Below are 123,867 nucleotides of genomic sequence, written 5' to 3' on the forward strand. Positions count from 1 at the left end.
TAGCGCTGTTGCCTCACAACAAGAAGGTTGCATGTTCGATTCCCGGCCTGGTGCCGCTCTGTGTGGAGTTTGCATGTTCTCCCCGTGCCTGTGTGGGTTTCCTCCCACATCATGTTTAGGTTAGTCAGTGACTCTAAATTGTCCATGAGTGGTTGTTGGTCTGTCTCTGTGTGTTGGCCCTGTGATGGACTGCTGACCCGTCCTGGGTGACCCCCCCCCCCTCAACCAGTGTGAGCTGGGATTGGCTCCAGCGGCCCCCAAGACCCGGAAACAGAAAAGATGGATAGATAAATGAATGAAGTCACAAATAGATAGCTAAATTTTTCAGGTGTCTGAAGTATCCTCGGAGATTTTCTCATTAATCTTTTGTTGGTCTTTTTGAATTAGTAAAGAGGGCAGACATGAAAGGCTTGATCGATTCTAATGGAAAAAAACAACAGTGGTAAATGTCAGGTGGCGGTGGAGTTTCGCAGTCAAATAGCAACTAATTGTTTCCAGACAACAATCACAGATAAACCTGCACAAGAGGCATCAACAGACGACAGCGAAGGGTTCACAGCCATGTACGCACTTTGATGGTCAGAAACACTCTGACCATCGAGGGCCACTCCAGATGACTAAGAGCAGAGGAGGCACTTTTTATAATGAAGGTTGAAGAGAAGCAGGGATACAGCCCGCCCCCCCCCCCCCCCTAAAAAAGCACACACAACGGTTGTGTTAGACATCACAGTCTGATATTATCCATCTGCCGATGTTCTCTCTAATAGGAAGGTACAGGGAGGCCTTCTCCGCCCGCCACGAACACCGCACTGTCATTTGTTCATAAATATGACAGTATCCCCCGTACCCCATCTGTAAAGCTTCACATCAGCCTCCTGCACAAGTGAAGACAAGACAGCGGGTGAGATGGGAGTCCGCACATTTTTATTTTTACCCCGCCAGCAGCAGTGTTATAAAAACGTGGCCTGAGAAGGGAGCCATCATGACAAAGTGTGTCAGGACACACCAAATGCCACGTTATCGCTCTGAAGTGACACACACTCAGTGCGTGAGTGTGTTACATACAGTAAGGCCAGAGACAGATGGGCGAATGAAGGTAGAAATTAGGTGTGCGACTACAGCAGCAGCAAGTGTTTGTGTTGTGTTTCCGATGCTTCATGCAGACAGTATGTAATCTGTATGACAAGACGGACAGGAATCTGAGTGCAGCATCTCAGAGTGGGGAACTGACGTCTGGCCTCCTGCTGCACAAATTTGACTATGTGAACGTCACCTTTTACTGATTTCGATTTTTCAGAGATGGAAGCAAAAAAATAAAAAATAAAATAAATATATATATATATATATATATATATATATATATATATAAGAAAGAAAAAAATCAAAAAGACAACAACAACAAAAAGAAGTTCTTTAAGACCGGACTTCATTCACAAGTGATGTGTGTGTGTGTTTGTGTGTGTGTGCGTGCGTGCGCAGTAAAAATAGCGGGATTGAAATTAACGGCGGAATTTACTGAGCATTTATGTAGCGTGACTGACAGCGTGCGTGCGTGCGCGTGCGCGTGCGCACATGCGTGTGCGGAATAATTGGAACTTCAATGCCCACAATCCCCACAGACCCCCCCCCCCGCCCCCTCCCCCTTTCCTCCCCCTCCTCCACCCGCCACCGCCCACACCCATTCAACGCCTGGGTCGGCTCGGGATTGGTCCGACTGCTGCGTGACGTCACCGGACAACGTGGGGTCCCCGGGACGAGGATTGGACGGACCGCGCGGACCCTCTGACCAATGGGAGCGCAGAGAGAGCCCTCAGACGACCAAGAGTTTTTAAGGTGGACCGGAGGAGTTGAGGACGTTTCTCCTCCACAGTCCAAATTGAGACGTTTAACCGTGAAACTTGAGTTTCTCTCGCCTTTAGAGGCTGCTGTCGACGTAAGCAGCGTTAGATTGACGCTGTCACCTGATGGACAGGTGACCAGGCCTTCATCCCAGGTAACTTCCGGGTTTGAGGTCGGTCAGATTACAACACATCATCAGTGCTTTTGCTGGTAAAGCTGCTGAAACTGCAGGAGATCACAGTGTTGAGAAGACAAAAGGTCAGATACATGCCGTTATAGTGTCGGTTAAGAGTATCCAGTTTAATGCAGCATCTAAAACTAATTACAGTTTTCTCATTTAAACTAGGTGACAGGACCTGACTAGCAATAAAATGGTTTGTCAAGTGTTGACATGCATTCTTATTAATCTGTCCCTTTTGATCCTGATATTTCTGTCTTTCAGGTCATTTTGTGCTTCGGCCTGCAGCCCTGCTGTCCGTCATGTTCTTCCAAAGCAGAGGTCAGTCAAACTGAGCGTTCGTGTTACAAAATCTATAAAGAAGGCACAGGCTTTTTTTTTTTTCCTACTGTAGTTTTCAGCTTCCCTTGGGCTGGAAAAAATTTCACATTTCTCAGCCCATTTTGTTCTTTCAATTGCTTATAAAACATTCACATTGAATCCAAATGTACTTTGTTTATTTTCATTGCTGTTTTGCTGTTGAAATTTAAGAAGCTCTCAAGTTTTTTTTTCTGGACTGTTTGCAACCCAAAAATAGGTTAAATGTTAAATAATGTATGCCGTAAACATAACAGCTGAAATCAGACTTGCTCTGCATCCTCGAACTAAACTAGTGGTGCCGGAGTGTGCAGTGGCTTTGCCTTGTTGCTGTTGGGAAGAAAATTAAATGCCATTGAAGACATATTTGAATGAGCAGGTAATGTGAGTGTGAGTATATTACTTCCTGAAGTGATGAAGTTGGTGGTGTCATCGCCAACTTGGGCTGGTGTGAGCTGTCAAATCTGCAAATCACATACATCCAAACATCCTATAGATCAAGGCAGCGTTACACGTGCTAGTTGTAAATACAACGCCAAGCTTTGAACGTATGTCACTTCTGAGCTGCGCTGACGTCTGAGCCTGTCTGTGTGTGTTTGTATTCCTGCCCATCTGTCTCTCTGAAACCTAGTGCGAGGAGTCGGGGGAATAATTACCTGTATAATCCATTCTAGAAAATTAGATGATGCTGATTAGCACAATGGGCTTCATGGGGAATGGTGGTGGCGAGCTCCTAACAATTGAATGACAGTGTATGTTTGCGGCAAAGTGTGAAAGAGAAAGCTGAGGGAGAGATTTTGACTGGAGGCAGGTGGGAGGACAGAATCTATTAACAGATTTATAATCTGGGATGCTCTGCTTCCGTCCGGAAGAAATGCAGGTCAGGTAACTTCAGAAACTTGAAATTGCTTGAAGGCATGAAGTTGCGGCCGTGATCCTGAGCAGTATGAATCATTTGGACAAAGAATATTTCCAAGTGGACATTTTAGCCAGGTAGTGGTCATGTGATTACACACTTTTTGGCAGCTGTTGACCTCTGACTTCATGCTTGAAGCGTCAAATTACAGATGATTCACAGTGGGAGATGACACGAGGTTTAAATACAAAAATTATAGATAATTGCCTCAAGGGAAATTTGTTTTCCCAAAGTCACAACGCACACAAATACATGAAGCATACATGGACAAAAGTACATGACCACACACCATGGAAGATAACACATACGTACTTAAATGATGAATATATGTCCATCCATCTGCATTCACTTATCCGGGGTCGGGCCGCGGTGAATATGTGATCGTTCATCAATTAAGCCTGTTAAATGTCGCTCTAGTGAAAGGAACAAAGCTCCTTCCAAAGTGTGCCCGTCTCCATTTTAAGTTTCTGTAATGGTGGCCAGATGGCAGCGGCGTGAAATGTTGATTCAGGGTTGTGGGTGTTAAGTGTCTTTGGTAATTGTCATTGGGCAATGTGTGCAATGGCTCGATCATTCAGGTCTGAGAAGCTGGATGTGTGCAAATGTATTATTTTGGCGGCAATGTGTGCAATCTTGGAGAGTTTGTTTTTGTTGGAGACAGCATTGTGTAAAAACTGGAGGAACAGTGCAATAGGACGGGGGCTGGCCAATGAGCGCTCCTGTTACGGCGCTGACGGCTCTCCTGTGGAAGTTATGCTCTAAATCGTGTCTCTTCGTTGTTTTGGTTTGTTTGTCTGTCAGCTGGATGATGCAAAAAGAGCTGAACTGAATTGCGCCATATTTGGTGGAGGGATGGAGCACGATGCCTTTTTAAAGGGGAAAATCCGATTTGTCTGACTTTCCTAAACATTGTGAAATGTTATTTCAACATTTTGCCACTTTCTTAGGGGAAAAAAAATGCCTGGATATTTAACGGTGTTAGTGAGGATCCAGTTGATAAAGTGAACCTGAAAGGTGTGAGAGATTATTGGGCCTTAGCTGTGCTCTACTGTGAGCGTCTCCTGTTTATTTTCTATAATTTTTTGTGTGTTGCATAGACAACCTCTCTAATGCTAAACTGTCTTTAAGGGACACTTTTGATAAACCAAAAGGCCATTGGTGGCAATTAAAGATCGGCTTTGTTACAGTCCTTTTCTTCATAAAGTGACTTCAATAATAGTGGGTGGAACGGGGTCAAAAGCAGAACCACATCTCCTGGAGAGAGATGGTGTTTGCTTTTCTCGTTTTACTACAGTGATAAAATCAGTGAAATTAGTGCGGTGACGCGTCAAAATGTGGCGATGTAGTGTGAGAGCAGAACAAGTAGCGCCATTAAGTCGGCAAACTGACTTTAACACTTTTTACAGAAGTATGCTTAATGCTCGCAACCATATGCTGCAGGTCATACTGGGCCATATGGGGCTGTTGTGGCAAAGCCACAATGGAACAAATTATTAATTTATGACAGAGACTTGACTGAATCAAACGTTTCATTTGTAAATAGCAATGCTTTTTTTTTTTAGCTTTAAATCAAACATTGGCTTTTTATGTTACAGTGACAAATTAACCTGAAAATATATATATAAAAAAAAAAATCTTCATTAGATGATGAATTATTAAAAAAGCACAAAAAAAACCCACCCCATTACTTATTGTTTTGTATGTACCCCCAGAGACACTCATGGATGTGTTGTTTTACAGAAACTGACTCTTTAAAGCCGCCTGCCACTTCAGATCACCTGTTTAGTATCAGTGATTTCCTGTTGTTGATATTAGACTTCATCACTGTTGTAACAAGCTCAAGTTGGTACAAAAATATGCCACTTTCCATTTTTTCCTGTAAATGTCCACTCTACGTATCCATCATATGCTGAAAACATACTCCTCCACAAAAACTACTCATCCACAGCTTTCCTCTCTAATACCCAGACACATGTTTATGTTTTTTATGTCTCAGTCACGATCGGATTAGATAAAAATGCTAAAATTAGTCACAGTACACTTTCAAAGAAACTTGGCTGAGCTTTAATGGAGGTTAATGCAAGACAGCATTAGGTTTCCCCAAACGGATCTACAGTGTTTGGTAATAGACTGCACTGGATAATAGGATGTCTGTATGTGACCTTAATTGAGACTTTGGGGCTGCCCTCTGGCTAACCCACTTGTTATCAAATGCAGTTTCTGTCTTACTGGAAACCCTCCACAGATGCCAAGGCTGACTGTGTCTGATTCTACAGCGTCAGATTAATGGCTGTTTGATCAAGTTCAAAGGCAGAACTGCCCTGGATAAACTCATTATAGGCAGCGCCAAAAGATGGCCGGGCCCGACTGGTGCACTCTAACGGGGGAGGGCCTGGTCCATTCTGGGCAGCCCCGTAACTAGCATGTGCACTGGAACCAGAAGTCAAAAGTGGGCAGGGAGACATTTTTATCTTGGTGTAGCTGGGATATTTGTGGGTTGGTGGGGTGGTAATCCTCCAGACACTCGACATATTGATTTTGATGACATCTTTGGCGGTAAGTGGACGTTGCTGCGGTGTGGCTGCACTGCAGTTTTGCCAGATGTCACTTGGTCACTTAACAGTATGTGGCTGCTATTGTACAATGCAGCTTCTTGGAGTTTCTGTTGATAATGCTAATGCTTATTCTATTGACTCTACATCAGTAATATGTGTGCGTATGTGTATTTATATATATATATGTATATACATACACAGATTACTACCTAGCTTTTCTATTTACTCTAAAGCAACTGTTGTTCTTCTGAAAAAAATAAAATGGTTGTTTTCTTTTCTCTTCCAAAAGATCACCTGAGTACAGCTGGCATATCCAGTGTGCACAGGGTATAGTGTGGAAATTTTTTTTTGTCATATTATCTAGAAATAGAGAGCAGAAAAAAAAACCAATCTACATTTAAAGAGTCTTTATCACAAATTATGCTGTTCTTTGTTAAACAGTTTGATTCCCATCAACAGCCATCTGTCAGTGTTCCTAAATAAGACACTTAATTGCCTGCTACACAAATTTAATATAATAATAATCCAATAAAATTACCTCATAAACATTTGCATGACTGCATAGGTGTGTTTCCCCGGCACAAGTGTGTAGATCAACTGTAGCCACGTTGCACTTACTTGTGATTTCAACTGCATAAAATGGCTTATCAGAATATCTCACGGAAATTCAAGCAGCTTGCAAGCCAAGTGTGTGATAATAATCAGATGAAGGGAGTAGTGTAATTACTGAAACTTACTGGTTTACGTGAATCAAATTGGGTCAAAATTTGATGGACAGATGGAGAATAATTGCTCCATCAGTAATTTCTTTGTTTCGGGGATTTTATTTGCCAGATAGGCCATTCAATCTGTTATTTTCTATAAAAACAGCATTTTTTTTCCCCATTATTACTAAAAAGCATACCAGCTACTTGTAAGGTCTCCTGTCATATCTTCTGTAGACTTACTTAACCCGGAGCATCCTGGGTGTGCACGCGTAAAGCGTGGATGTACAGTATATAGTTCAGCACGAAGATGCATTTTTGCTTCACCGTCTGGATGCGACTGCTTCCCGAGAAGCTTTGCCACTCAGATCAGCAGCATCCTTCACGGCAACCTGAGTGTGTTTACACCTGGATTTATATGCGATTAAGCATGATTGGATAGCTATCCAATCATGCAGGACGCATTTTAATTCAAAGTGTAAACTGGGTAATAAACTTATCAGTCTAAATAACTATCATGTGCATTTGTGTGTGTGTGTGTGTGTGTGTGTGTGTGTGTGTGTCTGGGAAACTGTGTTAGATGGTTTGTGTGTGCGTGAATCTCGATTCATATCAGTTTGAGCCTAAGTCTTTGTGCATGACTGATTGCTTTCTCTGTCTGACCACAACTGAAAAGGGATCCATCTCTCTCCCCCCTCAGCCTCTCTCTCTGTGACTGGGTGTCTCTATCTACTCAGTTCCACCTTAAGAGGAGCTTTAGCAGCCTGTCATGTTTGTGTTGAAGCCAACAGGCACAATATATTACAGTCTAGGGCTTGCTGCTGAAAAGCCCGCTGGATCCTCCACTGACCTGCTGTTCTTTCCTGCTTTCCTCTCTCGTTTTTTTTTTTCCACATTTAGATTAAAAACAAAGCTCTCACTCTCTCTGTTTCCCTCTCTCTCTCTCTCTCTCTCTCTCTCTCTCCCCCTTCTCCCCTCCCTCCTTCATCATCTTCTTCTCCTTCTTCTCCTTCTTCTTTTCTGCGGCAGCAGTCAACGTAGAGGCTTCAGTGTGTCACAGAGAGGGCGAAGAGGAAGGAAAAGCACAGAAGAAGACTGTTTGGACGCAGCAGAGTGTGTGTTTATGTTTGTATGATTCGCCATTGGACGGCCAGGTGAAGGGGCGCGAGGGAAGAGCAGGAGGAGGAGGAGGAGGAAAAGAAGAGGGGAGCCTGGCTTGGATGAAATGCTCTGTGTCATGTCAGTGAGTGTGGACCTTGACTGATCACAGGGTGAGGAAGAGGGACAGAGACAGTGAGGGGAAGACGAGGAGTAACTGAGACTTTTGTTTCACTGGGAAAAGAAGAAGAAGAAGAAGTAGAAGCAGGAGGAGGAGGTAAAGTCTGCTGCTCCGTTTTATCATGACATTGTTGGATAGACGAACCAAGGGACTGAGTGCTCTTCAGTTGTGTGTCAACAGGAATTCGCCTTAGAGGACAGAGAGAGAAAATCAGGACTGTGGGAGAGCGAAGACTGCCGTGTTCAGCCCAGCTCAGGAGCAGAGAGAGAGACTGGACTTACTGAGTGTGTGATAGTCTGTGTGTGTGTGTGTGTGTGTGTTTGGGGGGTTTGAGTGTGTGTGTGTGTGTGGCTGTGTAACCGGTGGAGGGCAGAGGAGTGGAGGGCCAGGGGACTAACCTGGCCATCAAACGGACTGGCAGCCTCTCCTCTCCTGGGATCATGTACCCTCAGGGCAGGCATCCGGTAAGTACCTCCTCATGTCTCTTTCTCCTGTCCGTCTCACTCTGTCTATGTCCGTGTCCAATCTCTCTCTCTCTCTCTCTCTCTCTCTCTCTGTCGCTCTTTATGCCTCAGATTTGCCTTGATACTTCTATCTGCATTTGCTCTCTTTTTGCTTCCTCCTACTTCTCCGCGTGTCTTCTGTTATGTCTGTCCCCCTGTTCTCTCCTAATGTCTCTCTGGTGTCTCTGCTCTTTGTCGGGCTGTCCCCTTTTTCCCTCTCTCTTGTTGGTTATATGGACTCATGTAACTGTAACATGAGGAGTGAGATGAGAGCAGGGCTCAGGGTGGTAATGTTTGGGCTAAGAGATTCCCTGTTATGTGTACACACACACACACACACACACACACACACACACACACACACACACCAAGCACCTTTGAGATTTTGTTATTGGTTAGTAGTGTAAGTGGCATATTGCTGAATCTGAACTTCTTGGAGCTTTGTGTGTATGTGCTGGACCATTTGTGTGTGTGAGAGAGAGTTGATGTGTCTGCGTTAGTGTGTGTGTGTAGGTGTGCTAAAGAGTCTGACCGACCGTCAGCTGCTCATTTGCTCATTTCTGTTGCTAATCAAATGCTTGCACGCACTGACCATTTAATCGAGAATTATATTCCACTTAATTCATTTCCATTACCACGAAGAAAGGCTGTGAGTGCAGAAGTACTTTCTCTTTAATACCTCCTTAAACTCCCTTCCCTCCTTCAGTTTCACCCTTCATCAGCAGTGTGAATTTGCTGTTAATGTACCTGCCTGGGTAAAACAAAGGTTAAAGAACAGAGGGATGAATGGCAGTTTGGACTCAGACTGGCTTCGGCCTTTCATTTCACATTTCACAGGAGCCCTGGTCCGGCTGCTATCATCACATTTGGTTGTCAGTCTCGTTGTATCTGCAACAAATAGGCCAGTGGCCACTTTGCCTCACAGTAGCCAGCCAGCCAACTAGCCAGCAAGCCAGCCAGCTAGCTATCACACAGAATTATGAATGACATTTTCACAAGAGGAAGGCATGAGGAATCAATTATATGTACAGAGAGAATGCTAATAAGGCAGCCGCTGGAGGAGAGACGCTGAGAGAAACAAGAGAGAAGTAAAAAAAAAACAAAGGGAGAAAGTGAAAGATGTAAGAGGCGAGAGAGGGAAAAAAGAGAGACAGAATTCTTTAAAAAGGCTCTGCCGGGGGTGGAAAGAAATGAAAATGAATGAGAGATGCAAAGGGAGAAGAGAGTGTGAACATTCCTCTGTTCTCTCCTTTAGAGGCGTATCAGAGAGCTTCCTGCTGTGATGCTCTGCGTTTGTGATAAAGTTAAATCCTGGATTGAGCCAACTCCAACCGATCGATAGCCTCTCTCTCTCTCTCCTTCTGTCTCCCTTCTGTTTTTCTCAATTTTTGTCTTTTGTCTCTCTCTCTCTCTCTCTCTTTCTCTCTTTCTCTCTTTCTGTCTTTCTCTTTCTCTGCAGCCCTCCTCTGCCAGTGGATATTTATTTCTGGTGCTGCTATGAAATGTGATCTGTGGAGAGGTGTGAGGGTGCAAAGAACAGTTGTGTGTGTGTTTGTGTGTGCACATGCATAAATTTGTGTGTTGAATGCATTGCTGCTTACCAGGTTTGTGTACATTTTAATATACATACACGCGTGTGGCATGTGCGGATTCGTCCCCATTTTTTCTGATCAGGGTTCATCATAATTGATGCATTTCCTCTAATTCTTTCAGTCTTTCTGCTTCTCTGACCACAGCAGGATTACACAGTTCCATTGTTATAATACTTTAATTATACGCATTTATCTAGTAAGCATTTGTGATTTAGATATTTTATTTTTAGTTGCACTGATGAGTTTAAAATCATGTGGTTTGCCTTTGTGTGTTTTTGCCCTGCAAGTTTCTGATATTTCCCGTTATTGTGAACTATTTTCCATTGCAAAAGTTGTTGTACAGCTGTTAATCCTCAAATCTTAGAAACCAGATCATTTTCCACTTCCACTGTTACTGCATTAACATAAAGCCCAAGCAGAATTTTGATCAAAAAGTAATGGATTATTAATCAGGAGCAGATTTTAGTTTTCTCTGAGCCAAATCTCACGTCTCTGTGAAGTGATCTAAATTTAAAGGCTACTCTTTCAAGGTAAAGCCGAAAGTGTGTTTGTATTGGTCAGCATTCATGTAAACCACAGATTTGGTGGTGCTCGGTGAATATGTGACTACACATTACTTAGGTGACTTTGTGATAAACTGGCTTGAGTGTGCTTCACTCAGTGGACTTGATGTGTCCTTGCTGATGCCAGTCAAACTTCATGGTCTACTTCCTATAAGCTGCAGATGTCCGGAGCTGTCTTAAAAGCCGCTCATTTTAATTCACTCTGGAGGTGGGAAGGACAGTGTCTGCAGTATAAATAGATAAAAATGTACATCCAAGGCTCGGCAGCATTATTTTTTTATCAGAGAAGAAGTCAGACTTTGTTCTAAGTGCTCACAGACACGAAAGGGTTAAAACCGAGGGCTGATTTGCCAGGCGAGTGGAGCTGTAATTGGTTCCACTGGATTTTTGTGGCAACGTTATCAGAACTGTGTGAATATGTATGTGTGTGCGTGTTAATGCCTGTGTTTTTGTTTAATGTGTGTATTTACTGTGTGTGCGTGTGTGGCTGATTTTCTTTTCTCCGTGGATACATCATTGCATGAACAGTGTACATTGCCTTGTTGTGTTAGATGTGTGATAATGTCTCTGTATGTGCACTTACATAATTTTCTTACTGAGGTATTAGTAGTGTTTTTTATGTGCATTGGCTCTTAAGTGAGTGTTTTTGTGTGCAAGTCTGTACTTTATGCATGGGTGTATGTGTGTGTGTGTGTGCGTGTGCGTGCTGTGTTGGGTGTATTTGTATTTATCCTTGTGTTCCTGTAAAAGTGCGTGTGCATGTGTGCATGCAGCTGTTTAAGAAGTGTGTCTGCTTGGCTCTGGGCGAAGAAGGGAGGAGGAGCGCAAAAGGCGGTTTGTGTGTGCGCTTGCATGCGTGTGTACTGTGTGCCAACAACAATAACAATAAATAATGTCCCAGTCCAACCTCGACTGTTGCTGTGAATGCACAAGCCCCTGATTGGCTGCCACACCAGAGAGAGAGAGAGAGAGAGAGAGAGAGAGAGAGAGAGAGAGAGAGAGAGAGAGAGAGAGAGAGAGAGATGTGAGAAGAGGAGAGGATGCACGAGAGAGAGATGGAGGAGGAGAGGAGAGACGAGAGAGAGAGAGGAGAGAGAGAGGTGTAAGAGAGAGAGAGAGCGAGAGAGAGAGAGGGAGAGAGAGAGAGAAGGAGAGAGAGGGAGAGAGAGGGAGGAGAGGAGGGAGAGATGAGCGGACTGAGAGACGAGAGAGACGGTGATGCGAGTGGACGAGAGAGAGGAGAGAGAGAGGAGAGAGAGACGAGAGAGGAGAGAGACTAGAGAGCGAGAGGAGGAGAGGGAGATGAGAGAGAGAGATGAGGAGAGAGAGGAGAAGAGGAGAGAGGAGAGAGAGAGAGAGAGAGAGGAGAGAGATAGAGAGGAGAGAGAGAGAGAGAGAGAGAGAGAGAGAGAGAGAGAGAGAGAGAGAGAGAGAGAGAGAGAGAGAGAGAGAGAGAGAGATTTACTGTGTTGTGGTTGGTTAAGAAAGATGTCTATAGCTGTTAGGTTTCAGACCAGTTTTCACATGCACACAGGTATTTTACATCACGTGCAAACACCCTCATGAAGCAGCACACCTCTTATTTCACATGCAGGTTTCCTCCACACGCATACTGAGACCTCGTGCTTAAGAATTCAGGGAGGTCTGGATATGGGAGCTGTGGTGGCGCTAGTCTGCGCAACAAACAGCGCAACTGTACAGAACAACATAACCTGATCACGTGCTCTTAGCATTAATATCATATGTTCAGTGAACATCGTCACTTTATGGTTTGCCAATGTATTCAACGGAAGAGAAGAAAATGCTAAAGACGCAGAGGTTCCTGATTGTGCCGAAGAGTTTTCAAAAAGTCCTGGAAAATCGTTGCAACCAAAATGTGCAGTCATCTGTGTGTGCTTGCATGCAGAGGGCTTCCTTCTCCTTTGGCTACAAGTGTGGTAACACTTTATTTTTACAACCAAGTAAACAAACTAATACCGAATATGTGGCCACAGAAATCACATGTGCTCAATTATTGAGGGATGAGCCACTGGAGGAGTGTCTCTGTGTGTATTTCTCTAAGTTGGATTTTGATGTGTTATTAATATAGATCTGATGGAATTTGTGAGTTAATTTTTCACTGGCAGGACATGATTGAGCGCTTAAACTTACTGTTTGCACTTGTTCGTCTGTATGCAGTGGATCTTCTTTTTTGGTTTTCTTTTTTGCATCCAACTGTGTCGGGCAGTTTGTTTTCCTCCTTTTCACGACTACAATGAAAGCCATGTACGCTTAACAGCACGGTGGATTGCCGTCACCTCCTACAGATGACATCCTCCCCTCCTTCCCTTTGTCCTCGTTTTTCTTTTTTCTTTCTCTCTTTTCTTTTTAACATTTAATTTCATCCTACATTTAAAAGGCAACCGCAGAAAATGGCAAAAAGTCAAGTAAGAACAGTCTAGCTGCAGTGTGATGACCCATAGAACAAGCAAAAAAAAAAAAAAAATTGGCCGAGCAGCCAGCAACTTCTACTCATACATCTGCAGCCAACCAGATTAAGTCTGAGCTCTGATTAAAAATCCCCCCCCCCCCCAAAAAAAAAACAAAAAAAAACAGGCAGTTTTCTATCCCCAAATCCTGTGGTCTGTGTTCTTTTCTTTGTCATTAAAAGAAATGATCAGAGTGAAGCTTGGATGGAGGCCAGAGACTCTTTTGGCTGCCAATCTTCCCCTGCTTTGTAATCCACTGCTGGCTTTCTGGCTGACTGGTGAGTTGCAGTGTGAACTTACTAACTCTCTGACTGACTGATTTGACTGACTGACTGACTGACTGCTAACTGAATGAGTGGCTGGCGAGTTGCCAGGGTGGCTGCAGGTACTCGGCACAATGAGAACGGTTCTGAGCCGAAAGGTGAATGAGCCACGGAGTGACGCTCTTTAGATCGTGGCCACCTTTGAGCGTTCTGCCAAATAAAAGTGGGGACGAAATGCAGGCCAAGCTGGATATCAAAGTCAGAAGAGGGAAATATTTAGGGTTGTGAGCTAGAGTTTGTTTTTTAATTTTTTTCTTTTTTTCCTGCTGCCTGTTTTCAGTCTTTCTTCCACACGCAGACCAAAGCTGCTCGTGCACACGTGCGGTTGCTGACACTCCTCTGCAACACTTGGCATTTCTCATGTATTCATATGACTTCTGCCTAAATATTTCACCAGTCAATTATTATTTCATGTGCTGTCTCAGTGTGTCTTTGCTTTTCTCAGATACACACACAAGAAAAAGGAAGAACAAAGGGGAGAGGACTGAAGGGAGAGAAAAAAGAGAGGGAAGAATGACACAAGAAAGAGAAATAGTTATGTTTGTGGGTGTTTTTTCTTTCTTTCTTTGTCTGAATGAACGTATCCATGCATAGGCATGCCTGCAAATACCGTGTGAACGCTCACGTGCTGGCACGAAGTGCACCAGGGGCTAAACGGATAGATGGAAAAGACAAACAGACAGATAGAATCATTTCTTTCCCAATCACTCGCAGACATGCATCTGTTTCACAGTTGTTGTCGCTCTCATGCAGCCGCTGCCACTAGTGGGGGGGGGGGAGAAAAAAAAAAAAAAACGGGCAGCTGCTCGAAGGGAGGACTTCCAAGTGACAGACAGACTTATAGAAAGCGACCAGTGAGGAGATACTGGAACATCCTTTTAAAATAAGCCATACAGCAAATATTCTAATCTTCATGCCGAAGGTTACGGCTGCAATTTCATGTCATGCTTGCTTGTTATCGCGCCACTTTTACTGCTGGTTAATGAAGTCTGAAATGATACTGACAGACGGATCAACCGACAGACACTGACAGACAGGTGACGGGTACACCCATCGGCATCCACCTTCATCCTGTTATGTGATACAGTGAAATAGGCTTCACCCGCCACTCGTCCCTCCCTCCCCCATATATAATCCTTCCTAATTCTCTGCTTGCCCGTGCCAGCTCCTCCAAATTGTGATTGACTGCTGTCACACATGGCGTATATGTAGGTGTGTGCGTCTGTGTTTGTGTTTGAGCACGAACGACCCTTCCCTCCCTCTCTTCCTCTCCCCTCCTCCACATCCACCTCCTAGATTAACCGGATCAGTTTTGGGTTTCAGGATCCCCTATGCTGACAATACACACACAGACACACACACACATGAAAACACAGGAGGCGGTAGGCTGTTTTTGGACCTTCGTGACGTGCTATTGGACCCCTAACAGTCTGGGCTGCCATCTGTCACAATGCAGGAGAGACCAAACGCACACAGACACACACTCAACAACAACAACAACAAACGTTTGTTCTGATGTTACATATAGCCGGACGTGCTGATGACTCCATCTTTGTAAATATTGCGGAAGAATGCACGTTATAACTTACAGCTCAGTTTTACTCAAGACACCTGGTCTGTTATTTCTGCTAATGAGCATGAATGAATTTGACACCAGCTTTCCATACTGCTCTCTTTAGCCTGACAAGCAGACCTCAGCACACGGTGGGAATATTTCTCCTTCTGCTGGAGAAAACCTTAGAACTCAATGTTCTTTTTTTCTATTTTTCATTTCCTTTTTGCGCATGCAAAGTTTTATTGCTCCAGGGTCCAAGAAACTTATTGAAATAGGTGGAACTGCCAAATCAAAAAAGGCATCCTGTAATCATATATATTTATTTTTGTCCAAAAGATGAAAGAAAGAAATTAGTCCTTCTCATCAGCACACTACAGAGGACAGCATTGCCGTGTTGACACCAGCGGCTGTCACTCGCTGATCTCTTGTATAATCCTGATCTGTGACTATGGGCTTTGTTATATGATTTAGTGCTGCTGATGTAACCCGCCAGCAGCACTTTGTGTGTGTGTGTTCGCATGAGCATGTTTCTGTGTTCATGATAGCAGATGGCGGGAGCAGTGCTGCCACAGACCAGTGGACAGTGCACGGGGTAGAGCAGCAAGGCTGTGTTGACTACAGCAAAGACAGCGTGACTCCCTCTCTCTTCATCTCCGTCCCATCCCCTCGGTGTCAGGCGGCTGAATGGTCGGCTATGTCTCAGCAGCCACGCCGCTCTTTCATCATCTGTCTGTCCGCTCAGTCTTTCATTCCTCTGTAAGAATGTCAGACTGGTCTATACCTCCCTGCATCCTTCAGACTATCCCTCACTCTGTCTGTCAGATGAGTATCTATCTCTCTTCGGCCTCCGTCCTCGCCCTCCCTTCTCCCCCCGCAGGTTTGTGTGTTCGCCATGTGTACTCAAAGTGTGAATCTGCGTGCGTGGTAGTGAGGGTTTGTTTGTTTGTGCACTTTTCAATGTGCTCATGGCTACGTTGGGGTGTGTGTGTGTGTGTAGCTGCCCGAGCCAGATCGCTATCTATCCCTCAACTTCCCGCCTCTCCCTCCCCCACTGAGTGTGTGTGGTGTGTGAATCAAGGTCAGTGGGGATATGTTGGCAGACACCCCCACCCCACCGCCACCAGCCCATACCCATATCACACCCTCCCCCTCCTCCTCTCCCCTCCACACACACACCCTTATGGGCGTGTATGTGCCCATCCAGCCATCTAGATGTCCCCGCTACGCCTGCCTCAGCTCAGTTTAGCTCAGCTCAACTCGGCTCTGCGGATTAATTACTGGGGAACCCACTGCGTCTCTGACCTCCACCGTTGGACTAATTGAAATCTAATTGAATTGTGCTTGTCTAGACTAATGAAGCCCCGCCACTGAAACCGCCAATCTTTGAGCCATAGCTGTGGGCCGATAGCCACCCATCTGCACTGTAGCGACTGCACTTTATTTTGCATGGCTGAATAGATGGATGGATATGTGAACAGATCAACAGAGGGATGGACGGTGGATTTATAGCTCCCTCTGGTAGTTAAAAAACAAAACCCCCAAAACAACCTTGCTGCATTTGTTTTGACTTTAGGCAAAGGATTAGGTTTACTGTGTCATAACTGGTAAGAAAATTGAATGCATATATTTTCCAACTTCCTTGATTGAATTTTTCTATTTATAGTTTATTTTTACTCATATCAAGGCTTAGCTTTTCATCAACAAATCATGGTTGAAGGAATCTTAGTTTGAGCCAAAAATCCTGAAGTATGACATCAGTCAACTTAAGAGCTCTCCTTGCCGTATCATCTTCTTACAGATGGAGTGAAAAAATATGGATTTTAAAAGTGTTTTGGGGTATTTTGCAGACAGGCAAATGTACCGGTTGTGTTTTGGGTTGGACTGGACACTTCAGGGGGGCAGGCATTTTCAGGATGGAAGTCAATGAGTTGTCCTTGTCACTGCGCCTGCAACTCAGCATCGGGGCACTTACGCGGAGGGAAGTGGCATCTAGGCAGGATAGTGATAGGTGGCTGTAAGGAAGTGGCAGAGACACCTGGCAGTCTGCATCCTCTCCATGCTAACAGCAGGGTACACAGTGCATGGAAAATTAGCCAATCCAAATAGAAAGAGAAGAGAGGAATGTAAAAAAAGAAAATGGAGTACTTTCATAAAAATCTCCTCTCTACAGAATCTACAGAAAACATCAGCGTTTCTGCTTACCCCAGCCCCATTTCCAAACATAAACAGCTACAGCAGAAAAAAAAAAAAACCATCCACAGTGCCCTTGTTTCTCAAACTTTGTTATGGAGGCGGAGGGCGGCTGTCGACTGTGTTTTAGACGGACGTGGAGGGCTGGCGGTGGAGGTGCTCGCTATGTTGGGTCTTCTTTAGCCTTTAGCAGGTGAGAGACGATGCCATGATTCGGCATAAGTTATTCATTTGACGTTTCCTCCTTTCTCAGCTCTTTGTAGGCTGGAATACATTAACAACCTGGCAGAGTGAAGAGGATGCTAATGTGGAAGCGAGGGAGAGGCAGAGAAGAGGAAGAAAGGATGGCGGGGGGGGATGGAGGGAAGGAGGCAGAGTCATTAGAGGAGGAGGAGAACAGAGACAGAGAGAGAGGACGAAGCTTTTATGATGTGTGGGAAGGGGAAGTGACCTTCCCTCTCACTTTCATCTTGGCTTTTTTTCCCCCCTTACCTTGCGCTCTGACACACTCGCCAGCATACACACCCGCACACACACACACACACACACACACACACATGCTCACATTCAATGTAAGCACAATGTCTATTTTAAACACACATACACACACACCTGCCTATCTCACTATCTTTTTTCTCATCCTTTCTTTCTCCCGTGGAGGTCCCCTTGCAGCCTGGCCAGTCCTTCAAGTTCACAGTCCTGGAAACTCTGGACCGTATCAAGGAGGAGTTCCAGTTCCTCCAGGCTCAGTATCACAGGTACGCACACACTGCACACACAATGCGTGCACAATCATGGATACACACATCCCACACACTGACATCTACATTGAATTTATCACTATAGTCACCTCATAAATGTCACTGGTCAACATACAGTAGTAAAATTATTTCTGACAAAGAGGAATTTGTGTAAATCTTGTAAAGGGCCCTATGCTTCCACTCTGTTAACACGGTATATTCTCCCCTCTAAATTGTTGAAATAACACATTGTTATTCAGTTGAGTCGAAGTGGTTGTGGAATTCTTGGATATATCAACCTATAAAGATAACATGACAGCATGTCCTTTAATCTTTATTACGACACTGGATGTACAGATTGGAGTCTGATAGTGACTTGCAGCCTTCCATACATAATTATGAGACTGCCTAAACATGTACACACAAACATATAAACCACATATAGTTAGACATATACAGCGATTAGGGAAAAACATATGGGACCATAACCTTTACCTTTAATTACCTTCCTGTGATGTTCTTAAAATGGTGTTAAACTACAGTTCGTTCTTATCTTGAATTAGACTAACAGTAGAGCAGAGTTTCCAATTTCCCACACATCAAACACAATATAATGCAATGGCCACATTATCATATGGCTGACCGGAGGTGACCTTGGCTAAGAGATGAACCGCCACAGGCAACACATCCAACCCCTTGCTGACACATCAGTGGGTATGCTGCTCAGCCTGCTGTGCTACAGCTACACCACTATACTGTTAAGATCTATTGACGTTTGTAACACACACAGAAGCTCGCACAAATGCAGACAACAACAGTTATCTCTTCACATTCAGTAAGGGTGGTTTTGTGACGAGTGCAACCATGCAAATTGCAGCCACCTACCAGCAACACACCACAGCTTTTTCATAATAATAAACAACTCGACTTTTACACTTTTCTGTATCGTACCGGCTTAGCTCAGACCAAGTTTCCCACCTAGACAGTTTAAATCAGGGGTGTCAAACTCATTTTCATCGAGGGCCACATCAGCATAATGGCTGCCCTCAAAGGGCCGCATGTAACTGTAAGACAGTATGACTGTAACTAAATGTAACCAAATGTAATATATAATAAATGTAACTACTCCTTAAATAACTCTGAATGTATTACTTCAAATTACAAATATTACATATGCATTTGCATAGACCCAAAAAAAAATATATATATATTTGCTAGTTGCTTTGTTATTATAACAAATATCTGTTTAATTTGTCAGGTTAAGAAACCCACATTACTCCATCAATCAACAATCAGACTATCCAAGTGACTAAAGAAAAATATCATCCAACACCAGTTATGACATTAACTTTGTTCAACACGTTTTTGTCACAGTTAAGAGGGGCAGAATAACGGTACAACCAGTAACTGTGACAGTTAGTTGTTTTTCTGGAAGGCTAACTTTGGCATACTTTGCTCCGTGTTTGGTGTCAAAATGCTGACGTAGATTGTACTCCTCCTCATACCGGTTTTTCTCCTGGAAGCACAAACATGTATTCGCCTTCCCATCTTTCATGAAGCAGCCTTCCATCTGCATCAATTTTTCTCTTCCTGGGTATATCTGAATTCTAATTGTTGAAAATCGCATTGATCTGGATACACTCCAATCTAATAGCGAGATGCTGTCACTTTGCGGGTAACATAATCAGCATGCATTGTGGGAAATGTAGTTTATGGTCAATGCACACTTTTGACTTATTTATTTTGAGATAATCAGACATTTTACGAGTTTGACACATATGGTTTAAATAGTCCAGAACAGATAAATGTTAATAATGCACATGCACTGAAGTTTACCCTGAACTGGAGGATTTTGAGAAGCATACACTTGCAATACTTTTTCTTCATTTCACCCATGAATGATTAATTTAAGGCATTTAAAACACATTATAAAGCGATTTCAAAATATTTAGTGCTGAAAAGAAACTAAAGCACAACTCAGCAAAAGGGCTCAAATGCACTTTACACTAGCACCTTAATGTCAGGACATTTGGGGGGGGGCTCTACACATTCAGTACACACATGTATGAGGGCATGATGCACACAACCAGACACTCGCCCACACACATGTACAGTAGGTGTGATGAATTGCAGCACCGAACCAGACACACCCTGCTGGCTATCGCTGCCACCAAGGTGATACTTTTCGGTGTCACTTCCTGCGGGAATTAGTAGCATCGACCGTATGACCAGAAATAACTTCCTCACGTGGTTTTAAACTGTGTTTGACCTCTGCAGTATCTAAGTCCTGTGGGAAAGGAATACTAATTCATTTCGCTGGATGCAAATAAACCATTTAATCTGAGTGTGTCTGTGTGTGTATGTGTGTGTCCTTCTTCGCCCTTGTGCAGCCTGAAGCTGGAATGCGAGAAGCTGGCCAGTGAGAAGACTGAGATGCAGAGGCACTACATCATGGTGAGTCCAATCAGACCTTTAACGGAGCTGTGCTGTGATTTGTTAGACTGACTAGGCCACTCAAACCCTGAAAAGAGTCTGATGGCGGCTTACGTAGGAATTACAATCAGCTGAGTTATATCTCTGCTGTCGAACAGCTGGGTTGATGTTATTGAGTGTTCATGTCATTCAGGAGTAAATCTATTTGTCTTCACTCTATTGTTGTTTCTGCTTCTCCTCCTGCAACTTCTCTCTCTCTCTCTCTCTCTCTCTCTCTCTCTCTCTCTCTCCAAACCTTCTGTTTTCATCTATTTTCTCATTTTAATTTACATGAATAAGCAGGTTATATAATTCTTAAGCAATGAACGCAGCACACACTTTCAAAACTCACAGCAAGTTGACACATTTAAATCATAATAAATCATCCAAATAAACAGGCTGTATAATTAGTATGTGATGGTGGAACGGAGTAAGGAAATTTGTACAAACCTTTGCCAAACCAGCAAGGGTCATCATATGTTTTTTTTCTCATTCACTGTTTACCTTGCGCTTTCATACTTCGCTTGGATTCGTAATTTTTGTTTTTCCAAAGCCCTCCCTGCAGTTTTCCTCCCTCAGACCTTCTCTCATGCTCAGTCTGTCTCTCCGTCTCTTCTTCCTCTCTTTCTGTGTTTTCTCTTGTGCGCTAACTGCCTGAGCTCCCTCTGTGTCGTCGTGTCTGTGTGACTAAAGGCTCACATGTATTGTAAGCCTTCGTCTGTGGTACAAAACCCACACAGAGCCGACCAGAATACGATATGCACCATCTGCTAAGCTGCTCGCATTTCATAAACCTGGGAGAGCAGGCAGGATCAGGGCCGTAAGCTAGATAGACACATAGATAGATAGACAGAAAGAGAAAGAACCAGACAGGCAGATAGACTGACAAATAGATAGTGAACGAAAAGTGAGCAGGCAGACAGGTTAACTGGCAGACAGACAAATGGATATAGAAGCACACAGGCAGACAGGCAGGAGATAAACGGATAAACCCCCCTCACTCCTCCTCCTGCCCAACTCACACATACACAAACACTCAGGAGATGCAGCATATACACATTCATTCATCTGCACTTACACACACACATCTTTGTTCTTTGTCCCTCATGAGGACCTTCCTTGAAAGATCTTTATTCCTCAGACACCTAATTCTGGTTTTTGTTATAAATGATAATGTAATAAAGTCAAAACCCTTTTCTCCAATTCAGATATCAATCTGTAACCTGTTGGGTGTTGCTAAAGCATTTCAATCCTTTACAAAGGTGTTTTTTTTTTTTTTTTTATATGAATGACGTAATAATAGAAACATTACTACAATCCTACTTTATTTGGTATAACCAGTAGCTTTCATACGACTGGTGATGTTGGCTAACAAACACCAGATCAGATGTGTAAGTAACTGATACCACTGTGGCTTTTTGTTGACTTAAAGGTTCATCTCTTGTGTGTCTGTTACATGCTGTTTATAAAGAAATGATTTTATCACAAGACAAACGTAACATTGTGTTGCCTCAGAGTTTATAGTTATCCATAACTGCAACCTCCTGCAAAACTTAAAGTAAACTGTGCAAACACAAACCGGTCCTCAACAGAAAAATAGACAGGCTAACCTTACTTCATGAAAATATCCCCCCGCTTCTAAATTGGAAGAGAAAAAAAAAAAAAATTACAAGAAGACACACGTGCATATAAATATGATGCAGTGCAGAACACACACAAAGAAAATCCTCTGAAAACCACAGACATCTCAAAAAACACCCCCTTCCCCTAATCTCAGGCACTCCCCATTTTAGCTGTGGTTTGACAGAATTACTGTGTGGAGCGGATAGCCCAGACAAACATCCACCTTCTCAACTGCAAATCCTCACCACCCAAGCTGATACAAAAGGAGCGGTGGTGTGCCAGCGTCTTTTCATAGACGGGGGCAATAGATGACATTTGATCGAACTTCGTGCATATTAAATGTCACGGCCTTTGTGACCACTGTGCCTTTTGGTAAAGTAAGGAGGGGGTGGAGGAGAGCGCTCGCATAGCCTCTGCTTCATGCTGAAGTTCAGCATTAGGCTTAACAGCTCCCTATGGCAGGAGGTCAGATGCATATGACATACCCATATGGGTTAGCATGGCAGACGGTTGGAACTCCAGGCTGTATTATTTGAACTGGAGCTCACTGTGGCGTTGTGCATGCCTAACACGGTGCTATGCTACTTCATAGGCATAGTTCAGAAACGGGAGGAAGGGAGAGAGAGAAAATGAGAGGGAGGGGAGTGGAAGAGAGGCTCAAAGGGAAAGATAGCTTGAGAGGAAAAAAGGCTCAGAGTATGTCAGACAAAAAAAAAAAAAAGGGAACTGCTGAGGGAGGGAGGAGAGAGAGGTAGGGAGGGAGGGAAGGATACAAAGGGAGGCAGAGATAAAGAGAATAAAAGAGGAGAGGGAGAGAGATAGAAGCAAGGGAGAGATACAGAGGGAAAGAGAGAGAGTTAGAGAGAGAAATTGCTGAAAACGAATGAGAAGAAGGTACCAGGGGACAGAAATGCAGAGAGGAGAGATGGAGGTTGGGAAAAAAGATGCTGCGAAGGGCTGAAATGGAGAGAAAGAGAGAAAGAGTTGGAGAGAGAGAGAGAGAGGAAAAAAGGAGACTGCAACATAGAGTGCACGAGAAAGGGATAGTGATGTGTTTGTGTGGGGAGGCGTGAAATGAAAAAAAAGAGAGAGAGAGAGAGAGTGAAAAAGAAAGAGAGAGAGGGTACACGCACAGACACGTAAATAATGTGAAGCAACAACGGACTCGCTGCGCCCACAGAGGAGATAACCCAGAAGGCTATATTTAGCTCGTTAGGGCTGTCATCCATACTGAGGCCTGTTTCCACAGGCTGGGGCTCTGCTCACCACGCTGCACTGCTTCTGCCTTTACTATTCATCAGTTTTAAGCTCTTTAAATACGAGGGCGAGGGGTTGGAAAATATAGAGATGGTTATGCAGGGTTATATGGTGCTAATGCTTGTGGATTATTTTGTGAACTTTTAACACTTTAATTCCCCAAAAGAAATGGTAAATAATAAGCTTTCTCTTCCATGTGGTTCTTTGGCGAGATTGTGAGATAAATGGTTCATTTGTGCGTGTGTCTAAACTGAGAATGGCCTCATGTGGCCAAGGAGGAAGGAGTACGAAGTTGCTACAGAACCAGAAATAAAGGTTTTCTGGTCAATAAAACACATGGTGGTGACTTCCTAATGGCAGTCATCACTGTTCTCTTTTCCCAGATTTTGAGCCCAAAGTTAAATCTTAATTAAAATCCACCAAGCTGTTTTTAACATTTACGAAACGAAACTTAACTGCCAGATCGGTTTTGTTTTTGCCAAGGTGTTTTTTTTTTTGTTTTTTTTTGAGGGCCATCAGATCAGAAAATACTCTGACATGTATTGTGTGACATATTTAGCGATCTCATGTCTGAATTTTAAGGTTAAGGTAGAATTTGTGTAGATCCTGTGCTGATGTCATTAAGTAATCATTGACCAGTCTTATGTTCAGTTCAGTACAGTTTGAATTATTTGATTATTTAATGACAAATTTTCCTCCTTCATTCCGTTTATTCGTATGTTTCTAAAAAAAACAAAAACAAAAGAGCTTTTCCTTTACCTTTACTACTCTCTTGCTCTTTTATCTAAAACCGCTTTCACGCGTTTTCACAGAAAAAAAAAGTCTGTTGCTGGCTCCAGGACAGCACCACAAAACGGCCAGTCCAAAAAATTGGAACCGCTCGCAGCGACATTGGGAGGTGTTGCTGCAAGAAAAATGTTCCACTATTTTGAGAAAACGAGCAAAATCAGTAGCCGCAATGCAAGATGTAATGTTTGGATGAAGTTCTGTCCGCTAGGCAACCTTCTCTACTTGTTTTGGGGCGTATTTGTGGTTACCAAAAGACAAAATGATGCATCACTGCCACCAGCTGGTACGGAGTGTGGACTACGTCACGTTTTGGGTGAGTTTGAGAACCAAAAAAGACGCTGTGGCAGTACTAAATCATTTTGTGTCGCAGTTCTTCATGTTTGTGGATGATGCTGGCTACTAAATGGAGGTAAAAGAGCTCGTCAAATAGTGAGACTGAAAATGTCCAAATTACATTTAACTATTGAAGAGGATGCGACTTTGAGAAAACAAAAAGCTAATGTCAGTCAATAACGGGAGCAATATTCTGTTTGCTGAATAGCTATACTTTGCTACCAACGACCAAGTTTTGACAGAAGGTATTAGTTTTAATTCTTCTGCTAGACGTCTCCTTATGGCATGAAATTTTTCGAAGTTAGGAAGTTTATTTTTCCTCACATTTACTACTGAAATTCTATAGCTGGCATTGGGTATGTTTTACACATTTCACGCTTGCAGAAATGATGCCATAACCCTCTCAAATTGCTCCTGTCTGGAGTGTTGCTGCAGTGAAACGGCGGAGCCAGGTTTGGATATAGTGTATTTGTATGTTTGGCAGACCTGCTCTCTTTAGCTTTTTGGATGGAGTGTATGTTTTATGTTGGCTGCTCTGCTAGACTGGCTCATTTCTTTGTATGTGTGGAGACACTGGCAACGTGTAACTTTAGTGGTAGCTGCGAACGCACACAAACATCAAGTCACACACACAGAGATTGTCTGTGGGTGTCTTGCCTTTCTCTGGCTGTTGTATTTATAATTCATGGCTCTCATATTTCATTGCTACCCTTCATCCTGGAATTCCTCTGTGTGTTTTTAAATAAGGTTGCTTTGTAGCCCTGGATAATCAGGGGGCAGAGACATGTCGGTCACATGCCTACACAAAGTGCGAGTAAGCACTCCCACCTGGAGAGCTGTGTTTCACCCCTGCTGGCCTGAGGTTGAGTCTAGCTAACAGCAGATACGCAAGCAGGAAGAGAGCTCACTGGAAGGTGAAAGCAAGAAAGATAAAACAGTTTACTTGCATCATAAAACAAACCCCCCTCAGAGTTACATTGCAGCCCAAATAGACATTTGTGCCAATCTCTTCTTTATCTGCTTCCTCTTACCACCTATATGTAGCGGCCCATAGTGAGAAAACCTTGCTCATCATCTAATTAGGCTTACTTGAAGGTTTTACAATCAAAGAGACATTGTAGTTCATTTGCTGCTCCAGTTTCCTTCCCCTCCTTATTATATATTCGTTTTTAGGTTTTTATGCTTTTTAGAAACGCCCCCATTTCCCAGCGTCAGTCCTACAGCTCTCCTCACATTCCTTCTGTCAAATACCAAAGTCCTACGAGTGTGTGGAAGGACCAGCCCATTTATTATGAAGTATAAAAAAGAGACGTGTCTCCTGGAGGGTAACAGCTCGCAATCGGAAATCACATTAGGCGGTTTCCTCATAGCTGTGTTTAAGTGTGTGTCTGTGCGTGTATTTGTGGGGTACAGAGGCGCTGCAGGGGTCTTGTGGTAATGAATGGTCATGCTGTTGGCAAGACACAAAATATTGTTGCATACAAAATAATAGTGAGATGAAACATGAGGGAGATTAAATTGCATATTATATGAACATATTTCCCTTCCTGTGTGCGGGGGGGTGGGACAACAGGGCTGTCAATTTGAATTTAAAATGTGACATTTAATACATTTATTGTGTAGACCCCCCCCACCACCCAAAAAAAAAAAAAAAAAATGAAATTTGCATATTCAAAATTTACAGCAAACAACTAAACTGTGAATTTATAATAATGGCCAACAGAACTGAACAGTGAGGCTTGCTCACCCTCATTGTGGAGGCTATCCTGGTTATTTGATATTTGCACAGCTTCTATGAATTTCTGCAAGCCTTTAACCTGTTTTAGTATAAATGTCCAAAGACCGTCAGCAACTAGCACGGTCAGGTGCACTAACTTTACTTTCCCAAGACATTTACTTAGTGCCAAAAGCAGAGGGTCTTAAACAGAAAACAGAAATAAATTGTAGCTAATATTATGACTTACACAACAATCAGCTGTCAGTTACGTTTATCGAAGATATTTTATTCAGTCTTGGACATAAAAATCTAACTATTGTAAGTCACAGACACAAGTATGATTAAATACCTTTGTTTGGAACCATACATCAATAAGACAGTGGATTGATTTTGTTGTATTATTTATATCATTATTGAAAATGTTGTCAATAATGTTGGTGTTATTTTGTGTGAATATCGTATTGTCTGCGGCAGTATTGTATCATTGCCTTGGTGTTTTGTGTCATGCCTGCCATGCAGTTATTTGTAGGAATATTGTGAGCCTGTGTGTGTGTGTGTGTGTGTGTGTGTGTACACATATATTTGTGTGCTTCGTCCGTTCGGTACATCCCCTTAGGCAGAGATGAAGTTTGTGTGTGTGTGTGTGTGTGTGTGTGTGTGTGTGTGTGTGTGGATTAATGCAGTGCTCTCAGCCTCTTACTCCACTCCCAGCTCATCTGTCTGATTCAGGCTGACACACTGTGTTCTCTTCAGCAACATTACAGTCACAGACTCCTTGAGAAAGAGGGAAGGGAAAGAGAGGGGAAAGGTTTAAAAAAAAAGAAAAAAAAAAAAGAAGGAAGGCGAGGGAGAGATGGAATAGACAAAATAGAAGTAATAAAGAAAGTGGAGGGGAATGAGATTGGGAGACTAAGATGGAGAGAAAAACAGAGATGAAAGAGAAATATGAGAGAGAGAGGGCACAAAGGCATTGGCAGAGAGACAAGAAAAAAAGAACAAGGACACTGACAAAGAAGGAGAAAAAACAGCAAAGACAAAAAAGGTTCATTTCTGTAAGTGAGTATGTTAGAGGAAAGGAGATATAGGAGAAGATGAAAAGACAGAAGATGAAGGAAAATGCATACAATGGCAGAAAGAGGGGGCGAAATCAAACTGGTGTTAGAGTGCAAGAAAGACAAGGGCAAAATCTGAAGAGGGATTTCTCCCCACTAAGCTAAACGTTACTATGCCATCCGATAGTGGGAGTTGGCCAGGGGATTTAAGCGGGGCCAGATGTAGGGAGGGATTGAGTCTGTTTTAAGAGTCTTAAACCTGTCTGAAATGTCTGGATCAGGAGAAACAAACAGGATGGGAGTATTCATAAAGATGGACGGGGTCTCCCCCACGGTTTGTACTGTATACGAGGGGTTACAGATATAAACCCCTTCAAAGACAAGGTCAGTAGTATCCGGTTGTTCGTATTCTCCCTGTGATGAAACTGGCTGCAAGATAAGCTGCAGTGAGACCGACTGTCTGCTGTGACTGATTTAGTCGTCACCCGCTGACAGGACACAATGTAGAAGTCAGAGCCTGCTAACCTAACCGCTAATGTGGGTTAGCACAGTGTGCTAATAAATGTTTTAACATCAGTGGTGTGTGTGTGTGCGTGGGCGGGCAGATGAAAGAGACAAGCTCACCCAAGAGAAACAGATGAACAATGCTTTGGTTAAGGTTTTTACACACATCTGCACGCACGCACACACACACACACACACACACACTCATTCATTCATACACGTACACACAAATAAAGCAAGCAGGAGTAAACACAAGCGCTGTACACGCATGTAAGCAGCTCACATACATATAAATGAGCTATAAACATCCTATAAAGCCACACGTGCCTGAGTGAAGAGTTGCACACACACATGAATCTCCCATTTAGATAAATCACCTTGGATTAGACCCACTTCCTAAAGACCGTTTTAAAGTCTGCCAGCGTTCTTCGCAGAGAGAGAGGTGGAGAGGGAGAGAGAAGGAGAGAGAGAGAGGGAGAGAGGGAGAGAGAAGTAGAAAGAGGGAGAGGGAGAGAGAGAGAGAGAGAGAGAGAGAGAGAGAGAAAGAGAAAGAGAAAGAGAGGGAGAGGGAGAGGGGGCGGGGTGCGAGGGGGAGAGAGAGAGAGAGAGAAAGAGGGGAGAGAAGTAAAGAGAGGGAGAGAGCGAGTCTGGCACCATCGTCTGACACTCTCTCAACACTAAGGGGGGTGGAGGAGGGGGGGGGGGGGGGGGGGGGAACACTCCCTGAAGAATGGAAGAGAGGAAGGGAGGAGGGAAACACGAGAGTGAAGGAAGAAAGAGGCAGAAGGAGAGAAGGAGAGGAAGAGAGCAGCTTGTTGAGAGAAAAGCAGGAATGCTTTTTGTCTGTCCTGCCCTGATGATGACAGTGCAGTGTGTATGTTATTAGTGGCAGATACACATTAGATATGGGCTATGTTCAGAGGAGTGGAACATTACAGCGCCATCAGATAAATAAGAACTACACTGCAACCTCATTTATCTAAAGTAACCTGTCTGCTGAACTGGCATAATGAGCCAAAAGCAGTCAAAAAATGGAGATAATGGCTATGAGTGAGATGCAGACTCGTAAAGTGTGTGCATGCATTTAAAGCAAAATAGATAAAGTAAAAAAAATAAGAAGAATTAAGATACACAGGAAATCGAAACAGTTTAAAGCTCCAGAGATTTTATTCCCCTTGAATACATACAGCAGATGCTTTTCTTGAAAACAGAAAGTATGTGTCTTCATGATTCGAAGGAAAAAGCTTTACATGTGGCAAAAATGTTTTTTGGTGTCGAAACAATAAGGCTCAGGGTGGCACTTGTTGTGGAGGACGGAGAAGCACTGAAATAATCAGTCTCATGAATGAAGGAATCAAATATATTATGATATTTTGAAAATATGAATTTGAGGATGCAATTCAGGTCTGTTATTATTCAGAGAGTTTTGGTGGAATATAATCTGTGCAGAGAAATGTCCTTGGTGGTTTGTTGGAAGTACAGCTCAGGAAACAACGTAAACGGCTCAACATCTTTATCGTAATTATTACTTTTTTCTTTTTTACCAACAAATTCATAAATAACCCTGACATTGCCTATTATTCTGAAGCTTTCCACTGCTGCAGATCTTAGTAAATACAAAAAAATTAAAGAAATATGCATCAACACTAGGTGTATATTAAGTTCCGGGCTCCAGTGAGGAGCGTCTGTGTGTCATGTACCATCATGTACGTTCATGAATGATATAATGATGCGATCTATATGAATCAGAACACGGTTAAGACGCCATACTATATTCACTGGAACCACTAAACTGCCATTTGGAAGATTTAATCCAGTCTAACCACTTTTACTTGATATTGAAGTTGCATTCTCACAAATTACACATTCACAGACTGCACAGTAGTGACGACACTATAATCCAGACCACACACTCCCGTAGTCACTTAACTGCTGTCTCGGCTACACCCACAGGACAACTGTTACCACATTTCACTCTGTTTGTCGTCTCTTTTCTGCCTGTACACTAAACAGAGTAAATGTCATACTACTGTGTATCTGGGCGATTTGGTAACTTACTCTGTCGCCTGTACTGCAGCTCAGCTTTCAGCTCCAACTGTCTTTTTCAGGATTCAGGTTTCAGTCCTGGCAAATGGGCAAACCTCCTCAGTAGTTTTGAGATGTTCTGGATGAGACGCGCTGAGATGCGTTAGTCAGCATAGAGGGAAATCATCCAGCTCATAAAAATGACCGATTGCAATCTCTAGATGTAAGACAAATTTCACCTCACAAAAGGCTAAAATTAAATCGTTTATGTTCATAGTTCAAAATTTTTGATTTGGGATTTAGTTCCCAAAGTTCCCAAATTGGAACCAGATGCATGCATGATGCTGTGAAACCAAAGCACAGTTCTTCCTCTGGGGCAAACAGCTTTTTGTTTCGCTTCTGCCACCTTCTTGTGTGTTACGATGGTTGCATTCGTTAGTTGCAAACAGAGAAATGAGGACATTCAGTGAATGTTATTCATTTTTTCAAATCGATCACTTCATTTAGGCTGACCATGTTTGAGCCTTTAGCTTCTAGAAAAAACGTGGGAGAGAGAGTTGGGTGCATTAAAAGGTCCTGCTGCTCAGTTGAATCAGGCACTTCCTGCTCTGGCCTCAGTGTGTCCATGTGGTTGTCTGATCTAAAACATTAAACGCCTGCTTTCCTTTTGGCTTTACAGAGAGGCTTCCCCATTACACTGTTATCACATTCCTGTCCAGAACATCAGGCTGAGTATGTACAGTCAGGTCCAGAGAGAGTGAAGAGCTGTTCAAGTGAACTATGTTCTTGCAAGGTTGTATTTTAATGCCGGGGGCCCTGATTTTGGCACTCGGCTGTCAGTGTAGTGGCCAAAAGTGAGATGCTAAATGAAAAGAGGATGTTGGAGAGGGGGGAGTGAAAGAGCAGTGAGCGAAATAGAGAAAGGGAGAGTAATGACGCAGAGGTGAAGAGGCTGATGGGTGAGATGGAGGGAGAATTAATAAGGAGAGACAGGAATTGAGTTAAAAAGACGGGGAGGATTTAGGAAAGGTGTAATGATGGAAGGGTGATGACGAAGGCTGATGAGAGATGGAGGGAGAGAAAAAGGGAGGACAAAGAGAGATGTCACATTTCTCTCATGCTGAGCGGGCTGAAGAACTGGCAGACATTGTAACAAAGAGCTTGCTCAAGTATGTTTGTGAGTGCCTGTGCTTTCAGGTGTGCGTATACTTATGTGAAGCATCTGAAAGAGATTCAAAGATTTCATATGTTTATGTGCGCATGAAAATGTCTTTTGTGCGTGTGCATGACAGCGTCAGGAATAGATGGGAAGGAGCAAAGTACACGGCGGACTTGAGCTTGACAAATGGCGGAAAGGGAGAAAATATAGATATAGCACTTGACAAGGACGAGCGAGAGCAAATGTACAGATAGAGTGAGCTGAGGAGGAAATGACAATAGAGTGAGCTTGTGCATGAAACAGAGATAGAAGAAAAAGGAGAAAGATGATTGATAGAAATGACTGAAAGGAGAGTGTGAAGGACAGAGACAGAAATGATACAGCAGATGGACAGAACAAGGGGAGATAAAAGAGAGACATTAATAGAGAAAAGATAGAGGGAAAAAAACAAAAGTAAAAGAGAAATGAGGTAATTGGCAAGGAAGACAGAAAAGGGGTTGACAGGAGAGTGCAAGGGAAAATACACCAGAAGGTGACAAAGGAGACACAGGACAAGGAGGTGACGACAAAGAAAAACACAACGATGGATGGATCAGTACTATTGTTACCAGCAGCCTCGGTTCTGTCGATACGCTTTTCTGTTGCAGTGTAATAGTGTGAGTCTACGGCAGAGCTCAGGCTAAAATACATTAGCAAAAGGCCAAGCCAACCTTGAGGGTTTTGTGCCTGCTGTGTGCAGGTCAAGCAGACTTGTGCGCGCCCCCCCACCACCACCACCACCAAGAGCTGATCTCTGTGAACGGTTTGCTTCAGATGTACGGTTGCATTCAGCTAACTAACGGTAGAACTGCGATCACTCTGTCGGCGTCAGTCACAACAAAGTGCTGGCCAAGTTGCTACGGTCCACCCCAAAATCGATGTGTGCAAACTGTTTGGATCATTATGCGAGTATAGATGGCGTGGTTAAGCGGACTATAAGTGGTGCCGAAAATGTTTTGCTGTTCGTTCAGTTATCTAAACTAAAATTCAAAGATGAAGAATTTGACACTTTCTCTGATCCTTTATAACTCAGCGGGGGAAAAAAATGACTTTCCCACTGAAGCAATAAAATGTGAGTGAAACAACACATTAAACTTTAAGCAGCTCCTTCAAAGTCTGTCTTTTTTTAATCTTATTGCTTCTTTTGTAGGTCTCACAACTACATTACATGTAACTGTAAAAATACTTTGTGTGTGGCAGAGTGCGTTTTGTAGCGTTGTGTGACGTGTAAAAGTATTGAGATTTTTTATTTTCCCCTGAAAGATTTTGCTCACCGTTTAATCATCGTACAATGTGATCTTCAAGTCCTGTGCCTAATTCTATATAAAACGTGAATTTGAATTTAAATAGAAAACTTTAAATGTGAATGGAGACGGACCAAATTAGTGAGTGAGTGAAAGGAGACGGGAAATAGAAAGATGGGCTGAAATGGAGAGAAAGAATATCTGATGGGGAGAAAAAGAAAGGAAGGGAATAAGCGTCGAGAAGGAGAGAAGACTGACAGGCTCTGAAAGATGGAGACGGGACTGAATGACATGGGGAGCAAATGGAGAGAGAGGAGAGGGAGATAAAGTGAAAATGAGCAAGGGGATACAGAGAGGAAGGGAGGGAGGGAATCATGTCTCGCGCTTATCAGTCGGAGCGTTGCTCATCTGGCGGCAGAAGTTGCCTTTGTCAGCATGACCGATCCTCACTGTCTGTTTACCACTCGCCGCCAACAGCATTATAGCAGTATTATAGCACATTAGTGACGCGCACACACATTTAGTGAGAGCGGACGTGGTAGCATAAGGCATTTAACAAGCACATGCACAGGTATACACATCCTCCTCTCACGCTGTTGAACCTCTTCGCAGCTGAAACATGAAAGCTGGATATGGTCACTAAACGAATGCTTTTTCTGTCAATTCTTTTAACAGTTGTTAATGATTGATATATAATGCCAGAAAGTAGTGAAAGGAACAGCTGACTCAAAGTTGACAGAGTTTTGGCAGAAGTACAGTCAGCCAAATAGTTTTTTGAAGAAAAAACTAAGAAAACAACAAATATTCTCATTTAACTTTACTAGTGAAAGGAACTGTGGTGCGTACATGAAAAAAAAGGTTTGTCACAGGTCAAACAAAGCGTTACTGCTTTTTTTGTGTGTGTGTGTGTGTGTGTGTGTGTGTGTGTGTGTGTGTGTGTAATTAGTTTTTGCATGCCAGGAAAAGGGCTGTCTGTAGATTTTGGCAGATGGCCATAAAAGGCTGTGTTAAGAGACTTTTTGAACTTTTCTCCTCACGATTGTGGCCACACTTTACAGACTGCATTTCCACCAGGCTCAGGTCTGATCATAACGCAAACCAGATCACCTCCAGATGTGGTCTGGCCTATTTGTTAGTGTTCCAGTAGCACTGCCTCGCTCCTTACGATATCGCGATAGTGTATGCTGTGTTGTGGTTGCATGATTGGGAGCTTATACATGACTCAACCTACGTACTGTACAGACAGGCATTTTCACACACACGCTCACGGTGCGCAGCATTGCTGACAAAGTTTAGCTTATTAAGATGATGGCCAGCAAGTATATACGTTCAAAGACACACAGTCAGAAATGCACACAAACATACAAGTCATGCTCATTTGGCAGCTGCTTTGTCGGCATCAAACTAAAAACCCCCATGGCACCCACACGGACATACACGTGCTGAGAAAGTGATCATACAAAGTCAAAAATACCTTGTTACCTACACACGGACACACTGAAACGCACACACACTCATCCTCTCTCCTTCCAATCTTCTCTCTCTCTGTTACTTTTCTTTCTTTCATGAAAAGCACAGTGACAAACAGCAGCATATGTAGTTACACTGAGCAACAGATGTTCAACGGGAGATATCGTGGAAGACTGAATGTAAATGTGCGCTGTGAACAAAATGTTAAGCAAGCTCTGTTATTTGTGTTTGTCTCCACAGTACTATGAAATGTCCTACGGTCTCAACATTGAGATGCACAAGCAGGTAAGAAAGCCCACTCTGTATTTTGTTGTTGTTGTTGTTGTTGTTGTTGTTTTCTTTCTTTCACATTGTCAAACTGATGCTGACATATGCTGTTATATCAGTGTCTGTGGAGAGGTTGCTTTTAATGATCAGCCGGGGAGGAGGTGGATGTGTTATTTTACACACATAACTAGTGAATGCCAGCGTATCATTATGTGCTATCGGGCTTCTACGACTCGATAGTATATTAGCAGGATAAAGTAGGAATGGTTTCACTGAATAGTGTAAGTAAGTGTGTCATAATTTGTAAGTTAAAAAATGTAAGATCAAAAAGAGGCAATCAATTGGAATTAGCAACAATCGCAAGGACCTGTTTTTTTTTTTTTTTTTTTTCTTCCTCCTGTTTGCTCAACTAATAATAAGTAACAAGTGCTTTCAACACTAAGCAACGGATGACTGCTTTTATTGCTTTTAGTAAATATTGCCCAGGAACATAAATGAATCACAAGTACAAGTTACTGTAGAATGAGAAAAAGAGAAGTTGGGGGTAGATTTCTTTTTTAGGTGCTTTCACACCTGCACTTTTTAGTCCGGTTAAATCAAATCTTGGCTTGTTTCCCCCTTTCGGTGTGATCTGTTTGGGCAGGTGTGAAAACAGTAATTGCACTTGTGTGCAGAACCAAAGGAATCGCAAAAAGGCTGTTTTTGAGGAGGTTTTCTTGATCCAGTCCCCCCCATCGAACTCAGAAGCAGTTCACGCAGTCCCCACGCCGTCAGCAGGTGAACTCACAGGGCTCATATTCAGACGGTCTTTGCAGCTGAGAACCAAACAGAAGCAACAGGGAGCAGCACTGACTGCTCTCAGGGCGAACAAACATCGGGATGTTTGGTGCCATCCTCCTCAAGTGTTCCTCACAGTCTAAATCTGTTCGGCCATCGGGCCGGTAAATATCCCGGATACTAGAGCTATGGAGGAATGTGATGCTGATCCCGTCCAGAATCCAGGAAACTTCTTCCTGTGTTTACTTTCCTGCTCCTGCCAAACACTTGAAAATAAAGTTTAAAAAGTCAGCAGCTGAACTAGAGCAAGCAAACCTGATGTGTGAAAATGTGTTTTGTTTTACTAGTCTATCACTTATGATAGACAAGTGTCCCTTAGAAAGCAAACGTATTTGAGTTTATTCTCACAATTACTATTGTGAGAATTAGTGAATCAGTTAGTAAAGCAGCTGCTGTAAATGGTAACCATAGCAAGGCCAGACATCGGGGTTATCTTGTTGCTTTTGCTGTCATTTTCACCTGTTGCCTTTGTCCTTGTTGGCTCTCCCACAACAACACGATGGCAGCCGTCCTCCTCCTCCTCCTCGCCTGCTAAATTTCTGTCTTCATTAGCCGCCATCCCTTTCTTGCCTTTTCTTGCTGCTTCAGCTGCCACAGCACCGCTAGTTGTAGCCTGGACATATTCTAAACAACAACAAATCCACTGTTTGGGTAATCACACTGTCCCGTGTGCCCCACACAGAGCACAGACATACCTTTGTATAAAATGACACTGTTTTTTTTTTTTATATTAATGTGCAGTGAAGGAGTGAAAATTAAAAGAATTAACATTGACACTATCCACTTGATAGTGAGCAGCAGCTGTACCAGGGAAGGCTAACAACAGTCTCTCTTCCTGTATGAACATATTTTGTTTGATAGTGTGCAGGGAGAGCAGGGGCTGTTCAAAAAACAGCTACGTTATCAATGTCCTGTATCGTCCCTCCACTAATGGCAGGTCTGCAATGGCAAATGTGTGTTTTATAGGACAGACCAGGTTTAGCTCCCACTAGTTGTCCACAGGCTGTACTTATTATCTGCAGTCTGGGCCAGTTGGTACTTGTGACTTCTTTATAAAATCACCCACTTTTTTCTCTTAACAATGTGAAGACCAACTACCAGGTAGAAGGTGATGTAAAGAGGGATCAGTGTAAATTGTGTGTCATTGCAAGTATCCTCACTAACAACCTGTACTCTTGAATGAGGATGGCTGAGATGTGCGATGTGCGCTGTCAGATGTGTCTCCACACTTGCTGTTAATTTGCTGTCTGGGGTTACACTGCGGGAAAAGAAGCCAGCCAAACTGCAGACAGACAGACAGTCTGATAAATGTCTAAAATGAACAGACAAAAGCCAGAGAAGCAGATAACAGACATGAAATCTATTTGGCTGTGTTGACAGACATCCATGCAGATAGACAGAATCATTATCCAGCTGAATGGCGTCTTCCTTTAAGGTGACTGCCTGTGCCTCCCTCTCTCTGTGTCATGCTAACTCACTTTCTGTTGCTCTCAGTTGACTCTGCCATGGAAGATGAGAGGGGGATTTATTTTTCACATTTTACAATGAGCTTCCAGCATGCGCAAAATACACATTTAGAAAGCTGCTCATTGTTTGAAACAATCTCTAAAAGCGCCTTCAAATGAATGCCTCTGCACTCTGCACTTTAACCTCATAATCATCGTGTCATTTAGCTATCAAGGTAATTATAGCACAGGCACATCAAATAGCGGGTGTCTGTCCAAATACAGAGTAGCAGTGTACACACTTACTGCAGACTCCAGTACTGTGTCTGGCTGAGGTTATGTTAAATTCTTGAAGTTGATGGCAATAATCTAAGATGAGTTGAAGAATTGATCAATATCACCATGTATGCAAGTATATTAAACACGAGTAAATATCCCCTTTAATTGTTGCTATGTTTCAGGTGAAATGTCAAAAATGCTTCTTTACATTGTGTTGAAACTGCCACATGCTCTTAGTTCACATTGTTGCAAGAAGGCATTTGTATATGTGTTCAAATCTATGAAGATAGTAAGGAGGGTGTCTGCGCCTTCTGCTTCTGCAACGGCTCAGACTACACGAAGCATTAAACGAGACTTTAGACCACCTATAAATTAGTGCAGGTCAATGTTTCATGTCAGTTTTCTGGGATTAGAGGAAGAAGGGGTATGCTGGACCTCCTGCAGGCATACCGCAGGTACTGTATACTGAACTTAAAATAAAAAATGTGACTCAATGTCTGCAGGATACGTTTCTCATTTGAGACAGACACATCTGGAAAACATGATGTAACATGGAGCTTATGATGAAGGGCAGTCAGTTGTATACCAGCAGAACTCGCATAGCTCGGGATTGCCGTCGTGTTTACTTTGGTTCTGCCTCAAATTGGATTGAAATTTTCTTTTTTGAGATATAAGTTGACAAGTTCAACTTTTTTTTTTTTTTTTTTTTGAGCTTTCCTTCCTTTAGTTGAGGAACAGGAGGTGGGAACAAAGAAGACAAGAAAACCCCAAAGATAAAACTGACAGATGTGATAGAGTGATCCTTAAATCCCACAAAATGTATAATGACAGAGCAGTAATCAGAATGAGAGGGAGGGAGACAAAGGACAAAATGAGAAAGAGAGAGGAAAGTAAAAAGAGTGGTTATTTATCGGAAAAGCCGGTGATCATTTCCTCCTGGAAAAGTATAGGCGCTCACAGGATTAATACCACTTTTTTATTTTCATCACAGTGTAATGTGGTAAAGCCACTGTATTTTGCTACAGATGTTCACAGTTTATAATGTTATCGAACAATCGAGAAAAGGCAGCACTCTACAGAGGAATTTAATAAGAAGATACTAACCCTTAAAATAAATGAAGCACCAACTATGTACAAAAGACTGTGGAAATTGCCACTTTGGTCAGCACGACAGAAAATCTTTTCTGTTCCTAAAATACTACCTATTTAAAATATAGTTGGGCTATTGTACTCAAAGACTTACACAGAGAACAGAGGGAAAGAAAGGCAGAGAGAGCTGGCAGCAAAACCAGGGAGAGCTGGACTGTCAGCTCCTGTCGCCAAAAAGAAGAAATGGACTGGGGTGCTGGCTGCACCTCTGAGAGATGGTGAGGGAAGAAGGAGCAGAGGGGTGAGGGTGGTTGGGGAAGATGACAGAGGGATGTTTTGTGTAGGCCATGGGAGGCTGCGGGGGGGGGGATAGGTGACAGAAAGAGACCAAAGAGGTACAGTTGGGAGAATGAGTGTCAATAAGAGAGAAATAAATGAAAAAAAAGAAAAGCCTTATGTCCGGAACCAGTAAATGAGGCTGAGGGGAGAATGAGCAAGGGGAATATGAGAGAGAGGAAAGGTAGGAAAAAAGCAGAGTGCACAAGGAGGAAAGAAAAAACCCAAGATGGTAGGTAAAAAGGGATGAGAACTGGAGGGAGAGCCACTGAGACAGATGTATGAAGAGGAGAGTAACAGTATCACAGATAGGAAAGGAAACAGAGAAGCGGAAATTGACAGAAATAGAATAAAGACCAGAAGGTAGCGAGATAGTGTGATAGAATATGAAATGAAGGAACTGGTATAAAATAGGGACATCAAAAAGAGAGAGAGAGAGCGAAAAGGAAATGGTCTCAGGAAGGCACGGAGTAGTGCATGCTACAAAGGGAGAGGGGATGGAGAAGTAAGTGGGATAGTTTGAAAAAAGGGTAAAAGATCATTTTTTAAAAATTAGGCCCGAAGATATGACATACTGCGAGGAAAAAAGAGCCGGCTTGAAAAAGAAATGGCAGTTAAGCGAAAAAAAAAACTGAGCGACGATGGGGAGAGGCTGGAAAAAGTGTGAGAGCAGGGATGAGAGGAAAAGAGGAGATGGAGATTAATTGAACGGATGAAAGAGAAGAGGGTAAACAGGAAGGATGGAGCCTAAGAAGAGACAGATAAAGACCTCAGAGAACAGATGGGGGGGGTAAAGAAGAGATGGAGATGAAAACGAGTGCCAAGAAAAGAGAAGAAATGGAGGGAAAATGAAAGGAATAAGGGGGAGGGCAGCTGGAGAAAAGAGGGGCAATAGAAAGCTAGAGAGAAAGGGAGACATCAAGGGAGGGATGGGAGCCTTGAGTCGCAGTTAGAAATAATGAATCATGAATAGATTTAACAGTATCTGCTCTTATTTCCTCTCCTCCTCCTCCCCTTTCTCCCCCTCCAGCTTCCTCCTAACATCCTGTCGAAATCACCGCTATTGCCTCGCTCCCCTCCTCTGCCTTTTTCGCTAACACGCGCTCTGTCATTATCAGTGGCTGGGTCATCTCATGTCCCGGCATTAATTGAGCTGTAACAGTAATCTCATGCCTTCCTACCCTTCCTTTAAGCCCCATTTTGCCTCCCCCACCCCCCCCACCCTTTTGCTGTCTTCATATCCTTCATTTCCTCCCTGTTTCTCTTCCATCTCTTCCTCCTGTCCCTTTCACCTTTGCGGATGAACCATATGAAAGCACAACACAGCTAAATCCTCTCTGCTCCTCTAAGCTACATGGATACATTGAAACACAGACACACACGCACACGCTACATTATCTCACTTGGTTCACTTCCATTATCATATAATATCACATATATACACCCTCTCTATCCCCAGAAGGGCCGAGGGAAGCTATAAGGACTTTACACTGCTCTCTGTGCTTATTCTGTATTCATTGATATAGCACTTCTGGGGCCTGCGTGGTTATTGCCTGTATCCATGTGCAGAGGCACAACATGTGTATTCCGTTACTTTGTGATTCATATTCTCTAGGAAGCTTGAAGATATGATGATGACTGGCATGTGCGATGAGTAGAATGCAGCAGGTTTTGGTATACAACAGAGGCTTTGTCGAGCTTTGTGTCCAGCGAGCTCAAAAACCTTGTGACCAGAGAGCAGCCTGGTAAAATATTAAAATATGGAAGGCAGGAAGTGGAGGGGATACGATTTTCCTTCCATCAGCAGTTCAACTTGAAAGGCCCATTAAAGCAAGACTCAGAGCCCACAGCTGCTCACAACTGGAGCGGGCGTAAACAGCAGCTAAACATTTGGCTCGATGAACAATGAGCTTTTTTGGAGTATATCAGGTAGAACTGTGGATTAACGTCAATTTGAGGTAAAAAAAATAAATTAAATTAAATTAAATAAATAAGACAAAGCACCCAAGGATGGTGAGACCTCGTGTGAATCTCCCCCATCCAAAATGTGGTTGCCTTGGAACAATCCCAGGCAGAGAGACACCAATGGTGGTGATGGTGGTAATGAAACCGGCCTCCTCTTGTTAGTTTTAGGGACAAGATATTGCACCAACATTTCGCCTAGTTTTGTAACGCCTGTCAGCGCAGAACAGGACAGGACAGGTCTGCTCTTATTGGTACGTAATGTTTTCAGGGATCACTTAATTTACAGCATAGCTCTTCCCTGGCTGTGGTGGAAGGGGTTGGAGCTCTGCTGTGTATTAGTAGCACCGTGGTTCTCTGGCAGTTTGTTGGAGTTTCAGCCGGTTGCATCGCGGTGCAGTAGGTTCAGGGATGGTCCTCCTGGTGGTTGGCCAGACCATGTGGATTCCTTAGGAAGGGGCCCCCGCCCGGCCCTCCATCCACATGTACAGTGACACCGTGACCTGGAAGGGTGTGATTTGGTGGAACCTGAGCAGTGTTCAGCTGTTGGACTTCTGTGCTCGTCATGGTCTGACCATGACAAAAACCACGTTCAAAGACAACGGTGTCCATCAGGGCACTGGCACATTTTCTGATGAAACAGAGCTGCCTGGGATCCTCCCAGAGGAGCTGCTGGAGTTGGCTTCCTCCTGAGACTGCTGCACACTCAACCTGCGCAAACGGTTGAAAACAAAATGAAATGAAGCAAAGCTCTTCCCCGTTTCATTCTGAGTAGAGGGCTTGTCGGCCCAAGTAATTAAAGATGTTCCTTTTCATACCTGAGAAAAGTGTTACACACAGCTAGTCGTGCAGCTACCTGCAGGTACATCAGACTGATATTTCTTAGTTCCAGTATGTTAACATGCATACATACACCAGGCCTATCGTTTTATCCCACAGTACCATTAATCCAGTTCACATTTAATGTCAAACTCTTTAATGTCAACTCATCACCGATGGCCGGTTTCGTTTGGAAGAGAGAAATTCCTTTCACTCAAGATGGACTGCTTTCATAATGACGCTGAATGCTGTTATGGCTTTTATGTACAGGTGTGATGTACAGTATCTTACTTGCTGGTATAACAACGTGAAATGACATTGGCGTTGTAAATGCTAGCACAATTCAATTATCTATCTTGCGGGGAAATGTGTATTCTTCTATGTCCCCATATACTGTGCAGTTTTTGCAGTTTGGGGGTAATGGGTGCATTCAGCTTGAAGGGTCCATTATTTCTTTGCTGGGATAGTGTCCTCAGTGGACCCCTGGGGCCAGCAGGGAAGCAACTATGGCAGGATTTGAATAACTACCCAGATATGTGTTTCTCACTGGCTGGAGGTTGGAGAATAGCATGTATATAAAAATGCATGCCCAAACTGGAGCTGAAATCGATGAAGACGATTCACAAACCAGTGGATTACATCTCTGCTGGTCCCTACTTGGTGGGGCACGAGAGTGCATCCTAAAAAGTGGTCAAAGGGGCCACTGCATGTGTGCCACTTTCATATCAGTACTGAAAAAGACATATCAGCTTTGTAATTTCACCTGGAGACTGAACAGCAGTGTATGAAAAGTGCATGTTGCACCATATAGGTACTCTCCTCCTCAGCAGTCCTTCCACAGTCTTATCAGTGGAAACAGGAAAATCCTCTCTTTGACTCCAATTTGGATGACTCTCTGTTGTTAATGCGATATGATTATGCATGTACAATGACTGCCACTTTTAGGTGAGTATAAATGTCTCTCTGATTTGTTTAGAAATTGATATCCAGAGGAACCACGAAGCTGTCTGAGTCAGGACTGCGGGGTTGGCTGATGGAAATTCAAAAGGTTAAAATCCTTGAAACAAGATGTGCTTTTTACGCGAGCTTTACGTGAGCAGGGATTGTTGCACATTTGCTTTATTCAGGATTGGACGAAAGGAGGCGAGAGAGGCCTAAACAGTTGAATTTCTCTGACTATAGTAATGAAGTATTCAGATCTACAGACCCTTTTTTGAAAATATTTTTTATTTTACTTCATCAGTTCAAGTTGTAATAGTACAACGCACATAGGTTACAAAATAATAGGTGTAAAGTGCACAATTAAATAATGAGAGCAATAACAGGAACCTAGATGAAAAATATAAAGATGCCTTTTTTCTGAGTAAATATCTTTTTGATGGGCGTCATGAACAGCTTGATGCTCATCAGTCTTTGATAGCTGCATTTAAGGTGTCCAAATAAATCATCTTATAATACCAGTCAACAAGTCAATTAAATACCAGGAAATCGGAAATCTTCTTTGAGAAGATCTTTTGACGGTACTAAAGTACTAAATCCAGAAGATACTGAGGCTCGATGCAAAGAAATCCGCTCCTACACATCTGCTGTGTGGTTACAAGTTGCTGTATAACACCTGTAGCCTTTGTAACACCACTCGACATTTCCGACATGCTCCTGTCTCATTTAAATTCGACCGGAGTAGGAGTATAATTTGTAAGTGTTCAGTGTGTTTAAATTGTGTTGTCACGTTATTCTTGCGCTATTGATCTCTCCAGAACTCCTGTTTCTGTTCGTCTTAGCTCATCCTTTACAAGACTGAAGTCCTTGTTCAAGAAGTGGCCCAAACACTGTTTCATTCATTCCTTTTAAAATATTAAGTATCAAAAATCACCTCAAATAAAGAACCAGACTTCTAAGTATCTGAAAAAAATGTGAATAATTAGTTTTGCATGTAAACAGCAAGGAATGCAAATTCTTGTAGTTTTGTACCTTTTCAGTGTCATTTTTGCTTAATTTTGTCCACAATAATAATAATTTCCCAGGCAGCATCCCATTATCGGGAGGGGACAGTGTGTGTCAGTGTGTCCTTGAACTCGGTAGTGAAGCTCTTGCTGGTTACTAATTTAAGGCCATTTAAGAAGATAACAGCTGGTAACTGGCAAAGCAGAAACATAAGCATTAACACCAACACATCAAGTCGATTCTTCACGTTTTCCTTTGTAGCCAGGTTCATCCTTAAATCTGTTTTTCTCAATCACTTTGTCCTAAACTCAACAGTTAGACCTCACTCAAATCTGGAACACGCGCTTTACCATAAAAGACAACGCTTTAGGTAAGAATATCGGGTTCACACACGAGTCTTAGCACGTGTTTGTGTGTATATATACACTACACACACTAACTCTATATATAGGCTTTACGTCCTCTACCAAAATGCTAGATAGGAAGACTGTGCAGCTCACAGACCAGGCAGAATATTATAGGAAGCTGTATTTGATAGTCAGGATGCTCGGCAGCCAGACTGTTTCCCCTGTGGACTCCTGAGGACAGATGAAGCAGCTGGCTGTCCTTCCTTCCTGCTCCCTCCTTTCATTTCACCACCACACATATGAGGCTGAGTGTGTGGGAGTATCTGTGCGTTTGTGTGGATTAATTTTTCTCTCCTCTTTTTTTTAATACGTGACACAAAAGAGAGAACTTTTATTTTTCCGTATAGCTCATGTTATATCGCAGTATTAGCATTTCTTACCAGTTATACAAACAGACAAAAAAACAAGAATATCTTCAAACTAAGCTGAAAAGAAAGTAAAAAAAAAAAAAAAAAACGAGTGAAGAAATTCACAGAGAAAATCAATAAACAGAAACAGGGGCTGAGGAAGATTAAGACAGAATACAAGCAGGAGATGGAGATCACATGAGAGAATGTTTATCTGTTTGCGTTGCATAAAAAAGCGTGTGTGTGTGTGTGTGTGTGTGTGTGTGTGTGCGTGTGTGTGCGTGTGTGCATGAGCTTATCCTCTTGCCTAATTAGCCTGCACCGCCTAGCCTTTTTATGCGTGTGTTTGTGCACGTGTGCAGTGTGTGTGTGAGCGTGCATGCGTTGGTATATTTGGCTGAAGTTGTGACCTGAATCTTCATCTCATTTGGGAGAGGGGAGAGAGTTTAACGAGAATGAGAAAGAGGGAGAGGCTGAGAGTATGAGTGAGAGATGCCTTCATTTTCAGCTCACCGCTTTGGTTCATAATAGGATTGCTTCTTTGCTTCCCTCCCTTTTTACCCCCCACCCCCACCCCTCCCACCCTCTCCACCCCCTTTCTCAATCTCACTCTTTCCACCATCTCTGTCTCAAATTTTTTTCTCACTTCCATTTCCACCACCCAGTCGGCCCATAATCCCACAGTTGCAGCTTGAGTTATTTTTTAACTAGTCATTCATTTAAAGAGCTGAATTAGGACAAGCCTACCTATGTGGGTCAGTTAGAACAGGCTTTGGAGAGGTCAAATGACTTTGTGTGTGTTTGTAGTTTGTGTTTGCACTCTCTCTGATCACTGGTCTATGCAGTTTTTTTGCACTTATTGCATCAGTGCTGTGTGTTCGCCTGTGCAGCTTTCATGACCACCCCCCCCCCCCCCCCCCCCCCTTCATGCCATGCCTGCATGCCTGTGCATACATGTGTAATGCATCTAATTTGTGACTAAGAAGGCACAGAGAGAGAGAGCAGGATTGAGTGTGATATATACATATATATAAAGAAAAACATTGGAAAAGAGAGAGCGAAATGAATGAGCAGTGAAAACGAGCGATTAAATTCCCAGGGAACTAGCCTTTTAGAGTAATAGCTTTGTCACTCTGGCAGAGGAGCTCAGAGTCGTTACATAGACTGTATTGGTGTGTGTGTGTGATCACAGCTATGTGTGCTACCATGTTATGTGGACACTGCATGAATTGGAACAAATAAAGTGCCAGTACACTGAACAAGCATTTGCACAGCATGGGGCTTTTATCTTGGATAATGTGCAGATATGTGTGTTGTTAATCTCAGTGTGAAGCCCGCGGCTGTATGAAAATGAAAGTACACATTAAGTTATGAAGAGGTCATATGCAAGAAATCTTTTTTTTTTTCTTTTTTTTTTTTTTATAAAGTAATTACAATTGCATTTAAAGCTTGAAATAAATAGTTAAAAGGTAAAAGCCTTGATAGCTGCACAGCCCAGAGGGTTGAATTGATGGTCTGCTGGTCATTTGGTTCATCATTCTTTGTTGAAATATCTCAACAAGTATTGCATAGATGGCCTTGAAATTTATTAGATATTCATGGCATCCACAAGGTGCAACCTTTTTCCTCGCCATAGAATTTGGTTCAAACATTTATGTTTGTGTAAAAATAGTAATATTAGTATTGAGGCATAGGTGTGTTTAATTACATTCTTCATTAAGCGTCTAGGACCCGTTGAATAGATTTCATCCACTGGTCTTCGGAGTAGTTATAATAATGAACGTCACTATAGGTGAAGGCCGTGATGCATAGGTCATCTTTCCAACAGTGAGGGCAGATGAAATGTAATTTTTAAAATACAGCGGCTAACCATCAGGAGGGGATGCTGAGTGTTATCTCAGATGGAACCGCCTGTCGCTTTGCTCTGGTTTGCGCTACCGAAAGCGGTTGAAGCTGGAAACGGGTAACGCTGCAGCAGCAGCAGCAGCAGCAGCAGCTGAATCCAATGATTCAAAGATCTCTTCTTACTCTTTGTAAACTCTGCAGAGTTGGACTCTTCTTTTTCCTCTTGGCATTCTGAATCCATTTCCAACAAGGATGTTTTGACTTGGTTATGTGTTTAGTCAGGCAGTTTTGCTTTCTGTACCTGAATTTAATAGGACATAGAGCTATTTCAAAAGAAATATGAGTACCAGTTTGGGCAAAAATCAGATGTTCCAGTACTTAGTGTGCAGGCCAATTCGGACGCCTCTGACCTTTAAGCAAATATGTGAAATTGTGTGTTCCTGCAGGATAATGTGTGCAAGTCGCTGCACCTTTAATACATACAAACACTGAGATGTGCGCATCCCGGGTTTTTGCATGCATGCATGCATGCATTCAGTGCAGCCGGTTTTGCTACACTGGCTAGAGTGGGTGGGTGACATGAGTTTGAAGCCGTATGCAGTCTGTCAATGCAAGCTGGTGAGCTGGCACAGTGTGAATATGACTAATAGCTTACCGTATAATATAGCTGGAGAGAGGGAGTGAGTGACAAAGACAGAGCTAAAGATCTAGCCGGTTGTACAACTACAACCCCAAATGTGATGCACAGATTTTGGTGCCACACAGTCACATGTTCTGGAAAGTGGAATGTGTGGTTGATGTGTGTGTATGTCATTATTAGCGCATAAGTCTCTAACTGTATTGGAGATCTGTGTGTGTTTGAGTAGTAAAAGTGAGCTGTCAGTCTGTATTTTTCATTCTAAATATTTCTGCTGTCTGCTCTGCTGCCTATCTTGTATTGGTTCTGCACTGAAGGTTGAATCTGTGTCTTTATGTGTGTGTGTGTAAGTGTATGTGTTGGTGTGCTTGTTGGTCTCATGCTGGGAGGCTGTGCTTGCTCTGCACACAGCTCATTTATGTGTGTTCTCCTGCTCTATTTGGATTGTTTTTCAGTGTGCCCTTGTTGCGTGCGTGCCTGCGTGTGTGTGCGTGTGTTTGGCATGGTTTTTGTGAGAATGATATTGAGTGTGTGTCTGTTTGGCTTTTGTGTGTGTAGATGTATTTACGTGCGCAATTCTTATGTGTGTGTGTGTCTTTAATGTTTTTGTGTGAGTATGTGTTCACTCCTTGTGCGTGCTCTGCTGCTCCCTTTTCCTCTCTCCCTCTCTCTCTTCTGTTTCGTTTCCTCTCCTTCCAGAATAGAGGGACCATCAATCAGAGGCAAGGGGGATAGAGGGAGGGAGGAGGAGGAGGCGAAGAGGAGGAGAGGAGTTGGCTCAGCGCCAGGGAAGAGGTGCTGGCTCGCTGCCCAGAGAAGGGGGGGGGGGGACTGAGAGAGGAAAAAACAAGACTGAGCAAGAAAAGAGACGAGAGGGAGGGTGGAGGGAGATTCTCGGAGGGAAGCAGGGCAAAGAGATAGAGCAAGAGGCAGAACGAAGGGAGAGAATGAGAAAGAGGGCAGAGAGAGAGAGAGAGAGAGAGAGAGTAAGGCCAAGTACAGAGAGAGGGAGAAAGAGATACTGTGGTGGGGGAAAATTGAGCCAACAGAATAGAGAAAGAAAAAGGCTGATTGCATGGAGAGAGAGAGAGAGAGAGAGAGAGAGAGAGAGGAAAATGGGTGTGAGGAGGCATTAGATGAGCGAGAGGAAACAGGAATGGCTGTTTTCATTGAACAGCTCTACACTCACAGCCCCAATCAGTGGGTGATTAGTACGTCATTGACTACAAATATTTACCTTAAACTGTTCGCAGAAGGGAGAGCCGTCCAATTAGAGAGCAGGACAGAGATAAGTTCCAGGATTGTGTGACTGTGTGTGTGTCCAGAGGCTGAGAGGGACTTTAACATGCAGCGAATAGCTGTAAAATCACTTCATGTAGAAAAAACCATCACACAATCCGACGCTTTGCCTGTGATGGATGTGAACGGCACAGAAACCAGACACCAAACCTGTCGGCAACGATGCAAAATGATGATGATTTATTTTTATCTGCTGCCAGCACAGTGTCTACACACAAGACACATTTTACTATTCATATGACCGATCAGTCATGCATTTATTGATAATAACACAAAAAAGAATCATTAATTAAAAAAAAAAAAAACTAAATCCTTAATTGATGTCCAATTGTCTTGTCCAAATCCCCCAAATAATGAAATAAGAAAAGCATTATCTAATCCTCACATGTGAGAAGCTGGAGTTGAAGTAACGTTGGTTTGTGTTTGTTTCCAGAACATAACTCCGAGAATCAGAAATCAGAATCTGTAATTGCTCTTGACCCACTAATGAATTCGTGAACTAATCCTTTTAGCTTTAATTAATAACGATTACTGAAATTATAATGAGGAATGAGGAAGCATTACGCACTCTGATGCAGACGTACACTTTCACAAATTTTCCGTGGATATTTGGGCCGTTTGTCTGACAGATTTTACCCAGAGTGCAATGGTGGACAAAGGTATCATTTTTGCATTACCAACCTTTTAGGAGCTGCAGCACTACCATTATCACCACACAATCTTTTTATTTTTTTCCTCCTATCAATGCGAAGTTGACTGGGAATGCTTTCTTCCATTAACGTCATGCTTCACCATCATTCACTTTGAAGCTGTCTGAAACAGCGGAAAGTCTGGACACCAAGGCCTTTTGCCAAACCGTCAAACTCTTTCTGTTCCCCATCCCGCAGCCAAGGATTCGAACCGGCAACTATTGGTACCACGCATGGGAGCAGAGAAGGATGGCAGACATTTTTTGTTGACAGTTATTAGAGTGCGTGGAGGGGGATCGGTCACACACACACACACACACCACAGAGCTCCCCTCATAAAGCTGGCTCACTCAGCCATAGTAAGACTCAGAGGCTGGCACAGCTGGCAGTGCCCGAGCACACTGGGCACTGTCTCCCTCGTCCCGTGCCAATCTCAACCCACGCTCATCACATTCAAATTCACCAAGCTTTATTGGCAAGATGAACACCGTCGCTGTTGTTGCCGGCAGAGCGGGAGACCACATACAATGCTGATGTTTCAGAGGGAAGGAGCTTCCCCCTGATGTTCCACGTTCAAGTTTACTTCAGTGTCAGAGGTGAAAAGGCGATGGTGCTTTCTGTCAAATCATCCGAGAGTTTGTCTGCGTTTCTGGGCTTCATTAGCTGCTATTACATGTGCGCTTTGATATATCACTTTTTACCTCAGTTACACAACACAGGACGTATTGTCATTCCAAGGAGATGAAAGAGCTGGTGGGCAGATCCTTCTCCATCAATCTACTTTCTCTCGAAGAGTCCTTGTCTTTGTCAGAACAATTAGATGCTGCCTCATTTAAGGAAAACTTCCACACACAGACAGGCTGCTGTTCTATCAGTCTGCTTACGGCTTACTTTGCGAGCCAATGTTTTTGTTTTCTTTTGTAGCACGCCCACCTCCACATCTACCCACCTGTCTTGACTGTTTTTATGTCAAGTTAGTCATTTTCTACATTTCCCAGAAAGCCTTTTGACGGCCCTCACAGCACAGGCAGGGAGTGTGCTGCATTTTATGGCATGGGTTAAACATGTGGGTGGAGAGGGACCAGTAGCAATAGTGAGGGCAATTTCGAAATGAGTGCAGGAGAATGAGTTTATTTTTTTTATTTTTTATTTTTTTTCCCCATATTAAAAAAAATAGAGAATTGCCTCTCACGCAAAGCTCTTGTCTCCACATTGCATTGTGGTCCACTGAGCTAAGAGCTGATGTAGAAATTGGTGCTGCTGTGATCCACTGTTCTTGAATGACAGCGGAATGGAAGGTGAAATATATCGCAGGTAAAACCTTTACCTTGTATGTTAAGTTTAAAATTTCAGGCTAATTAAATCACATTTCTACAGTTGGCCAGTTAAAATCTGAAAAAGTGTAAAAGATTTTTACCAGCCGGGACAGAAGGGCTGGTATTGCAGTAATCTCCTTGTGTGTGTGTCTGCCAGTCTGCAGATTGATTTTGTTGACATGATAGCGTCGCAACCTGCAAGAAACGGTCACAAACGTTTTGAGTTTTAACCTCTAGTTTTTAAAATGTTTTTAAAAGTTCACTTTGATATAAGTATGAGCTGGTGAGAGCAGAGCTTTAGTGTTATTTCCGGTTTTGTTTATTATTTAATTTTCTACATGTATTTGATGGACTTGACTATTTAAGACCGCCCATCAACACAGTTTTAAGATTATGGATGTACTATTTGTAATACTGATGTATAAACGCAGACACACCAAGTTGATGTGTGTATGTGATTTTTTTTTTTTTTTTTCATGCAGCTCAGGTTGTTTTATTCTACAGAAACAAGACTCTGTGATCATATAAACGTTTTGCTTGTTGAAATTATCATCCTTTCAGAGATCTGATGTGTGTGTGTGTGTGTGTGTGTGTGTGTGTGTGTGTCTGAGGATCTGACAGCCTCTGGAGCAGCCTGTCTATGTCCTATAATTTATTCCTCTTTCCCCTCCTCAAAATTTCCTTGCCTGGTTTTTGAAGACTCTTTTTTTTTTTTTTGGCTCCTCAGTATGAAAAACTGTTGTGTACTTTCTCCCTCACCTAAATCTTAAATCTGTTTCACGTAAGCACTTCTCTTTCTCTGCCTCCTGCTGGCTGTGTGCCAGTTGGCGGCATATCTGCCCTCAAGTGTTTATTGACCAACCCCCTTCTCATCCTTTGTATCTACCAATCCATTCATCCTTCCATCCGTTCATCCCTCCATCCGGCCAGGCTTTGCCAGTGCTCCTTGGTGGCTGTGCTTTGGCAGGGCCGCGGAACGAGACTGTGCCGTGTTGTTTCTGACACCTGGCCCGACTCAGACCACTTCAGCCCAGCTCACTTTCACTCTTTTGTAAAATCCATCGGCCGATTTGCAGCTCGCACTCATAAGAACATCTACCGCCTCCGAGCCCGAACATGGAGTTGGTGGGACATTACTGTGTTGGAGAAGTTGGCTTACATTTTATGAAGCAAATACAAGAAGAAGCGCGCTTGCAGCTCATGTGGTTCAACTTTCATGAGTTGATATTTTTATTAATGACAATGAATTGACGGAAGTTGGTTGCCAATTAATGCAGACACACAGACAGTGAACACCTCATTTTATAGCTTTATGATGCTCCATTCGATGTCCATCAAACTGAATAATTTGCAGCTCTTAAATACGGAGGAGGCAGATCATCACATTTCACAAACTGAAACCCACAAGCATTTTTTTTTTAAACCTCTTTATGTTTGTTTGGCGTCCTGGTGGCTGGAGTGTTTTCCATTTGGGCTTGGTCCTGTGCCGGCCTTTTATCTCCCATTTTCTGGTCTTTCTCTCACTCTCACTAGAATAAAGTCAACAATATTTGAATAAATAGATAAATGAATATATTTTAAATAATAAGTTATTTTTTAATTAATGAATATAAGAATTAAGATTGATCCATTGAAGGTCCATTTATCAGTTAACTTGTCGCTTTAGCATCAGGTGGAGTAAAATGATTTTATCTTGTATAAGCTGTTCAACCTGTGAAATTTCCTCATATTGTTAATCAAGAGTTTTCTCCCTCTTGGTCCTGGTGCTTTTAAAGCCTGAATTTTTGGGGGGCAAAAGGTGTCTTGACTTTCTTAACTTTTTCTTTTACTTTCATCTTCTGCTATTTATACCTGCGCACTTACATTGGCTTGTACAGCTTTACATCAAAGTCACAGCCTTCGCAGGTTAACAGTAAATAAAAGTAGCGACATAGACAGAACACATTTAGGTCAGTTCTGTCACAGTGTGTTAAGGTTTGACATATGGTCCCACCATCAGTCCTGTCAGATTGGTTTTTATCCGGCCAAAACTGAGCCAAGTCATCTGAATTGATCGGTGGCCTTAGGGCAACCTGTGTGGAGTAAGAGGCAATCTGGTGTTGCGGCGGAGAGAAAACTGAGAGGTGGATGGTTCAAAATAGATGTTTCACTTAAGTGAATTAAAGGTGAAGTTTCTCGTCTGGGCTTTGTACTGTTTGTCCCTGAAATCTGATATTTTGCATTGTAGGCGAGAGGTCATTGAACCGTCCTCTTTTTTTTTTTTTTTTTTTTTTTTTTTTTATGTTGCACGATTTTGCAAGTTGCTGCTCTCACACAATGGCTCAAAATCCTGATATCCTCTCTGAGGCTTTTGCAATTCGCTGATTAAATTGTTTACAGGTTGTGAAAACAGATAGTAAAAAGCATTACATTAAGCTTTTGTTAATTCACGCAGGGACACAGATCCATGTGTGAAAGCAACCTGTTAATGAAGCCAACCTTTGTTAGTCTACAACTGTTATCAGTGTCAAGGCGGACAGTATGGACTGTACACAGACTCCCAACCATGTGAGTACGTTCTGACTCGTTTTATTTCCAGCTGCAATCCAGCAGAAATGGGCCGAAGCCATCAGGAAGCACGGTGAGGCAGTGTTCTTCAAAACCAGTGAATCTAGCCGAGAACAGATGAACGTTGTTATGGATTTATATCATTTAAACTTCACAGCAGGGAAAGTTGTACAGTGAGCACATCACGTCACAAGCACAAGACTCTTAGTGGTAAAATAAATATAGTAAATCAAAAAGCACATCCTCTGCTCCTTTTTTTTTACGCACACGGGCTTTAATGTGCATGCATGTCACAAATAACATGGCAGAGTCACGCACAAACGGCAAACTCAGACATGCATACAGTAACACATGTTGGATGTGATGAGGCTGTGTCTGTCCTTGGACCGGAGCTATGCGTCTGCTGAGGGTTTATGAAGTCATGATGAGACTAGCTACAACTGACAAGCTGGCTGATATAGTGTGTGTGTGCGCGTGTGTGCGCTTATGAGCCTTGGTACGATGTTGAACACAACCCTGTCAGTCACTGCATTGCCCTCATTCGTCCCCTTTCTTTCATCCTCCTCAGTATCTTCAAGTACCGGGAACATGTGTTAGCGAGGATGGAGGGATACAGAGAGAGACAAAGATAGGTGGACGGAGGACAAGATGGAAAGAAATAAAAAGTGTTTCCACGGTAATGTGTGACGGCAAAGTAAGAAGAAAAGACGGCAAAAAACCCAGAAGAAAGGGACTGATGTTAGAAGAAGAACAGAGCGAGGATAAATTTACAAAGAAGAGAAAGAATAATATAGAAAAATAGAAAGATGGGAGAAAACGAGACAAAGCAAGAAAGGGGATGGGGAGGGGAGGGAGACGAGGGAGGGTGGGGGAGGGTGGGGGAGGGTGGGGGAGTGGGGGGGAGGAAGAGGATGAATAGGGTAATAATGGCTCAGTGTGAGAGATGTTGTAGAAAAAGAGAGAACGGCTGAGTGAAGAAGAGAACAAAATGAGGCTGAGGGCACTCAGACAGATAGAATTAGACACACCGCAGAGGTTCAGTGTGTGTGCGCGAGTGCGTGTGTGTCTGCGTGGCAGGGACAGGAACTGTGTGCTTATGTCTTTGTGTGTTTGTGTGCGCTTGCATTGTGCGTTTAGGTTTGCCACATGTGCATGTCACATGAGTGTGTGTGCAGGTTAGAAAGAACAAGATGTTATTCACCATTTCCAGTCTGAAGAAAAAATAAAAACAAAAAAACAACACAGAAATGTTTTTATGGGTTTTGCAAGTTTTAGGAAATGGTCAGTTGTAGTAGCACTTAGTGGACAGGTGGACAGGTGGACAGGTGGACAGCTTGTGAGAGAAACTCTTGGAGGTTTCCTGCCCTTTGTGCTCGTGTTTGCCCGTTCATGTGTTGTGTATGCGTGTTTGAGGAAGACTGAGGTGATAAGGAAGTGTGAGGTCAAGCTAAATGACGGCGTGATGAGCACATGATGACGCCGCCTCCGTCCCTCCACCCCTGCTGCTCTTCGCTCTCCCACGCCCCCCCACCTTTCTCTGCTCTGTCTCATAGAGCTGACACTGACAGAACTCCTCGCTCATTAAGAAGATGTTTTTTACTGCAGCAAAGGCTTAATGTACTGTAGAGGTGCATCATATGCTCAGTGTTCATTGTGTAGTTGTTATCTTACGGTATGCAACATGATTATATATCCCTTTCTCCCCCCTCCACCCCACCCCCCGTCTCTCCCTCCCTCTCTCCATCGCAGGCAGAGATTGTCAAGCGTCTCAGTGCCATCTGTGCTCAGATCATCCCTTTCCTCTCTCAAGAGGTAAGTGTCACCAGTGCCAGGCACAGTCACATATATACACAAAATGTGCACAAACACACAGGCGGGAGAGGACTATTCATACATCAGGCTTAAATCTTATTTTCTCTCTAATCAGGGCCATAAAAAATCTGAATAGGGGGTGTTCCTATTCTACTGGGGGAGTGAAGAGATGTGTGCATCAAGTGGTATTGAAATAAATGTGCTCAAGCTGAATGAAGTGTGCAAAAAGAAATCCCTAAAATAGTTTCAAATATTCAGCGTTTGCTGTGAATGATTTTTATTTGACTGGGTCAGCTTTGAGGCTCTAGCTTTGTTTTTTGTTTTTTTTTTGTTTTGTTTTGTTTTGTTTTTTTTTTTTGTCGTTACAGTGGATTATGTTTTTGAATTCAAACACGCATTACTTCTGATTCTTAATATTGACTCAATTGATAGAAATCTCTGAATTGCCAAATGACTTTGCATATTAATGACAGAACAGCTCATTAGCTTTAAGTATTTTCTTGTCAGCTGCCTCTCTGGGCATTTCAGCCCATTTATTGCAAGCTGCTGCAATAATGCACCCTCTGTGTTTGAAAAGCAAATTAATCAACAGCTTCACTAAATATATCTTCATTGCACATGGAATGTGGATCATTTGAAATAGATGAATGAAACATGTAAGTGTAGTTCAGTGTTGCGGGCGAGCAAAATGAGGTTGAAATTTGCAGAAGTTATAGCCTCATTTGTTTTGATGATGATTTTTGCGTAGTGTTTGTAGAAATGATGACACAACGTAACAGAGATTGACAGAATCGCGTACGTCCTGAGAATGACCGTGCTGAGGGGGGGGGGGGGGTCCCCTGCTGTAAAATGACATAGCAGTCTACTGTCGTGGCCAAAGGACTACCCTCTCAGCTGTTTGCTGGCTGATGCTCGCGACACTCTGACGGTGTAAACATGTGCCATGAGCTCAACGCGCTTCCTGTGCGATCCTTTCTGTTTGCACCAGATAATCCGCACGAGTTCAAGAGGTACTCATTAACGAGCAGATTCCCAGAGATATCCGTGTCGGGTTAGGGCTACTTATTAAAGACAAAATTACAGAATTTCATAAAGAAGGCTTCCGGACTTTGAGAGTAATAGATTGTATTGTTTCGTGTAGATCCCATTATCTTTAAATGATGTATTGCCCTCTTATCATTCAACACATTTCTGCAAGTGGACTGGAGTGCCAATAACTATGACTTCAAGTTGCTGTATATTTCCATTCACTCCTGCTCATTAAATAAGTGAGGGGAGAAAGATTATTGGAATTAAATTTACTGATGTAGTAGTTGCTCTGAATGTGGGCATTATGACGACAAAGCAGTTTAAATAAGAGTGAACACTTTTTTTTTTTTTTGTATCATTCCACTGCATTTGTACTCTACCAGAGTGTGTAATGGCAGGAGTGTGTGTGTGTGTGTGTGTGTGTGTGTGTACAAATCTGTAGACACATTTCTTTATATCTGTGAATGTGAGCATTCTCTCTGGAGACGGAAAGGTCAGAGCTCTGTCAGTTTGATCAATATTGACAGTGTGTGTGTGCGCGTGTGTGTGCGTGTGCGTTAGGGCTGTTGCGCACATGCATATTTGTTGTATGACTGATTACACAGAGATTTTGTGTCAACAGAAATGAGATTTTGTTGGTTTGATATTAAGCGTGTGTGTGTGGGTGGGTGTCTGCGTGCGTAAGTGCAAACCGGTCTTTGTAGGCTGTATGTGTGAATGTGTGTTTCTGTGTGCGGCTTTTATGTTGCTTTGACTTTCATATCTGCTGTTTGGATTCAGACTGATTGTTTTAACAGGTTTTGGTTCATGTGAAGGTCTGTATGGTCATGTGTGGCTGTAAAATGACTGACAGTAGCTGTAATGTGCTCTACATGCTGTCTATGTTACCCCATATAACATTCAGAATAATACAACACAACCTGTCTTCCGCCAACCTTCCTTTTTGTGTGTGTGTGTGTGTGTGTGTGTGTGTGTGTGTGTGTGTGTAGCACCAGCAACAGGTGGTCCAAGCAGTGGAAAGAGCCAAGCAGGTCACTATGGCAGAACTCAATGCCATTATTGGGGTGAGTCACCTCCATTCGTCATGACAACAAGCGCACAAACACACACACACCTACACATCCACACAAGCATAAATAGAAATAAATAATTATGCTCCAACCAGTCTGACACTGAAGACAGCTGATTACATGATGGCAAAGCTGGTCTATAAATATGTAGATCAGATAAACTGATGATCAAATTGGCGAGGGATTAACGTAAACGTCACTCGAGGTGTTTGCTTTTCTCTGTGGCCCAGATGGCGACGTTGATCGTGCTAAGTCAGGATTCAGTCAGTTTTAGTAACTACTCCTGGGAACCCTTGATTGCATGCTCTGAATTAATATCGCTAATAATATTTCAAAATAAAATGTTCTAAAAGAAAATAAGATTTTTTTTTATGTAAACATATTTTCAGTTTTCATGTTAGTTGAATAAGCCAACCTGTGAAAAAAAAAGTGCAGGGTATGTCCTCTTGTGCAAAACCAAATGAATTGTTGAATGTTATGACACAAAGAAAAGAAAGAACAAGTTAGGTTTTATGTCTATGACGAGACAGAAATCAGAGTTTAGTTGATTCTAATGAGACTTAAGCTCGCCTGTACAACAACAGTATGGCGCACACAGTATTTCCAAGCCAGTTGTCAGTCGTGTGTGATGAACGCTGTTCATCAGTGTGTGCTCGGGGCAACGGGCCGCTCACGTCTAAATTTAGTAAAAAATCCAATCTATAACAAAATACCAGCATCCGACAAAGCAAATGAAAATGTGCCTCCTGTAAACTCGATCACGTGATCACCAAGCTGTCTGCACATACTGTGCATCTTTACATGTACACACTTACTGACACAGTGATATTTCTGAGTGCCATAGTCGATGGGGCTTTGCAGAGCTTGTCAGAGCACTGATCACATTACTGTCTACTTAAAGCCCTTTGTTCCTCCCAGCACTACACTAGTGTGTTAGTTGAGAAAACAACATACCAAAAAAAAAAAAAAAGCTTCCCTCAGGATAATAGCCTTTCTTTATCCGTGGCTACTCTTGTCTTTGCTCTCTGCTCTCTCTATCCTCGTCTTTATTTTTCCCTCCTTACTGCCTTTTTTTTTTTTCCTCCACGTCCATTTTCCAACTCTTTTTTCACTCCTCCTAATCTTTTATCATTTTCTACTCCGGTCCCTGGTCGTGTCCTGATATCGCCTCCCCCTTATCTTCTGCACTCAATGCTATGCACTTTACTTCCCTCTTCCTGCATTCATTTATTCTCTCTCCTGCTCATCTAATTCTTCTTCACTTTTGTTTGCTACCACCACTTCCATCACTCCGTCTTCTTTTCTCTCTCTCTCTTTTTTTTTTTAACCTCCTCTGATTATTACCTTGGCCTCTTATCGCTTCCATTCATCCTTTCTTTCATAATAAATCCTGCTCATTGCCTTACTCTTTTGACACTTTCCCCATCTCCTGGTTTCCATCTCCACTTTCTTTCCTTTTCCTGTGTATCTCCAAAAAAATGTCCCTTCTCCCCTCCTTTCCTTTTCCTCCTCTCTTTCTCATCCACGGTGTCCGTCTCTCTCATCCCTTTAATCCACTAATCTCTTCAACATCCTATCTATATCTCTCACTGTTGAGCTCTCCATGTGGATTTCATTATATTCACCTTCTCTGTTCCCCCTGCCAATTTTCCAAAAACAACCCCCCACTTCCCTTAACTTTCTCCTTCTCCCTTCTGCTTTGTCCGGCTCTTGTTTTCTATCCCTCTCTCTTATTTTTTTTTTTTTTTGTTAACCCTGTATTTTCTAACCACACACCCACCACTCTTGTATGACACCATCCCTCCCTGTTCCCCCTCCCTCCCCGCCTCCCTCTCCCGCTCCTTCCTTTCCCTGTGGCCACAGCAGCAGCAGCTCCAGCACCTGTCTCATCACGCCCCTGGCATCCCTTTGACGCCGCACCCATCAGGCCTGTCCTTGGGTGCTGGCGGCTCAGGGCTCCTGGCGCTCACCGGGGCCCTGGGGGTCTCGGCCCACCTCGCGTCCAAAGATGAGCGAAACCACCTTGATCCTGAGCATCTTCGAGGTAAAGGAATTTTAATGCTTGGTTTTATTCCTGAAGGCAGGACTTCCTGCTCTGGCATGATATTTTCAGAGAGACAATTACAAGGAAAAAAATGGCTGCTAACAAAATCAAATTAACGGTAACAAACAGAACAAAAAACTGTGATTTCTAGTTCAATTTTTCTGATCCTATCAGTGGCAGCCAGCTGTTGTTACTAGAAGCTAGAAAGAAACAAGCTATTAGAGTCAACCCCAAGTTTTCTATCGTTTAGGAAACCATCATATTAACAGCAGGATTCGAGCGGGGCCTTTCAAATGCCATAGTTACTTGAGATTGAGAGGGTGCTTTTGGATTTGTTTCAGGTCGGGCCACACAAAATGTTTCATTATTGAAAATCAATTACATCATTGAACGTGTTGAGAAGATGCTTAGCAAGTTCAATAGAAGTGAGGTACAGTGATGGACTTTGAAACCCAATAGATGCAACACATTCAATTACCGTCTTTTTTTTCTTCATGACATATTTGTATTTCTACATTTACATGTTTGCACCTCAGTGTAATTTATTCCAAACTGAAATGGCAGCCATAACAGATTCAGAACAACAGCTGCAGCTGAAAAAAAAAAAAAACACAATTTAATCATTTCACAGCAGATAAGTCCAGGGTAACAGAATATACATAATTTGTGACCGGTAGCTCTTTTTTTTTAGGCAATTTTTACAGCGACTCATCTTTTGGGCAGAGTTTGAACTTCCTCACTTCAATTGCTGTCATTATCTGGATAGACCTGCTCGTGGTGTTTGTGCAAATGCAGGAGAAATGCTTTCCCCCAATGAACTTTGATTCACCCCGGTAGAATATCTTATCTTTGCGCTCTCTTTCAGGCATTGAGCCAAGAGAGACTTTCTCATGAATAAACCGAAAGAATGAAGTGGGGAAAAAAAAGAAAAAGAAAGAATGAGTAAGAGAAGAAAGCAAGAGAGAGAGATAGAGAGATCAATGTGTTCATACTGGTGTATTAAGGATCTGTGTGGGAGCTTATGCATGTCTGCAGCTGTGTGCGTTTCTGTTCCTACATACAAGACAAGAAATGAGTGAAAAGATAGTGAGCGTTGAAAGAGGCAGCAGGGGAAAGACAGCGAGCTTTGTCTGGCGGGAGAACAGAATGAGGGAAGGATAGAGAGGGGAGAGGACCCCGGAATCAGGCACAATAGTGGGTCTGTATCTTTATTAGAGAAGAGCAGTCGTGTCTCAGCCTATCCTTGGTTGACTGAGAGACTGTTGTTATTATTATCAGTACTGACGTCAAACTTTCTTTCTTTTTGCCTTTCTCTCCTCTCTCTCACTCCGTCTTTTTGTCTCCTCTGCTCTCATTCCTTCCCTTTCTCTAACCCGTCCCAGAGGGAGCACCCAGCAGGGTGAGTATTTGTGTATGTGTGTACACTGATATAAGTGTTGTGTACACCCACATTTCTGTGTGTGTGCATGTGCATGACAGTGATAAACTGAGGGAAATGGAGACGCACTGTAAAGTGGCCTTTACAAAAGGCTGTGTATTGCTGGACCTCAGCCAGGACTAGCACAGCTCAACACAAGCACAATAGCTCCTCAGCACCACAACCTTGAGCTTCTCAAGGTTTTTCTACATCACACTAAGATCTGAACTCACAGCGTTTCGCTGTTATCTGGAAGAAAAGTACAAACTCAGTAAATGGATGAACAAGCAAGTGTTTGTTTATCAGCATCGCAAATGTTCTCATAATCTACATGACTTAGAGAACAAATGAAAGGATTAAAATGCAGTTAATGCCAAATGCTGCCCAAAACACTACAGTTAGTGTCTGTAGACAAAAAAAAAAGAAAGAAAGAAACTCTTGCTCAGAATCAAAAAAAAATCTAGATTCTTCATAAGAGATATGCCAGGTCAAAGAGCCACCATCTGTTTCCCTAACAGATAATGCCACTGAAAGCCATTCATTTGTGCTGTGAAGTGAAACCTCTGTAATCCAGAAACTGACATTCAGAATGGAAGAACAGTGTAGTCAGTATAGTCCACGCATGTATTGCTTCGATGCCTGAAATGACATTCGTGATCAAAACAAGCTCAGGGCAAAGTCATACTTTACTCTGTTACATAAAAAAAAGTCTGTAAGTGCCCCACACATTATTTATTTAAGGTTGCCAAATGAGACTACAGAGGCTGTTGGCATTAAACATCATCACACTAAAGACAAAACTAATCTACTCACCAGTACACCTCTATAGCTTGGATGTGTTTATAATTGAGCTTCAAAAAACTATTACTGACTTTCTGAGAGTAAAGGCTTTATGCTGCAAAGTGCAATGATGCAGTTTGTTTGTAGTCTAACATTAGCGTTTTAATACTGGCAATTGTGCTGAAGCGTCAGATATCAGTGTTACTTTTCTCTGCAGATCATTATCACTATTAATACTACATTATTTTTATATCTATTATTTTCCTGTCTGCAAGATATGTTTGTCATAAATCTTTGTTTGCAACTTATTTCCTGCCAAGCCGGCATTGCTTTGCTGAGGGAAGCAGGGTGGCTGGTCAGCAGTTGGCCTACGAAACTACATAATCTCTGCAGCAATGACTGATTTAAGGTTTAGAATGAAACTGAACTGTTTGACGTTCTGATTCAATAACAGTCAGTTAAATAGGTGTGAAAGTGGCAGGTGAGAGGATGGCGTCTCAGGTTACCATCATGTCAGAGTTAGAAAGAATCTACCCAGAGCTTAGATAAAGTAAATTAGTGCAACATGCAGTGCGACCAATGAAATGTGTACAAGTGTTCATCTTGCCTCACAGGCTTGGCACATATTTCTTTGCACTGTTGTTAAAAGTCCCTGATAATCGCTCGGAGAATTAATGCAGTACAAGTGGGCTGATTGAAATTCAGTGGACGTCTATGGCGAGACCCATTCTTTCCCCCTCTCTCTCGGCGGATTGTTCTGCTTTACGGAAGCTGTGTGAACGCTTCCTTACTGTACCGGCTGCAATGTACAGCTGGCCTTCATCTCAGTAACTGTTGATAACACACACAGAGAGAGAGAGAGAGAGAGAGGGGGGATGGAGGACGGAGTTGGAGAAAAAGAGCGAGCGAGAAAACGGTTGGAGAGAGATGGGGAGTGAAAAAGAGAAAAATGAGGAGGGAAAGGTTTAAAAAAAAATCAGCGAGTCTTTGTTGTGGCTTTTATTGCGAAATGAAAATGATTTAAGAGCGCGCCTGACTTTGCTTTCCTTCCCTCTCTCGCTGCAATGAAACCCTTAGCATAATTTAATTGCCAAAGACAATGCTGATTGTTAAGCACTAGGAAAATAGTTTTCTCATGAGTTGAGGTTTGTGCTGAACCTAGCCAAGCATTACAGTGTTTGGGAAGGGAGGGAGAGATGCATATCAATTGGCATTTGTCAGAGAGCCCTGCACTAGTAAAACATGTTGGAATTTTAAATGGAGAGGGGAAAAAAGGGACAGCGAGAGGAAGTCGGGAGGAGCGAAAAGAAGGCGGAGGAGGAGGAGAAGAAGAAGAAAGAAGAGAGGGAAGTTTGTTGAGCTGCACTGAGGTCCATTGTGCGGTTTCTCCTTTCGTCTGTCCAGTGCGCCTTCCTGTCAGCCCCGTGGGCTCCTTCCTGTGTGACTCACTGCTGTGTTAAAACCTCACTGTTCTTGTCCTCCCCACATGGACACCAAGAATGACAAGTGGCCTTCAACGCAAAAAAAAAAAATCACACAATGCTTTGATCCGCTCCTCTGAGTCCTGAGCATCAGGCTGGGCTCCATTGTAAATTTGCCTGTACAGCTTTATTGCCCAATAATGAGAGTCATATTTTACTTGAGGACTGGTGAGTCCAGGGGAGAGCACTAATTAGCTTTATAGGCTGTCCTGTGTGCTTCCATGGTGGCATCTTAACCTGCGCTTACGTCTGCTATACTTATGCAAGTGTGTGTGTAATATCACAAGTGTTTTTATGGGGCTTAATGTTTATGTATGAGATTCTGCCCAGTGACCATTTTTTTGTCTTTACACCAGGAGCTTATGTCCATTGAGGGATTTAGTGTGTCTGTCGAGAAATGCAAAATAAGCAAAACTGCGAAAAGTTATGTTTTTTAACACATTCTGAAAAATATTACATACAGCAGGAAATATAACAATATTCAATATTTAGAAACTATACAAAGCTCCCTATCCCAAAGTTTTGTGGTCTCTTAACTGTGATGGCTTGATAGATGTGCATTCATACTTTTGTGTCCCGGTCTCTCTCCAGAGTAAGTCGGTGTCATCGACAGACAGTCAGCCCACTGAGGAGCGCCAGGGCCCGTCGGGAGGCTACTCTGCCTCACAGGGAGGAGCTGAGGCCAAGAGGAGGCGCTGTGATGACAAAGAGTCTCTCCCTCCACACTCTTATGTATGTATGCATGCATCTCTGTCATGTTCAAATAGGCTGGGCCTTATAGGTGTGGGACCGCTTCGTGTATAGCAACACACAAGCTTAAGGTGACAAATGAAGAAGCAATAAAGATTTAAATACCCAGCAGAAGGTGAAAGTTGATTCTATGACGGACAAACGTGTATGATTTATTTATAAATTTTTTTCTAATCACAGAAAGCCACAAATGCACACTAAGGAGAATGCAAACTGCACTTGTACATGTCTCAGTGGTTGTATGTCTGTGTGCATACATGTGATCCTGCCTATGACAATATAGGCCACACAGGGGTCGAGGCCCTGCGGCCAATTAGAGTCTTGTTTTGTTTGGATAGCTCCGATGGGAAAGAGCAGGGAGCCAGAGGCGATGTAATGTCAGAGGAGAGACGGCCAAGGAAGATAGCTGTAATGAATTAGATGGCTGTGTGTTTGCAGTCTGGAGGATTGATTGACACCAGGAGTCTGTCTGTGCTCGACGGCCTCCAGCTAAATCAGTTTGGCATCCAAATCTTCCCATTAGTTCAGAGTGAGAACAAGCACAGATAGTTTCCACTTTCTGAATGTTTTTCCTCTTTCTGTCTGTCGAGCCACATTACGGCTCCCATTTCTCTCTCTGCTTGCCTTTAGCTCCTCTATATCTCTCTGTCTCTTTATGGCCGCCTCTCTGTTTCTCTACTCTTCCCTCTCACTCTCGGTCTTCTCCCTCTTTTCCTTTTTACTTCATTTCTCCTTTCTAAACGTCTTCCTCTTTCTCTTTTTCCTTTTTTTTTCCTGTCTGTGTTTGTCTCGCTTGCCATCGCTGTATTTTTTGTTCTAGGAATAGGCCGTAGACAATGGACATAGGCCTATTTTGGCTCTGTATAATTAGGTACTGATGTCACTCCACACTGATGTCAATAGGAATATCAGGCCATGATCACATCAAAGCGCTGTTGCCATGGTGACTAAGTGCCATCGCTTTCACCCCAGAAAAAGGGGAAGAGGAAGCGAGAGATGGAGAGAAATGGCTAGACGGAGAGCAAAAAATGTGCCATGGTTGGAAAAAGAGCAAATGTGTGTGTGTATGTGTGTGTGTGTGTGTGCGCGTGTGTGTGAATGAAAGAGAGACCAATTGAAATAGTCTTGTTTGAAGGAGATGTTGTGCTGAGAATATATGGACTACAATATCTCCGTTGTAAATATGCCATGGTTGATAGACAATAGAAGGAAGCAAAGAGTAGCCGGTGATATTGATATATCGACCTGTGTGTGTGTGTGTGTGTGTGTGTGTGTTTCCATCTGTATTATTAGAGTTTTCTGTGCAGACGTGCAATAGACAGCATGTTTGTGTGCGGTGAAAGAGCGAGACAAGCATTAGCCGTCATATGTTTTCTGCTTCTTTTGTCTTCTTTGCGCCTCAGGACAGTGATGGAGACAAGAGTGAAGACAATCTTGTGGTGGATGTCTCCAACGAGGTAAGTTGCTTTTCTGGACTATTTAAAAGATCTCTGATACCCTGTAATTGTTGTTGTTGGGTTTTTTTTTTTTAATTAACGATGCTTGGCAGCGTACACTAAAGCAGTTGCTGGTAATAATTAACCTGCAGCGAGTCACCTGAATCTTCTCTTTATCTTTCAGCAGCTTTGCACTCATGATTTCGCTCCATAATCGAGCTGTAGTTGTTGTGACTGGAGCAGCCAGCTGCTCAGCAACAAACAACAGACAAAGTTAGCAGATAGTGGAAGCTGTGCAGCATTTGGTGGTTAAAGGGTCAGATGGTGTCCTCATGAGTTGGTAGAGACCAAAACAGAGCTTGAAGGAGTGTGAATAGGGGACTTAAATTCGACAGGTAGCCTTAGACATGACTTCAAATTAAATCTAATGTGCCTACTGTATGCATAAATAGGTAACTCGCTAACATCTAAGTATTTCAGGTGTATTATTTCTTTATTTGACGTTTTATGAAATTCTTTGCTCGACTGAGGTACTTAAAAAAAAAACAAAACAAAACCCTATTTGATCGTTTAAAATCTGTCAAGCTACATGACAAAACAGAAACCACAAAGGTTTGCTTTTCGTAAAAAAGTGCTGTTCTTTCACGATCACTATACAAAGCAGAATAACAGAGAAAGGACACTTTTTTTATCGGCCAGTTTCCCAGAAATGTCAAACTTTTTTTTACTCTTTAAACATATTCCACCCTCACCACCTATGTTTACTCACAATTTTCCGTCTCCGCTATGGAAAATATCTAACTCACTCACATCACCCACACTTGGCTCCCTCCTTCACATCTCCTCACAACTGTGTCCTTGTGCAGGAACGATGCGTCTTCATACAAAAATGGCTTTGACTTCCTGACGAATGTACAAGTTACATGCAGCATTTATCCCGCAAAAGGTCTCTGACACTGTGCTGCAGCCCACAAATGAATCCAACTATGAATGTACTTGAAACAGCCTGTAGCCACCCTCTGTCCTCTGCCTGACCCCCGCTGTCAATAGTTCACAAATATACCCCATGTTCGCTAGAGTGGCAAGCTTTTAATTGAATTTAACTCAATTTTACTTCACACATATATTTAATTTCACTGTCCTTGGTGTTTTTTTGAAGTGACTATTGTGACCTTTAGTTTTTGGAGTTTCACACACAGAAGTAATAGCAGATACAGCCTCTTGTGTGATTTGGACACTAGCACAAAAGGAGATCGCGGAGGCAAATGTCAGTAATGTAGGGAAAAGGTTGCAAGGTTCTCCGATGAATGGTGTGTGTGGGTGTGTGTGTGTGTGTGTTTTACAAAAAAGTAGACATGCATATCCTTGAATTTGGAATCGATGTGGTTGTTTCAGTGCATGGGCAGTTTTGGGCATGTTTCACACAATTTCAGACCTGAAGTTCAGCATTTTAAATGCCCGGATTCAGCAAAATGCGTGCTGAGTCACTATTAAAAGTGAAAAACACAAGTACATGTAATTAAGGAAGTGCCTACTGAAAAAGCTTACTGTGCAAAAGACTTAATATGACATATCATCATAATTTAATATTGGACTATTTATTTTATTTGCCACACCCCAAAAAGGCTGAATTTTATATTGCATTGTTGATTAATCTACCAATTATTTTTCAGATTAATCGTTTTCAGCTTTTAGTCAATGAAATGTGAGTTATGTGTTGGGTAAAAGTAATCACAACGCAATAATATTCAGAAAGTAGCAGATTGTTTCACTGGTAAGAAAGAGGAATTCTAACATTTTGAATGAAAAAGGAATAATGGAATAAATAGCTGATTAGCCTCATTTTGTCATAATCAAGAGAGAAGGAGTCACAGTTATTTCAGATCCACACTCAAACACACTTCCAACGTGGTGGTTTCTGTTTTTGTGTGTTTGCATGATTTCATATTATTCGCCTATGGTAACCTTTTTTTTATTTGCATGTTTGCATCTGTGAATCTGAGCAGGTGTGTAGCTGGTTCAGCGTTCTGCAGTAGTTTCCTTGTAAATGGGAAGAGCTCCTGTGTAAGCTCCTATTAACTGTTAACCGTTTGTGTTCTTGTCTTTTTGTTTGATTTGTGTCTGTTCAAACACACAAACACACACTGAATGTACGGAATACTTGATCCACCACCTATCTTCGCTCATCTAGCTTGTCTGTGTATATTTTTGTTTTCTTTCCAGCCTCTTAAAGCCTCTGTTCTTCCATCTCTCTGCTGTTTCCTTCTTTCCCACTCCTCTCACCCTGCTCCTCCTCCTCCTATTCAACAACAGTAGTCTGCTTCATTTAATAACATGTAAAGCCGTGTGTGCCCCTGGAATAGTTTAGTTCTTTAAATACTTCACGCAGCGTACCGAAATATGTTTTATCTAAGCCCCCTGTATTTTCATATGGCACACAAAAGCAGAACCCGTCTCTTGTGTGATTTGGAAACTGGTACAAAAGCAGAAAAGGGTGTGTGTGGGGTGGGGGGTGGGGGGTGACAAATGTAGGAAATGGCAGAAAAAGAGGAGGGAAGTCCTCTAGTGAATAACGTGTGTGTGTGTGCGCGCACACGTGTAAATGTGTGTTTCAAAGAGAATGAACATCCATGTGTTTGAACAATCATGCCGGCTAGTTCATGAGTTCATGTGTTTTTTTTTCTTGCGTTTGTCGGTGTGTGTGTGTCATCTAGCTGGGAACATGTGTTGGTTTGAGTGTGTGTGTGTGTGTGTGTGTGTGTGTGTGTGTGAGCACTAAAATGTCCGTGCTGATCACTGTGACCCAGTGAGAAGTGCTTACTCCAGCACTCTGTTCTGGGGGAGGCAGCAGCGGCTGAACGGTGGAAGCAGCTCCAGTGATGAAAGCAGCTGTAACAGCATCATTATCTCCAGGTCCACACGCCGCTGTACCAACAACAGTAACAATCCATTGTTTCGTGCGATATTCTCTGAGCTAGAAGCTGAACTTTTACAAACTGACACTGGAGGTCATATTGTAGCCATTAAGTAAGAATATGCAGCGTTTTCCTGTGTTTCTGGTGTGCAGCCGGCTGCTAGTGCCGAACAAACTCTGCCTAAGCAAAACATGTATTTAAAAGAAAATCTACAAGCCAGACCGAGTGGTTCAGGGCATCAAGAAATGATAAGGCAATAAAATGCAAGTGAAAAGGTTTAAGTGGAGTAATAGAGAAATAACAGTGACGTTACCAAAACCCTGCATGTTGTGATATTAAAGTTATCACAGCAATAAATTTGAATCTTTTGTTTTGTCAGTCACCAAGTAAACAGTGTTCAACCTACTACCAGAAATGTGCCTTCAATTTTCCAACATGTTGGCGGTACAGTGCAAAACTGCTCATCTTCAAAAGTATCAGTAAAATAAATAAAGTGTGGAACGCAGCTGTACGGATGATGAACACCTTTTAAATGAGAACGCGTTGAAGCGATGAACGCTGTGAAAAACACCTGCATCTGAACGCAGCGCTGTGAGGGCCAAGACTCAAATAGAGCAACAGCACAGTCAGAGCACTGTGTGACCTTCAGACGATGAAAAGATGGAAATTACCACCATTTTCCTTTCTGTGTGGAACGTTAACTCACATCTTCTGCCTCACACCTTCTAGGAGCCCAACTCTCCTGCGGGCAGCCCGCCTCATTCCCCCCACGGGAACGGCTTAGACCGGGCCCCTACCTTAAGGAAAGAGCTCCCAGGCTCCTCCAGCACAGGAGATGCCCCCTCCACCCCAAACCCCCGCAGCCCTACGCCAAGCAAGGCCAAGGACCCTGCACAGGTAAGACTGCCAGACTGATATATCGATTTTTTTGTTTTGGGTATATTTTTTCCAAATGTGTGCTTTCATGGTCCATAGTACTTCCATTCCTGTTTCACTTTACAGCATCACTTATGGAGTTTACGTGGGACATTAAAACAAAATTTGTACAGATCGGCACACTTATTTCGACAATGCCATAGAGACGAGAGTTTTTTCTTTTCGTTGAAACGAAATAAAATTAGGCCCTTGTAGTTTGATTGTAGTGCTTAGCTTAAAGGAAAAAGGCTTCAGCGTCATGACCAACATCGAGCCGTCATATTTCATGACTTCTCTACAGATGGATAAGTCCCAGTCTCCGTTATCCAAATCTGGCACCCCGTCTCCCTCCCACCGTGAGGCTCTTACCCCCGGAGCACCAGGAGCTCCTGGTCCAAGCACCTCCTGCCTTCGTCTGGTCAGCAAAGCAGCAGCCAGTGCAGACCCCCTCGGTGAGAGACTGCTGACATAAGCGAAACAAAAACATGGTTATGTTGACATAAAAGCTCAGTGACGACGATCACTACGTGAATGAAGCATATTTATCATCATGAACTTAACTCATTAGATGAAATTTGTCCCAGAGCAGAATTCACCAAATGGCTCCTTCGGTTTGGAGTGTGAATTGGATTTTGGTGGGATTTGCACCCGTTCCACATCAGCCCTTCACACTCTTTCCGCTCGACCTCAGTTTTTCTATTTCATGTGTTTACTGTCACATTAGTTTACCTTATCACACAATGATACGAATATTTCTGTATTTGATCGCAGTAAAAGAAAAAATTGTGACAAAAGAGTGTCAACAGAACTGTTTCTGCAAATTTTCAGACTCTCTCGATACTTTTATTGTGTCCTTCAGCAAGGCTTTTAACCATTATCTGCTCCCCAGTGGCCAGAAGTAAGGACCATTGAAGCGCTTAACAGCTTCCTGCTCTGTTCATGAATAAACTAAAGTAAAAAAAAGTTACCCACTCTTCTCAGCCCCTCTGTGACTGTGTTTGTGTACTCCGTACTATTCCCCTTCTTTCTTTCCATCCTTCAATCCATCCTTCCTTTTTTGCTCCCCACCCAGCTCTCCGCAGTCCCATGTCTGTGCCCCCCGGTTCTTACCCGGCTCACTTTGGCGTGGTGTCCCACGCAGGACTGAACGGGGAGCTGGCCAGTCCAGGAGGCTTCGGTGGCGCTCTGACTCTCTCCCCACAAATCAGTGCAGCGGCCAGCGCCTACTCCCGAAGCCCCATGGTGAGTAAAGAAAAGTGCTCTGCGTTATCAGGTAGTGTCACGCATTCATTAAACACTGATGTTTCTGATTCAGTTTGATAAAGAGCGGGTTAGAGATCACAAGGAGAAGTTTGGAAATTTGAAATGGATTGCCTCGAACCTCAGTCAAAGATCAGAAAAACAAGTAGCGCAAATCAACTCGCAGCTTTTTCAATTCTCCCGTGGCCCGCATGCAACTCCAGCGTGTGCTGTGCTGGGACTGTTAATGTAGCTACAGTATGTAACCTCTGCACATAGCTCCAACAAGACTTCACCATAACTCAGCCCTGAGGCAGGATGCTCTATTGGCCTGCTCACTGCCCTGTCATCCGGTTGAGGAATGGCACCATGCTCAAAACATCACATATTAGTGTCAACACGCTCGGCTCAGTGCAGTTTTTAGAAGACAGACTCTTGTTATATTCTGCCCGTTACACTGCTACAGTGCTGTCAAGTTATTCTTAACTCCTTCTCGGGCTGCTAATTATTTGTCCACTGTTTTGTTCCTGCCAGGTGGCTTATGATTCTCGGTCTCACCTGAGAGCACCGGGGCTCCCCTCCTCTCTGCCCGGCTCCTCCGGTGGAAAGCCGTGAGTCTTCACCTCAGCATCACACAAACATGTTTGATAGATAAAGTTTGACTGCAGGATCCATGCAACGTGAACGCAGCGTCACCGTGGTGGGAAAATCTAATTGCCTGAAAATATTTGCATCACGTGAGCTTGTTGCTTCCATATTCCATTTATTGGGTACATCACTGAAGAACCCTTTACTTCCGTGCATATTTAATATTTAGCACAGATTCTGGCTTTATTTCTTGTTATTTTTGAGTAAGATAGCCATGTCAGCCTACGAAAACAGATATGCATGATTGCACACACTTCTTTCAAACTACCTGAGTGATAATCTAGAAAATATGTTCCCAGGACTTGTCACTGTTACACACCTGAAAGAACTGAACACTGCAGATCTCGAGGAATTTTAAATGTCCTGAGCACTTTTTTTTTTTTTTTTTTTCCCCCCCTCCCCCAACACACTTGCCCTTATTCTCTGCCATTTGTTGACTGAGGAATAGTGTTGTTTTTGTCATTTGTTGCAGAGTGGCAATTTATTCTTGTGGTGCTAATTTGAAGTCATAAAACAGCCTTGGCTTCCAACCGCTACAGTATTGATCAGCCATTAGCAATGCCACACTGACTCTTGCATGTAATACAATCTGCCATTATGCATTCCCGCTCACAGCTACAGTGGGCCAAGTAATTGCCATAACTGAGGCAAATATTGCTGGAGTTTCAGGGCCATTATGGTGTCGTCAGACTTCTCAACTTGCACATTTGATTTGTGCGGTTGTTTGTGCGTTTACCTGTAGGTCTACTGGTCCTCCTATCGACTGAACGATTCCTTCACCCCATTTCTCTCGTTGTTCAGTATCATTCAATCTACTTGTCCACAATGATTTTATTTTCAGATTTAGTTTTAAAGTGTTGATGTATTTTGGTTCCTTTCCATCCCTCTTCCCTTCAGCGCCTACTCCTTCCACGTGAGCGCAGACGGCCAGATGCAGCCCGTGCCCTTTCCCCCTGACGCCCTGCTGGGCCCGGGAATCCCTCGCCACGCCCGTCAGATCCACACCCTGAGTCACGGAGAGGTGGTGTGTGCCGTCACCATCAGCACCTCGACGCGTCACGTGTACACTGGAGGAAAGGGCTGCGTCAAGGTGTGGGACATCAGCCAGCCGGGCAGCAAGAGCCCCATGGCCCAGCTGGACTGTCTGGTGAGGCCCGTGGGAGGAAGACAGACAGACACACACACACACACACACACAAGTGTTAAAAATAGAGATGAGCACAGTGACAGATATTGACATCAGATAAATAAGTTAATATGAACAGTAAATCACTGATTTGGTTTTTTCCTTCTTTTTGTGATGCCAGACATCTTTAGAATGTCAACATTAATTTCCTGAATGTCACCAAATTATATTACTACTCGTCCCATGAAGCCCCTTACGCTGATCTTTAATTAATGCACTTACAGCTATAATCTAACTTCTTATCTTGTCCAATCAGAACAGGGACAACTACATCCGCTCCTGTAAAATCCTCCCCGACGGACGGACCTTGATCGTCGGCGGGGAGGCCAGCACGCTGTCAATCTGGGATCTGGCCACGCCCACTCCCCGCATCAAGGCGGAGCTGACGTCATCTGCTCCGGCCTGCTACGCTCTGGCCATCTCCCCTGACAACAAGGTCTGCTTCTCCTGCTGCAGCGACGGCAACATCGTCGTCTGGGACCTTCACAACCAGACGCTGGTCAGGTAGGAGAGGAGGACGGTGGAAGGAGAGAGAGAGAGACCATAAATATTTGGTGTCTTACCTACACAAATAGATTGTTGCCAAGAGAGACCACAGAGGGGAGAGGGAGAAGGGTTAGAGGCTATGGAAACACTTCAGGAGGTGAGAAAAAGAAAGGAAAAGTGATAAAATATGGAAGAAGGAAGAGAGAGCGTGGGGGAAATCATCGCAGTCTGTGACCTCCTCATCTGACCCGACAGTCTGGCGGAAGGGCGGAGGAGGAGGGAGGAGGACGGACGGTTAGCTAGCCACGGGGGCTTCAATGGGATATATCTCTCAGATTTTGGCAGAGTATGACTGAAAGGAAGATGGTGGTAAGCTAGAAGGGGAGGAGGGCAGTGGGAAGGCCACGGGGAGGGAAGGATTAAAATATATTTGGTCTGACACCTCCAAGAGTAACGGGGCAAAGAAGCACACAGGAAGCAGACTGGGTGTATTGAATGTGTACGCAGGTGTGTGTGTGCGTTTACCTTGAATGACTTGTGCGTCTCCTCCCTGCAGGCAGTTCCAGGGCCACACGGACGGAGCGAGCTGCATCGACATCTCCAACGACGGCACCAAGCTGTGGACGGGGGGGCTGGACAACACGGTCCGCTGCTGGGACCTCCGAGAGGGACGCCAGCTGCAGCAACACGACTTCACCTCGCAGGTACGCAATCCGTTCTCTGATTTGCATCATCGCATCTTGGTTGTGCACACACAACAGAATCGTGCAGGCAGGAATTCAGTTTAGAAACAAACACAAATGTTGTGTTTTTGCTTCATGGGTACAGGTAGCTGCCATGTATTTCACACTCATGAACACACAAACCTCCTACGGGGATTGGACACACCATGACTTCACCTTACATGTATTGGCAAAAGTACACAACAGCATGATTTCATTTTATAGATTCACACAGACACACACACTCTCCCATTCACTCTTCACTGTCACAACAGAGCTATAGAGTTGACCACTGTTGTCAGATGAGTTTCGATCCACCGTGTAATGACTTTCTCTCTCGATTGCCGTCTCTCTCCATCAACCACCTTCTCTCGCTCTCTTGCTTTTCTCTCGTTTCTTGATGTTTCTCTGTTTATTAATTCACTTTATATTTACCGCTCCGACATCATTTCACATTTTCTGTGCTCTTCGTCCTCTTTTCCTTTTTTTTTTACTCGCTTGTCATCTTTATCTTTTCCCATTAATATCATACATTACCTCATTCGTTCTTCACTCCTTCATCCGTCCTCCCTACATCCATCCATTTCTTTCATCAACCTTATCTTCTTTCCTCCCTCATCCCCCATTTCCTCACATCATCTTTCATTGTTCCTTTGTTTTTATTTCTGCCCCCGTGCCCCTTTATGATCTACCCACCCATCCTCCTTCTCCTGCATGTTTTTTTTTTTGCCTCTCTCACTTCCTTTCATTAATTTTTCACCCCCGCCTCTCTTTTTCTTTAGATCTTCTCTCTGGGCTACTGTCCGACAGGCGAGTGGCTGGCTGTGGGAATGGAGAGCAGTAATGTGGAAGTACTGCACGTCTCCAAACCTGACAAGTACCAGCTGCACCTCCACGAGAGCTGCGTTCTCTCCCTCAAATTTGCCTACTGCGGTACGTGCGCGCACGCAAACACACACATGCACACAAAAAATATTAACTGGTTCCTAGATGTTTCAAACATTCTTGCCACTATTGACACATGCTTATCAGTACTCTGCATGCTATTGGTATTCAGTGTATACACAGCATTTTTGGCTTCGCGAGCTCTTTTCCTTTGTTTAACCTGTAGCACTTTGTGTGTCTGTTATTTCAGGCAAGTGGTTTGTGAGCACAGGAAAAGACAATCTGTTAAATGCATGGAGGACACCATATGGTGCTAGCATTTTCCAGGTGAGTGATGAGTGTGATGAGGATGAGAAGATGTACGAAGTGCAAACATGCACACACCTAAATGCTTCCGTAGTGTGTGTTTGCCGGTGTATGTGTCTATTTTTGTATTGGTTCGTTTTGCAATAGTATATATATAAGTGCCTATTTTGGGCTGCAGTCACTGTTGAAGCGAGCTTTCTGTCCCTAAATTCTCTCTGTGCAGCTTCCCACACATGGGCACAGATGAGCTGAGCCCTAGAGGCAAAAAGATGGGGAGCGCTTTTTGTTTAGTTTTTTTTTTTAAATTATTATTATTATTATTATTCCGTATTTGTTGATCCGAGTTTACTTGTGGAGGTTTATCAGAGAGTGCAGGCTGCCAGAAAAACCTGAACACACCCAGGAAAACAAAAACAAAACAAACAAACAAAAAAAACTCCACATAGAATCATTATTTCTAATAATTCTGTTAGAGGAAATGTTGAAACATACATATGCTGAGATGCAGTATTTTTCCGCTGAGCCTGTTCATCTGGGTATGAATGAAAGTACATTTAAGGTGAGCCTTTTTTGTGTGTGTGTGTATGTGTGTGTCAGACAGCGTGGCCACTGTCATATTTTTGCAAAGTACAACCAGCTTCTGTCTGTCCCCGTGGACCAAACGGAAGATGCTGGTTATCTGCTTTGTTATCCAAATGCCAAACATTTCTCCTGCCAGACAGCTCCCTCCTGTCGCTGTGTTATACAGGCCTCCTTTCCTTCCTCTTCCTCTCCTCTGGTTTATCTCCGTCCTTTCCAGTTTCTGTCTCCACACTTTCTTCCAACCCCGTGCTCCTCTCAACCTTCTCTCTCTCTCTCTCTCTCTCTCTCTCTCTCTCCTTGTCTGTCTTTATTGCCGTCCTTGCTGCCTCTCCGTGCTTACTCATCTTCATCTCTGCTAATCTCTCTGTACCTGGGCCCTCTCTCTGACCTTTTTATATTTTAAAATCCTTTTTTTCTTCGACTAGGCTTTCACTCTTTCCTTCTCCTCCTTCTTCGGTTTCGCTCTGCTTGCATATCATGCATTTTCTCTCAATTCAGCTTCAGTGGCACAAACATTTTTGTGTAACGTTAGTACACATTACAGTATATTTAACATCTCATATTACATTTAGATTTTATTATATATTTAGAGAAAAAGGGTTAGGGTTAGTCACAACAGGATGAATCTTCCTAAAGGTACAAACACTGTGTAGATGAAAAGAAAAAAGTAGAACAAGAGAGATTTGCGAAATGTATTAACTTCCTTTGTGGATTTCTTGACACAGTGGCTGGCTTTGTATGATTTGTTGTGTTAAGTCAATAAATTTGTTGGAGATAGCAGCTCTGTCGAAGCCCGCTGTGTCTTCTAGCCTCTGTGGTTTCCCTCCGCTTTGTGTCAGCTTCTGTTGAACTGGTGCGTCTCAGGCCCAAATAACCTCAGAGGTTATGATCCTCCGTTTGACCGTCTCAGTCCACTCTGTGTTTTGGTCATCTGTTGGCAGCTTGAGTCACATTTTCTTAAGACAAATCTGATGTTGTCCTGATGATTGTTTTGATGCTGGAGGGAGTCCAGTTGAGCCGAAACCGTTTGTCACGTAATCACTTTCTTTATTGACAAAATCCATGTGAGTATCAGTAGATCTGAGTATGTTTTATTGGTCAGTATTCATGCAACAGAACTAAACCATGTTTAGGAAGAATCCTTTTTGACTTACATATTTGTTTGACTGGCAAAATTCATAATTTCATATTATCTGATGGTCTTAAAATAGTTTTCTTTATTTTCTGACATTTTATAATCAGTTTATTTTGGTAAATGCCAAAACAATTGGTAAACTAATAGTAATCATTTTAGCCCAACAAAATAAAAAATTCATCTAGAGACTGCTTATAGTTTTAAAGACATAATTGCATGAGCTTCGTCTTGGTTGTTTGATGCCAGCACATATTTTTAAACAGCAAGAGCTTGTTTGATGTTTTCCCCCCACAATTTGGGGGGAAATAAGACAGCAACAGAAGTGTTGCTGTCTTAAGGTGGAATATTTGGTGCATCCTGTGTGGAAGAAAGAGATCACAGGCATCGTCTTTGCCTTCATCTGACTGTTTTAGCAGTTAAACTGTGTTCTCAGATGAGATAAAGATTTTCCTCAGTTTCGTTTTGGCTTTTTGTTCTCAATCTTTGTATAATCGGGTTGAGTGAGGGCCTTTTTTTTTTTTTTTTTTGGGTGGTATTTTGATGTCTTCATTGTTTGCTTTAGCAAAGACATGCTACATGCTAATATATTTATATTTCTAAGAATGCATCATATCAGACTTTATGAAAGGAGGAGACTCGATTCATTGGCAAACTAAAAAATGCAACCAAAAGAACAAAGATTTTTCTTTTTCTTTTTTCCCCCAGAAAGCAGACAGAATAAAAATATCATAGACACCAAAAAAAATAAATCGCATCATGAACACCGTAATGCTGGAAGGCGTTAACTCTCTGAGTTTCAGGACTCCTCACTGTTTCTGTGTTTCATCCCGCTTTGCTTCTCCATCTCTGTATCTGAAGCTTTACTTTCCTCTCTTCCAAACTCATCGTCTGGCTTGTCATTGCGTTCCTCCCTCATGAACGCCCCCATCCCCCCCCCCCCGCTCTCTTGGTATAGTATGAGGGATCCTGTGTGAAATGGCCTCTCACCGGTGGCTTGATGATTGACAGCCCTGCTGTGCCTGTAGCGCAGAGGGAGGGGAGACGAGGGGAGAGGAGTTTAGGGAGGAGCGGGAGGAGGAGAGTCTGCGAAGAAAGGAAGGAAGATAAATGATGATGGAGCTGTGAGAGAAAGGGGATGAAGAGGAGGAAGAGGAGGAGGGAGCAGAGGGCGCTTTACATCATCTAAAGCCAGGTGTCGGGGTCTGGCTTTCAGACACAGCACTGTGCATTTTACCAGTTCGTGCAGACTATCAGCATTATGCTGCAAGTGATGCTGAAACCTGCAGTAAATGAAGCTGTGTCTCCCCAGAGAGAGAGAGAAGGAAGAGAAGGAGAGCAGCGTGTCTCAGATGAATGAGTCAGCATCCTGGGGCTGTGCTGTTGTCTGTTTGGAAATAATTGCAGACTGTTTTGAAATGCAAATGTCTTGTATGATTGAGTATTAAGTGATGAGTCATTTCTTTTCTAACATCTCTCTTTGTGTTTGCTTCCTCCCATCTGTCTCCATCTCGCTCTCTCTCTCTCTCTCTCTCTCCTGCGTTTGTGGCCATGTCTCTCGCCCCGCTCCCAGTCCAAGGAGTCTTCGTCTGTGCTGAGCTGTGACGTCTCACCGGACGATAAGTACATAGTGACGGGCTCTGGGGACAAGAAGGCCACGGTGTACGAGGTGGTGTACTGAGGGCCAGGGCAAGGTGGCCAAGGGACACGACGGAGACTTTGGGGTGGTTTTTGGGGGGTGTGGAGGAAGTGCCCCCGGTTATCACCTGCTCCCAATCCTCATTACATCATCATCATCATCATCAGCAGCAGCAGCAGCAGCACCTCCGTCTCAGTCCTCTTGAGTCCTCCTGACCCTCACCCTTAATACATTATACCCTCTCCCCTTATTTGCTGTGACATAAGCTACTGTGGAAGCTCCCAAATGCCCCTTCCCCTTCTCCACCTACCACTTTTAGCCCAAGGACAAGGCAAGATAGCACAGACAGAGAGGCAGTAAAGAAACAGCAAGATAAGAAGGACAAAAGGAAATGAGCGGTGGAGCGTCATGATAAAGTCAGGAGGAGAGCGAGGGGGGGCGGGGGGGCGAGAAGGAGAGAGAGTGCGAGAGTGTGAAAGGGCGGGAAATGAAAGGGAGGAAGGATGAGGACGAGGAGGAGAGAGGCAGGGTAATTAGGGCTGTTTCCTGATTAAGAGCTCAGTGGAAGGGAGGCCCCCAGAGGAGGCGTGGAGCAGCACTGTGGGAGCGCCAGCCAGGAGCACTGATACCACACAATCGATTCATTAGCCAGACAGTGGAAGCCTTAATGAGGCTGACGCCGCAGCTCGCTCTCCCCAGCGAGAGGTGTCAGGAGCTGGGGAACGATGACGCTCCTGAGATTGGGGGGGGGGGCAGATATCCACATCCACTGACATGAAACATAGACCTGCTAACGCACATAAGGTGCATGTCATCGAGCAGGAATACACACACACACACACACACACACACACACACACATTTTGATAAACCCCCTAAGGTAATTGTAGGAAGAGAGAAATACACACACAACACACAGAGCACCCAATTAAACATTCATCGCTGCGCTCCCCATCTCACTGCTTAATATCTATTTTATTTTGGTCTGACAAAGGCAGCGTCTAATGAGCAGAGGAGTCAATGGGATTCTCCCCGGGCCCCCAGACACAAACAGAGAACATCAGCCGAGCTGTTCCCGCTAATTCCTCTGGATTGTTCTCCTGACACTGGGTGCTGCACTCACTCTCATTAAAGACACTGTCAGCTAGATGAAGTAGCAGCACGGCAACTTCACTGTAAGACAGACAAGAGGGCAAATTAACACCAACTGATTGTGCTATCGTCAGCAGCCGAATAAGCAGCGACTAATCCCGGTTCCTTTCACATTTTATGCAACTAGTTGCTGTTTTCATTTGCAAACCAGATGAGATTACATGTTTATCTGAGTCATTTTCTCCATCTCTGCCTCCCTGCTGCTGCGTTCAAAGTGCTCTGGCTAAATCTTGTTTGATAAGCTAGTGATTGCTATTAATTGAGATGCTAAAAACTTTAAAGGAAAAGTAGTTTTGTTTTTTGTTTTTTTTTTTCTGGGGGTGGGGGTGAAATATGCTTATACACTTTCTTGCTGAGATTCAGATGAGAAGATTGATATCATTCCCACGTATGTATGCTACGCATTGAAGCCGCCATCAGCAGCATGCTAGCTTGTTTTAGCATAAGAATCAGACTAATCCCTCCTGGGAAGTTATTTTTGCAGGGTTCCATTTCACATGCAAAGATAAGAAAAATAGGAAGAATGATAAAAAAAAATATCACACCTCATCTTCTACATGTAAATAATTCACTGTCAATAATGGACAACCTGCACTTTTAAGATCACCAATGAAAGTTATCTGGTTAACTCGCTTAATATTTCCAGCTGCCTGGCAACCGTAGGACACCTTTTTGACGATGAAAGAAATGAGATAAAAACGTCAATCGGAGAGTTTTAGAGCCGATGACAGGTGGATGTTTCTTTTTGGCGGTTTCCAATTTGCTGGCAGAGCTAGCTCGCTGCAGGCTAGCTTCTTGCACAGCGTACAGATGTGAGCCGTATCAGTCTTCGATTGTCAGTCGATAAAATAAATAAGTGCGTTACACAAATTTTTAAGCCTTTTTCTCTAAACCTGATTCTTACTTTTAAATCTTCCTTGGCTCATTCTCCAAACTGGCAGGCAAACACTATATCAGAGCGCTCTGCTTCTGTGGAACGTGTGTCACCAGCGTTTAGACTGAAAAAAAGGCACATTTCAAGCTTTTCTTTTATTACTCATTCATTTCAGTATTTTTTTATATATAGTGATTGCTCGTCTTATGTAATATGTTTATGTATTGGGGTTGCCTATGACTGCGTTTCGGGTTCGGGGAAGCAAACACAGAGGGATGCACTCACATGGAAAAAAAAAAATTATTTCTTTAGACTTTTTGTTTGCTTTGTTTTTTAAATCTGTATATTTTATCCTTGGTGATGGTGACAGGCAGAGGGCATACAACATCAGTGAAGAAAAAAAAATGTTGCTCTCTCTACTGTTTAATTATTATTATTTTTTTTTTTTTTTCAACGGTGGTAGTAAGTGTACTTGACTCAGTTTTTCAGTCCTTATTGTATAATTATACTCTGTTTCTGTTGAGTCTGTGATCAGTGTTCAGAAGGCATCGGCTGCAACAGGTCAGTGCAGATTTAGTCAACGAACAGGTCCTACTTTTTACTGCATGCTTTGTGCGGCTACAGTAAAATGTTCTCACACTCAGTTCTGCAGAAGGATGAATCTCGCGTTAGGCCGACAGTATGCAGTTTAGTTCAGCTGTAAAAAGTTCTAGCGCGATCTCTGTTTCTCTCTGCGGCATTAATCCAAGAAAGCAGAAATATGGTGGACTGTGCCAGCGAGGAGTTGGAGATCGTCTGTACAGTTTAATGCCTTTGCCTGCCCCTTTCCCTTCCTGTCCTGTCAGTCACTGGCAGCCCTAAATGATATTCTCATACACAAGCTTGTATACTACTCAGAATGGCGCTGTATAATGGCTATGCATTTGGTGGTATGGCGTGACTATTTGGGACATTGTTGATACTCTCCTTTATCTGTCAGTTCTGTCTCTCCCCTGCCTGTGCTTTCTCTGCTCCAACGTTATAAAGCTTCTTTTTTTTCTGCTTTACGAAGCTCATGTTTAGTTTTTAATTTTTTAAAAGCCAAGGAACTTTTTTTTTTCCTTTTCTTTTTTTTTTTTATGCACTTTCTTCCCTCCTGATGCATTTCCCATGTGCTGTACAAGAAATGCTCTGTGTGGACAAATAAACCAAACTTGTGTTCATCCTTTCAGGTGTCTCCTGCGTTGATCTTTTTTGTCATGTTAGTTGTTTCAGTGTCAAATATAACAGCTTCTGGATTGACTGCTTTAAAATCAGATATAAATAGTTCTGATCCTTTTAGGATCAATTATAACAACTTTGGCTCCCTCAACTGTCATCTCATTATTAAGTAAAACAACTTTACTACCAAAAGCCTGCAAACATGACTATAACCTCAGAAGAATTTGTTTGGCAAATATCAACTTTACTCATATTTAAGCTCAATACCAGCACTTTGTCTTGTTTCATTCTGTCAACATGAAGAACCAGTTTTGCCCAGTTTGAATTCACAGGCTTTCATCACAGTCCCAGAAAACCTCTTCATTCACCTTCATTCACTCAGGAGGAAATAAACTTTCTGCACAGAAAAAAAACCTTTTAGTATCCTGCCAAACACGCTACATTTCCAACGCTCAGCAGTTTGAGCTCAACCAGTGTGACACGATGTTGTTGACACAATGATGACATTTTCCAACCCATCAAATTAACGAAAAACGGCAAAGTGGTGATGCAAGTTTTGCACAACACTGGCAGTACAAAAAAAACCCCACACGGGTTAACAATTGACCAGTGAAGCTCTCTTCTCATCTCTCAGCCTCCGCACATAAAAAAAAAAACAGACAGAGAGCGAGAGGGAGATACTGAGGCTCATTTCCACAGATCTGTGTATGTGGAGGGTTTTAAAAATATGCTGACATGTTGGGCCTAACAAAAAAAAAAAAAAAAGAAATAAATAAAACAGGCATGTCAAATATATTCAAAGGCTGCATTTTTTTAATTAGCAGCCAAGATTCCCCCGTTCACTGCATATTTTCAAAACAGGGTCTGTTCACATTTGTAACCATGTTTTCAGTGGGGGTGGGGCGGGATGATAGGGGTGTATCCCCTGTGTTTCTCTAGCAGAGCCTTTCATATAGATGTTATCCGGCCGCTTTTGGATATTTTTTGTGTGAAAATGTCAAATAAGAAAAAAAAAAAAAAAAAAAAAACCTTTGGGGCATTTCACATGATAACAATGATTCTTCTATCACGCCACTAAAAAAAAAAGATCTGAGGCTGAAATGAGTTAATCCCGTGGGAAGTGTCAGCTGACACATCTGACCAGAGCAGGAAAAAGGAAAGCAATTTGATTTCTGTTTTCGCCTTTTTCTTTCCCCTAAAAATGTTATGATTGTCAAGGCAACTGCTCACACTAGCTGGAAACTGTACACAAGTTTTAACAATAAGCTTCGAGACTGTTCTGTGATATGATTTTTGGGGGATTCATAGGAATATTATACATTTTAACAGGTGAAAATCTCCAAAATACATGAAAGGAAGCTTAATGATTTAGTATCCACCTGCATGGAAAGATTACAGCGTTGGCGTCCTTTCCCCTGTTCAGCTGGAGGTTCCTGCCTCTTAAAAGGAAACATTTCTTTGGCACTGTTACCGAGTGCTTCGCTCTCGTTGGGTCTCTGTAAATGATATTATAAAGAGAAGGTCTAGACCGGCTCGATTTGGAGTGACTTGAACTGATGCTAGATAAATAAAAACCGGCTCTCCCACAGGAGATGTTTTTTCCTTTTCTCCCACAGCTAAAGCTTTTGTGACTTAGTCATGACATTGTCACCTGCAGTCATAGAATTGATATTACCAAAAACAATATTTGTTAATAATGACATCCCTCTTGGACTCTATTGCTACCACTCTGTAGATCACCTTTGTCTCGCCTTCAAAGCTCAGCAGGAAAGCAAACAACGGCACAGCTACATTATTTACTGTGAGGAGCTGTGAATCCCAATGTGTTCACGCTGCAGGTTTGAATCCCTAAACACTTTCCCGCATGTCTGAGGTTGTACTGAGTGACGAAAGGAGACCCTTTGTGCTGCCGCTTCCCCTCAGTGGGAGACAGAAATGTTTCCATAGCAAGAGAGAGCGGAGGCACTGTGTACTCACAGTTCACTTCCTTCATTTTTCATCTAAATACTTCTTAAATGCCTTTTTGGCACCCTGCTGTGAGCACACACACTTTTCTGGCTATTGTGGTTTAAACAAATATTCAACAAATGCTTCTTTTGACTTCCAAGATAAACCTGGCAAGAGAGTGACTAGGTCTTGCAGTTGAAAAACACCTTTTCACAGTCAAACACACCCAGCCACCCACACAAACAGTTGATCCACCTTATTTCTGCCCTTGACACTGTTGAAATCCCAACAGTCCTTTCTGGAGGAGTTCGTCTGGTCACCTATGATAGAAGATGCTCAGGAAAGAGGACAAAAATTATTCAATGCAGATGAAAGACAAAAACTAGTAGTTGAATAATGAGCAACACTACTGGCTGTCGTCTCAAAGCAAATCCAACGCACAGATGTTCTTTTGCCTTTAGAGAACTTTATTTACATGTCCATATATAGCAAGGTTCAAGGTTCATGATGCAGTTGTGAAAATACCTGTCTGTCTATATGTGCCCTAACAAATACAATAGAAAATCACATTTAATGTCGAGTGTTAAAGATGAAGACGATGTAGCAGACGCCCCAAAACTGCAAAGTACCTGTTGTGAGCTCTTTGAACTGACTTCAGCTTTTCTGTCCTTTGGGTCACAGTTCTGTTTTTTTTTCCCCGGGCCAGTTCCCTTAAAAACATCTCCAGAAAAGTCCATCTTTGTTCTTTAGTAGAAGAAAATAAAAAACAAAGAAACAGAACAAAGAACCGCGTCTCATGACACTTAGGAGGAAACTGAGCCCTGTTCTGTCACGCATGTACTGGAGATGATACAATCATGTTGCTGCTGAAACTTAACCAGGAGGAAAAAAAAATAATAAGAAGAAAAAGTAGCTGGAGCCTCACAGCACGCCATCTCGCCATCTGCCACGCATCTGCCGCCCCAAGGAGCAGCCACGTGCTGTGGACTCGGCCGCGGCCCAGCTGACCCGGATTGGGGACTGTTTTTTTTTTTTTTTTGTTCGTTTTTGTTTAAACACAGCACAAGAATATGGACCGTATTTTTCCATTGAGAGAGTGTCCAGCCCTCCTTGAACCCTCCCTACACTTCAGTCTTACATCTGTCTTCTTCCTCTTGATGCCCGTCCAACTGCTTCCGAAAAATTCAAAGGCTAAAAAAATAAGTTTTTTGCTAATTTCTTGTTCACTACAGAGGTTTTATTTTGTTAAAAAAATGAAAAAAAGGGAACAAAACAAAAAGTTCTTTGGAGGAATCCCACATTTGCGCAGCTATAGACTAACCAGCGTTCTCAGAGCATTAAAAACAAAGTTTTCGATTTGTTTTTTTTTCCAGAGATGTGACTTTGTGCCCCCTTGCTTCTCTCTCTGTCTCATTTCTTTCACAAACGTAAACAAAACAACAAAGTACAAGTTGAGTGTCTCTTGCTTTCCATGCCACCGACGCTCTGTACAGTCATTGGTGCAGGAGGGAGCCTTGGCCCCGCCCCCTGATTATTAGGTTAACTTGTTCAGCCAATCAGAGTTCAGTAGATGACTTCATAGACTGTGGCCTTCTTGTCTCCGGAGCCAGTGACAATAAATTGGTCATCAGGGGAGATATCACAGCTGAGAACCGACGAAGACTCCTTAGACTGAACAGAGACGGAGAGGAAAAAAACATTTGCTACAAATATTCCACCAATCAGGACATTTACATAAACAGTAATGCAAAAGAATTCACATGTTGGCTGTTAGTTAAGTTAAAAGTGATGAATTTGTGTCCTAAAATAACCCTTTAGTAAGTAAACAAGAAGATGAAAGAGAAGGTAAAATGAAAGAGAAAGAGTTTGGAAATCCTCCAATTGTTTCTTTGCCAGAGAACACAACATCTCATCACATAATCACATTTTCATGGTTCATTTTAAACAAACAAACAAACAAACAAAAAAGGAAATGAAGAGAAAAACCTCGACTGTGGTTTAAAAATTCTGTGTAGAAAACTCTACCTGGAATATGCTGGATCCATAAGGTGTCCGCCACGCATTCAGAAGGTTATCTTTGCCCGTGCTCACAAACCATTTACCTACAGGACAACACACATACAGCCATCAACAGATAAAGCCTCGGGGGAGGCGAGATATGGAGAAGCCTGAGGGGGAGAGCTGCTTTTGTAAAGAGCAGGGTGAGGTGAATGGGAGGAAGCTGTTTCTGAATAATGAAAGAAGCAGAAGATTTGTTCTGCTTCTCTGTGATTAAATACCCTCAGGTAATGTGATGTAACCAAACCATCAATCGTGTGTGTGTGTGTGTGTGTGTGTGTGTGTGTGTGTGTGTGTGTGTGTGTGTGTGCACGTACCGCAGTAGGCAAATTTGAGGGAGAGAACGCAGCTCTCGTGGAGGTGCAGCTGGTACTTGTCAGGTTTGGAGACGTGCAGTACTTCCACATTACTGCTCTCCATTCCCACAGCCAGCCACTCGCCTGTCGGACAGTAGCCCAGAGAGAAGATCTGGAGAAAGACAGAAAAGAGTAAAGCACAGATGATCATCAGCATCCTTTGCACATTAATGCCCATTAGGGAGGACTGCGTGAATCTGATTTGGTGTGTGCGTGTGTTGTGTGTACCTGCGAGGTGAAGTCGTGTTGCTGCAGCTGGCGTCCTTCTCGGAGGTCCCAGCAGCGGACCGTGTTGTCCAGCCCCCCCGTCCACAGCTTGGTGCCGTCGTTGGAGATGTCGATGCAGCTCGCTCCGTCCGTGTGGCCCTGGAACTGCCTGCAGGGAGGAGACGTACAAGTTATTCAGAGGCAGCACTAATTTCTAGCTTTCATTATACAAAGAAAATGTTAAAACACTATAGTTTATCTATAAAGTATTTATTTTATATTTCCGTACTATTGCCTGTAGACAAAAATGGGAGCATGGATGGATGTTTGTCTCTGAAGTGTTATAAGTATTGCCACCATCGACACTGACTTTAACACAGTGATGGTTTTTATGTCTTTAGGGAAAAAAAAGTTTTATAAATGAAATTCTACAGTGGTGTATTTTTACATTAACTGGGGCAAGAATATTCATTTTCCAGGGTAGTTGTTCAGAAGACGGAGAGAGCACAACCCTGGGAAAACCTGGACATTTGGCAACCCTGAGAGTTAAAATTAGCGTTGATACGGGGACAAGTTTCACACGGAGCAGAGCCACACACCACAGCATTCATAGCCTACTCTTGTTTGCAGAGCTTGTCTCTTGATACATTGAAGTGTGTATTAGCTGGCAGAGCATCGCCTTCTTAAACACACACAGGATTAACCTCATTTCCTTCACTATAATCAGTCTTGCTTGTTAGTTGAAAACTATCTGGCAATTTTTCATTTTCCAACTCCAACGCAGCTTCTCCCTCCTCCTCCTCCTCCTCCTCTCCTACCTGACCAGCGTCTGGTTGTGAAGGTCCCAGACGACGATGTTGCCGTCGCTGCAGCAGGAGAAGCAGACCTTGTTGTCAGGGGAGATGGCCAGAGCGTAGCAGGCCGGAGCAGATGACGTCAGCTCCGCCTTGATGCGTGGAGTGGGCGTGGCCAGATCCCAGATTGACAGCGTGCTGGCCTCCCCGCCGACGATCAAGGTCCGTCCATCAGAAAGCAGCTTGCAGGAGCGGATGTAGTTGTCCCTGTTCTGTTAGGGCACAATAAAAGGAGAAATATAAACATTTATATCTGTGATGTATTCTGCAGTTCACTGTAATTGACGACGAGGGGATAACCATATGGAGTTATCCCAGCCATAACTACAGATTCATCATCTAAAAGTGTTTTTATGTATGAAAAACAAGAGTATCACTTTTGTTTTTTGGTCATAAAGCTACATTATTTGACAAAAACTTTAAATACAAGTCTGCACCAATCCATTCTAACTGCGTCTCCTCGTCCCTCACCAGACAGTCCAGCTGGGCCATGGGGCTCTTGCTGCCCGGCTGGCTGATGTCCCACACCTTGACGCAGCCCTTTCCTCCAGTGTACACGTGACGCGTCGAGGTGCTGATGGTGACGGCACACACCACCTCTCCGTGACTCAGGGTGTGGATCTGACGGGCGTGGCGAGGGATTCCCGGGCCCAGCAGGGCGTCAGGGGGAAAGGGCACGGGCTGCATCTGGCCGTCTGCGCTCACGTGGAAAGAGTAGGCACTGAAGGGAAGAGGGATGGAAGGGATTCAGTTTATTCGGTGTGTGTGAGTAACTTGAAGTTTTCCCACTTCACATCAACTCAAGGCTTTCTGACTATTACTAAGAAGGTTCTTTTTACATGTCAGAATTTTTCTTACCTCATCTACTTGTGATTTCTGGAAACAGTGACTAAAGCATTCACACAGAAACACTACATACTACACAAACACTACAACATTTCTTAAAAATGTTTGGATAGCTAAAAGAAGGAGGCAAAGGTATTTGTTGTAATAATGTGTGTACTTGTTATAACTAAATAAAACTGATGAACTGAACTGAGTCATTCATCTGAGGTAACAGGAAAGTAGAGCTAGACATGTAAGGCACGTTGCTAAAGACAATTTTCAAGTGCTTTAAAGGTTGAATACTTCATTCAAGAGGCCTAATGTATGAATACAGACTGTATAATTTAATTAGAAAACATTGAGGCTGTATATTTTAACAGTTCTGAAGGAAACAAGCTATTTATTTATCACATTTTTTTTTCTTTTATATATATTCTTTTCCTTTTTTTTCTTTTACATCTCAAGATTCTTCATCTTTCCAGTCCTTTTCTCCTCAGCTATCCTTCAAATTCGAGGAGAATTTTAGTGCAACTAGGTGAAGATTTGAATGATAGTCGAGGTAGAGGAAACTCACGGTTTTCCAGAGGCGGCTGATTGCAAGCTGGCAGGCAGCCCAGGGACCCTCATATGTGGGTGTGGAGACTCGTAGCCCACCTGGAAGAAACAGAAATACCCTTATATGAGAAAAGAGGTGAGAGGAGAGAATTCACTCATTTACTGGGTAGTACAGAGACAGTATCAAATGAAAAATCATAATAAAATGAGATCATAAACTTAAAAAAAATTCTCAAGAGCCAAGGTCAGATTCTTAACAATAAATGAGAAAGCAACCACTTCCCTCTCCTCTCCAGCATTAATGCTTTCTTTCTTGTGCATAGAATATCTCTCCCTTTGTCCTCTCTGACAGGTTTATATGCTGAGGTGTGGCATATGACAGAGACACTGGAAAGACAAATTATCTGAGGAGCGTCAAGCTCACCACAGGGGAGCGTCCGTAGCCTGCGGCAGCTGCTGCTGCTGCAGCAGCTCCGTTCATCTGGGGGGAGACCAAGTGGAGGCCGGCGCTGTAACCTGCCGCCCCAGGCAGGTCTCCGTTCACACCTGGAGGAGGGAGGCCAAAAGCCCCCGGAGGGTAAGCTCCCTGCACCGCCAGAGGGTTCCTGAGACCTAGAGCTGATGGAAGGAGGAAGGAGGGAGGAAGAGAGTGGGTTAATTTGGCGTGAATTATTAAAGAGAAGAAATTATTGATCGAGGCAGAGAACGCAGAATGCCAGTTATTCCACAAGCTCTAGATATCACTTAAACACAGGATCGAATAAGATGCACGTTGTTATTAATGTGACTGGGTCTGCAGAGGCTGTCAGTTAGTGAGACAGCTGTGACTGACAAGCTGTGAATAAGCTGCCACCAAAGGCAGGACATCACAGAGTACAGCACTAGACCACTACTGACCCCTGCTGGCCGCCATTGCTTACTGCAACAAGCCAGTACCTGCCATGTGTGCATTTGTGTGTGTGTGTGTGTGTGTGTGTGTGTGTGTGTGTGTGTGTGTGTGTGTGTGTGTGCGCGCGTGCGCAGTCATACAGAGCTTCCTGCTGTGTGTGTAGCTGCATCTACAAGCGTGTACATATGCACGCACAATGACGTGGGTGTGTGAAAGTGTTGTGGGACCTACCAGGTGATGTGAATTAAAAAAAGAGAGATACACTGGAATAGATAGAGGCTCATTATGAAGCAGCTCACAGTCACAGTCCATCACCTCTCCTAATTTTTCCATTTAAAAAGTGAGGCGCGCTGAATATTTTTGCCCACAGCTGCTTATTAAGTCCAGATGGTGGTCGGTGGTGAGGAGCTGGCTAACACCCATACCAACTACTGCGGCCCAGTGTTGATAGAATCACCACATGTAACAAAGCCAGCACAGGCTAAAAGCTGTCTCTGCAAATACAGATTCCTTTTTTTAAATGATCCCTTGTGTGCACTGCAAGCTGATGTCCCTGAGAGGAAGGCTGGAAATACGTGTCTTTCTGTCTCGTCAGCAACATGACAAGAAATAAAAAGAGAGTTTTCCCACTTCACATCAACTCAAGGCTTTCTGAAGCTAACGGCTTTCCTCTTAACAATTAACTACGGGGGTGGGGAGTAAAACCAAGGTTAGGAGACGACCTTACCAAGGGGGTCAACACCAGGCTTGCCCGGGACAGGTCTGAACTGTGGGGGTCCACTCGGTCCTGGGGTGTTGGACTCCTGAGACATTGGCGTCCCGGGCTTCATACCTGGAGTACTGGACTTCTCCCTCTGGACGAGTGGAGAATTAAGAGAGAAGTGTTTGAATGGAAAGAAAATAAATGTACAATGAAAAGTGAAATAAACTGATTTTAAAGTTAGATGTATGGGAGTTGGGTTTATTTATTTATTTTTTATTTTTTTCCCCTCCTCTTTTTCATAGCCATAACAGGGTGCCGGCCAGTGAAGCAGAAGAAAAAGCCAAAGAAAAGCACACAATGAAAAAAAGATAACAACTTTAAGGATGACTGAGGGCAGGAGGAGTGCTGTGGGATGTCAGCAGCCCAGACTGAAGGTGTGTGGTATGTTGAATTTACAGCAAGATAACTACTGACCCCAAACAAAAGAGCAGAATTTAGTGTGTGCTGACAACACAGCCCTGATGTCCTGCACTGAAACATACCATGGGTCCATAGATGTTTGAATTCACATGCGCTGCCATATGGATGGTGGTCATTTACCTGTGGGGGCTCTTTGCCGCGGGAAGGGGAGGCAGCACTGCTGGAGGAGGCCAGGGAGGTGGGACTGGCCTGCGGTGGACCCTCCTTACGAGATGGCGGCATCTTGTCCAAACCGTTCTCTCTGGACGAGTAGGATTGCACACTGCGGGGGGATGACGGATCCTGAATTCGCAAAACACATAAAATGTTATCATACCGAGCAGAAATAAGAAGAAGTTTGGTCATCCTGCAGTATTTTAGTACTGAAGGCCACAGGGATCACCTGGGAATCTATTATTGTCCATTTTCTTCTTTTTTTTCCCCAAAAGCAAAGTCTTACCATATTTCAAGTTTATCTTTGAAACACAAGACATGGACTTTTATAAATACTTTAACTGGTTTTAGTTGCTGCAATTCCTCCAGTTGATACTGGTAATTAAGAAATCACTTCCTAATGTGCTAATAAAAAGGAATACATTGTCCATAATCCCTGTTCAGTGCTAAAATGTATCTGGAGTTAATATAAAGTTTCAGTCAGTTCCAAGTTTGTCCAAAGTTTCAGTGAGTATGAAGCAATAAAATTTTGTTCTGTTTTATGGTGAAGGGGGTGCAGGCTCGCTCACTGTTACAATTAGAAATTCACAAAGCATAATTTTATTTAAACATTTGTTCATGTTTATACGGAAAGAACTCCCCCCACCAAAATCTCTGTCATTCATTTGACAGCCGTCTTGTTTGCACCCATTCATAAAACAGTCACAGTCATACTACTGTACATTAAAGTGAACTGCAGTGGTGTGCTTTGTCTGTGCCTTTGCATTTTATGGTTGTTTACTGAGAAATGAGGGCAGGTAGAGGTGGAGGAGGATGGGGGCTGGGGGGCGTGGGGGGGTGGATGGGGTGTATTATTGTTATTATGATTATTCAGATGGTCCTGTTGGGTGTGTTTACATGATGTATGCAGATGAAGGCGGTGAAGTGAGGCCAACATAGGCCAGCAGCCGTCTACTAACCTCATCCACCACCAAATTATCATCACTCTTATCCGCATCGCTGCCCTGAGAGAGAGACAGAGAGAGAGAAGGTGAGATCAGATATTCTGCTCTGCTGTATATGTAGATTACATGTAGAAATATACAACAGCCACAAACATGGAAAGAGTAACGCACAAGTGTGTCTATGAGTGCATTCCCTAATGCAGTTTGAAATGTTTTATGGAACCTCTTTTGCACCTTCTCTAGAGTTTCAGACTCCAAAAAAAAGTAACATGAAACAACCTATCATGACAATTTAATGGCCAAGATGGTTAAAATTGTGATAGACAATAGGAATGTTATGAATTAATAGTAGATGTTTCACTTGGAGAGCTGCAATTATTAGATGTTCCTTGTGTTGTTAATATTTCAAATGGAGTAGTGGCATTTAATACATTTGATAAAGAATCTACCCAAAAAACAATCAACTCTGACAGAAGATAATCCCTCACATTATTTAATATATCTGCTCTTCGACATTGACATGTGGATATTTCAAAGAGAGCAGGTCTTCAAAGTCCACCACGGTCTTTTCTGATGAGAACTGGTCAAGTTGGGTGAAACTTTCCTTCAGTTATTTAAACATTTAACGGTGTTGTGAAAGTGTCCTCACATAGTCTGTCATGAACTCCTTCTCGTCAGCTTTCCTCTTCTTGCCATTGCTGAGGTAGTCTGCTGAACGACCCTTATCCCCATTGGACAGAGAGCTCTGCAGGGAGGAGAGGGGAAGCAGAGGGATTGGGGTGAGGAGGGGTGGTGGGGTGGATTGAATACAGAAAAAAGTGAGTGATAAAAAGCAAAGGGGAGGTACGCACGGAGGTACAAAGCGCAGAAGAAATGTGAGAAGGAGAGGTGAATGAAGAAGAAGGGAGTCAAGGGAAGAGGGAAAGGAAGTGGGTGATAATGAGGTGAGAGGGACTACATAAATCATGTTGGGCTCATAAGCTGCAGAGATGAATGTGAAGGAATATGAGTCTCCATCGATCTGCCAGCTCACTGTGTGTGTGAGGAAGAAAGAGAAGGCTTCAAGTGTTGTGTAAGGCAGCAGCAGAAAGAAAGACTGGACTAGTCTGCATGTGCTTTGGCATTGAGAGTTCTCTTTAAACCATCATTATCACAGTTTTTTACTTCTTGTAAAGTGGTGTAGAGATCTAAAAATGATACAGTGACTGCAAAAAAAAAAAAAAAAAAAAACAACAAAGAAAAAGAAGAACCCAAAGGCAGACAAAATTAAGCCAGTAAGGTGTTTTTAGAAAATACTCAAAGCAGCCAAAACCAGGGTTTAAAACTGTTTTAAAAGTGTAATCATGTTATTTTAATACCGGCCTAATTTTTAAATCTGCTTGAAAGAACTGCCAACAAGTGATATAGGGAGGCAAAATGAAAAAAAAAGAAAATAAAATAAAAAAAGAGTGTATGTTTGTAATTTATACTTACTGGTCCTGCTTCTCGATCTGTTCATTCCAGACAGCCACATCCAATACAACCAGGCACAGGACAGGACGAGAAAAGCAGATGAGGACACACATGCAGGACAAACACACAAAAATCCAATATTATAAGACATCACTTTACATTGCTGTGAAGCTGACTCAGTGGAAAAATATCCCTACAGAGTGTTATTATCAGCAACACTCCTGTGTCCTGCCAAAAGAGCCAAAACAGTGCCAATCATCAGAATCCATCGAGCGAAGCTCCAGTTTACTCAAATCCCAACCTCAGAGGGATGTTTTCATCTCCAAGAACACAATCCAGCTCATCGAGAGTTTTACATCTTTACTTTGGGGGGAAAAAAAAAACAAGAAACAAAAAAACAAGTCAGCAAGCATTAATGCAACATTTAACGTGGTTGTGTACCTCTGTGGTGTTCTGCAGCCGCAGCAGCGGCCGCTGCCTCCAGGTGAGCTCTCTCGTCCTTGGCAGCCAGCTGAGCGCCCAGAGCCCCAGATAAGGCCAGCAGGCTGGATCCTCCACTGAGCGCCAGGCCTGGGTGGGGCAGTCCTGATGGGTGCGGGCCCACTGGCAAACCCTGGGCATGCTGGGAGAGGTGCTGTGCTTGGAGCTGCTGCTGTAGAGATGGAGGGAAGAAGAAGAAACAGAACGGGAGGAGACAGAAGGAAGAGATTTGGGTGACTTACGAGCACTAGAGGAAGTGGCTCAACAGGAAGTGTTCAAGAGGAGGAAAAGAGGAAAGAAAGGGAGGGAACCAAGTGCTACGATGTGTACAAGAGGAGAAATGCTGAGGTCAGGGCAGCGGCTCTGGGGGCAGATCAATTTGATGGGAAATTAAATGAGAAAGAACTGACTAACTGTCGATAAATTTAATTTTAATGAAAATAATATGTAGAAAATTATATGGGACAATTAATGCTTATTAAATTGTGATATTTTGGGGGCTGGTGAGGACTTTTGAATAAAAGTAAAAAAAATTTCAAAAAAAATCAGAACCTGTCAAAAGAATAAAATCTCTTCTTATATATATATATAAAAACATAATAAAACTGTATATTTTTTAAAGTGGGCCAAATGATGATTGCCTCAATAAAAGGAAAAGAAAAGCAGGAAAAAAAATATAAATAAATGGGAGTATAAGGTACACACGCTATGAGGCAGAGGGGGGAGCCCACGTACCCCTATCGAAGCATTTAGCTCCCCCATGGTCACCTGTTTGGCGCGCTCCATGGCCTGGACCACCTGTTGCTGGTGCTGTGGAACAAACCAGGAGGTCAGTAAAGGAAAGTCGCTTCAGCATTCAGTAGAGAGGCTTACAATTACTTTTTCTTCTTAATAGTACCAATTTTCATTACATGTAACATTTTTATAATGACTATGAAAGTATTCGTACTTTCAAAACAGGATATTTGAAATACTGATTAATTTCTTTCCTTTTTTTTTTTTTTTTACCTGCTGGGAATCATGTGAACGCATGCAACCATTTGGCGATTGGGGAAAATGAATCTGCTTTGAAGTTCTGTCCATCTGCAGCTATGTGTATGTGTGTGTGTGTGTGTGTGTGTGTGTGTGTTATGTGAGTGCCTGCGGCTGTGAGTTATATTGATAAATGTGTGTAGTATACATGTGCATGCCTTCTGTGTGGCCTGCTGTCAGACAGCAGAGACCGCTGAATGCTGTACAGTGTGTGTGCGCATGTGCGTGCATACGTGTGTGTGTGTGTGTGTGTGTGTGTGTGTCTTTTCCACACCTCCTGTGACAGAAATGGGATGAGCTGAGCACAGATCACATTCAACCGCTTGGCAATCTCCGTCTGAAAGAAGGAAGGAGGGGAAAAAAAAAAAAAATACTGTCACTTTGATGAATAAACACAAGCACACACAGCCAGGATTGAGCACGAACAAACAAGACGACACACACACTCACAAAGGTTACACACAATACACACACACACACACTGTGGCTGTGGCCTGTTTCTGCCAGGGCCAGTGTGGTAAATATTTCAGCTGCTTACATCTGGTCCATGCAAATGGAAACTCTGCCAGGAAGTTTGACTAAAATATTCATGGACAGCATCTGCTGTGGCCACAGCCAGCCCACACAGACTGAGCAAGTGTGTGTCTGTGTGTGAGAGAGAGAGACACGAAGAAAAGATGCAAGATTCACCATCTTTCCCCGATATGTGTGTGTGTGTGTGTGTGTGTGTTTGTATGCAGGCATGTGTCTCTGATGTGTCCTTGCATGTCTGTTTGTGCGCGTTTTTGCAGTTTGCATGCTTGTGTGTGTGTGTGTGTTTCCTGCTGGGGGTCAGTGATTCTTGCTGTGTGTGTGTGTGTCTGTCTCGATCTGCTCTACTAAGCAGCCAAGAGCCAACTCTTCCTCCCTTCCTCCTCATCATCATCTCTCTTTCCATCTCACTCCATTTATCCCTCTTTCCATCCATCCATCCATCCATCCCTTGTTCCGTTTCTCCCTTCCCAGTATTAGCACAGTAATCAGCGTTACAAATGCTGCCATGTGATGTCTAACGCACACAAACAGACACGCACACAAACACGTTTAGTGGCAGGCCCAACAAGGCCGTTAGGGCCAGTAATGATATGCATGCAGAGATCATGACAACATCATTATGGCCGCAGGCTGTTTGTCTTCTTGACAGCTAGGCTCTGCTGTGTGTGTGTGTGTGTGTGTGTGTGGGCGCGCATATTTGTGTGTGCGCGCATGTACACACACACACCATTCTCTCCCTTAAGTGATTTATTGATGCCGGACTGAACTTCCGCCCCCTCCCTCTTCCTCTCTCTCTCATTCCTCTAGCTTGCCCACATCTTTCCCTCCCGCTACTCTCCATTTTTCAGCCAGGCAGCATAGCCCCTCCCCTCCCCTCCCCCCCCCTCCATCCTTCAAATCCATCACCCCCCACCCCGGGGGAGACACAATGATTTCTTGTTAAGAGAACTCCAACTACTAAATGACATCTTCAGGAAAGAGAGAGAGAAAGAAAGAAAGAAAGAAAGAAAGCGAGGGAGAGGAGTGTGTGTGGTGTGGAAGTGGGGGGGGGTGAGCAATTGGGAGAAGGAAGATAAAGAGGGGAGGACAAAATGAAAGAGGGGAAATGAAACGAGGAGGTGAAGGAAGGAGAGGAGGAGGAAAGGGGCAGAGCGTGTTGAGGAAATGACAGCCAATGAACGAAGGATGTAGGAGGGAGAGGAGAAATAGACAGAGAAAGACGAAACGGAGGGAAGGCGGGGGAGGAAATCGAGATTGTGGGGTGGGGGGGTGTGTGGAGTGGCAGCAGTGGCACGTCAAAAGCGAAACGATTGACTGAGATGGTGAAATGAAATGAGAGAGAGAGAGAAAGAGAGAAAGGGAAAGAGAGGGGAGACAGCAAGAAGGCAGTGACCTGATTTAAAGTGAAATTCAGCATGGACTGTGTCTGCAAGGAGACCGAGGTGGATGGAGGATGTACAAAGGAGAAAAAAGAGATAAAGAGAGAGACAGAGAAATCAATGGAGAGGATGGGAGACAGGGATGGTGAAGAAATGGAGATTAAGAGAGAGAAGCATTAAAAAAGACAAGCAATTGGAAGGAATGGGGAAAAGAGGAAAAGAGGATGGAGAATCAGGGCAGAAGTGGGAGGGTTGGGGTGGTGGCAGGATGGATGGATGGAAGGAGGGACAGAGGGAGGGAGCACAGAGGCAATAACAGACAGGGGTGAGAGAGGAGGCTCTTTTGGAGGCTCGAGTAAGGACAAAGTATTCTCATCTGTCTGTGGTGGAGAAATGAATTCTGTTTGTGGATCCTATTAACGCCTCCACAGCATAACAGAGCTATATATAGGTCCATCAGAGAGAGGACTGACATTACAGTGGTAACGACGCGCACGCACACGCGCACACACACACACACACACACTTTCCTGAAAAGCATTAGTTATTTGGAATAAGGCTAATGGGAACTAAAGAAAGGAGGCAGTGACAATAATAAGAATAATGCAAAACATCAGGGCTTTGGTTCAGGAGGGATAAGAGAGAGAGCGAGAGACCTACAGATTTAGAGAGAGAGAGCACAAGCCTGAGGTCACTCACCTGTTTGTGCATTTCAATGTTAAGGCCGTAGGACATCTCATAATACTGAAATAGAGAAAAAGATTAGTTAACAAACAATCTTATATGAACCAGAATATCAGACAGACAGCATCTTTCATGCGTGGAGTACCTAAAGAGGGATTTCTTGTCTTTACAATTCAAACATTTATAGATCATAGTATGTACATTTTAAAGGACTGCATGAGGACACAGAGGCAGAGTAGAGTTAAATGAAATGCATTTTAATCCCAAACCAATCTATACTTCAAATAGAATGAAAGAAAATCTGTCAGTTTTTGCAAACACTGGGGAATTAATGGACATTTTTCAACAAGTTGAATCATTTGACCTGATAAAAAAAATGACGTGCTTTAAATTTAACTTGTCTTTTTTTAATCTCCTACAACAGCTGCAATTATTTGTGTCACAGCAGCTAGTTTGTCCGTCTACTTTAGCTTATCTGCACAAAGATAAAATTCAGAACTGATTAAAAAAAAAAAAAAAAAACTTTTCAGTCTCAGTCTGGTAATCTTCCACACTTTTCTTATAGCTAACAAATCCCATGAAAAGCTCAAAGCCAACTATGAATTATCAATGCTTCATTGAGGCTCCCGGAAATACTCGCTTGCAGACCAAATATGTATTAATCTGCAGCTAAAAATAGTTCCCAACAAATGCACTATTTACTCATGTTTAATGAATGTTTCCTAAAAACTACAGTTCCCAGCTGGTGCTGGATATTATTGGGTCTTTTTATGTTTTAATGAAATGAAACTATCATTGTGAACATTTTTAAAACCTTATTCACAGTGGGATTTAACGGGGTTGGGGCTGTGTCCCACAGACTGGGGCAGGGAAGTCAGGAGGTATTATGGATTTATGTGCTGTTGGATTTGGTCTTTTCATGTGATTTGATGAAAATCCTAAAAATTAAGAATATTGCCTTTTAGACAAAGTAAACTGAAAAACAAAAAAGAAAAAAAGGGGAAAGATTGAAATTATGCCATGGTGTTACATTTGCATATGACATTTCATTCATTGTTTTTAACCAGACAAATTCAACAGTAAGAGCCATGAACCACTCTCAAAATCCTTATCAATGTTACCCGCTTCAAACTGTGTCAGCCCGAGCGTGTACGCTCTAAAGTGCCCATATGTCCCTTAAAGCAAATCACCACCAGTTTCACCTTGACTCTGCTGAAAGTCAACAGCTCTACAATGACCCCGAGGCACATTTTGAAGCCAGAAACGCTAAGTGAGGCAGCGAAATTGTCACTGGGCAGAGAAAGGTTACAGACTATTACAATAATCATGTCTAATATGAGCTTTTTAACCCCATCTTCTATCCAAAAGTACAAGGAGCTGTGAGGAATGCAGAAGGAGCTCACTGTGCCTCTACCTTTCGAGATGGACGAAAAAGGGGAGCATTTTAAAGTCAGATGCTCCGAAAAGTGACAGGCTGACATTTGCTTTTCAGCGTGGCTGGTTGTGGAGAGAGGAGATTGGCAGTTGGGCAGCCATAACAGTCTGGCAGGATGGGAAAGGAGATGGCAGGGGTCCTCTCTCTCCAGACATCTTTTCTGGCAGTTAGTGTGTGTGTGTGTGTGTGTGTGTGTGTGTGTGTGTGTGTCTGTCTGTGTGTGCTGTGCAGGTGTGTGTTTGTAGCACAAGTCTGCAACTGTGTAGGCGTGTGTATCTATACGCTTTGTGTGCATGTTTCCCTCTGTGTGTGTATGTTCTCACTAGTGTGTGTGTGTGTGTGTGTGTGTGCGCACTCCTCTTTCTGTGTGCGTTTGTCTGCCTCCATAAAAGACGCCTTTCCTGGCAGCTCTGCTTGGCAGTTGGTGTGCCAAGTTTCGCCTGTTGCTTAGCAACATCCAAACTCCCCCAAATCATCAGCCAAGAAAGGAGACCTGGCCTGTGCTTGATGCCAGCTACCCTCTCTCCCCATCACTAAAACTTCAATCCCCCCACCAGTCTCTGCTTTGGGCCAAGACTGCCACATAGCTCTTTTTTTGGCATGGCAGGTTCTGGGCAGCCCCCATTCAGTCAGCTGTGGTGGTGTGTGCTTGTGATCACAGGTATATCAAGGCTGGAGGTTTTCTGGCCTAAAAAAAAGAAAGAGATCTGGCATTTCCTTTCCCTTAAAAAAAAAAAAAAAAAAAAAAAAAAGATTTGCCGATCATATGTACATTCACAGAGTGCTGCTTCTTACTGCCTCTGTGGTGTACTGAGAGGAGAGAGTGTGTGAGCTTCATTTGTCGAAATGCCCAATTTATAAAGGCGCGTTTTGGTTTTGATTCAAACCACACGTTCAGTTTTAAGACATCCTGTGTCCTCCGAGTGATGAGATAAAAGCATCAAAAATGCAGTGAGTGGTGGAAAACTAAGCGGGGGTATCAGAGAACAGATCGTGTGATCAGGTTGGGCAGGGTGCGACCAGGATGAATGTGACAACCAGAGACACAGCAGCGGCACAACCACAAGTGAATCATTCAACAGCTAGAAACTACTGATTTTTCCTCAATCTATAAATGTTGTCCTAGTTGTCATTGCAATCAACAAATACCAACGAGGTCTTGGTGCTTCATACATGACCAAAGCTTTTGGTGAAATCTATTTGTGAGATGATTTTAAATCGGTCTAATTATGTTACTTTATTTATAATGTGTATTGGCTGTGCTGACAGATGCTGCAAACAATAATTATTTCTAATCTAACTGAAAATAATGATGGCCATCATTTCTCAAAGTCTGACATAAACAGACAGACACATTTCTTGGTTTGAACAACTAACAACAAAAGTTATTGACTAGCCAAAACAAAAAAAAAAAGAATTATTAGAATTGTTGCCAATAAACTTTGTCAATACAATAATTGAAGAAGCACCAGCAATGTAACTGACCCAGTGTAACTTTTTTAGTACATTTTAAGACGGAGCTTAATTTTTTTTCCCTGTAGTTTCATATAGCACACTTTGTTTTGGCTTCAATCAAAATCAGAAAAAATTGAGCATAGACACTTGTGATTAGGCACTACAATTTAGTGGTGATGTGTTACAAAACCAAAATTAAACTTGTGAGTTTGATGTTGAGACACAACCAGAATATCTCATTGAACAAAAAGGATCAAAAAGGTTTCAACTATTCATTGTTCTGAGCACAGGAAGCCATACAAGCAAGGACTTATCCTGAATCAAAAGCGAGTTTTGATTGATAAGAAACAATGTGACTGAAATGAGTAAATAAACAAACAACAGGATCATACGCGGCTGACAAACTGCCAGTTTTCAGCAAGTCCAAGTTTGATAGTCAGTCTTACAAACACCAAAAGAGCACGAGGTTCAGTGCACAACCCTGAACAGATGGCCCAGGAGAGCATATCTCAGATGCAAGATGAAACACTCAAACACAAGCACAAGCCTGTACGCCCATGTAAGTGCTGTTTATTCTGCAGTCTTATAATATGTGTGCGTGTGCGAGTGTGTGTGGTCTTGTGTGTGGTTTTTTGGTGGGTGTTGTTTGGCAGCTGTTAGCAGATGAAAGGGATTCAGTGCACTTGGCACTGCACTTGTTCTGAGTGTATGCAAGGAGACTGGCCTGTCTGTGTGTGTGTGTGTGTGTGTGTGTGTTTGCGTGTTTGTGTGTGTCGTTGCGTGTATGTGTATCTCACCATAACATAGTGTCTCTGGATCTCGGTCTTTTCTGTCGCTAGTTTCTCACACTCCAGCTTCAAACTGCAACGCAGAGGAAAAAGTGAAACAAATATAATATGAGGTTAGTTTTGATTTGTATCATATTCCCAGCTAAAATACACAATGCAATTAAACAACATGATGGCAAATTACTCTGCTACCGTGCTCTTTCATCCCCCCTCCGTCCCCCTCTTTTTCTCTCACATTCGGTGGGGGAGGAGGGAAGTGACTGTGGTGCTGACAGCCCATTATCACCTCAGAGCAGAGCAGAAATAGACGAAGTCATGCTCCCAGGCTGAAATCCAGCCAAAACTGCAGGCGGGCACATCCAAGGTGTCTTTCCCTCTTGCTGGACAATTTTCAATCTAACCACGTGCCCTCCTCCCCTCCTCATTTCGCTGCTTCCCCAATTACCAGCCAGCCCATACATCCTCACATCTGTCTGACTCCCCCTTCCTTTACCTTCGACAGCACACCTGAAGTCTGAATTTGTGCTTTAAGTGGGTCAAATGCGTCAGTTCTGTCTGAACGCATCTGATAAATCAGCCTATTGCGTGTTTCAACGATCATTTCTCTCTTCTTGTGTTCAGGACATTACGTGTGCGTTTTGTAGTCTGCAAACACGTTAGGCTATCACAGCTAGAGTAAGGCCTGGTGTGGCAGCTCCTTCACAAATGCGCACACACACACACACACAGACACACACACCTCTGAAGTGATGGCAGCCAAACACCTCTCCCACATGTCCCATATTTTTGTCTGTCCACTATGCCTGCTTGTCTTGCCTCACACCCAAACCAGTCCCCAGCGTCCTCTGAAAGTGGATAATGCCAATGGCTGAATTTTCAAACACAAACACACGCCTCCATTTCCAAATGTTTTCAGGTCCAAACATGAAAACACCTCTCTTGTTACCCCTGCACCTCTCCCTCCCCGGGTTTTTTTTTTTTTTTGCTCTCTCAAACTCGTACGCAGAAACGCACACGCTGTCTGTAGCACAGTTCCCCACCCCCTCCCCAGTGAGGTAGTATATTTTGGGCCCCCAGCAGTTTACGCTGACTTGTTTGCAGGCAGGGGATAGATTGATTTGAGGGGTGTGTGGGGTGGGGGCAGAGTTGTGGTGTGGTGGGATGTTGCAGGTGGGGGGGGGGGGGGGTCATTTGGCAGAGGAAAATTAGAATATGATTAATACCGCAACATTACCCCGAGCCGCAACAGGTAATAACGTTCCCATCCACTCCCTTTCTCCTTCGCCGCGTGCACACACACACATAATTGACTCATTTATCATTGCCAGCCAGTTGTGGAGAAGAGGGATGAGGAGGAGAAGGAGGGAGGCAGGACGAAGGAGTGGGAGAGGAAGGTGGTGGTGGAGGGAGGAATGAGGATTAAACCCCCACCCTATAGATTTTATTACTGTGGAATTGCCTCTCGGCAGAAGTCACTCACAGCTGGGGTGAGAACTAATGCGTTTGTGTGTGCATTTGTGTGCGCGGCCGCCAGTGTGTTCATCACAACATAAACTTGGGATGAGCTTAGAGAGGCAGAGCAATGACTAGACGCACACATACGAATACACAAACCAGTTATTGATCTACAGAGATTATCGCACTGCTGTTGGATTTCTGTGTTTAAAACACCTTTTTGTAAATATAAAGATTATTTTTAACAATAGTTTATAAGTTGATTTATCAGATTCATCTGTCCAATCCACAGTTCAAAAGTCTAAACATTAAATTTAATTGAAGCAGCGTAAGGTTGAAAATAAAATAATCAGAAGTACCGTTGATGCATGTCATTCCCCATCTCTCTCTCTCTCACACCTATCTAATAAAGCCACAGTGATCACATACACAAACCGATGTACAAACACAAGTTTAGCTGACAATTTTTTTTTCTGTCATAATCAAATCCTTGACTAATTATTCCAACTGTGTGTGCCATCAAATGACGACTTGTGATTCATGAATGCAGATTGATACTTTCAGTTCACTTTCACAGCAGCTCTGGATATTTCTCTTTTTTAAGGTGTAGAAATGAGCTGCAGACAGAGCCATGTTATTAAACACAAAAAAAAATTATGGTCTCTCTACCTGTAAAATCAGTGATCTGTTTTTCACAATAGAATTACAAGGTTACAAAGCTGTGTGTGTCTGTGCATACAGATATTTCTTTTGCTTACAGGAAAGACCCCGAGGTTTCACTTAGAAAGCAATAACCATTCCCCACAAAATGGACTTCAAGGAATGAAATTACTAGTGTGTGTGTGTGTGTGTGTGTCTCTTCATTTTCTACAGCTGTGTGGACCCTTTTTTCAAAGCCATTGTTGTGAGGTCATTTCAGTCATACCTAACAACTTTAAAGGGCTGTTTAAAACTTTGTTTTAGGATTTCAGCTGGAATTAGGTTCAGGTTTGAAGACATTAGTACAACCCACCCTAACCTTCACAGCTTTGTGATGGTTCGGGTGAGTTGGCACTTTGCCCACAAGTCTCCTCACAACAAATGAAAGCGATTGTGTGTTGCTGTTATGTGACTGTTGCAGCATAAAAGGAGGAGGAGGAGGAGGAGGAGGAGGAGAGCGGTGAGCAGGAAGTGGGTATTTCATGTCGAAATGATTGCCTGTAATAATTAGGCTTTGGCTCAGCACCATTTACTGAGAGAGAAGGAGGGAGAGGTCTGGAGAGAAAGACAGCAACACAGGGAGTGAGTGAGCAGGAGAGAAGGAACCAGCAAGAAAAACGAGATGGAGATGGAACAGTGTGTGTGTGTGTGTGTGTGTGTGTGTGTGTCTCGGTGGGCCTCCAATCTTTCACTGGCGGTGACAGGAGATAAGATGATCAGCCGAATGCGCTACAAATCTGCTGCCTGCCAGCCCTCAGACAGCTCTGTCAGTGCTGCAATGGTGAACACGCACACACGCGCACACACACACGCGCACACACACACACACACACACACACACTTAGGTGTGTTCATGTGTGCACTAATCCAGCACACCTTACAGCCTTTACCTCATGTATGGAGACACAAACACAAAACACATGCACAACCACATACAGTATGCACAATGTACACCCACACATACATAGTGAATGACTAAACAGAGGGAGGAACACACACGCGCACACATTCTCTCTCTTTCTCTCTAACAAGAGTCTCCAGACAGCGAAGCGTCTCATTAAAATCCTGCACTTTATAGAAATGTGCCGGCTGTGTTTTTAGTCTCCATGTTTGAAACAGGCTACTGGATATTGTAAAAACGTCACACTCTCACTTCCGCTGTTTGTTTTTCTTAATACTTTTACGTCAACTCTCTCACCATTGAATATTTTGCCACAGACACGAAGATATATTAATATTTTTCTTTTCTATAAAATACTTCTTTTGCTCGTGGTTGTTCGAGAATGTTTTCTTTTTTCCCCCCCACAAAGAAAAAAATGTAACATTGATTTTCTATTCACAAAGAGGCATAAAATGCACTCCCAAAAACTGGTTTGTGCCAGATGATGAATTGATAATTGCTGTGTTACCTAAACCACAGAATTAGGGTGGTTTCTGTTGGACAAGTGACAACAAAAACTGAAAGAAGTTTGAAGTTTGTACTAATGTGTGTGGTCTAAATAAACACCACCGCATAGAGGAAATGAAGTCTGGTTCAGCCAATGCAACGTGACATTGCTCTGGTGTCTGGCGTTTTCCCAATGTGAAAAATAAGCATAAAAAATAAAAATAAATAAAAATTTAAATAAATACATTTAAAAAGGAACAGTGAGTTCAGGCTGTCAAATGCGAGAGTCTGCAATTGTTCTGTCCTCTGTGATGATAATCGACTGAGAGTCTTTGGATTTAAGAGAAGTGATTGAACAGTGTAACTCATTAACGTGACCTTTTCCTGATCAAACCTAAGGGTTGTGCACAGCATTGGACACTTATTCCTTTATAATCTATCAATAAATAAATAAGTCGCAACAGTCGTCTTTTTTCTTTGACAATTTAAAAAAAAAAAGCTTCTGAGAAAACTTGACTGAAAAATTAAGAGTGTGCAAGGTTTTTTCATTTCATTCATTCATTCATTCATTCATTCATTCATTTTTTTCATGTCTGTTGGTCATATTCTTGACTAATAAATTAATAGTTTTTGGCCTATGACACGCTCTTTGATGTATGAAAATTGGGGAAATTCCCATCGCACATCTTTTTTAGAGTTGCACGTTCATGTTGCTCACTTTTTTCTACCAACAGTTCAATACCCGAATGTATTGTTTTGTCAAGGATGAGTCAAGAAAGGCAGCAGTGGAGAAGCTGTGATCACTGGATATTTGACAACTTCTGTTTTCTTTAGGATTTAACTGATTAATCAATTTCCATCGCTGTTGTCATAGTAATTTGGTATTTTTAAAGAGATTAAATGTCCAAAATAAAAAAAAGGAAGAATAGTTTGAGCCAAGTTGGCCATCAGGAAAGCAGGAAAGAAGACAAACCCATATAGATACAGCAGTGTGAGCCGTGGCGACGACACTAATGTCGTGTGTTTACAGTGTGAGGACCCTTTAGCCCCCCAGCCTGCAGGTGTGTGACTGTTCACTTTACATCTCATTAACTATTGATCACTCTTTCCTCCCTGCTGCACTGAAAAAAAAAAACCCTCTGCTCCTCTCCCAGTCACCCTCTCTTTTTACACACACACACACACACACACACACACACACACACGGGACCCACCCAAGCGCCTATGTACTCTTTCATCATCTCTAAAGGGTGTGTGCAAGAGCAAACACACACCTACGCGCACACACATACACAAAACAAAGCTGGGATCTTGTCACACAATAGCAGTCCAACCATAGCCCTCTCTGCTGCCAGACTCACTGTAAGGGCCTGTCTTTCATAAATGTTTCTCTCTCACACACACACAGACAGACAGAAGAGGGAGAGGTTGTATCACACAAACCAATCAACAAATGAAACGCACACATGACTATAAACAAACCACAAACCCTCAGCCCTCCCTGAAGCAAATATAATTTAATCATTTGGAGAGTGACAGACGGTGTAGTTAAACACAGAGGATTCCTGACTATTTTATCCAATTATATCTTTACACACAGCCCTCTTAAAGATGTATTCGAGTCAGACTAACACAGGAGGTCGTCAGAATTAACAGTCAGTACATGTAATTCAACTCAGCTTCACAACCACCTTTCCTGAGTTACTCAGACACAACTTTGCCCTGATAAAAAGTTTTTTTTTTTTTTTTTTTTTTTTTTTTTATTAAAAATTAGCGTGTACTGCTACAGACACAGTTAACATACATTAGCATCTCGTCTAATCATCAGTAGCATCTAAGCATGACAGTAACAGCCTGCAGACCAGACTAACCCCACAGCATGCCAACATGTTGCCAGTTCTTGATAGAAACCATTAGACAAGCTGCCGGCCATCCTGAGGACGAAGGTAAGCCTGTTTATTTTATTTGGCAGTTTAATGGCTGTCTGACTCCCTGTTGTGTGAGCAGTAGCCTAGATGGTCACACCACTTGTTCTTGGGTGGATTAAGAAGTGATTTAGCTTATTCTGCAGTTTTTCGTTTTTCATGTAGAACTGATTTTTAGAATTTCATGGATTTATAAAGCATCTTTAATGAGTTAAAGACACTTATCCATTTAAAACAATACATTTTCATCTCGTTGGTTAAAAGGTCAGTTAAACAGAAAAAAAAAAAAAAAGAAAATTTCTTGTGGAACAATGGCTTCTTATCATCATCAACAATTATAGTTACCTCAAATATTCACATTGGAGGAGGTGGAACAAGCCAGTTCTGATTCACACCATTACATATTAAATTACACATTATTTCAACACCTTGTACATTTGTCTGAACACATTAACACAATCTGATGGACACACATGCTGTTTTGATATACTATTTAAACAACCAACCAAATGTGCATATACACTGATGTGTATGAATCAAACAAAAAAGTGTGTTTGTTGGACGCTTAAAGGAGGATGAAGCTGATATATGAGGGACAAATGCAGTAATGGGACAAAGCCAAATAAGTCAGGAGCAAACAAATACATGAATAGGAAGTTGGGATGAAAATTACTAAATGTTTTGATTCCTCTGAGTCTTGATATAAAATAAATATCAACAATGAACTGGCCTGAAATTAACCTGTGAGTACAAGTTTATAATAGCTATCAAATACAAGTTCAACACAAAAGACAGCATTGCAGTTTTAAAGATGACACATCTCCTGAGTCTGTGCGTGTGTGTGTGTGTGTTAGTGCACTGCTGTATAGTTAGTATTTTGGAAGGACCCTCAAGTGATGAGTGACAGCATGTTAGTGGTGAATGGAAAGTATCTTCCTGTACAAACCAAACACACAGACGCATCAGATATATTACAAGAATCTCTTCATTCGCCAGAAACAACCTCTGTGTGAGTGTGTGTGTGTGCGCGTGTGTGTGCACGCGCAGAATGAGAATTACAGTAATGAGAGCTCTGTGTCAGCAGCTCCTCCTGTCTCCCCTTGGTCTGCTGATTACAGTCTGCTTAGATAGCTCTCACACACACACACACACACACACACACACACACACGTAAATGAAAAGGGGGGGAGAGAAAAAAAAAAAAAAAAAAAAATCAGAGCCACTGACCCGCCACTGACCCTTTAATTAATTAACCCTTCCCTTTCTTTAGCTTCCTTGGTAATCTTTTTTCATCCCTTCATACCAATGACACACACACACACACACACACACACACACCTAAAACCAACAAGCGACACACAACCTTAGAAAAGCACCCTGCCACCCACCTATCCATACTCCCACTCCCGCCCATGCGCGCGCACACACGCACACACACAGTTGCAGCTCATCAGCACTAATCCCTTCCCTCCGTCTCTTTCCTGGCGTCTAATCCAACATCTATCAGAATCCAGCCACCTTCTCTGCAGCCAAAATACACAACTAAGCTCTGCTATTTCGAGACAACATCTATATGTGTGTGTGCACGCGTGAAGGTAATTGCGGAAGTCTGTGCATGTGTGTTAAGGAGCTGCATGCGATTGGGAGTTTCTATGAATGGGTCAGTGTGTTTGTGCCCGTCTCTGCGGAGGTTCAGCTCATGCTTTCCCTGCAGGGTGAACACTGTAACAAATGGGTCTGATTACATGAAGGTGAAGCCTGCAGTCGTATGTGGCTCTTCAGTCCGCTGTTGGACAAAACAAGGCCACTGCTAATCTTTCTGATTGCTATTGTCTGGTCCTCTACGTAACTGCCAACAAAGGGCATTTTGTAATAGTTATATGGTTAAGTTTGATAAGCGAACTGGCATCTTAACAGCATCTCTGTGCTTTTATTGTGCTGCTTGTTATGTCAAAGGATAACTCCTGTTTTTACTACATAATGGTTTTTTATGAGGCGAGAGCACCATATGTCTCGAGGCAAGTTGACATGCATGACTCGGCTCCACGGTGACTGTGGTACACGCAAACACATGAAACCTTGAGTTAATGCTGGGTGACTAGCAAATGACCTTTCATAGTTCCTTCAGTCACATGTTGGCAGTAAATGTCACGAAAATCATTTGAAATACATTAATCAGTAACTGACATTACAGACGCTTAATTTCTAGCTTACAGTCTGCTTAGTACAATTTTATTCATATATTTGTGATGGACACAATATTAGAATCACCTGACAGCATCAATGCAACACAATTCAATCATAGTGCCACAAACTGTGAACTGTGTTGTGGTAATCCTTTCCAAGTCAGTGAGATACAAGTAAATGTGATCTTTTTTTTAATACTTTGCTTTCTGAGACAAATTTGCTATTTGGTGGTGTGTTTTTTGTTTTTTTTTTTTTGTTGTTGTTGGTTTTTTTTTATAAGACTCATCTGACTTGATTCATGAACTTGGACTGTAACAATTTATGAGATATTCATTTTGGATTTTTCCTGCAGAGGAGGCTGGATTCATTACAATATCTCCAAAACTGTTATATTGGATTATCACCTAGTTTGAAATCAATACACTTTTTTTAAGACAGAAGCATAAAAATGATTGTGTTGGAAATCCAAAAGACAGCAATGTTGTTACTGTGACTCTTTAAAAAAAAAAAAAACAATGCGATGAGCAGCTCAAGTTAAAAGCCATTTGTTTGTCAATTACCAGGTATTCATCTGGCACGTTAAACACATCCAACAGATTTGTGGAAAGAAAGTCGGGTTCCAATAGGAATTGATATTGTTATGGTTACAGTGTTATTTTTTACTTTGATACGCAGGTTGTCAATGTTGTGTTTTCATGCTTATAAGAGCCTGTAAGCTGTTGGAGAAACAAGTGTCGTGGTTTTTTTCTGAACTTGAACCGGGCCTGCTAAAACAGACAATGAGGTATCAAAACTGGAATCACACATGGAATCACAGGCTCACTCTTGCTCTTAATCACGTCCTTAATCTCATGATTCATTTATTGTTTATCCCGCTCCCTGGGTCTCAATACCGGCGCTTGGCAAGCGGGCGATGCTCCAGGTGTTTTCTAACATGAGGAGTAATGTTGAATTGCTGCCAGAGGAACTGATCCTGCCGTCTCAACCAACAGATCCAGGGGTGGGTGACTCATGTTCACTGAATGGTTTGATTTGTCTGGGTCATTGCAGCTCAAAAGTTTGGTTCACATAGACACTGCAAATATTTTTTGGGCTTTGAGAGAGGGGGGAACCCAAATATTCAGCATTGCCCTCTAATTGTTTTTTAAAACTTTCCTCCACACTGACACAGAATCTGATCGTCATCCAGATGAACAGAGACTTAAAAAAAAAAGATCCTGGCTAATATCAAAGCTGGATGAGTGTGGGACCTGATCTAGCTGTGGTTCTTGTGGTGGGACAGAGCAGTAGTCATCACATCAGGAGACATTAATGACTATTGACAGCATTGTACACTCACTGTCGGTTCTGGGACAAAACAATTTGCTCTAAAAGATGAACATAACCCATCCGGACAACATCCACTTCCCAAAATCATCTTATAGTCCAAGGATATGACAATGCTTTGACCACAAAGGGCTTTTCAGATTGTTTTTTGGTTGAGCTATCATATCCATGTAACCACTGTATAAAACTATTAATCTCTAACTAAATGTACTTTTTGAACAAATGCCTACAGCAATCAATGATATTTTACCAGAAGTTAGACCAAAGAAAGAGAACGTTATTGTTATGTTTATCATTATCAAACCATATCAGATAATGAGTCTTTATACAAATGTGAAATTCTACTTTAAAGGTCTATTTTTGGGTAGATACAAGTACCTGTGTATGTGAATGCAGCCATGCTAGTCTTTGGGGTTTTTCTACTGCGCATTTTGAGCTTGTGGTGAACTGAATGGGCAGAAAGATAAGGACAGAGACACACACACACACACACACACAAAGCACGCACACCCTGGCATTTGTGAGTATAGGGAAGCAGTAGCCACAGGGGTTAGAGGGGCTGTGGACATAAAGGGGGCATACAAAAGGAGTTTGAAGAGGGACAGAAAGGGAGGGAGGGGAGATTCTGGCCAGCTGAATCAAAGCAGGATGAGAGAAGAGTGGGGGGGTGGGGACTCTGTGAAGGTGAGCCAAGAGAACAGAGAGGGAAAGACAGAGAGGGGTGAGAGAGAGAAAGGAGAGACAGAAGGCTGGGACTGCACAGCCAGCCCAAATCCCACATTCAAAGGCTTTCTGCGCACATTCCTGCACATCAAGCACACCGTATAGCCATGCAAACAGCCTGCCTACTTACTATAGACATGAGGCGACGTATGCATTTATCAGATATTGCTTTAGATCACTTTGCCATGCATCACAACTTATTCCTGTAATTCCTACCTCAGATTATAATAAACCAATGTGCAGCGCCTTTGCCTTCGGTTAAGCCTTGATCCATGAGCTTTCATGGCTCCATTTCTCAAAGTAGCCTTCGTGGACCATATTCATCATTTTCATCTGTAACATGCCCGTAGCAACAGAGCCTTGCATTTTTAAACAGTGCTGGCTTTGGTCTGACCATGGACTCTGGAGGGTAAACTTGGGCACACAAACACTATTTAAAACAAACAAACAAAACAAAAACTGCCATACACCCACCTGTGGTACTGAGTCTGGAGGAACTGAAACTCCTCCTTAATGCGGTCCAAGGTTTCTGGGTAGGTTAGTTTCAATGACTGGGGCGTCCCTGATGCTGCGGCTGCTGCTGCAGCTGCCGCTGCCACTACAGAGGCCGAGGACCCAGGGGGTGGCTGCAAAGGTGCCTGCAAAGAGAGGAGATGACCATCTTAGAAATTTCCATAAGAAGTCTTTAAAAACGTTTGCAAGAACATGGTAGGAAGAAAAATGTCACATGGAAATCCCTTTAAATAAGTATGCTGCATCTACAGTGTGTATAATGTCTATTGTAGAGACGCCATTTTTATCACCAGAGTCTGAGAGGTACAAGAACTTCTTAGCACACTTTGTTTAATTGCAAGTAATAAAAGATACTAAAAAGGAAAAAAAGAAATGGAGCAGTAAGAAGAATAAAAGCTGAGGAAAAGGACCCCATCATGGCTGAAGATGCTGCCAACCCCGATGCTTACTCTCCCCTCTCTACTGGGTCCAGAGCAATTAGGAGACTACAACCACAGGGGTAATGCTGCAGGACAGGCAGACAAAAGGTGGCTGAGAGCTAGACTAGGAGGGCGGTGGGGGCTGTCCGTCAGTCTGTCTGTTTGGCTCTCTGTCAAAATAGCAGAGGCCGAGGACAACTGCTTCTAGTTTCTTGACGGTTGAGAATGACCGTGAGACTGAGCGATATCAATCTAGCATCACTTCCTTGCAGGGCAGTGCACTTTTACGATAGCTGTGTTGGTTTATTAGAAGCCAATCACTTTTAGTCTGTGAAAGGGCTGTCATGATCATGAAATTTTATTCAACAATTAACTGCCAGACAAATAATTGCAATTGACGACGTAATTTCGTTTTTCCTGATCGTTTTATGCCACTAATATATTGTAAATCTAAACATAATAATACACACACCTACAACTAAAATCAATGATTCTAATGTCAATAGATGCTCATTGAAATGCGGCTGTCAAATATTAGAAATTAACCGCCTTGAGATAAACAGTTTGTGGCACTAATTCTGCACTCATGTGTCATTAAACCATTACAGAAAAAGGAGGTGCAATTGGATGTCATTATTAAAAAAGTACCTGTCAAACCACAAAAGGGCGGAAAATGACAAACAGTGAAGGAAATACAACATTTCTGTTAGTTTCATCCAGGTGTTTCAATATAGTTAAACTGAAATGATTTTAACAATGACGCAAGAAGATTATTGTCTGCTCAGATGGGCCTAATCCATGACAGGAAATGTAAAGAAAAATATTGTGGGAGGACATAGATTTGATGATTTTACAAGATAAGGTAACTTCATAAAAACGGCATTTGGCTGAAATAAGTCGAGTAACATCTGAAATGTTTCAGATGAATTTCCAAACATTAAATGATCAACATTTCATGAACTGTGCCTGCAGCATGGAAATTTGGTTGAAGATTTTTAATACATGTAATACACTGTCAAGAGAACAAGAGCCTGAATATGCAACTTTCCAACCACTGCTGAAAACTTTCTGAGGTTATCCTGCAGAAATATTTTCCCGAAGAAGGTGGGGGAAAAGGGCGACTAATTTTTTATTTGCATCTGTCATGTAGCTTTGGTAGGCTTTGTCTTAGACATTCTTTCTGCCAGGTATGTTCAGTGGAGCGTTTGACAAACACAGCCGGTTTGTACAAAGTTTAAAAAAATAAATAAATAAATAAATAAATAAATAAATAAAACAAACCACATTGCTAACCAGGATAGAAGCTGATATAAGATTTTTTTGTCTATTTTTAGTCAACTTCAGCATAGCGTCCCTCAACAGGACATATGCAGCTCTGAATTCAATAGTCAATATGTTTAAATCCAATAATGTTTTATTACATTATTAGCCAGTAGCTACTGGCTACAAAGCAACACCCTATGTATACAATGATTTAGATGAGCAAATAATTACACATGGAAATGTGACACTAAAAAGGATAAGACAACTACAAAGTGGCCTGACTCACTTCCACATATGAGTTTAAGTCATGACAGCACAAAACCTTCCCATGAGAATACAAAAAGCCACCCACATTTCAGTGACAGCAGCAATGAGTATGTGGGTAAAATTGAATCAATTAATTCTGTTTGAAAAAAACATTTCATCTCAATGTTCTAAACAACAACGTTTGTCTTACATTAATGATGCATAATTAACAAATTAATCACAGCATCACTCAACGCCGAAAGGAAGACGCGTATGAAAGATGTGAATGACGGACGGAGTGTAGCAGCACCTGTAATACACGTATGTATGTAAATGTAAGAAAAGAAGTGTTGCAACACTTCAGCAGGTGACACATTATCTGGGGAAAAGAGAGCAAAGAGAGAGAGAGAGACAGACGAGTTTAGTTGAGAAGACAGGTGAAGGAACAAAAGGTAAAGGACCAGACGAGACGGGTAAGACTGGCAAGTGAGAAAGTCACAAATATGCAGAGAATCTGTGTTGAAAAGAGACAGACAGAGAGAGAAAGAAGAATAAAAAGGACAAGAGAGAGGAAAAAAGAAGATGGGAGAGGGGTTGTGGCCTCATTGTTCCTCTTTCTAACAAGCTGCTCTCAATCTGTCGGCCAGATCCCCCTCCTACAGCATAGACACCCCCCCACACACACACACACTCCCCTTTTTCTTTGCACACACAAACCCATGACTACGCACACTCATCCTCACAAAAATACACATACACATTTTGTCTTGCTCACACATACACAGTCCCTCTTTCTCACACACAAAAACCCATGATTAAACACACACACACACACACACACACTCTCCCCTCCTTTTTCACACAACACACAGAGCAATTACTCTTCACAGGGGGGAGAAAACCAAGGCCATTTTAGAGGAAGATGGAAGGAGAAAGAAAGAGAAGGCCATCCTTCTTCTCTTTTTTTAATCACTCCTTTCCTCCCATTTCTTTTTCATACTTTTCAGGGATTTTCAATTTTTTTCCCCTTTCACAACACAGTCTTGAGAATCTCTAAGGCATGTGATAGTCGAGGCAGGGCCTTTAACAGGTATGCACAATGTAAGACTTGTTTGTTTTCTAATGATCAGAAGGAGGGAATATTTGTTCTTAGCCGGAGGTAACCACCGTCACTCTGCTGTCTCAGCTGTTCAGGACCTTACACACAACTCAGTCTGCCGGTAGGGATCGTTGTGATGATGATTCACACCAGACTAGACTGGACACACGAAACAGATGATGCCATGAAAAAAAAAAAAAAAGCATAAATCTTACCCCAGCAGACATAACCTCTCTTTTTATTTTATTTATTTTTTTAATAAATCCTCACATCTCCAATGAAATTATTAATCTGTTCCAACTCCTGATCTGGCAAATAGCTGAGCAGGTTTTAAAGTGAGAGGTCAGGTCATCCAGCCGACCCGCTGACCTATGGGAATGGGCTTAAGCTGGAAGCCTCACCTGATAATCTCACGGTCAGTTATTCCCTCCCTCTCAGCTGCGTCCTGGCTCGAAAGCAAACAACAGACATGCCGTCTGCCCTTGAACAAAGCTTACATAGACTAAAAATCGCTGTTACACAATTACAGGACAGACCTCTCTGCAGTTCTTCCAATCATTAAAAGGTAGGTTCTGTAACTCTGAGAAAGGATTGCATGAGGTGGGCCAGCGTGAGGAAGGAAAGCTTTTCTCTGATATGATTAGAGATCATCTGATTACTCAACTGTTTAGATGAATCAGTGGGGAGGTGTTACAGGCCCCAGAGCAGAGCTGTGTCTTTAACAGCGCCGCTGTGATCCGTTCCATTTGAGAAAGCCACCTGAGAAAGCTATCGGCTAACCTTATAGGGTTTAAGGCCTCCTATTGCACAAGCTCGATGCAGAAACCCCAGATATGGTCCTGCCACATCAGATGTATAGGCACGCACTCACATTTGCACCAATCCTTCTCTCATCTCAGGAAAGCCTATGTCAATTGCAATGATTAAATGAAGACGTGGTGATGAAGGGGCGAGTAAGGGAGAAAGCGTTAAGAGTGAATGAGTCATCTTTGGGGATAGAAATTATTTAAATCAAATCCCACATCCTTTCAGTGGAAAACGAAAGTGGAAACAATCCAGTGAGGCTGTTAGGAACATGCTAACTGTTGAGAAACAGCTGAACATCGACCACAGCACTGCAACTCCAACACTTTATATTATGCTATGCACACAGTATATCCAAGGTCACATGCAGGTAAGCCTGTGAATTTCAAAGACATGTATAGAAACCCACAAACAAATGTATGCACATGAAAAGGTAGCGCAAATGAAATTCTGACATGGAGGGACCATTAATGACGTGGCATTGTCTGAATGTAATCATTCCTGTTTTCATTTGAGTTACCTCTAATTACACCGCAAGCAACAAACCACAATGACCTCACATCCTTGCTCTAACGCCCCCACCCTCGCAAAGACACACAGACAGACTACACGCCCACACAAACCCACAACAAACATTAAGTGGATGTGTGCACAATGCAGTTTTTCCACAAGTATTTACAAGCACACATGTACTTTATTGTATTCACACATGACACATTTCCTACGTCTATAACGATGGGAATCCACAAAATGTGTCTCAGTCTTCGCTACCCACAAGAAACCACGGCAATACATAGTTCGCTAATGGAAGTGTTATGGGGCCATCATTGTGAGGACATTAAGTCGTGGCTGTGTGTGTGACCATAGGAATAATAGGTCCACTTAAAGGAACACTCCAGCGGCTTTTCTCCTAAGACTGCAGGGGACGAGGGGAGGGACAAGTCTCTCCTGGATTACCTCTCACATCCTCCACCTTTCTTTTTACACAATGCTCAGAGTGCTATGTAATGACTAGCACAGTCTTCATCCATGCTATCAGCTTTGTGAAGCTGACAATGTGTTATAATATTGATTTTTAGCAGATAGTATTTTTACACCGCTTGATAATTAGCACATCTGAAGCTGGTGGTAGAACTCATTTTAAAGGCTTAGTTGTTCAGATATTTCTCTCAAAACCGCAAATCTGGAGTCTCATGGTGGTGCTACAGGACATGTCAGGGGACAACAAAGTAATTGGGTTCATGATCTGGGCACCTAAAATGTCTATATTAGATATTTCAATCCAGAGTGACCGTACAACCAGCAGACTGTCACTGTCATCCACAGTCATGTCACTAGTGACGCTGAAAAAATAAAATAAATGAGAGAAAATACTTTCCAAAATGCCCAGATTAGTTATTTATTCATTCAATCAGAGCTCATCTCTCTACTGTCTGTCTCCTTCAGCTGGGAGGATGCTGTGCTGCTGCCTCCTTCATATGGCTCGGCCCATTAGTTAGGCCACTAATTACACAGCTTACCCACAGAGTCGATCATGAGAGTAAACACCCACCAAGCTCTTTCTCGCTCTCTTTGGAATAACCCAATAACGTCTCTGAATGCACAAATCTCTGTGTATCCACCCAGACACGCCTTTAACACCCCTCCATCTTTGAGGGCTATGAAACATGTCAATACACAGCCTTTTCTTAAAAGCATTTGAAGGTAAAGCCCCTTATATCAAATTATTAAAACACAATTGTCAACATTCAGCAGTGATTTGCATTGCTAAAGCGGATTGCACCCAGGAAGGAAAGGCACAGGTCACCCCCCCCCCACCACCACCACCCTCCTACACACACACACGCCCCCACCACCCCCACCAAAACCATTCTTACATTAAGTAGCTATCTGCTTGGGTCTGCGCTGGGAAACATGCTCGTAATCTCTCAATGATTCTTGCACTTAGAGGGGAGGGGCTGGCAGGCACCTGTTTCATTAGTGCCACACATCTTTTTTTACCCCCACCCTTCTCATTCCTCTCTCTTTCCTCCCGCAAGCCCTGTTATTCAAATTTCCCTGCTGTCAGCCCACATTAGCGAAGCGCCACAGTTTGCCTGTCAGCTGGCTTAATTGCTGGAGGTGCCTTCTTTTATTAGGTAACCCCCTCAGCTCGTTTGTTCTTTCCACCGAGACGCACCTCCACAACAGCTTGTGTATGCCTGCGATCCCTTCAGCCTCTTTTCCTTCATTTTATTCTGCCTTTTCTTTTTCCTCTCTCGCCATCTAATCGCTGGCTGAGCGTAGCAGGCGAGCTCCTGATCGATAGCCACAGTCTCGCCACTGGACAACAGTGGTGATAAAGAGCTGAAAGCATGCTTGGACTTGGGAAGAAGAGGCTTGCTTTATGCTAGCTCTGAGGATGGAGAGGGGAGGGCCACATCTTAGTCATTCATTCATATATGCTCTCCCCAAAACAGTCCCCTGTTTCACTCACTAATTATTAACTTAATGACATAATCTCCTTTGATGAAGATTTAGGAAACACATTTTTAGCCTCTCTTGCATAATCGCTTACCCACTTCACTTTGTTATATGGCTCTAAACCTCCACAACTCCTAGCTAATTCAGGACCTCCGGGCACAGCTACCAAAAAAAAAAAAAAAAAAAAAAAAGGCAAAAAAAAGGAAAAGAAATTTGACATAAAAATTTTTGGCACCCAAAATTAAAAAAATAAAATAAAATTGTATAACAGGAATAGAAAAAAAAAAGCTGTTTTTCAGAAGAAACACTTCATATGATTCTCAAGATATCTGAAGCATCTGGTTTTGATGGTATCCAGGCTTAGATGTTGAAGAACAGAGGAACCACAACACTGACTGCTTGCTGGATAATAAACATTCGTTCTGTAACATGTAAGTATTGGACTTGAGTTGATAGACAATGACAATTTCACTTTGGAATTACCTCAGTTTGTCCATGAGGACCGTGCAATATGAAACAAGCCTCAAGACAGCCCACTGGGACAAGCAACACCAAAAAAAAAAAAAAAAAAAAAAAGCTAAAGAAATGTACAATTATCAAAGCCAATTATTTCAGTGAGTGAAATGAAGGCGAGTACACTAACTGTCTATTATAAATACAGCACATTCATTCACTTATTACTTCAGGTCCAATCAAGTTAGAGCAGAAAGTGACTGAACGATTTAATGAACATTTACAATGGACAGTTTAGTTAACAATCATACTAGTGTTGTGTTAGAAAACTTGCCAAACGCATTGGCTGGTCAGTGTTTGATCTAATAGATCATGAAATGTTATTGTTGCAGATATGAACATGGGGAAAATCCACAAAAGTTAACTGAGGTTATCATCTCCAATTCTCAAATGCAAGCAACATTTGTAATTAGCTGAACCAAAATACTGAGGGGAGAAAAAAAAAAAAATCAGGATGGAGCCATATTCACAGTAATATGTCTATTAACCAATTCTGATGTGCTGATTTAGTTGAGGCCATTGGAGGGGGGGGTGATCATCAAAAACAATCTCATCCACCAAAAACAAAACAAAACAAAAAAAAGATGATGAATCTGGTTCAACTTTAGCTGAAATTGCACATCCACATGCTGTGAACTGGACTTCCCGGGTCATATTTCATTGTCACCAGTGTGTGAGACACGCCTTTAACCTTTTTTCGGTTTCGCAGTGCAGCCAAAGGCTGAATTAAAAGCAACTGAAACGGCTGAATTGGTTGTGTTGTGTTGTTTTAGGCTCATGAAACAATGCATCACCACAAAACTGAACCACATTCTACTTTTCTGTGTCGCACAGAGCTGCATCGCTTTGGATGACCTCCCCTCAACACAACCTCCAGCAAAGTTCCCCCATTAAATGAATGAGAAGGGGTTCAAATTTGCCACACAGAGCGAGTCTCTATCTGAACACAGGCCTAACTGATCACCCCCCAAAAGTAGCCTCTTAAAAAAACCCCTCCCCCAATCCCAGGCTTTGTTGAGAAGAAAATGGTTGGTAGAGGGCTGTTGGATATACTATTACTGGTCCTCTTTGACGATAGAGACGTTTCTATGAAAAATAATGATGATATGATCATCTTATACTGACCACGCCTGAAGTGGAAATAAAAAGATGTTCAAAAACAATGTTCCCTTTCACTAAAAAGGCACTTTAGTAGCATTTGTATTGTATAGCTAATCAGTCAATTACATCTCCGTTCTCTCTGTCTAAATGTGTTCATGTCTCACTTTCAGGGGCAGGAAGCGTTTCAGGGAGGTCAAATGTGTATATGTAAACATGGTTAATATCATTATAGGCTTGCAAAGCAAACTGTTAGCTTCTGATTTGAATACATTTTTATCACGCTTTGATGTTTCTCTTTCCTCTTATTATCCACATCTGTTTGTGTCTACAGTTTCCCTGGTACATTTCTATCGGTGTGGCATCTAAAAGATCATCGACACATATATGCACTTTCCAGGAACTTTTTCTTGTCTTATTGTGTAGTTTGGACACCACAACACGATTACATGTCTTCGTATGATTAGATTAGATTTGATTTTGGCCTCTGGAAAGGAAAAATTTATCCGTACAGGATGGTAAATATGCTAAATGTGCAATTTTAAGTGCCGTCCTTTACATCATAGAAAGAACGCTAAATGGAAGTAGGTAGTCTATGAAAGTAAGCAATCTAACTTTGAAAAAAAAAAAAAAATAATTAAGCAGGTGATTATCAAGTTCCTTCCTTGAGCAATCAGAAAAGAAGCTCTAAGCATGCAGGTTTAACTGCTTGCAGATAACAAAATATAAGCCACGCAGCCGGGAACTGAAAAGACACCTGTAACAGTAAATAATTATCATTTGAGAAAAGACAACTATAAATGTTATAAAATGTGGGCCATGTGTTTATGTAATTTCTGGGCCACATCCTTCACAGCAGAGGAGTCTCCATTGATGACAGGTTACTACCAGCCTAGCGATTCAGAGATTAAACAGTTTGCTGGGTTGAGTGGCCCTTCACTCAAAGGTGCAAACAACAGCTACTGATTGGTGGAGACGTTCAGAGGACGGGCGCCTCACATGGTACTCTGGAGATCTGTGGAGGGCTGAAATGAAACAGGGCTGCTGGCCTAAACATTCCACCCAGACCCGCCGCAGTCTGCTCCTCTCACCCTGGGACGCCTGCCCATACATTAAGATGTGGTTTGGAGCTCTCACAGAAACACAGCGAGGAGAGGCTGGATGAGAGGGATTGGGTTTACAGTGCTAACCACAGACCCACAGTCTGCCTCCTGCCCTGCCTTCCTGCAGTGAGCTATACTACATACACAGCTGTTAGTGAGTGAGTGTGTGTTTGTGTATGTGCTGTATGTTTGGGTAGCTGGGATTCACAGGATCCTTTATCGCTGAAAGGAAGTACAAGCTGAAATAGAAGTTACAAGCACATGATGGCAGCGGAATTGAAGCATTCTCCGAACACACAAGCCTTTAAAAAAAAAAAATGAAAGCAATGTGTCTTTCTGGCTCTATATAGATTTGTGAGAAGAATTAAGTGGCGAGCACAGACACACGCGTTCGTATGAAGTTGTACTTCAGTGTGCATGATCTGGTCTTGAAGCATGGGACACAAATGTCAAAACATTGTCAGGGGTGGGGTGCAGGGTGGCATGGCTGAGGGATGTAGATGAGGGTTAGGCAAATGAGCAGGTCTTAATTGATACTTCACACAGCTGGAGGACCAGTGTTTATGTATTTCAGTCAGCTCAAAAGCTCTCCACCTAACTCGCCTAAAACAAATTAAAGCCATGCAGCACACATTTCACTCCCCAACTCAGGAGATAGCAGTCTCCTGAGTACAGCCAGTTTCTTTTTCATTTTTGCAGCCAAATTATTAAGCATTACTGGAGGACTTTTGGAAACACTGGCTTTCTTTTTGTCAAAAAAAAAAAGAAAAAAAAAAAAAAGGGACACCTCCTAGTTTTATCTATGACATCAGTCAATTCAGAAGCTTGGCTCACCTTTGATACGATCGAAAAGAAATAAAAAGCAAAAGCTGATTTTTTTTTTTTTCTCTACGAAACAAACACACACACACAAAAAAAAGGACAATGAGTGGCACTTGAGAAGGGCAAACCACTGAGTGATGGTGTCAACAAGCCAAGCTGACTCACTTCCCTTCCTCATGGGCTACGAGGAGGGACAAACAAACACACACTTCATCATCTGGGTCAACTCCACAATAGTATGGAGATAGGAGACTCCATGTTTCTAACCTTAAGGTGCCGGCCACCAAGGACAGAAGATACACAGAATTATACACAAAGACACTCAGCAAAGTTGAACGTTGTTTGAAAGGAGGGGGGGTGGTGTTAATGGTAGTGGGGGTGGGGGGGGGGGCGGCTGTGCTCCTCCAAAACCCCTCCTGACAACATTTTCCCTGACCTTCATTAAAAAAAAAAAAAAAAAAAATACATTACACCTGAATTTAACAGAGAGACAAACAAAACGCCAGGCTGTGCACTGTGTGTTATCACAGACTCCCCTGCCATGGTGTCCCCCGGAAACACACACTGTGAGAACGACAAAGACAAACAAATTCAGGCTTGCACTTTCTTATTAAGGCTCAATACGGTTTGCAGAAACACCCGGGCGGCTCACGATTACCGTCCCGGTTCTTGTCCTCGTTACAGGCACATCGCATCGGACGGAGCTTCGCGCTCGGAGACAATAAGCTCGTTAAATGCGCGGAGACTGTTTGATGGCAGCGTCGCCTACTTACCGGTGGTCGGTTCTGGGGAAACATTGTAGCCGCCGACTTGTGAGGCTCCGTGTAGTGGAGGAGGGGGCGGTTGTTGTTGTTGTTGTTGTTGTCTTTTTTTTTTCTGTTTTGTTTTGTTTTTGTAGGGGTTGTTTTGGGTTTTGTTTTTTTTTTTTTCTCTCTCTCTCTTGTCCTTCTTTCGCTCTTTTGGGGCGGAAAGCTTTCGTCGAGAAATACGAGCAGCCACTGTACTATTGTTGGTCTCGGAGAGGCATTTGGCCTGGTTTCAAAGGTAATGGCACAGCTAGTCTCGGCTCGCTCATTCCCTGCTTCAAGACTCCTTTGTTCTGGGTTATATCTCCAGCCCCACACCGCCGCACCGCACTCGACGTGTAGTAAGGACGGACGGAAGGGGGGGAGAGGAGAGGAGAGGAACACCCGGTCCGCCGGAGCTTTCCCCTTCTTCTTCTTCTTCTTCTTCTTCTCCTTCCTCTTCCTCCTCCTCCTCCTCCTCCTCCTCTTCTTCTTCTTCTAAGTCCTCAACTTCGCGCTTCCAGCAATTACGATATCGCACTTGGTTTCCTCTCTCCGATAAATGTTGTCGGTCTGTAGCATAAAGGCCAGAGGTGGTGGTGGTGGTGGTGGTGGTGTTGAAGGGGGGTGGGGGTGAGGAGGAGGAGGAGGAGGGGGGGATGTGGTTTGCCTGTGGCTTGGGAGACGGACACACCAGCAGCACATTGAATGCAGCCGCAGCCTCTTTTGTCTGGCTCGTTGGCCTGCACTCTTTTCACACAACACTCCCAGTCCGTCACTTCTGCCCCCCCCCCCCCCCCCCCCCCACCACCGCCTCTGATCCTCAATGGGACATCACATAGGAGGGGTGGAAAGACACGTTTTACAACTCCCTCCGCACACATTCATCAATTATTTTATTCCAAATTTATGATAGCCCTCCGCAGGTTTTTTGGAATCGGCCCTATTTTTATTTATGGGGTTTTTTTTTTCTTTTTTGCAATAAAAAATACTAATAATTCGGTCCCATCTACATTACAAACCCCGAGCAAATCAGAAACGTGGAGCACTCACACAACGATGTTCCTCCAAATATCCTGATGATATTTGCTAACAGACCTTTGCTGCTTTTCTTATCTCGTTAGTGTTGCGTTATAATTAGTTTCACCCGCTTATATTTCTGTGAAACCGAACACCTATCCGATCGGGGCGTGTTAAAATAAAAAAAAATTATCATTCTTTTTGTTTTGTTTTGTTTTTTAAGTGCTGAAATATTTCTTCAGAAAGGCGAAAAAGCTTCCGACGAAGTGTTCAATGATTGAATGAGATCTCCACGTGGGGCTCGGCCTCGGCACGGTAAACACTGCTGCCTTCAACCAATCGGCGTCGAGGCGGCCCACGTGGGTCGCGCTGACCGCATGCTGATTGGAGGACGAAGGCAGCACAACGCTCGGCACGTCAATCAAGCAGGCTACAACCGCTCAGAGAGGTTAACCCCTTCCTGGGTGCAGAGAGTGATGGAGGAGTTGTGTGGTGGATGTATCAGGATTCAGTGGTTTTCCTTTTTCTTCCCACAAACCAGTCAGTGCATTCAAAAAAATAAATAAATAAATAAAATAAAAATAAATAAATCCCTCATTCCCACCCATTCCGTCTGCGTCCATGTGGAAATAAATAGACTTTAGCTCTAACATCTGCATCACCCTTTTCGTTCTTACATGTCAAAAATTTCATCACAACCACAGGGATCTGACCAAACAGGGACGGACCAAATGCATCTACATCAGTGCCCAAGGAGGCCTCGGAAACGCTGCAGAAATACAACAGTGATGATGCTGCAACGCTTGCATGGCCGTATATGGAATATGCATATTGTTGTCACCTGGAAAAAGGAGAATTGTTGTGCAGAAAGAACGGAGAAATGGTGGAAAAATTGGTATTCTGGTGGCACGACCCCTTTAGCAGGGCTCATAATTAGAGAGAGAGATATTGAAAAAGCAATTTCTGACAGTGGAAATCACAACCTGCCAGGGGTGGAGTTGGAAAATATAGATGGGTGTGTGTTTGTGTGAGAGTATATGTGTATGTGTGTGTGTGTGTAAGAAAGAGACAGAGAGAGGAAAGGCAGAGGGGGAGGCAGAGAAAGAAGGAGGTAGGGAGCAGGAAGAGAATAAAGGATGAAGGACAGCAGGGGGGATGCTGAGAAAGAGGAGCCAGTAGGAGGGTTAGAGATTGAAAGCGAGTGAGAGTGCACATGGGTGATGAAAAAAAGTGTGCACGTGTGAGTTTGTGTGCGTGCGTTTGTCTGTGTGTGTGTGTGTGGGTGGGTGGTGGGATGGGGGGGGCTGCGCATGTGTGCGGGTGTGCGTGTGCTGAGCAGACAAGTGAGGGAATGAAAAAGAAGGAAGGGTGAGGGGAGCAAGTAGGGAGAGAGGGTAGGGAAGGAGAGAAAGAGAGGAAGCGGCAGAGAAAGAAAGATTTTATTGCCATTTTTTCCCCATGAATTTTAATGCAGAGCGCTGGTCTCCCTCTCAGATTCTGGGATCACATTTATTAGAAAAAAAAAAAAAAAGTCATGAGGAATGCAGTGCTTTGCAGTCTGCTGCTGCACAGGGAGATGTCTCACGGTGGTGTGTATTGGATGGGGTGTGGAAGGAGGGTGCCTGCTGGGCTGGGTGATGGGGCGGGGGTAGGTGGCAGGGGTTTGCACAGGATGTATGAGGCTGCGTTGCTCTGTGCTGGGGGGAGGCATAATAATATAGATGATAGAAAATGATAAGTGAAGGACACATATTATTGCTATTGGCAGGTCAGATGAAGGAGTGCAGTGTGTGTGTGTGTGTGTGTGTGTGTGTGTGTGCGTGCGTGCGTCTGTGTTGGCTGAGCTCCAGTGATTAAATACACCAAGTCCACAGTGCCCTTCTCTCCTCCACTGTGGCTCAGAGCAGCAGGACATCAAAGTGGCCCCACAATGGGATAGGACACAATGGTCGTAATGCTACAGGAGCTTTGTGGTTTTAGTTCAGTCGTGTGAGGTTGTGATTGTGTCAAACGCAGGTACGCCAAGTGTGAGTAAACACATGGTCACCATTTCATACACACACACACACACACACACCTGTCTCAAAGGACGAAACTGTGGAAGACGCCTGAGGGAGCAGCAGCATCAGCAGCCGGAGCAGGAGCTGCATCTAATTCTGATCACATCTTGAAGTTGTGACAGCCCACACACCTGTATGGTTATCCATACAGTGGCAAAAGAGTGGTTTTGAATGGTGGGATGGAAACACATCCACTTTTCCCATCAGTCCTCCAACTGTGAGTGCGATGTTTGCCCCAATATACCACTGGAGAGACATCCCGTCAAGACAGTGAACCGTCCTGTCTTACGCTTTTCTTTTGTTTATCTGAAGGCAGCGTGATGAGCGCAGTTATTAGAATGCTTTGTAACCCTAACCCTAACCCTGCTTTGCTTGGATCAATAAGCTTCACCTGTCTGTGGCCTCCTCCGAGGCAGCTGCGGGACAGTAAAACCACTCAAAATTTCACATTAAACATAAAATAAGCTTCGCAGAAAAAGTAACAAAATGGACAGTTTTGCTAGAGCGCAGGGTATTTCTTTGGCTGTCCTTGCTCTTGGTCAAGAGTTGTACCTCGTACATTCTTGTACCATCCTTTTCATAGTAAAGAATGTTCAGCGATGTAAAGCATCAAATATGTACGGAGAAACACCATCATCACGGAGGAAGACTCTCCTGGCAGATCCAGAACACTGCAGCCGTTACTATCGCAGGAATCCACTGCAGACACAGCAAGGGGGCAATTTCTTCAATCTCCATAGCCATGGCCTCCACAGACCAGAGTGCATGTGAGCAACCATGTTGCATGTTGCATTTAGGAGCAGTTATTTATTTATTTATTTATTTGTCTTGGAATGGAAAAGCCCACCATCTTTGTTTCCAGTTTTACACGTAAATCCCTCAATCAATTCTTTGAAAATATTGATAGTTCTGGGAAATTAAGAAAATCACTAACTCTGAAATCAGCTATCAGTCACCTCAATTACCCTTGAGTTCACCTCAGCAGCAGACAGTGAAATTGTATCCCGGGGGGGAAAGAGATGATATTGGAGGAAGGTGCTTTGGTTGGGGTCATAAACTTGGTTTGGTGGTCTCTCCACCTACTACAGCCCCACCAACCTCTTACCAATCTCCCTAGTGGCTTTTTCAATGGGCCTGAGATTGGCTCCTGCCCAGCATGAGCCTGAGTGACATGAAGACAAGGCCATAGTGTTGCCATGGTGGTGCCTGCCCCCCCCACCTCCACCCTCCCCATACACACACACCCATCCCGCTGCCTCCTTCGTCCCCTCTGTGCTGCCTCACTTTGCCCCCTCCCTTTCCCTGTCCCTCATCAGACAAGCTGGGTGTCAGCACAGAGACGGCACAGTGATTTATTGGTCTCTACTCCTCTGGGACATCACCCTCAACACACACACACACACACACACACACACACACACACACACACCATGTCACCCCCTCCCTCGTCCTCACACTCCCTCCACCACCCTCCATTTTCCCATCCACCCCCTCCCCTTCTGTCCTCTCCTGCTGCATGGCCCCTGGGGGAAAGAA

General features: G+C 43.0%; 2 protein-coding genes across 7 annotated transcripts; one reads left to right on the forward strand and one right to left on the reverse strand.

The window, feature by feature from the left end:
* Positions 1-7,459: 7,459 nt before the first annotated feature.
* tle2b (TLE family member 2, transcriptional corepressor b) lies at positions 7,460-76,405 on the forward strand. 2 transcript variants are annotated; one of them, XM_029500611.1, is made up of 20 exons: positions 7,460-8,292; positions 17,683-17,780; positions 20,153-20,216; positions 33,687-33,731; positions 53,261-53,323; positions 55,342-55,416; positions 57,286-57,466; positions 58,849-58,865; positions 61,736-61,876; positions 63,298-63,351; positions 66,975-67,142; positions 67,462-67,612; positions 68,233-68,402; positions 68,934-69,010; positions 69,945-70,194; positions 70,490-70,737; positions 71,276-71,423; positions 72,224-72,374; positions 72,577-72,653; positions 75,920-76,405. In XM_029500611.1, exons 1-20 carry the CDS (start codon positions 8,269-8,271, stop codon positions 76,025-76,027), a joined length of 2,310 nt encoding a protein of 769 aa, XP_029356471.1. In that variant the 5' UTR covers positions 7,460-8,268; the 3' UTR covers positions 76,028-76,405. The 2 variants fall into 2 exon arrangements, with proteins under 2 accessions (XP_029356471.1, XP_029356473.1); XM_029500613.1 differs by having other exon boundaries at positions 57,289-57,466.
* Positions 76,406-82,181: 5,776 nt separating this feature from the next.
* tle2a (TLE family member 2, transcriptional corepressor a) lies at positions 82,182-119,831 on the reverse strand. 5 transcript variants are annotated; one of them, XM_029499258.1, is made up of 20 exons: positions 119,240-119,831; positions 108,598-108,761; positions 98,431-98,494; positions 94,759-94,803; positions 92,421-92,483; positions 91,883-91,924; positions 91,076-91,286; positions 90,656-90,672; positions 89,832-89,927; positions 89,198-89,242; positions 88,206-88,367; positions 87,630-87,756; positions 86,438-86,631; positions 86,033-86,112; positions 85,105-85,354; positions 84,598-84,845; positions 83,801-83,948; positions 83,534-83,684; positions 83,184-83,260; positions 82,182-82,829 (listed from the first exon to the last, which is right to left on the reverse strand). In XM_029499258.1, exons 1-20 carry the CDS (start codon positions 119,261-119,263, stop codon positions 82,722-82,724), a joined length of 2,316 nt encoding a protein of 771 aa, XP_029355118.1. In that variant the 5' UTR covers positions 119,264-119,831; the 3' UTR covers positions 82,182-82,721. The 5 variants fall into 5 exon arrangements, with proteins under 5 accessions (XP_029355118.1, XP_029355117.1, XP_029355116.1 ...); XM_029499257.1 differs by having other exon boundaries at positions 91,076-91,283; positions 91,850-91,924; XM_029499256.1 differs by having other exon boundaries at positions 91,850-91,924.
* Positions 119,832-123,867: the final 4,036 nt, after the last annotated feature.

This window comes from Echeneis naucrates, chromosome 4 (assembly GCF_900963305.1).
Source record: "Echeneis naucrates chromosome 4, fEcheNa1.1, whole genome shotgun sequence".
Classification (NCBI taxonomy): domain Eukaryota; kingdom Metazoa; phylum Chordata; class Actinopteri; order Carangiformes; family Echeneidae; genus Echeneis; species Echeneis naucrates.

Bases quoted from the DNA above. Each gene is read 5' to 3' on its own strand.
- tle2a (XM_029499254.1), bottom strand. From the start codon at position 119,263: ATGTTTCCCCAGAACCGACCACCG. The intron at 88,368-89,197 runs GTTAGTAGACGG...TTGCGAATTCAG, and splicing joins ATAATTTGGTGGTGGATGAG to GATCCGTCATCCCCCCGCAG. The intron at 87,757-88,205 runs GTAAATGACCAC...CCACTCGTCCAG, and splicing joins GCGGCAAAGAGCCCCCACAG to AGGGAGAAGTCCAGTACTCC.
- tle2b (XM_029500611.1), top strand. From the start codon at position 8,269: ATGTACCCTCAGGGCAGGCATCCG. The intron at 53,324-55,341 runs GTAAGTGTCACC...GTGTGTGTGTAG, and splicing joins TCCCTTTCCTCTCTCAAGAG to CACCAGCAACAGGTGGTCCA. The intron at 70,738-71,275 runs GTAGGAGAGGAG...TCCTCCCTGCAG, and splicing joins CACAACCAGACGCTGGTCAG to GCAGTTCCAGGGCCACACGG.